We start from the raw sequence: 129,136 nt of genomic DNA, 5'->3' as shown, positions 1-129,136 counted from the left end.
AGAGAGAGCTTAAGAGAAGTAGATTTTCCATCGATTGATAGATTGCACTTCAATTGAAAATGTTTACTGCGTTTTGCTCTGTTTATTGATTGGTCTTTGGCAGGGCCCAAGGAAATAGGATTGATTGACTGATTGATGGGGTTTTTGGTTGGATATTGGAATGCTGGATAATTAGGCAAAGATTTACATAAGGTTTTTCCAGCAAATTGCTTCGATTTGAGCCCAAGAAATGAGCGGTAGGGATGGAAGGGAAGGGAAGAAGGAATTATGGATCGGTATAAAGGGGTTACACAACAGAGACTAAAAATCACCCTAGACTATTTAGTCCTCTTTAAGAATACCCTTTTGATTAGTAATTCGTAAGATCAATGTTCTACCGATATTTGTGGGAGGATCGTGGCCACATACACGGCCTGAACAAAGGCCACAAGACCATCTAAGTTAAGAATCTCTAGAAGTTAAAGGGTCTGCGTGGATCTTGCTTGAAGAAGATCCACCCCTTCACACCCCGACTTGGTTCAAGCGCGACCTGGTCCGCGAAATGGTGGCCTCTGACCCACAGCCTATTACATACAGAGACACATCTTATAACATACAACTCTGATATTTCACACCTAGTTACGTACACCACACGGATTTCAATTCCTTAAAAACTAAAAAAATATGTTGTAAAAGACTGATTTTCCATTTCCAAAACTGTATAAGAAATTGCCTTTCACTTTCGTGAATTCCTTTCATAATTAATTTGAAAATAATTTCAATTTCAATTTCATCAGCTTTCGCTTGCTCTGCCATTTCGAAATTTAAATAAACATTAAGTCGGGAGACAGGAGGCAGAGGGCACAAATATCCTTCATTGATTTTCGCCCAATGCGAGTGCCGACACAGTTTTGCCCCAAGCAATGCCCCGGCGCCCCCCCCAAAATGATTGATCGACATTTGTTACCTGCAAAGACATGCTACACTCCGCTCCACTCGGCCACTCTGCCACACCAGGCTGGGTGGCATGGCAGCAGCCTACCAGCCGGCATCGAGTGTCCTTCAGCGTGTCCAGAGTGCGTCCCTGGGCAATCCAATCTACGAGGAGATTCTTTGCATAGCATCTTGAAAATCAAATAAACCTTTGGCTAATTGTGTTTGTAATCAACTAAATGACAGGCATTTGGCTTTTACGATGGCTGAATACATGGCTAATAAGTGGACGGAGGGGGAGACCAGACAGCAAATACAGGACTCGAAGGCATCTCTCCCCCCAGGAAGCATACAATTAATGATGGAGGGGAAAATGAAGGAAAAGCAAGCAAAATTTACATCCCACAGCAGAGTCAACAAAACAAAGGGCAGATATTTTTTCTTTTGGGTTTCCTTGAGACGCTAAAACACCTTCTGCTGTGGGCCCTTCGTCCTCGCCCGTTCCACCACATTGGTGGTGGCTATCATCGTCTTGGCCGCTTTGTCATCATTTCATTACCAAGCAGAAAGTTGCTGCCTCTGCTTCCTTTTGGCCTCTTGCTTTTTGATAATTTGTCTTCCAGGTGCACCTTGAAATTTGTCAACAATTTGGCCAACGAAACTTGTGATTCTTTTGGCCATAGTCTCCGCTCCCTCCCCGTTTTTTTCCCAGCAACAAAGTGGCGTCTATTAGTGATAAAAATAGTCGCCAGGCTGCAGGCAAAGCGTGGAGGCACGACAGGAGGACGGGAAAACGAAGGCAGGTTGCAAGGACAAATGAGGCAGCGTCTGGGGGTACAATGAGGGTCAGAGGAGTCCGGCAGATGTCGTCTGATGACTCAGCAGCTGCTGTAATGGCCGAAAACGATTGCCTCTTGGCCAGAAAAATCCATGAAAATTTATTGACATTTTAAATCAGAATCCAGAGATCGAAAGATCGAGATGTGCAGCATTTTGTGAGTAAATTTCAGTTGAAAAATCTGTTGAGAGTGGAGTCTCTCTAAAAACGTGAATTTATGGCCAAAACATTAAGGCCAGGCCACAGGGCAACACTAGTGTCCTTTCCACACTTCTTAAACCATTGTTTTACCTTCCATTCCAAAGGGTTTCCTCCCCTTAAACCCTAAACCATTCGCGTTTGCAGACATTAAATTATAACTGAAATGATTTGATGGCCAAGAATAGAGGCTGCGAATAAACCAAGTTGAAGATGTGCCCAAGGCAACGTCTGCTTGGGATGAAGGGGACTTTGCCCTTGGGCTCTTCAAGGTTTGTTGGGGGATTCCTTCTGTTAAAGCTACTTTGTGGGGAAATTTAATTCCGTTTTAATGGAAGTAGAATTTGGGTGGAAATCCAAGGTGACAGGGGGTTCCCCTCATTTTTATTATTCAGCGCTTAGATGGAAGGAAACTTAGAGCAAATCTGATCAAAATTCATCCAAAACAGTTTATTCAAAGGAGTGCCAGGACGGGTAGGTAGCTATTGGTGGAGAGAGACTGAAAGATGGATAGATAGATGGATAGATAGATGGATAGATAGATGGATAGATAGATGGATAGATAGATGAATAGATAGATGGATAGATAGATGGATAGATAGACGGATAGATAGATGGATAGATAGATGGATAGATAGATGGATAGATAGATGGATAGATAGATAGATAAATGGATAGATAGATGGATAGATAGATGGATAGATAGATGGATAGATAGATGGATAGATAGATGGATAGATAGATGGATTGATAGATGGATTGATAGATGGATTGATAGATTGATATATTGATGGATTGATAGATTCATAGATAGATGGATAGATAGATGGATAGATAGATGGATAGATAGATGGATAGATAGATGGATAGATAGATGGATAGATAGATGGATAGATAGATGGATAGATAGATGGATAGATAGATGGATAGATAGATGTATAGATGGATAGATAGATGGATAGATAGATGGATAGATAGATGGATAGATAGATGGATTGATGGACAGATTGAAAGGTATTGTAATTGATGGTTTGATTGATTGATGGATTGATAGTACATTCCATAAATACTGTCTAAATTTAAACGGAAGGGAGACCCCCTCAATATTCTACCGAAATGCCACTCGATTCAGGGGCAACTCCCTCCCGTTGCTGCTCACTTCATTATTTCCATATAAATTGGTGTTTAATATGCATTCGCGCTGCATTAGATACAAGTCCATTGCTAAGCCAGAAACACACGAATTTAAATGTGAATTTAATTAAATTCAAAACAGAAAAAACAAAAAACAAAACAAACAGGGACAGCCAAAGCCAAAGTAAAATAAAAGAAAACCAATTTGGCCACAAATAAAAATAACTATAGAAAAAACATACGCCCACGAATGGTTAATTCGAATAATAATTGCGGATAGAAATGTCAGTGTAATGACATGTGCGAGTATGCAAATATAAATCGAATTATAAAAACTCTCGAATGCAAATATAAATTACGAAAATTATGTGCATTAAAGTATGTGATATTATAAATGGCGGCAGGATACGCGGGGGTGTGTGCGATTACGCTTCGATTGTACGTACAGGGTGCGCCATGGAAACATTGACAAATCAACCGATTTTTGGTATTTATTTGGACTTATTTTTTAGGCAAAATATCCATCAAGTGGCCTCCTTTATAGGACACCTTAAAACATCCCCTTTTTGCTGCGTTTTCCATCAGTTTTTCGCACATCTCGGGGGGCGGTAAAGCGATGAGATCGGCACGAATATATTTGCCTATTTGCCGTAAACAAAATCCCACAAAAAGAGCTCCGGAGGCGTCAAATCTGTAGATCTGGGTGGCCAATCAATATTTCCATTTCCAGGGAATTTTCGTTTGATTTAACAAAACTGAACGACTATTTGCAAAGCACAGCGTAAGGACTTCAGCGCTTTGTTTCGGTGTAAAGCGATCTGGGATTAGATTTTCACTTAATTGAAAGTCTACGAAAGTCAATCGATTGTCCAAATGTCAAAGTTATTCAATGTCAATGGCTTACCCTGTATGGGGAATGAATGTGGCATAATGACAGCTATAAATGGATCAAAAAAAGGCAGGTAGCTCCGCCCCATTTATGGTACAATTGGTTTAGGTTATAAAACCATTTAAGGAATCCAATTAGTGGAAGGTTATGGATGAATGGCAGAGAGATGCTAGTATTGTGGCCACAAAAGTATGGAATATTATGCTGGATAATTGCTCTAAATATAGTATGTGTCAAACCCCTCGAAACTCTCTCTAGATATCACTCGATTTCCTTAATTTCCTACCTGGAACTCGCATATGACAGGACTTGTTGAATCTGCAACCTTTTTGTGTGGCGGCGGGGCGGAACAGAGCGAGAGTGAGCAAAAAAATTGTGTCCATTTCCTGTCTGAGAGATAGAAATATTTTTTTTGGGCGTCTGGCCCTGCTCCTGGCTCCACAGAATTCGCCTAATTGAAGTCTTTTCACGCAACCCAACACTCACGTAGAGCGGTTGAATCGGTGGCCATCGGGGGGAGGAGGAGGAGGAGCAGGAGCTTCATCATTATCCTCAATGAGGGTTTTCGGGCTCCTCAGAGAACGTAATATTTGCAGCTGATGTAGATAAATGCGTAGACTTCGTGTTTCAATTAAAGTGATTGAAGTGCCCCGTGCCCCGTGCCCCGCCAGCGTGTGTGCCTCCCCCCCATCTCTCTTCCTCCTGCTGTCTGCAACATTTTAGCCTGCGCTTCCCCCTACAGCCGACGAGGTGCAAAATGTTTTAGCTGACAAAAAGTTGGTCCACCGATTTCAATGCCATTTAAACTTTGGCCAACAGATGCTGCTGCTGCCTTTCTGTAGCTGCCTGCAAATTAATAAGCCAAGTTCTTGTCTTGTCTTCTTGAATCCAAGATCAATCTAAATTTGCTTAAAACTTCCATCTAATAGTTGTGTCTAAACTAAGGCAGAAGTCGGGGCTGAGATGCACACATAACCATCCATCAATGCGGAGAGTGTCTACAATACACTCGGAGAAAATTGGCATAGGAAAAGGAGAAGTATTATAGCCATATTGAAATTAAATATTCCTGTTGTTAAATACAAATTTAATATAATTTGAATTAAATATAAATGGATTGATCTAAATATAAAACACTTGAAAATAAATATAATAAAAGTATTAAATTAAATATTCAAGAATATTTATATATTGAATAAAATATAATTATAAAAAAAAGATAAAATTAGTAATAATAATATTAAAAAAAATATACAACAAAAATAAACAAATTCTAAAAGTGTGAGTTTAAATATTAAAGTATTTAATTTAAATATTAAAATATTTAATTTAAATATTGGAATATTTAATTTAAATATTGGAATATTTAATTTAAATATTAAATGGAAATATTTTTAAATTAAATTCAAAATGCAAGTGAAAACTCTTTCTTTTTACTATTTCCACTCTCGGAGAAAATCTTTTAGTATGCAATTTTAAATTTTTGTTGAATATTAAAATTGCAGAGCCTTTTTCCTTTGGCTGTAAAGTAGTCTACACTGAAAGAAAGAAACACAGAAGAGCATTGTATAAGCAGGAGCCAGAGCCAGAGGTACTTTTAAGCCACACTGGAAGAGAAAAGCTCTTTAAATAGAGATTAAATAGTAACCAAAGACAGGGAGAGTGCGTTTTTTCGAGGACAGCCGAAGATAACCATTAGCTTCTAAGCCACACTGGGAGAGAAAAAGCGAAAACCGGCAAGAGCTTCTGATGGATTGCTAACCTTCAATTTTTCTTTTCTCAGTGTACAAATCTTTTCTTTTGTTTTTAATGAAGTTTTCGTGAGGAAAGTTTTCCTTTGTCAAGTTTTCCATATCTTTTCGCCAATTGCTAAAAAGGAAAATTAACTTCTGGACAAGTTTTTCTTTGTAGCTCAATTGATTGTCATTTGGAGGCTACGGAAATGGCCACGCCTCCGGATGGTGGTCAATGCGGGCTTGGGTTTCGGTAGCTTGTGGAATGTTGCCTTTCTCACTCTTTCTCTCTCTGTGAAAGTCATTTCCGTCTGGCATTTGGCATTGCAAAAACATTTGCATGCGAAATGCATCTTGAAAATGTGCACCTTTTCCACGGAATACTCCATCTTTCGGGCGGGGGCACCTGCCTGGTGTCTCTCTCTCGGGGGGGGGCAGGGATCCTAGAGATGTGCGTTGTCGCCTTCATTGCAGTCGTCGTCGTCGTCGTCGTCGTCGTCGTCGTCGTCGTTGTCGTGCTCTTCGTTGTCGTTGTCATTATTACCCTGCTGCTGTCATCATGCATCAAGTGTCGTTGTCACTCTGTCTCCCTCTCTCCGTCGCCCTCTCCCTATCCCCTCCCCCCCTCTCTCTGTCAGTATTTCATTCTATGTAGCTTTACCGCTTTCCCCCCCCGCCCACTGTTATAAATGAGCCAATGCTTTTTCCTCTCTCGTATTTTCAGTTTTCACAGAATTTGTTTTTTATTTTTTGTTGTTATTTTTTCTTAAAAGAAAAATATGGGCAGAGTATTAGGATTTTCAGCACAAGTTGGAACCAAAAAGGGGGTTTTTGGTGTTTCTTCATTAGGATCATTAAAAAAAACTAAAACTAGGATGTTTATATCATTATTTTTTAATTTTGTAGAATTATCCAACATTATTTTCCTGAAATAGGATTCAAAACGTAGCACAAAACCAAGGGTAATGTTTTCTGTAGAGACACAAGTGGGTTTAACATCAGGATAACCACTCAAAAGCTAAGCCACACTGTGAGAGAAAGGATAGCATACAAAATAGCATAGCTATATCACAGAATGACCTAATCAACTGCCAGTTTAAAGAGTTATATATTGTCCATCTTTGTAATTTCTTCATAAATCATGAAAATATAGAATTTTGTCGAAGAAAATATTAATTAATGTGTGAAAAATGCCACAATAATGGATTTTAGCCACATTATATTAAAGAGCACATAGATGATGTCATTTATACAAATATATCTCTCTTTCTCTCCTCTAGACTTCTGTCATTTGTTCCCTTCGACAGGCAACCGGATTAATGCTTTACTTTCAATCGTATTCAATTGTTTTCGAGCGAATAAGGGACCCTTAAAGATATCTGTTGATGGAAACAATGTCTGAAATGGGAATATTATTTCAAAGTACTTTTATATATATTTATTTCTCTGAACACAACTCTTCAAATGATCGAGCGTCCATCTCCATACCGTACATTTGGTACTACCTTTAGGGATCATTATTACATAAAAGGGTTGCCGTATTGGCTGATTGGGTTTATCCCACAAAAAAAAGGAGATGAGCCCATAAAAGCGGACAAATTTCTCCGTTGCTCCGATCTTTCAGGGTATCCCAAACACTCGAGGTATTTCCGCCTTTTGCGTTGTGCTGCGTTGCGCTTGAAAAACTTTGCACATAATAATAAAATGGCTGTTGGCTGTTGGGTGTTTGGCTGTGGGGCGGGCGGTGTTTGCTCGCGCCTTTTGCTTATGCAATAGAAAATGTAACAGCAGCAGCCCTGCTTGTACCTGTGTGTGTGTACCTGTTGTGTGTGTGTGTGTGTGTGTGCTTGTTGGCCGCAGCTGTTGTTGCTCTGATAAGCAGAAAGCCGCGCCGCTTGTTGAGGTCGCTGTTGCCTCAATGTTGTGCTGCTGCTGCTGTTTCTGTTTCTGTCGTCCCGTCAGTGCTCGTGCTCTTCCCCTCTTCCGCTTCAAAAACAGTTTTCGGGAGGCAAAACGCTGGCAAATGCTGTGGCAGGCAGGTGAAAGACGTGTGTGTGTGTGTGTGTGTGTGGAAGCCGATGAAATGTTGCGACACTCTTTTGCCTTTTCACTTTGCCAAATGGATTATAATTCAGGCAAAAAGATTGCTTTGTATCTTAATGTACATACAGTTATGGAGAAACACAGAGGCAGAGATACTTTCCTCCCCATCCCCCCGCCAAGCAGTGGAAAGTATTTCCTGTAGAGACATTGACTTACCGAAAATTCTTTGAATTATCTTCTTTTCAAACTGAATTATATATTTTTTGGATATCCTGTAGTCAAGGATTGCAAGGGGTTTTTCTCTACCTTTTCTCCCAGAGCTTAAAATGTATAAATTCTCTAGAGAAGCTTTGGTTAAAGCCCATAAACAGGTCAACAAAATGCGCAAAATTCTTCTGTCACTTCTTTTTTTACAGTGTGGCTTAGTTAAAGCCTGGAGTAAACCCTAAAGTCCAAGGACTCGTAGATGCAAAGGCCTTCTACTACTTAAACAGGAATTTCGCATCGAATGCTTGAAGTTTCGGAGTTTCGGCTCGAACTGCGAGTATCCGATAGATGCATATCTCCCCCCAACCAAATATTCACCTGTGCACCATTGCAGGCCCCCTGCAAATGAAATATCTCAGAGCACTGGGGAAAGGCATCTCGAATCTCCCCCTCTGCTGCTGCGACCCTCCTCGAAAGTTACAGATTGAATGGCTCCCCCTCTGTCTTGGCTAAATTGTGTCGAAAAGTGCTTTTAATTTTGCGAAACAATTTGCAGAGCTCTCCTGCATGGATGATCCCAATGTCTGCTCCCATTTTTGAGCTCGTTCCTTTCGGCCTTTGGCTGATATTTGCTTGAAGGCCTCTGCTTTTCACACAAACATTTGCTTTGTGTCACAGTTTTTTCTCTCTCCAGCCTCTCTCCTCTCCTCTCTCCAGCTGCTGCTGCAAATAGTTTGCCTCAGGGCAATTGCTTGTTGGTTGGATGCTCCTCCGATTGTGAATGCTGCTCCTCCTCCTCCTCCTCTTTGCTGCTTGTCGGCACATTTACCTTTTTTAAATTGAAAATAAATTAGAATCTGGCTACGTATTTCGCACCGATTTGTGTTGTTAAGTGATAACAGGGACTCCATAGACGGATGGATGGATGGATGGCTGGGATGTCTACACGTGGCACAGAGCACAAGGCACCACCAGACACGCACAGACTCATGCCTGCGGGGCAGACACATGTTGTGTTGTATTACATTTCCATTTATGACGTGTGGAGAGAGGACACTCTCCTTCGACTCCAATTTTAGAATGTGAAAAGAAAATGGTCTATGAAAAGCACTGAGCGAAATGGAATGGGCAGACGACCGGGGTTGGGTTGGCGGTGCAAGAATTCTAAGAGAAATGCAGGTGAAAATATGAGAAATGTTCATTACAGTTGACAAATATTTGCACGGCTATGGGTCCGGGGCCCGTTTTGTTGGTTTGTTGGTTTTTCGATTTTTCTGCATTTTATGTGGCCCCCAGTTGGACTATTTGGAGCAGGAGACTCTTCGCTCTGGCCTCTGGGGCAACTACGTTTGATGCCAAGGTGTGTGGAAAAGAAGGTTAGGTGGCTGCCTTCGTGAGGATTTATGGGGATTTTTCCACTCACCAAACTCTGAAAATGCAATAAATGTTCACCCAGCCTAAAGGTATGCAACACTCTTTGAAACTTCTAGTGGCCCGCCTCTGCTGTATCTGCTGCCCAAAAGTATGCTGTATTTTTTGGGCTACTGATTGCCGGGCCTCTCAAACTGTTTTGCTCATAAATTCGTGGCAATTTGTAATATCGATGGCAGTGGCTCTACCACCTGTAGTTTTATGCCACCTTTTGTTTTCCTTACCTTGCATTGACACACCCCCAAGTGCCCCTCCTCTCTGCTGTTTGATGCCACCCCCAACCTATTTTTCTGTTGCCAGGTCTTTCGTGTTGCATGTTTGATTAAACGCATTTGTTGCTTTTTGACGCGCTTTGTGTGTTGTTTGTTTATTTGTTGATGCAGGGGGCAGCATGCAGCATGCAGCATAAAAGCAAAGCAAAGGAGTGTGGCAGCAGCAGCTGGAAAGGGGGGGGCGGATGCATGTATTTTAATTGAAAGTGTCGTACGTTTCATGCTACATGTATTTGCTAGTTGGCTTCCATGCATTTTTCTCGGAAAATTGTTACATTTATTTTGCTGTAGATTTACGAAATTTCACAATATTTACATGAAACGGATATCCTTCCTCCTTTGGTGATTGATTTGATTCAGCATGGTTCAAATAAGGTTTACTCGTATGGATTTTTGTACGTCCAGCCCCAAAAGTAGGCAATATTTGCTGGGGATTTGGTTTCTCTTAGGAATTTGCTTTGTTCAGCCCAAAAGTAGGCCACACTTTTCGATAGGCTTGCAGTGGCTCCTAAACCTTAATTGTAGTGAAACCCTTTACTTTTACAAGAAAATCCATGTTGGAAAAAAGAAAAACTATATGAAATATTAAGGAAAATCAAAGTCAAAAAAATCTGAGTTGAAAAAGAAAAGAGAAATAAATTAAAAAAATGTATGAAAATTAGATGCAAATTTTAAGACTAGGGAAAGGCTAGGCCGCCTGAAAATATGAAGAAATTGGCATTCGTATTTGTTTTGAAATTCCAATCAATGCTCAGGCATCGTAGTCGCTCTCGGCGACGGCTTACTAAGGGGCACCTAAACCTTTTCAGTTTCTTATTGTTGTGCATTGTGGCTGTTATCAGTGGCTTTGCAACCTGCGTAGGTATAAGAAATGGAATTTGAAACTATTTTCCACCCTGTAGATAACAAAAGATGAGATTTGATATTGTATTTCCCCCTTGGAGCTCCCCATCAAACTTTTACTACCGCTCAAACATTGATGAAAGTCCTCTGCAGATGCAGGCGGAGGAGGCAACAGTTGTGTCCCTTCAATGGCTCTAAAACGCCTCTTAAAAGCTCAAAACATTAAAAACTGTCGAGTGACTGCAAAAACTTTGATGTTTATTCAAACTCTTTTGGTGGAAAAATGTACAAGTAATTTTTAATAGACTTGCAACGCTTGGACGCATAATGTTGGCCTCAAACTTTTCTGCAGGCACACACACACAAGCACACACACACACACGCACACACACACTCGCACACACACACTCGCACACTCGCACAGAGGTACGAGAGAGAGAGGTTGAAGTTTTTAATACAACTCGAAAGTTGCATTTGCATGACTTAGGGAAAAGTTTTTGTTAGACACCCCTCCCCTCCCGAGTCCCGTGCCCCGTGCCCCGGAACTCCAATGTTGTTCTCGAACGATCTCTGGCTCTCCCTCTGGCTTCGACTTTCGGGCCAAATAAACAATTTTTCAATGAGGGAAATTCTTTTCAGCTCTCTGCCAAAATGCAAAAAATCTTTATAAATATTCAAATTCTTCTTTGGGAAAATGCAGGAGCAGCAGCAGCAGCAGCATCGCCAGGAGGACTCTGAGTTTCTTATAAACTTTCTATATATTTTACAGGCGATGTTTATTTTAATTCTCGCACTCTTTCTCTCTTTCTGGTCTGCTTGAAATACAAAATTATTATATAAAAATAGTCAACAATGGAAACGGACGAAAGAACGGACGAACTTCTGGCACAAAGTTTTTCTTGGCAATTGAAAAGCCAACTCCAATGGCATTCCCATACGAAGAATTTCTCCCTCTCTCTCTCTCTTTCTCTGTGTGTGTGTGTGTGTTATTTTTGTGTTAGCTGCAAGTGCTGGGCAAATATCTTTTTGTGTGTCACGTCTGTGGCTCAGGGGCCAGAAGCCAGGGTTGAGGTCAACAGAGAGTCCAACAAATCGTAGTTGCAGGTGCATTTATTTTTGGGGCAGATTTTCGTCCGAGTTTTGCAGACACTTAATCATGTTTGAAATTGCTGGAAATGTTTCCGAATGTCTTTGGGCAGGGAGAGCATCTAGATGATTTTCTGATTGGAATTCGGTAGAAATTATACACAAAAATGCAAGAATTTTTGTAATGCAAAAATGTATTAAATTACTTCATTTAGTTGCAAATAAAATCGAGCAAACAGTTTTTGCAAAATATTGGATTTTTGTTTGGAAAAGAAATTCCTGAAATTTCGGCAATTTTTTTGTTGGGCCTTGGAACGGGATAATCGGAGGATGTAGGGGCTTTCGAATGCTTTATGCGGCTTAGAGACGCCTCAAAGGTACGAAGGGAAGTCCAACCATAATTTAATATATTTTTATATTTATTTTTATTATATTTTTACAATTTTTTCCCATTTCAAAGTCCAACTTTACACGCCTTTGCTTTTTATTTACATTTTTGTATTTTGAAGTTTGGCTAAAAACACTCGTGCATGCAATATTCATGCATGAATATCATGAATATACTCGTATGAATACTCATAATTTGTTTAGAACCAAAAATCAACACTCAAGGCTACGTTCTGGCTGCAATCTGCCACTGTGGTTGCCACCAGCCGCGCCGCAGCACCTCAAGCACTTACAGCATGTGGCAAGTGAGTCTGTGGTGGTGGTGTGGCAACCACCTGTCGCGAATGGAACCCCAATAAATAAGTCCCAGACACGCGGCAGGGGGAAAGGGAAGTGAAGAGAGAGGCAGTACTGGGCGGGACAGGGCAGGGGCACATTTTAATAACTTTTTGACGCGCTCTCTTCTAACAAATATACTTGTGTATGCGGCCACGCCCCTTGCCCATGCGTAGGCGCGCGCGCTTTGCGTTTCATGTTATTGAAGTCGTAAATAAAAAAGGTTGCCGCCGCTGCCGCTGTCGCTGTCGCTGCCGCCTCGGAGCGCCCGAATGTATGCTACATTAAATTGCGGTTGGCGTGTAAATAAGATTTCGTGTTAAGTTGCACGAAAGATGCTGCTTGCTTGCTGCCTGCCTCAAATTTAATTAAAAATGTGTATGTGCCCCCACAGAAGAGTGTGGGTGTGTGTTCATTCAAATGTATATCTGTGTGTGTGTGTGTGTGTGGCAGGGAGACACTGTTATGCAAATAGATATTCGTTATGGAGACTATGGCATACCTGATAATCGGATTTATTCTTTGAGATTTTTTGCAATCCCAGAATGAGAGGAAATTATATTATTTAAAAAAAACAATTTTATTGGGAAAATTAGCATTAAATTGCAATTGGAATGGGAAATGTTTCCTAATTTTGTTCACTTTAAAATTTTATCTAGAAAAGGAGAGAAAAGCTGTTGTAAATGTAAACAGGATTTTGGGTTTTATTGCAATTTAAAGAAATTTTTTTTATTGAAACACACAAATGTGTGCAAAATGCTTTTAGAGAAAAAAACGCCATGAAATTTGTTAATGCTCACACTTTGATTTAAAAATTTGCGAGACTTTAAGGAAAGTGATATTAATATTTATGAAAATATTTGATTTAAATATATTTAATTATAATATATTATAATTATTATATATGTATATTTAAATTGATTAAATTGTTTTAAATATTTTTCATATTTAAATTTAATGATTAAATTATTTAATTATATTTAATTTTTAAATTAAATTGATTTAAATTGTTTAAAATATATTTCCTTTTTAAATTTAGTTGATTAAATTATTTAAATTGATTTTAATATATTTCCTATTTAAATTAAATTGATTAAATTCTTTTAACTAAATTTCATATTTAAATCAAATATTATCATACTTAATTTAAATATATTTCCTAAAAATTTCAAATATTATATTTATTTTAAAGTACTTTATGTTTCGATTGAATATGGGCCGTATACCAGATCTGCAGATCTTTAATACAGCCATCCAAAAATGGTCTAGAGCCTACTCTCTCTTTCTTTTCATAAGATTTTGTTGGTTTTTCGCTTTGAAACATTTCTGGACTCACACCTGTCATTTATATGTGCCTTTACTGAAGTATTTCCCCCACAAGAGTGTTTCTTCTGCTGTTCCATACCGATACAAAGGCTCCTTAATACCCCTAATCCTTTGAAAATGAACAGGGTATCAATATGTATGGCAGACACATGGGAACCCGAACCAGAACCAGCACCCGAATATGATTCAATAACGATTATAACTTAATTAAAATCAATTGAATTGAATACAAGTTTCAGCTTTTGTTCCTTTGCTCTTTTCATCGCCCTTTCAGGGCCCTCTTGATGATGATTCCATTTGCATGTGAAAGCCACTTAAAGTTATTTATTTAATTTTAGAGCCAACTGCAAGACAAGCAAACTTTTCGCTTTGGCTTCGGCTTTGGCTGTTTTTGTTTCTGCCAGCAGTAAACCGTTTTTATCCAAATTAATTTATAAGGCCCTGTATATGCAAGGACACTCGAGTCGAGAGTTGAGAGGGTCTCGGGTATCGGGGGTCTCTTGTCTCTGTGTGCCGCACAATTGGCTTAAATTGTTCATGAAATGCAATGAAATGAAGTAAGGAAAAGTCATTTTAATATTGCGGCATTGCGGCCCACAGACAGAAACGGGTCAAGGATGCGCCTAGCCAAGGACCACCTCGTTGACAAGGCCTAGACTCCATGTCTCTCTCCCCCTCTCCGCCCCTCTCTTTGCCTCTGTGGATTTGCAATTAATGTTGCCTTCAACTTTGGCCCCCATCTGCCGCTCTCTCTCTCTCTCTCTCCCTCTCTGGGTGGCAAGCCGCGTCTCCCACATTGTAAATTTGCTTAAATGAAAGTGCGAGAGCGCGAATTTAATTAGAATCTGCTTCTGGACTGGACTGGACCTCTGCCCCGGCTATCAGCTGGATCTCTGTACCTCTTGGTCTTTCCTTCTTTTTTTTTTCAATTACTTGGGTACCACGTGCTGCTTGTTGGGTGTTGCTGCCACTCTGTTGCAAGTGAAGTTAATGCAAACTTAACCAAATTAGTTGAATCAACTAAATGGGCGATTGGGACGGACTTTCGTTGCGGGATGGAGCTCTTTAAACTGAAAGTTTGAGCTTAAGTTTTAAGAAATCTTGAAAAAAAAGGGATTTAATTTTTAGTATTAATATCAGATACAATTCTTATTTTAACCAAAGAAAAAAATGGAATAAAAATTATTACTAAAATAATTTAAAAGAATTCGTACTTATAATTATAATAATATATATAATTTATTTGTTAAAGTTAATTTAATTAGCAATTTTTAATAATATTTATTAGAAAAATGTTGCATATTTTATATATATATTTTTTTTTTGGGTACAAAATGTTGTTTCAAATTTTTTTTTTTTTTTTTTTTTATTAAAAGTAAGAGGAGGGAAATAAGGAATATTTTTTTCATTCACCTAAATTGATCACTTTTATGTGTCATGTCTTCTGTTGGGAAATGGCAGTAGTAAATGGAGGTTTAAATGTAAAGAAATACATAAAAAAATAAAAAAAAAAAAAAAAATGTGAGAAGTCTTCCCTCTGCCGCCTTTATTTCCATTTACCTACAGTGAAAATTTGTGATCAAGCCATTTAAAAATAACTTAAAAAATTATTCAACAATTACTGGCTTAAGCTCTGAGCGGAATGGAATACCATTTGGCATTGACAGGTGCAACACACACACACACACACACTTATCACTCGCTCATCAATCAAGCCACATAGGAGCACCAGCAGCCGCAGGCCAAGAGCACAATCCAGAGCCAGAGCCATAGCCAGAGGCAGAGGCAGAGCCAGAGGCAGTGCTAACCTTTAGAGAAATCAACCACAAATTGGTTCTGGCAATCGATGGCTAATCGAAGGATGCCTCCACGCCTGTGTCCTGTCTGTCCTGTGTGCATGGAGAGTCCTGTGCTGAAGTGTCAATGCCAACAGAAACAGCCACAGCAGCAGCAGCAGCAGCAGCAGCAGCGGCAGCCGCAACAGAATTTCATAAAGCACTGGCATAGAATAGGTCTCTCTCTCTCTATGACGCTCTATGAGAATTTGATTTAAGGCCAAACTAGTGGATATTTTCCCAGCAGAAACACACAAAAAAAACGCGTCTAAAACACACGGATGTGGGGCAATGGAGGAGTGGGTGGAGGGGCGTGGGGCGTGGGGTGTGGGGCGTGGGGCGTGGTACTCCCGTCAAAGTCAGTCAAAGCAGGAGGCAAAACCTTTAGTCAAGTTTGAAAGATTGATTAGTTTTTAACAACTTGTGACTGGAGGCAAGGGTGTTGCCATCCAGGGTCTCCCTTTCTCGGTCGGGTTATGACTAGAGCTCAGACTAGAGGATGAGCTCAACACGTGCATGGAATTAACACACAGCCAAAGGATGCCATGGATCGAAGTTTGGCAACAGGACACCGGGAGGGGGGCGGCCCCTGAATGGCAGCAATTAGCCAGAGACCGAAACAGACCCAAAACCAGACCCAAAGAACCGCAGTAAAAGTTGTCCCATTTGCCATTTCCCCCCTTTTGATTTGCACTTTAAATTCTATATTTTCCATTTTGTTGCTTTCTTGGACCTTTGCCACACTTTCACTCCTATTTTCAATGCATGCCACTGCCGCCTGCCGCCTGCTGCATGCGGAATCACATTTGATATTTGCATACGAAATGTACGAGTATTTGCGCTCCACGAAGCACAACAATAAACATTGTAAATACGACTATACTATATCCTATATCCCATATATGTACATATCTGTGCCCTCTTTCTATTTTCTCCATTTTCTGTTGCATTTTATTTATGTTGCGTGTATTTTCCCTCCTTTTTTTTTGTTGCACTGCACCCACAATCGTGTTGCAACTGCCACAGTTATAGCCACAGCCATGGCTACTGGTGTGCCTCTGCTGCTGCTCCTCTACTGCTGGTGTTAGTTTTTATTATTATAGCATATATTATTCAATTCTCGTTACCTCTCGACCCACCATCCACGACCCCTGACACTAGACGCACTTTACATTTTTGCTGCAGTTTCTATATTTTTTTGATAGGCAGCTTTTTGCAGTGCGGCAAATGTTTTAGAGGAAAAAGGGAAATCAATCATTGAAATCTGTAATAATTAGAGAAATTATATTGACACTGCTCTTATACTACTACTTCTACCACTTTTCTGCTGTCACTATAGGAATTATCTAATAATCCTTTGCTGATATAAATGTTGTCTTATACTAACCAATAATACTCTTATGCTAATCATATAATACCCTTATAGTACCCTTATACTACTCGCTTACAACATTTGTAGTACTCTTATACCTTGCTTTTACTACTACTACTACTTTTCTTATACCGATCGTATACTACACGTATCACGTAGCTTATACCACTCCTATTTTGTACTTATACTACATTTATACTCATCTTATAATGCTCGTATACCAATTGTACCTAATTCTACTACTCGTATAATACTTTTATACAATTTCGTTTGCCACTACTATTCTTATAGCAATCTTATACTACTCGTATAATAATGAATTATACTAATCTTATACTTCATCTTCTACTTGCCATATACTAAGATACTTATCTCATTACTTCTATCTAATACTTATGTATCTCTTATTTTATACTTATCTTATACTTCATCTGATGCTTCATCTTATACTTCATCTTATACTTTATCTTATACTTTATCTTATACTTCATCTAATACTTTATCTTATACTTAATCTTATACTTACTCGTATACTTAATCTTATACCTTATCTTATACTTAATCTTATACTTAATCTTATACTTAATCTTATACTTAATCTTATGCTTAATATTATACTGAATCTTATACCTTATCTTATACTTAATCTTATACTTCATCTTCTGCTTAATCTTATATTTCATCTTATACTACATCGTATACTTCATCTTATACTTCATTTTATACTTCATCTCATACTTACTCTTATACGTACTCCTATAGTAATCTTATACTCGTACTCCTTTACTATTATTATTCATGATTCTGCGATTTAAGCCATCAAACTGGAAAAGTATAAATTAAAAAATTCTGCTAATAAGAATTAAATTTAATGAAACTTTCGTATATTCTATCGATATTTAATTGAATTTGTTGAGGCATAAGATTGATATCAATGGTGACATTTTCTTTTGGGATACACTATGTGTGGTAGGATAACCCCTATCAGCCTATACATAAACCCAACTGTATAATAATAATCGAAGTTCGATCATTCCAAATGGCGTACCGAGAGATTCTTCTCTAGTAGGGTCCGAAAAACAAAGATCTGATAGAACAAGCCTCTTGTGATTCTCCCAGGTATTCACACTCTCAAATGCTTGTACGATGAGCATTCCAGAGACCTTCAGTTCTTGTTGCACTCTTAGTCACAATGTTTTGTTTCCTTAGTAAACCATTACTAAAAACAACCAACTAAAAGGGAGGGGCGGCTAAAGCCAACTGCACTTTATCTCCAGCTGTGCTGCACTCGTACTGGTACTCGTTTTCGCACTCGTATTACGTATTACGATGCACCGAAAGTACTACCGCGTATGTATTATTTTCTGTCGTATTCATAAAATTTTATGAGCAGAAAAACAACGTGTGTGTTCCCCGCTGCTGCTGCTGCCTGGTGCTGCTGTCGTTCAAAAACAGTTGTGTAAATATAATAAAAGCCAAAAGAAAAGTCAATGAAAACCAGCGGCTTATTGAAGATATTAAATATATTTCTATAAATATTTAAGTGCCGCCATCCACAGTGGATCCTTTGTTATTGTTTTTGTGTGTGTGAGATTTGGGATCAGATTCACGATGGCACAGTTTTCACAAGGCAATTGGCAACTGTTTTGGCTCTGTCTTTGGCTCTGTCTTTGGCTCTGGCTCTGAGGCTTGGATGGCCAGAAAGGATGGTTCTGTTCGGTACGCATTGGAGATTGTTCAGTGAGCCGCTAAACATGCCAAACAATTGCTGAGAGTCGCAAATTGAATAGATATGAGACTCGACTCGACTCGACATGAATTTGTATGTAGTTTTCGATGCTTATGGCAGATAAAGAAATCTGGCAGCGGGCATTCCACAAACCCTCCGCCCCAAACGAAAAATTCTGTTGCCAAAGCCGAATGCGCGATTGTCAGTTCTGGGCTCTCGCGGGCTGTCTGTCTGTGCATATCCTTGAAATAACAAGTTTAAAGGCATGCGCCATATCCTCATGCAAGGATATCTGAGTCCCTATATGGCTGCCCTCCTCCTGCCTCAATGGAGAGACGGAGAGACACTGCTGGGTGGGAGGCTCCTGGGTGGCGCTGATTGAGGGATTGAGCGTAAAAATCGAAAACAGCGGCGGCAATTTTCACGTTTTTCACGCATGCCACTTTTGCTTTTCCCCCCAGCCCCTCCTTTTAATACTCTCTCCTTTCGGTGTGTGTCCCAAACGATGCTCTGCTTTTAAGCATTCATGTGGCACATATCTGAAGAGATTACCCATCATATCAAAGGAAAATTGTTGAAACAGAGGGGAATCCCTACAATTGGAGATTAGTTTTTGCAGGCCATGGAAACGCATGGAACGTAGAACTTGAAGGCCTTGAAGTGGGATTTCCATTTAGAAGGGAACTATGGCTACTATTTATGATAGGAAATAGTTCTACAGAAAAAAAACCCATTAGAAACATTCCAAGAAAAAATACAGGGACTAAAAAATCTGAGAACTAATTGGAATTTACCTTTTCTGATGCATTTTCTTCAAGAAATATTTATAATAATTTGTAGCATTTTCGAGATATATTGAAACATTTGGTGATACAATTTGTGTTCCTTATGGAAGAAGGCATTACACGTATCTTAACCCGCTAGCTCTTCCTCGTAGTCCCTCGCAAAAGCAGAGTTTTCTGGGGGAAATGTTTCAGTATATGAATGTCTCTTGAATTTCTCGAATTTTCTACAATTTATTTCCTCTTTCCTTCAGCAGCTCTTCTCGCTTTTCAGGTGGGGCTTTTCCAAGCAACTGACTCCACGGCCCCTGACCAGAGCAAACACTATTCGTAGTTTACTTTTTTGCCACTGCAGTATTTTTATTCTTTGTTTATTTTCTGGCGTTTTTCATTTTATTGGAAAACAAAAATTACATTTCGTTACCGTTCGGTTCTCTCGATGGTTTTTCCGGGCGGGGGGTTTTTCCGGGTGTGGATTGGGATGTGCGGTATTCGAATATTGACAGACAATATTTTTGGGCGACTATAAGGGGGGTAGCATATTTTTTTTGGGGCTCTCTACTCGCGCGGATCCTGTGTCCTGCGTCCTGTCGGTGTCTGTGCCTGTGCCTGTGCGGATGATGCACGTTGTAAAACTACAGTCAACGTTGGAGGAGCATGAAATCAATTTGATGCACGCTGCTTGGTTAAGCGTTTTCAATGCAATTTTTATTGGCAACTGTTTCGCTGACGCCCCTCTCCCTCTCCCCCTTGTGTGTGTGTGGGGGGGGGGGGGGGTGCCTGCACCACCCAGTTTTTGCCACAGTTTTCTCCTCCCCTTCCACCCCGACACATACTCTCAGATGTTGCCAGCAAATGAAATAAAATCAAAGTATCCTTGCAATTGCGTCAATTGTGTGTGTGTGTGTGTGTGTGTGTGTTCCTCCTTCCATCTTGCCACATGGCTCGTTCCTGCCACCTCCTTAGCAACGACGAGGCAGCGACTTGCAGCGACTTAATTTCAAAAGCTGTTACGGCAATCAACGCAGCTGCCAGGAGAACGAAAACGACGAGAAGTAGGATACCCCCAGATAGTAGATGGGCTTTCAATAACGTGGGAGGGGGAGGAGGAGGAGGAGGAGGAGGGTGGAGGACGGCGGTGCGAAAAGAGCTTTAAATTGACTCTGCGCCTCTCTCTGTGTGTCCTTTATTGATCGGATTGCATTTAATTGGAACATTTTATAAGTCCATAGATTCAGGGAGGCCTCCCCCCCCCCCCCCCCCTCTGAGGAGGAGGACATTCAAAAAGGAGTAAGGGGTGAGATTTTAAACCCGCAAACTTTATGGGCAGCAAAATTTTATTTATGTACTTTTCGAAGGTGTTTTAATCGTGGAAAATGCCTAAAAAATTTATTATTTAGGTATAAACAGCTTATTACGTACAGCGAGGGGCAAAGCACAGCTAACACAGATTGAAATGAATACCCAGCAAACCAAACGCTCACAAATGATATCGCATACGAGTCAAATGCGAGACTTAGCCCGACAAAACGCTCGCATTCGGACCCGCATATGATAGAAATATGATACTTGTGTCGTTCAGTTTGTGGCAGTGAAAGTAGCTCGCTAAGGAATCGTTTTGCGAGCCTTTTGCAGAACTCTCGCAAAAGGCATATTTGTTGGTTTGCTGGGTAAATACAACAATGCACATATACACAGCTAAATTCGTACACCTCCACACACAGCTAATTACGTACATATCTACACCCAGCTAATTTCATACAGACAGCTTATTTCGTACAAAAACACAGCCTATTACATACAACCGTTTGGGATGCCTGCTGATCGGAAGCCTGCAGTGGCATATCCCTGCATTATAGCGGTATTTGTTGGATCTTTAACCCATTTTTTGCCCTGCTGATCCTTAACCCCACACACACACACACCCATACATATGCACAACCAATTTGTGCCCCCACTTCTCCTTTTGTGCCACATGCCAATTGTTTGAGGTTTCCCGCCCTACCAGGTGTCCATCAATCAAACGGAGAATGCAATGCCGCCCATCCTTCCGGAGAAGCATATTACTATCCCTCTCTAGCTGTCAACCAATCCATCCATCCATTGGCGCTCTCTCTCTCTCTCTCTCTCTTTCCCTTTTCTCCATTGAGCCATCGCGCTGCCAATTTTCAAATCAAGCAATTTCGCTTTTGAGTAAAATATATATCCATGGCACTATATCAAGCGTCAAACCCAACGAACCGCAGCCTCAACAAAGATATTTCACCTCCCCCATCTCACTCCCCCCTCCCTCCACCCCTTTGCTAGCCCTTGCTTTTCTTTTAAGGTCAAATGACAGCTGTAGTTGTAGTTTGAGGTTCAGGCAGGCACTTTGTCCTTGCTTCCTTCCTTCCATCCCCCTCCATCCATTCACCAGGTGTAAATTATAACGCGCTGCTGCCAGTAGCAGATCCCCAGCTGCCACGCCCCCTCTATATAGAGGAGTACGCCGTACGCTGTACGCCCGTTGTTTTTGGCCAGGTAAAAAGCCATCCAGAACGTCACACAAAAAATGACACTTAGCGACACCATGATGCTGATTTATGGCTTAGGCAATGAGAATTTATTGACTTGGCAGCGGGTCAACGGCGACATTTGAACCCCCGTGTAATGCCAGGTATAACCACATCCCCCTCCCATTCCCACTCCCTCTCTCCCTCTCTCTCTCCCTTGAGATGAAGAACATTATAACTGATTTAGTGGCCAAGAAGGAAACCTTTAAAGGGGATAATCGGAAGATGTAAGGGTTCACGAGTGCTTTAAGGCATTGAAGGTCTAAGAGGCTTCCCCTGTTTCAATCAATGCATTTCTTTTTGTCTTGTATTTCTTTATACAAAATATAGAACTACACAATAGTCTGGTCATTTGCGGCAACAAATCAGTCGGATGGCACACACTCGCTCGCCGAGCTGTTGAACACGTCCGCCCAGCCTATGGCCTGTTGATAACCGAAACACCAACGCATTCTCCTCCACTCCAAGCTGGCCTGCAGATCCTTGGGGATCTGCAGATACTTTAGAGGATGATTCTCTGCCGGACTAAAGATACATACATTCAAAACGTTTTGAGCATCCAGTTTCTCGTTCAGCCCACGATCGCGCCCCTGGATCATGTCGTTGTAGATGGGAACAGCATTGCCATCGTCAAGGGTGAGGTCCTCGATCACGTGCCGGTTGCCACGAAGTGCCCCCTTCGATTGGGGAAGAAGTAAAATGTTAAACTAGATGTGTAGTGTGTTGTGGGTAGTGCTAGTCTGTGTGTGATGGTGAAATCCAAACGAGTATCTCGTCTGACACTTCAGGCAGTGACTGCTTTTCTCCATGAGGTATGTTTTCGAGTACATAGTAGGATAAAAACCAAAAATATTATACGACATAGTAGGCTATATTTTAGGTGATTTTTCTAGTATCAATCTAGTATTCTTATGAGTGTGTCTAGTACTTTTGGTATTTTTTCTAAAATAATTCTGGTATCATTTCTATTATTGTTTTGGGTTTTAAAATGTTTATATTTTTTCTAGTATTTTCTGGTATATTTTTAGTATTTTTCTGGTATTTCTGTGGAATTTTGTGCTTATGCCAACTGCAGTTTGTCTTCAGCCTTGTTTCTGCCGCTTTAAGGAAGTACTGCTTGAAGTGCCTATAAAAATGTAAAACTTTCCAAAAGTCACTGCACAAAATGGTAAATTTTGCTATTTATATTTTTGAGCCTCTCTCTCCCTCGTTTCCCCCGCAAAGCAACAATAAAAAAGAGAGCTACAAAGAAAGAAAGCGAAATGGAAATGATTTGCAACAACCTTTCGTTTCTCCATCCGTCCGTTTTGCCCTCTGTTCCTCTTTGGCGACACTTTCCTTCTCCCTTGCTCCGCTCGAAACGTGACAAAATTAAACCAATAAAATGGATGAAATACAAGCAAAAGGAATCCGGGGGAAAGAAGAAAAGGGAAGTCGAAGAAAACTAAGGGGAAAACGATGGGGAAAATCAGGGAATAATTGCAGGCGGGGAAGAGAATGTGGGAGCAAGAAAAAGTAAGGGAAAAGTATGGATACCCTTTGAAACGAAAAAAGAAAACCAGCTCCCTCTCACAGTGTGGCTTAGCACTTAATATAGGATTTCATTCTATTTAGTCACTCAGTCAACGAATAGAAATAAGTCCCAAAAACTAGATATATTTCACAAACAATTCGGAATTTTATTCAAAATTTTAAACGAAGCATCTCCGTGTGCCACATTTGGAGGCGCCCCAATAGGCCTCGCTCCCCCGTCTGATTCGTGGAACAAACTTGCGGCTGAAACTGGAAAATGGTCAATGGCTGTGTGTTGCAGTGACTGGAAGGAAGGCTAATATTTACCGGTACAATTTTCTTGAATATCTTGAAGATGGTTTGGCCCATGGGCCATTTGTAGGCCAGCGTGCAGCTCCACAAAACTTGTGATCCGTGAAGTCGTAGGGCTGCGAGGATGCGTTTCACTAGCCTGTGCCCTCACCGAAGATCCCATTTCCATCAGCTATGCGCCCCCGAATGATAGCCTTTGATTTGGACAGTAATTTATAATAAAAATAATTTATATTTTGACAATAATTTGTATGACTGTAGATGCAAAGAAAAGTATACTTTTCCAGACTGCAAATCCCTTGAGAAATGCGACATACCCCGCAGAAGAGAAGGAGCCACAGAGGGCAGGGAGGCAGGGAGGCAGCAGGCAGGGAGGCAGGGGGGCAGGGAGGCAGGCAGGCAGCTGTACAATAAGTGTAGCATAGTTTTCTGCGTGGCAGCATTCCGGCTACCTTTCGCTTTTCTTTTCGTGGCACACCGTAATGCTCCAGATACCCCCGCCCCCTGCCCGTGCCCCTGCCCCTGCCACCTCGCGTTGAAGCGGCAGCCTTCGCCTTGGCACACATTTTGTGGAACACATCTCTCTCGGCCCACTCCGCCGTCATTGTTTGCCTGGGCGGCCGTGTGTATGATGTGGAAATTAAATACTTTGCTTGAAATGCTACACGCTGACGGAATGGAGCAGGGGGAGGGGCAGGAGCAGGGGCAGGGGCAGGGACAGGGGCAGGGGCAGGGACAGTAGCAGGAGCTGAGGGGCATGGGGGGCTGTGCGACTGACAGACAGAAGACGGGCCCTGACAGGCAGCGAGGCAGCAACTTGTTAGTGATGCTCCCCCCCGCAACACCCCATCCCCCCTCCCCGCCCTTTGGCTGTTGTTGCCTCGTTTTCGCTTTTCCCTTTCGCATTTCGCTTTTCGTTTAAATTGTGCAACATTTCCGAGATGCAAAGATGCCGCCTGCCTTTGCCTTTGCCTTTGCCTCTTCGTCGAGTAATTAAAATGCAAAGCAAAGTGCAGCAATTTGAGCCTAATTATAATGGCAGCAGAAGCAGCAGCAGCAGCGGACAGGAGCGAACAGGAGCGGACGGCAGCATAACGGGCGGGAAATCAACAAACAAACAACTAAATGGGTTACAAACAGCAAAATGGTTAGCCCCAACGTGCACCGGCCAATATCGTGGCACATTTCAACGCAACATTTCCCAGAGATGCCAGACACTGAGACTTTCTTAACGTTTTCAATTTCCGCCTCAAAGCCGCGATGGGAGAAAGAGAGGGCAGGAAAGAGAGGGGGAGAGAGAGAGAGAGTAAAGTGTGGCAATTGAAAATTGAATGTCACTCGCCGTGGACATGGCCACAGACCCCAAAAACATCCTAAGAGCCTAGACTTCGAGCCGCTTAATGCACTGAGAGAATAATTATGGATACTACGATATATTTCGATTAACATACAGGCGATAACGTTACATATCGATAGCCATAGAACGTGAAATATTATTTCGATCAAAACACTATAAATTAAACTTTAAATAATTATTTAAAAATTAACTAGAAATATAAATAATTATAATTTATAATTTATAATATTTTGATTAAAATTCTATTATTATTCCATTGTGCTATAAATAAGTCTAAAAAATATGTACTCACAAAACAATTTAAATTGAACTTCATAAATATTTGAGTAGTTAATAATAAATATAGATAATTCTATAATTATTCCATAAAAAGTACTGTAAATAAATCTACAGAATATATAACTATTTCCTTAGTTTTCTCCAGGTGTCAACCCCATTAGAATGATCTGGATTTATCCACTCCCAAATTTGGGTTTAGCACAGCTGCAGTTCATGGCACAAAGTATCTCTCAAATTCAGTTCATTAAAAATATTTTCAAACTCAAATATGTCAATAATTTTCGCTGCTTTCGCACATGCAAATACACTGGGAAAAATAGCTCGAAAAAACATGAAAATTAGTGAAAACACCACAAATATGCGGTGAGTGAAATATATTTTTGGTGGATAAATATTTAATGTGTCATGAAATGCGCAGCAGAGAACATTCCAGAAGGGAAGACAGAGGAGTTTTGTCAAAATAAATACCAAAAAAATACCACACGAAAGGCCACAAATATCTGGAATATTTAGGGAATATTTAAGGGTATATGAATGAATATCTCGAATAATTAGGGAATATTTAAGGGCTTATGAATGAATATCTGGAATATTTCGCTTAAAATTGCTCTAAACTTAGGATATTTCCATCATTGAAAACCCATACTCAAAGGCATACCCCAAAAAGTCTGGAAATCATTCATTTCACACTCACTCTCTCTATACCCCTCTCTCTCTCTCTCTCTCTCTAACTGAATGACTGACTGACTGACTGACTGGTCGATGGAACAGGTGCTAAAACCCAAACGCCAAAAGTTTATTTGATACTTTCTGCCCCACCCGAAACAATTCTGTTGTTTCCCTTTCACTCTTTCTCTCTCCCCCCCTCTCCACCCCTCCCTCTCCTGCTGGAGAAACTTTCGACTTGTTGCACAGCCGTGCCTAAGGACTTGCGTGTGATTTTTCCCTGCCAAAACCTTAATTAATTGTGTCTCTGCCATAAATATATATATATTTTTTGTCCAACCACAAAAATATCTTCAAGGGAGCGGCAGGATGAGGAGGAAACTCTGAGATATAATTTAGTATGCGCCCTGTTGCCCTTTGAGGCAGCGTCGCGACCGAACGCCCACTCAAACGCCCAAAAGTTTGTTGTTTTTTGGTTGCTTACACACTTTCCCTCAACATTTTTTGTTGTTCTCTTTGCCGCTTTGCTTTTGTTGTTTTTTCTGTTGTATTTTGTTTTATTTTCAAGTTTTAATTTACGCATTTTCGTGGCAATCAAGCGTAATTGCAGCAGCAGTGGGGTTTTTCTGGTTTTTCTGGTTTTTCTGGTTATTTGTTCGCTTGAAAAATGTGCCCTCGCTGGACGGAAGAGAACAGGAAAACTTTGGCTAATTTGCATGGAATGGATGTGGTGGCAGGACATGGGTTTTCCTTGAGTTTTTGTTGTTTTTTAATTTTTATCTGGTTTTGCTTTGCGTTTTTTATCTCTTTCGCTATTTTAAAATCGGACAGGCAGGCAGGACCTGTTGCTACTTACAAAACGTCTGGCAAATAAGTAGAACACACACACAAACACACATATGAGGCACCTCAGAGTGGCACATTATAAAGGACATGCAGGGAAAAGCTTGCTGTGGCACAGTTCCTTCTTGCCACACAATTCTCTTAAGGAGCCAAAAGCCTTAAGAGTTTATTTCTGTTGGCAAAATATTTTAGTTTTTGTTTAGATCTTGATGGAATTTTCGACTGTTTTCTCGCTTGAAGCCTTTAAAATTTAAACCATTTTCAGCTCTCTTAAAAGCTCCACACCCAAAGAGAGCTTACCATCCACAAGGCTACTCTTCGCTCAAGGCTTTCGCTCTCTTCTTCTCGCTCTCTCTTAATGTTGCCCCTTCATTCAGCAAAGAGCCAAAGCTTTGTGGATGGTAAAGCTCTTGAGATAAGGAACAGCTGTTTGTTTCAAGGGAGAGCTTTTACATTTTAAACATGAACGGTGGGTGGGCGGAATTATTTTCAAGTGGCAGATTGATTTAAGTGGGGAAAACGGTTTTCATTTCATTGCTTTGTAGAGCAGAAATTTGTTTCCATAATTGGATACATTTTGATGTAGAATAATTTGAAATTTGAATAAAGGCTTATACAAAGTGTATGAAATGCATAAAATATCTTTTGTAGTAAATATTTAATGGTTTACAAATCCTTTAAGGGGCTTAGAGACACATTGAAGGTAATATTGGGCTTAAAATTGATGGAAGGTACGATTTTCAGGGCAGTGCAAGGATAATTTGTTTGGGATTTTCCTCTGTGAGCAACCATTCAAAAAGTTATACGATTCCGCCATCACTTCCACTCCTTTATCTGTCGAAACCAACCCTTTTTCACCCAATAAACTTTTCTTGTCTTGTATTTCTTTATAAAAAATATAAAACTACACAATAGTCTGGTCATTTGCGGCAACAAATCAGTCGGATGGCACACACTCGCTAGCCGAGCTGTTGAACACATCCGCCCAGCCTATGGCCTGTGGATAACCGAAACACCAACGCATTCTCCTCCACTCCAAGCTGGCCTGCAGATCCCCAAGGGGCAGATACTTTAGAGGATGATTCTTTGCCGGACTAAAGATACATACATTCAAAACGTTTTGAGCATCCAGTTTCTCGTTCAGCCCACGATCGCGCCCCTGGATCATGTCGTTGTAGATGGGAACAGCATTGCCATCGTCAAGGGTGAGGTCCTCGATCACGTGCCGGTTGCCACGAAGTGCCCCCTTCGATTGGGGAAGAAGTAAAATGTTAAACTAGATGTGTAGTGTGTTGTGTGTAGTGCTAGTCTGTGTGTGATGCTGAAATCCAAACGAGTATCTCTTCTGACACTTCAGGCAGTGACTGCTTTTCCCCTTGAGATATGTTTTGGGGTACATAGTGGGATAAAAACCAAAAATATTATACGACATAGTAGGCTATATTCTATGTGATTTTTCTAGTATGAATCTAGTATTCTTATGAGTGTGTCTAGTACTTTTGGTATTTTTTCTACCTTTATTCTGGTAGAAAAGAAAGCTGGAAAATCTTATACAATACAGATGTTGTATTTCTACCACAAGGAAGAAAATTCTACTATAACCATGAAAACTCATAGCATTTTCCCACAAATTATTGCTTCCGAACGATGTTTCCTATGAGAGAAACTAGATCGTTTCAGTTCCAGTTCTAGTAAAGTGTCTTCCTTCCGACTAGTAGTTGAATTTGTGCTCTTCCGCACTGGCTGTTCTATTTCTCATTCCATTTCTGCACGTTTTAGAGGCACTGAACCATTCCATATTCCGAATTGAATTAAAACACAATAAGAAAAGAGATTCCCTTTAGCTAATTTGTACATTTTTACAGCCTTGTACCGATATTCCTTTTGCTGTATTTCCACTTTTAAACGTAGATTTTGTTACCCTTTTTTCGATTTACTTTTTGTATTCCTTTTCAATCCTTTTCAATTGTTGCTCCTTTCACTTGAGGAAACTCCCAGGCAACGAAACATCTGCTACAAGAAAAACTACAAGCGATGTTGCACGAAGCAACTTTTGTATTGTATATTTTTCAGGATATTTGTTTATTTCCATCTCCAAGAAAGAGCTCTCTCTCTCTAGCAGTCTCTCTTGATTGCAGATTTTCTCTCCCTGTTTGCATGACTCTTGATTTTGGATTTTTGTTTGATTTATATTTGAGTTTTGTACTGCTTTTCCACGTGCTCCACGCCCATTCATCCTTCCAGGCACCTTGTGTGTTTATCTAATGACTGTTGTTGTGGTTTTACAAGCTGTTCTTACGAGGGAATACCCTCGACGTAAAGGGTTATACCATAGGATGGTTAAGGAAGTGTTGGGCACCCAACCAGGGAAAATAATAAACTTGGAGCTTCCAGGGGAATTCTGGGAAAAAAGCCACAAAAATATAGAAAAAAAAGCTAGAACGTCCCCCTTTCTCTCTCCAATCTCAATCGATTTAGAAGGGTATCGGCTGCTTCGTTGCGCCACCCGAAAGATGTCCCTTCCTTTGGTGTTAATATTGTTCCAAGAAATGTGAAAACTTTTTGCGACTGGCTGCCGTTGTTGTCGTAGTCCTGGGCTGGGAAAATGTATGCAGATTGAGGGAAAACTACAATTTGCCAAAGTCAGATATGGAATAAACGAGTTTTATGAAATGAAAGGAGTTTCCAGAGGAGTTTCGGCAGGGAGCTTCTGCTGGGGGAGTCCGGCAAGGAGTTATGTGTGCTTTTTGGGGTCTAGTTGGTGGCCTAAATCGTCATGGAGATGCAGACGTTGGATTTTGTAATTGAATCAATGACTGGGACATTGTTTATTAATATCCAATTAGAGGGGACAACCAGAGGGAAACCTGAGCTGAATTTTGAACTGATTTACACGAATACGAGCGCACGGATACACGGATACACGGCAACACGAATACGGAATCCTCATAGTTGGCCGATTGTAAATGGCAAACTAATTAACCGAAATTAATGCGAAGCGCGGCACGGGCCCGTTCTAAGCCGGATTACATAATTAACAAAATGCCTTGTGGCTGGCTGTCGCTGTGTATAGATTCCAGGTGAACGATTCCAGGAGCATAATGGAGGGGGCTCTACAGCAGGAGGTGGCTTGAATAGAAGCTGTGATTGAAAATCTAATGAATGCGTAGTTATAGAATGGAGGAGTGACTGAAAGATTCAAGATTTAATTGAATATTGAATTTAATTCGAATTTTGAATGGAAAGCGTGAATGAGATGCATTGAATGCAGATTAATTGGAAATTGGAAATAGCCACATATAGAGGCACAGCATGTAGGGGAAGGAAAGTGCATAGAATGTACTCCTCAGGCTTCTTGGGCTACGAAAAGTCGGCACTCCATTCGTGATGGGCCTGTATTTGCACTGCATGTAGAGGAAGGGATTTAGATAGAACTTAGAACTTCTTAGGGTTCTTGGGTCACAAAAGTCGATACTCCATTGCTTAGACGACGTCCAATGCCTCGTTTCCTTCGATGCCTTCCTTATGTCTAAGGGCCTATCAGGGCTTTGGCCTATTATTTCGTATAATATCTTGGCCTGCTCTTCCTGGGAGATCTCTTGATCTAGAGCCGCTTCTGGCTCTTGCCTTGGGCTTTAACCTTCAGCCTGGTCAAAAGTGATTAAACATGTTTTAATATCAACATTCAACATTCAAATACGAATAAAAAACATCAAATTTTACTATTAAGAAATATGAAAGGCTTCAGCTTGCTCTTAAGGTGTTACGCCAACCTGAAATTTATTCATTTTTGTTTTTTTCCCCCCCTTAATTTCGTATCCTATATTCTCATGATTATTTTATGCAGGGAGTGCCTAAGAAGGAACTTATTTATTTTGTATTTATTTATTTTGTATTTATTTGTTTTGTTTTTATTTATTTTGTATTTATTTATTTTGTATTTATTTATTTTGTATTTATTTATTTTGTATTTATTTTTTTTGTATTCATTTATTTTGAATTGATTTATTTTGTATTCATTTATTTTATATTTATTTATAATGATTTTGTAAAATTTTGTATTTATTTATTTTATATTTATTAATTTTTTTTTTATATACATATATTAATTTATTTTATTTATATTTTTTTTTTTAAACCTAAACTTTTAGAGCAATTTACATACAAGTTTTAATAGAAACCACTCAACCAAATCTTTTATAAATTAATAGACAACTTTTTTAGTAATATTCTCTATAGTGTCACATACATTTAAAAAAATAATTTTTTTTACCCAAAAATCCATTTATTTTTGCTTTAAGTGCTCCCATTTTTTACCAACGACCACGTGACATCATATCAAATATATTAATTTACTTATAGTAACCCATCAACACCAAATATATAGTATAATATACTATAATTCTCCCCTGACCAAAAAAAATTACCACACGCTTTTATTTCAAGTAAAATTCGCCCGCAAATGTTTTATTACATTCCCGCCCTTTCCATTTTCCATTTTTTGCCACCAAGTCAGTTTCAATGTACAGCCTTTGGCAAACAACAACAGCAAAAAATCTGCAAAATTGTATTTTACTTTTAAACTGTCTGCGCATAAAAAAAAAAAACAATATATAACTACTGTCCCTAAAAAAAGACGAACGATTCTTCGGTCTGTGTTTTTTGTGTCTAATGTAAAAATGGGACGCTTCGGGTAACGCGCAGATTTTGAGCTTTATAAATTGAAATGTCAGAAAAAGTTGAGAGAGAGAGAGGGAGTGGGAGAGAGGGAGAGGGAGTCCTCCAGTCCTGACTGACTGACTGACTGACTGACAAGCAGCCACAGCCAGATACTCCTCGAGCTGCAGCTCCAGCTCCTGTTCCAGTTCCAGCTCTGGTTTCACAGTCACAGACAGAAACGGCAAGTCAACTGCAAAATCCCGTTGTTTGCCTTCCGTTTTTCCTTTTGGGGCATTAAATATATATTAAATATATAAATTGCATTCGGTCTGTGAATAATAAGACATGATTATGGCTGTTGTTAGAGGTCCTTAAATGTTAGCTTTAGTCGGGATTTGTTTGGCTCAGCTACAGACTATAATTGGCTATAATTTAGTAGATAATTTAGTTTAGTTGGAAATGTCAAAGGGATCTTTAGGTGATGTTAGACGACAGGCACTAAAAACATCTAAAAAAACAGTCTTCAAAGATGCATATAGAAGCTACATAATATCGTAAATATTTCGCTGAATTTTCCTATAAAAAAAGTACACAAAAATACAGAAGAAATTTCCTTGTGCTCATCCATCGGAAGGTCCTCTCAAGTAACGATATTGTATCTGTGGCAATATAACCCTTGCTATTGCATCGAATTTTCCCTTTGGTAAAACACTCTTGGCGCCATTCAGGTGTGTACGAAATTTGATTTAATTTATAGCGAATTTCGGCTGATTTTCGTTGACAGAAAAAAAGTGTACTTCAGAATTTCCCCGAATAAAAGAAGGACCCCAAAAAAACACAAGGAATTTTCTTATGGACGCCCAGCGGAAAAAAGTATGAATGCCCAAATAAATGCCGCTTAAATTAAAGAGCCCTGCTGTCCATTTGCATTGTCCAGGGAGGGGTCTTGGAGTCTTCCCCAGTCAAAGGGCTAATAAAGATGCCTGCCGCAAACAATTGCAATTGCAATTTCAATTGTCGTAAATTTGACATTTCATTAAACATTCAGAATGCAAGGCTCCAAGGCACAACAACACAATGCTCGGCAATATTGGTAATTAAACAAATAAAATGCTGTATACTCGTCGTGCGAGTGGATGTTCATCTCAAGAGTTATTATCCGAACAAACACGAATGTGGGATGGCTGTGTGTGTGTGTGTGTGTGCTGTGGCAGACACATGTTGCATTGACATTGCCATTGGGGTTCTGGTGCTGTTGATTGTTTGAAATTAAGTATACGCCTACGAGGCAACAGTCAGGAGCCTTTTTGTGCTGAAACAGAAATAAAAGCCACCAATGTGGCAGGAGTTTTCTTTGATAATTGATAGAAGGAAATGGTATTTCCCCAATTTGTGGCACAGGAAATACAGAAGTTCACTCAGAGAATGGCAATTGATATTCTTGAATATTGAAAAGTGAGTTTGCTGCCCCAAACTTTCTTTCAATGGTCAAAGGTGTCAAAAAAGGCTGCTTTAAATTTCACTTGGAATGAAAAAGATTTTCTGGGAATATTTTCCAAGGGTTTTACTACGAAAATTCATCTTACCAATTACCTTTGGACCTTTTGCTTACGCTGAATATTCTTTGATATATTTTTGATGAGGAAAAGACATAGAGTTGTGTTTGAAGGCCTTGAACCTTTCCGGGATGCTCGAAACTGTCACCATTTCGACTGGAGTTGTCTGCTGCGGCCCCTAGATGCTGCCCCATTCCTCTTGGAAAAAAAAAACAAAACACCCTCTTCGTATTGGTAAAGAATTTTATTCAAAAAAGTGTTCATGATTCGCGCTTAACTTTACAATATAGTACAAATGATAACTTACAGAATACTCGAGTACGAAAATCAATCATCATCATGAAAATACATAATTAATTCATGCACTTAACTTAATCAATTATCCATTAATACACATATAATTATAATTGCGTAAATTGCATTAAATAATAATAACATTAATCGCCAGTTTGGGTGTTGTTCAAAGTGTTGAATGGAAAATGTATGCAAAATCGACTCAAAGAAATACACGAAAATACTTTTGCAGCAGTTTTTATTTTTGTATTTTTTCATTCAAAAAGTGTACTATTTTGTATTTTAAATGCTTTGCTCTGGCTGTTAATTTTGAATTCCAAAAAAGGGGCATACAAATCATTTGGGGTCTCTTTAGGGGTTTTCCTTAATTTTTTTTGCTTTAATTTTTATGTTTCTTATTTTTTTGCCTTAAATTTACTCCTTTTTTTTAAGCTTAGTTGCGAGACATTTATGTAAATAATTGAGATTTTTCAAAATGCTTTTCTCTTGCCTATTTTATCATTTTGTTTTGCTTTTGCTTTTATTTTTATGTAAATTTTATTTATAATTATTTTTTGTTTTTTATTTTTCTTTTGCAAATGTTATTTTTGTTGTTGTAAATTTGATTTAATTTATTTGTGGGCAGGGTGGAATCATATATTGTGAAGGGGGGTAGGAGGGCGTGTCTTGTGTCAAGATTTTCTGTGCAGAGATTCGTTAATTTTTTTAATGGTTTTTTTTTGTGTGTTTTTTGTTAGTTTTACATTTCTTTAGATTTATTTAGTACACATACACATTCGAAGAAGTTTTTGAAAAACCACTTTATAATTTATTTATAATTTTTTATTTTTAATATATTTTTTTTTGTGTTTTTTTTTCTTTCTAATTTTTAAAGTGGTTTATGTTGTATGTTGTATGTTTACGTGTTGCATTGGGTTCTGTTTTTGTGTGTAATTTGTTGCTGCTGCATTTTGTGCTTTATGTTTTCTGTTGTTTGTTGTTTTTTTTTTTCAGCCTCCCAGGGGCAAGATTTTTAGGGCTAGAGATTACTTTTTGCCATCGGCTGTGGCTGCGGCTGCGGCTGTGGCTGTGGGCTTTTGCACATAGACTATTTCTGCGTATTCCGTTGAATTTTTACCAGATCCTTCGAGGCCAGGTGTTGTTGTGGCGACGGCAGGTCCTAGAGATGCTGCTGCGGCTGCAGGCGTTGCTGTTGTTGCCGTCTCATTCGCTGGCTTTAGTACAAGTTCAGCATAGACGAGTTGTTTGTCTTGCTGGGGAAAGGTTTTTGCAACACAAAAAAAAAAATAAAGATTAGTTTCGATTTATTAAATATTAATATATATATTTGAAGCAGAAATATGTATATTTTGGAATCGTTTTTGTGGGGTTTTCATTGCAATACCTTTTATGAATCTTTTTTGTCTTTACTTAAAAGTCCACACTGGTGATGTGCTCTGCCAAACTATAGCCTTTATTTTGCATACAATATATGTATATACAAAAACGTTGCACGAATATATAGTTTTTACAATATATATAGTTTATGCATGCGTAGAGAGCGAAAAAAAGTAGCAAAGAAAATGTTTTTTTTTGTTTTGGTGAGCATAAAAATAGCAAAAAAGTAAATTAAGTACAAAATTAATTTTTTCGCAGCCAAAAGCGCAATTTTTGCTATTGAAGCTATAGATACATCTCGCTCACACACACACACACACACAGGCACACATTAGAAAGTGAAAGAGAGGGGAGTATAAGAAGAGGGATTCGGAAAGAGAGAGGAGAGGTTTGTGGGGAAAATCGAAGAATCTGAGACTTTTGTTTTTCTTGGGTTGGTTGTACCTTTGGTTCATTGTCATTGCCATCGATTGCATTGCTCTCCGGTGTGTCCTGTTCGTTGGCCAGGGTCAAGGCCGCCTCTGCCGTGGTCTCCACATCCTTGTCCTTGCTTTTCCTGGCATCCTTCTCGTGGAAACGCTTTAATATGGCCGCCGCAAAGGCTGGCAAGCTCTTGGCCTTCTTCTGCTGCTGCTGCTGTTGCTCCTGGGCTTCCTGCTCATTGCTGTTGTTGGCCGATGACTCCTCTGTGGCCGACACGCCCAACCCGCTGCCGCCCATTGTTGTGGTGGCTGCCGTTGTGGCCGTGGCGGTTGAGGTGGCCTTAATGTCGGCGCTTTCGGTGTCGCTGCTGTTTGTATTTTTTGTTGGTGTTTTTTTTTTTGTTGTGTTGAAGGATGGTTGCATGATTTCGTTGGTGACATGAGAGTGTTTTTGTTTTCTTTAGCTACTTAAGCTGCTGTTATACGACAGGGTTTCCACCGAAGGACTTTTTTAAGGTATTTTTTTATGCCATTCACACTTTTTCATTAAAAATTATCTCTAATTAAAAAAAGATACGAATATCTCAAAAGAAAATTATACTAAGCCACTAGAGAGTTTATTTTTGTTGCGTGTACATGTGAATGGCTATCTTCTTACAGAAGGAAATGGAATTTTACGTTTACACGTGAATGGTTATATTTTTCGGCTTAAAAAATAGATTTTTTCACGCTAACATGGGAGTGGCAATATTTTCCTAAAGAAGAAATTCAGTTTTTACGATAACATGTGGAGAAAAGCTCTCAAAATTCAAATTTTTACATTTACAAGTGAATTGTTGTATTTTATTAATAGAAAAATAAATTTTTACGAATTTTCGATTGAAAACTCGATTTTTTCATTCCAACATGTGAATGGCAATTTGTTCCCAAAGAAGAAATTAAGTTTATACGTTAAAATGTGGAAAAAATGTAAAAAAACTACGATATTGACGGTTACACGCGAATGGTTGTATTTTACTGATGGATAAATTAGTTTTTTAAGAGTTTCCGATGGAAATTTGGCAATTTGTGAATGGCAATATGTTCTCAAGGATAAAACTAGGTTTTTTACGTTAACATGTGAATGGCTATAGCATTTCGCTGGGAAAATACCAATTTTTGAATATTTTATTGGACTGTTTCTGCCTCGGGTGCACGCTGGAAAATCTTTAGGGATATTTTCGCAAGGCCCTTGGGTTTCCTCCTCAAAAAGTGTCGGTGAAAAACGTATCGTGTAACAGCAGCTTTATTTATGTATAAAAATATGTCATTTTTGCTGTGCAGTCGGGTTTTAGTTGCAATTTTCGAATGGGGGAGAAAACTCCCGCCCAAAAGTGGCCCAAAAACGTGTGTCTGTGTGTGTGTGTTTCGAGTTAGTCGTTAGTCGTGTGTGTGTGTGTGTGTGTGTGTGTGGGTTAAAGGTCTCTCTTTTCTGGTAGTTAGTGGCATTAGAACTGGTGTGTGTTTTTTTTTTGGGTAATTGTTAAAGCTACAAAATAAATGTGTATCCCTTAGAACCAAATAATTGTGTTAGCGGCAAAAGCGAGGAGTTTTTTTTGTTGTTTGGCCCTTGAAATCAGCTTTAACTAACATAAAGTTTAGCTGTGTATCTTTGTATCTTTCTATCTTGAAAGCAGCTTTCATTGGGAGGTTTTTCCTTTAATACTTGAAAGGGCTCTGGGCCTGAATTTGACCTTCAAACTGCATAAACCTAAGCCTAACATCTGACGTCTCTTTACCCTACCAATACATCCCCCCCACACCCCCTCCATCGCTCGCTCTCTCCTTCTCTCTCTGTTAAATTGAGCGCATAAATTGCTTTCATTTCGCTGGAATGGTTTTTCATTTATATTCTATAAATATTTTTGCCTCATTTGAATGTCTGCCTGCTGTCTGGGCGGCTCAACAAGTACTGCTGTGTGTGTATCTGTGAGATACTTTGTGCATCTGTGTGTGTGTATTTGTTTCGTGTATCTGTGTGTTAGTTCTCTCTCAATACGCTTATGAATGTGTGTGTGTTTCCATGCCATTCAATGGATGGACGGGTGGGTGGGGTATTATTGTTATGGAAAATGCAAAATAGTTAGAAGAGAGCGAGGGAATTTCCTCGTTTAATCGCAAGTATTGCTAGAATTTCCCCATTTCTCCCCAGAATAGGCTTTACATTCATTCCAGGACAATGCACACACACACACACACACGCGAAAACCATAGAAAAATCCAATATTTGTCTCAGATTTTAACAATTGTTTTTTTTTATTGTTGTTAATTTATTAAATATATATGGTATAAAAAAAGGAAAATTAACTTTTATCAAAAGTTCCTACATTCTACAGCTTAGCTTTTATTTTTTAAGGAAACTAAAAATAAAATATTTTTTTTTTTACAAAAAAAAAACTAAAAATATAAATTTAATTTTTTGCTCTTAGGGACACGAAAGTACAGCGAACACTCTGCACATGACTTTCACTACTGCCAGTACAGTACTAACTACTAGTACGAGTCACTAACGTAAATACTTGTGTGTGAAGACAGAGTTTTTTTTCGATGTTTTTTGTTTTTGTTTTTGTCATGCAATCGGTTTTAGATACGATTATTATTCGATAATAACTTAATTTCATGCCTACAACAAAATTTTCATGCCGTATGAATCTGTATCTGTATCTGTAGCTGTATCTTTATTTTGTTGTTCGTTTTTCAATGTGTGAAAAGCAGGGCTGTCATGAGTCTTGAGTTCTGAAGCTTAAAGCCTACATTTGGAGACAGTTTTGTAGCGGAAAATCAAGGGAAATCATAACTGGGAGGAAGATGAAGGAAAGGGCGGGAGAATGTGGTCTCAGGAGTAGATCCAAGGCACTTGAACACTCCTTGTTGTTTCCTGGGAGTTGGTTAATGTTTAAGGCACTAAAATGAACTTAAAACTTATCGTTTTTACATGAATCTGGAGGATTACTGAGTCGTTTCTATGAAAGGAGAAATCTATTGGTTACTGAAACCCCATATCATAAGAAAGATACATTTTTTAGTATCTTTAGAGCAGATTTCTAGGTATTTCATAGCAGCCAAAGATAGACATAGGTCTGATCTTTGATCTATCCATAAAATTTCAAACTCAAATTCAGGATTCGTAGGGGTTTTTGGGTTGGAGTGCCAGTGATAGTCTCTGAGGGGCATCCCTGCTGACTCTGCTACAAAACTGGTCCAGTCCCTAATCCTGCAACCGCATTTCCTGTGCCTCAAAGCAGGAGAAAATAAATAAATATGACACACAATGACGCACACACACACACACACAATCGTTGCATTCTCAGATTTCCGTTTCCTGTGGCAGCTTTGGCGTCGCCATTGTCGTCGTTGCCGTCTCTGTTGGTGTTGGTGTTGCAGGCACTTTCTTTTGTGGCTTTGGTGGTGTGGCTGGTGGCGCCGTCACCGTCGCCGTCGTCGCCGCATTCATTGCCTTGCCGTGTCCCGACAGCAGCATTGCCTGCTTTTCGAGCAGCTCACGCTTATCCTTTGGCAGCCAGCGAGCGAAACGCGACTCGGGAATGCCCAATTGGTTGGCCTTCTGCAGGAGATCGGAGTTTTCGGTGGCCAGTGGCTCCGTCTCGGAGCTGGCCGAACTGCGGGAGTTGCGGCCGCCTGCCTGGCTCATCAGGACACTGCGCAGTGGTCGGGTTGTGGGATTATAGACGCTGCTCTCGCGATCGGTGGCATACTCGAAGGAATCATCCTCATCATTCGGTTGACGCCTCTCCACGGACATACGCTCCAGGGGAATGCCATTGCCATTCCCATTGGCTTCTTTGAGTTTGCTGGCCCCCAGCAGGGTGATGCCGTTGGGTGTCTCTAGGAGGGCCACATTCTGGCCATGGTTTTGGCCACCTCCCAGCTCGAGCTGCTTGTCGTTCTGCCCGTCGCTGTGTTGTGCGGCAACGAAAGTTTCACAAATGTCGCGGGACACAGTGGGGATTTATATATATTTTTTGGCGGAATGTTTGTTTGACAGTTTCGTTGTTGTCGGGGATTGTTGTTGTTGTTGTTGTTTGTTGTCCATATGAAAGTAGTATAAAAGAAGAAGACAAAACATAGCAAAAAGTTTTTTTTCGGTTGGTTTTTTTGAGATGATGCATTAGCAAAGTGACTCTAAAACTCTATGGTTTTTTTTTGCTTTTTTTTTTGGTTGAATGACGAGTGGTACAGCAGCGAGACATTTTTGACATTTTTGGTTTAGTGAATGAGTGAGACAGAGACAGAGACAGGTTTATATGAGGTTTAGACAGTGGGCGGGGGAAGACAGAGAGACAGACAGAGCGAGTGGGCGAGACAGAGATATAGAGAGAGAGCGAACGAACGAGTTTGTTTGTGTTTTGGCTAACTAGCGAGTGGAGGCAAACGAACGAACGAACGAGCCATGAGCGAGAGCGAGCGAGCATACGAGAGCGTGTGACAGCACAGGACGAGCGAGTGAATGTAGGTGTGTGTGTGTGTGTGATTGTGGGTGTATGCATGTGGCAGCGTGAAAAACGGGATTTCTGGTAATTTCTGGGATTTTTCAAAGACCAAACATGACATGACTTCGAAACTGTACCAAATATGTGTGTGTGTGCGTGTGGTGGCAATTTTTTCTATATTTTTTTAAAGTTTCTTTTTAATAGAGAGAACGGAAACGAGTAATCCCTTTTCCGAGGCATTTCCGATCATTTCCTGGGTTTCCATTTGCCTTTTGTTCGTCTCCGCTGGCTTTGAGTTTGTGTCATGCACACGCCATGTATTTGGTTTTGTTTTTTGTTTCTTGGCACAGAGCCTCGGTGTACTGTGAATTTTTTTATTGCATTCTGGAGACCGAAACAGACCGACCCAAGGCCCAAGCCGGCTTTTTGGTGATTGATCATGCTCAATGCAGTTTTTTGATAAAAAAAAATGTCTAACTAAATTTTTAAAACCATATTCTCTAGATAAATAATTTTCTTTGAATTTTTTTATAATTTTCTGCAGTTTTCGAGAGACTTTTCCAATGTTTTGTGTGCTTTTGTGGGTGTGTGTGTGATTGTATGTGTGTGTATGTATGCAAGTACTTAGGTTAAGATTTTTGTTACTAAAAGATCTATGAACTAACCTAAGAGATGTACTATTTGATGGATACATGAGAGAGAGCTGCTTCTGTAGAGAGTTGATGGATGATTGATGATTGCTTTTGGTTACGGTAAATACTTGAAAATTAAAGCCACTCGAGAGACGCATGCAAATAGACAAACAAACACACATCCGAACTACGCAAGATACAAGATACATATTTGATTGATTGATTGGTTGATTGATTGATTGATTAATGGTTATATAGTAGAGATAATGGGTATCGAAAATTAACATAGAAAGCAAATACCAGCAGATACCGTCTTTGGGGGATTAGTTGTGGATCAATGTATGGCCTGGACCCCGTTTCTTGCACTTTGAACTTTGCACTTTGTGTTTTGACATATGTATGCATGTTTTTTTTTTTTGTTAGCTAAATGGAGGGCTTACTGTACTTACGTTTCGTTTGTGGGCGTCTTGATTGATTTACCTGTGAAAAAAGGGAATACAAGAGAAATATTTTTTTTAATAGAAGTTTTTTTTTTAAATAAAGTTTATATATTTTTCTAGATGATTAATAAAAGATGATTGAAAGGAGAGCGTGTGTGTGTGGAAAGGCAACATCATCATTCTCATCAGCTATTGGAGCCCCAAAATCACATAAAATTGTTTTAATTTTTTAACTTTAAAAATACATATATTTTTGTTTTTGTTTTTCTCTTTACAAATTACTAAAATTACAAAAAGAACAGCAGAAGAAAATTCAAAAATTAAAATTAAAATAAATCAAATATTTTCTACAAGCCAAGTTAAAAAAAAAAAAAATGCAAAATGCTGGCAGGTTCAGAGCTTAAATAAATACAAGGACAAAAAATCAATATTCGAAAAATACAATATTTTACAAAAATTAATTAAATTTGTATATATATTTTTTGTTTTTGTTGGTTTTTTTTTTTTTAGATATTCGAGACGGTAGTGGAAATTTGAGATTCACTTAAAAAATACTTGGCCCAAGGTAAGGTTTTTCTTTTATTCAATTTTTGTGTTCCTTTTTTGAGATTTGTATTATTTTGTTTATATTTGAGAGCAAAAAGTGCTTTATTTTGTTTCTGGTTTTCATATCCCATTGGCTTAGAGCTAAGGGGGGGTCTAAGGGGCTAACTGGCCAAAATGGGGGCGTCCCGCAGGAGGAGTCCCAGTCCTAGACAGATGTATTTGGGGGCTTCGGGGGTGCCTCCACACCGCCGGCGCCATTTAAATGCGTCTGGCTGCCGTTGCCGGCGGCTATCACGGCCGCCGCAGTGGCCGCTGCTGTTTTCTTCAGATCGGCCTTCTTCTGGGCCTCCAGCTTGTCCGTTACCGGGGGCGTGGCCTCCTCCGACTGCTGCGTGGTATCGATGTGCTCGTCGCCATTATCCTGGCCATCGAGCTCCTCTTCGTCGTTGAATGCCGGATGGATCTGGGCCTCCGAGTCGGGACTGATGTCCGTATTGAGGGTGGCGCCTGCAAAGAGCAACAACAACAAGAACTAACATTTAGCTTCGAGTGTGAGAGAGTGAAAGAGCGGACAAAGAGAGAGCGAGCGCGAGAGAGAGGTTGTCGCTCGAAGAAGAAGCCAAATTTCCACAGATTTTTCAGTTTTTTTTTTTCAGTTTTTTTGATGTTAGTCCATTTACCAAAAGAAAAGCGGAAAATACAGAGAGATTAAAGATAGATTTTTAGAGATTTATAAACACCGAAAAGCAAATAACAAATTTTTAAATACAATTTTGTTTTGTTTTTGTAATTTTTGGTACATTTTTTGGTTGATTTTTTAAACCAATTTTTTGTTTTTGATGTTAGCTCTTTTTGTTGTTGCCATTTTGTAGACTCTTTTTGTTTGGAGAGTTTTACAATATTTGTGTAGAGATATACGGATTCTTACAATATATTTATGGGGGGTCGTTTTTGGGGTTATTTTAAACTTATTGCCACTATTTTCACTTTTATTTCCTTTGGCGATTGTATGGATTTGTTTCCATGTCAATGGATTTGTAGTTCGTTAAGAAATTTATTCATTTCGAAATTTATTAAAAATTAATTCGATACTTTAATGGGAATAAACTTGTTGTTAGACAATTTCTAGAGGCCTGAGGCTATTGTTCTTTGATAAATTCATTTGTACTTTATTTTATATAATAGTCTTGAGCATTCATTTAATTTTCTGATTTTGTATTTTTGCTTTTAAGCGTGTACATATTTTTTGTTTGATTTTTAGTTTTTAAATGTTAAAAGTCTGCTTTTAGCGTGCGTTTTGTTTTCTGTTTTTTTCCTAATTAATTCGTTCTTGACCTATTTTTTTTTTTTTTAATTTTTTGTCTAAAAAAATATATTTTTTTTTTAAATATTTTTTTTTCTGTTTTTAAATGTTAATATTCGTTATTACCCTATTTATTTTTAATTTTTGGTTGTAAAGAATTTTTTCTTTTTTTTTTTCTTAAACATTTTTATGTTATTTTTCTGCACATACAATATTTTCTCTATAATATATGCCGCCATATATATTGCACATTTATTTCCTTTTCTGTATTGCTCCGATCTTTCCCTGTTAAATAAATCCCTCTGTTGCCCCTAAATCCCTCCCCTGCTCCTCTGCTCATCTGCTATTTTATTTTTCCCAGCAAATAATATTTTTCAGACAATTTTTTGTAGTTTGGAATTTAGTTTCTCCCCTCATTTTCGCATGTTCCATCGCATAGTATTTTCCCCCCCATTCAACGTCTTGCTCTAAGGAGTTTTTCCTGCCATATTTTTCAACGGAAAACTTCCCCCGGTTTTGGGGGAGGGGGGGTGGAAGGGAAAAGTCAAGTGAAATTTTTTTAATTAGATGAGTTTTTAGGGCTGCCTGCCAGCTCCTTGCAGCAGCTCCTTCCAGCTCCTTCTGGTGGTGGGTTAACGCTAATTAAAATTTAAAAGCCGCACAATGTGTCGAAAGTTAACAGCCAAGCGGCTTGTGGCATGCCCCACACACACACACACACACACATGTGGGAGATGGATTGCGGTATGAGTGGATAAATGAATGAATGAATAAGTGTTGGATGGGGAGTAGAACCTAAAGCCAGAAATTATTGTTAGCATAGCAGATGATGAGGCAAATAATAATGATGCTGATGATTGCTGAAGGCCAATGATGATGTTGCATGTTGCACCCACACGATATAAGCAGAAACAAAAAAAAGAACGGGGAATGAGTGAATGGAGAGCCCCCCCCTCTCTACTTACCGCCAAAGCACCATCTGCCTGTGGCACGGGCAAACAGGAGGAGGAGTACGACCAGAACCAGTACAGCGACGGCCACAACGATGCCCACAATGGCGGCCACGTCCAGGCTATTGCTGGGCGGCTTGCTCGAGGAACTGATGCGCACTTGGTAGTCCGTCAGACCGAGGTCGTTGGTGGCACGCAGATTGTAGATTTTGGTCGTATCCTCCAGCGTCAGTCCGGCGATGGCCAGCGTTACATTGTACTCATCGTTGCCCAGATACTGTGGCTCGTACGCCGAGTAGCGGCCCTCGGTGCGGCCCTGCGACACAACCAATCCCTCGATGGTCCACTCAATCCTTGGCAAGGGACTGGCCCGGATTGTGATGTTAACAATGGCAGTGTGATCCAAATACAATCCATACACAGAGGCCTCTGGCTGATGAACGGGTGCATCTAAAAGATACGACAAACAAGATACAGATGTAGAGGTTGTTTAAATAAGGAAATGGAAAGCGGCAAGCGGCAAGCGGGTGTCCCCTCTACTCACATCGCACATTGATGATGTAGGCCGCCTCCTGCGGTGGCACTGTCTCGCGATCTGTCTGATGATGCGAACGGCAGACGAGCTTCCTGTTGCTATCCTCGGGCGACAAGTGCCATTGGATCTCCTGCACGGAGGTGGACAGCTCCACATTGTCGTTGGTCGGCGTCGAGATGATCTCCAGCTGGCTCGTCCGCTTGTTGGCGGGCATGTTGTCAATGTACCAGGAGATGTTTGCGGGCGGGCGACCGTCGCGGACGCTGCAACGGGCACTGAACTGGGTTCCCTCGGCAAAGTAGCCCTCGCGATTGGGTTTGGAGAGCAGTTCGATTATGGGCTGCTGGGGACGCACTGAAAAGGGGAGAAGTTTTCGATTAGAATGGGAAGAAAGAGCGGAAAACGGGTGCCAGCGACCGACGGGAGCTTCTAAATGACGCGTGAGGTGTACATAATGACTTTAGATACACTTTCAGACCGATGAAAACTGCTGCATGACGCGTTAAATGTATAAAAGAACCGCTAGCAACCGAGTAGACATGCTGCATGACGCGTGAGAGGTATAAACAGTTCCGTAGCGACATTAAGCTTATAAAATACTCTGTAAATACCAAAAGATACAATTCCAGACCGAAGGGAACTGCTGCATCACGCGTTAGATGTTTAAGCGACCGAGGAGACATGCTGCATGACGCGTGAGAGGTATAAACAGTTCCGTAGCGACATTTAGCTTATAAAATACTCTTTAAGTACCAAAAGATACAATTCCAGACCGAGGGGAACTGCTGCATCACGCGTTAGATGTTTAAGCGACCGAGGAGACATGCTGGGTGACGCGTGAGAGGTATAAACAGTTCGGTAGCGATATTCAAATTATCGAATCCACTGGAAATACCAAAAGATACATTTCCAAACCGAGTGGAGCTACTGCATGACGCGTAACATATATTAAATCCCCAACAAAACCTTCTTTCAGCGACTGAATGGCACTGCTGCATGTCGCGTGAAGAGTATCTATCGGATATCAATCGAACAAGCTTGAGATACTTACATGCCACCACCAGATCAATGGTGCCCGACAGCTCCTCCCCCTCGACGCCCAGACTGCACTTGACCTGGCCGTTGTTGCTGGCCTTGACCCTCTCGATGGTGACACCGCATTGGCCGGCCTGCAGGCCAGCGCCGTAGTAGGTGAATCCCGGTGTCTTGCTCCATTCCGGCGAGAGATTGAGGACCTTCTGTTCGCCGGGTATCTCGATGCGGCAGTAGTTGATGGTCCGTCCGTAGCGGCAGAGCAGCTCTGTGCGATCGCCCTCGTTCAAAAGTGCGGTGTTGGGCTCCACATTCACTTGGCCGGCGGTGAGCGCATCTGTGAGATACAAAGAAACAAAGGCGGAAAATATGAGATTATTATTGTGTAATGCATAAAAGTATCTTGTGGCTGGTAAACGAGAAGAGAGACTCAGATGTATCTCGACAACGTTTTGTAGCTGTATCTCTATGGATGGGGTATCGCATAACTCGAGTCTCGGTGACGGCACGTTCCCCCCACAGTCGGAGGTCTCTTGCCTAATGTCTTGGCAATCAACCGAAATGACTCTTGCATTTAGCAGCCGAAGCACCTGCACTGCACGTTTTTGCATCTTTAAGATACGCATCACGTCATGCCGTTCCCAACAATGCGGCTGCATTTTCTCATTAAGTTTCAATTAAGATATTCCTACATTCTTTTTGCTGTTGGACATTTTTTCCCAGCTCTCATTGCGGCGGCGGCGGCGGCGTCGGTGGCGGCAAAAACTTTTCCAGCACCAATGGAATGGCATTTGCAAAAAGTTCCTCAAGCTGCAAGATGCAGAGCGAGAGAGCGAGAGAGGGAGGGAGAGAGGGAGAGTCAAGAGTCGGGAGTCGGGAGTCGCATGTTCCAAGCATTTTCTATTTGCCAATTAAGACATTTGAGTAATTTTCCAAGTATTAAACGTTTAGAGAACAGAAGTTTCTCGTCTGTTTGTCTGGGGTTCTGGGGCTCGGGTGGGGAGCCTTTCATTAATAATGCAATATTGAGTTGGCTTTGGGATTTCTCCTTTCGGCTTTACGGATTTTCGGATTCAGAATTCAAATGTTTTAGTGATTTCTTAAATGAATTTCTCTTTAGTTTTTGGGGATTTTGTGGGCTTGAGCTTTTGAGGTTTTCCCTTAGGAGTTTTCTATACATTTCTGGGAAAATTTTGCCTAGGGGTTGTACTTTTTCCAATGAAATTTAGATATGCCATAAAAGCTGATAGTTTTCATACAAAATTGAACCTAATTAAAGGCAGATTTTTGGGGTTTAAGCCTCCCGCCCCCCCCGTTCAGGAGGTTTCCTCCTGGAATTCCCATCTAAAATGAAGTACTCTTGAGGTTTCTCTTGTTTCAAGACCACAAATGTTCCTTGCCTTTTCCCTGAATTGCTTTTAACAATTTGTAATAATATTTGGTCAAAGGCCTGGCCGATGGATCGTTTGATTTGTTGTTCTTTAGCGGCTTTTGGGGCCAGACAACAGACACTTTGGCAAATTGCTCACATTTCCCAACGGATCTCCAATCGAACTAATTTTCTGTAAATGAAAGCCGCAAAATTGTACAAAATCTGGCATAAACATGGGGCGGCATGCAACTGGGGCAGCTGCAGCACTCATTGGAGCAAAGGAGTCCGTCCGGAAAGGAGTAGCGGGCGGTGGCCGACTGCAGCTGCAGCCTGCACGCAAAAGCGAATTGATTTCTTTTCTTTTTTTTGTGCCTTTTGCCTTTTGACGGCCCGGTTCGAATGGCTGAGTGAAGTTTTGTTTGGTCAGCCGGAAACGGTACGAAAATCAACAGCCATAAGATGGCAGGGCTGCCTGCCGGCCCGACTGCCTGCCTGCCAATCCATTGCCAATCCGACCCGACGTCTTTTCGGTTATTTGCATTCGCTTCTCTTTTCAGTTTTTTTACTCCGTTTTTTTCGATCTTTAAAAAGCGGGTCATGCAGCTGCTGTTGTAATCTGAAACTATTTTTTTCTTTGGTTTGTTTTTGTTTTTTAAGCGTACCCGCCCCTGAAATGTCGCCTTAACTTTTGACAATTGAGTTGTGAGAGATTTCAGTTACACTCTGGTATTTTTTTTTTTTTGTTGCATTCACACTCGAATTTGTAGCGCAATGAAACCACTTAGAGACGTGGCAACAGCCACAGCCACAGCCACAGCAAAAAGCTAGAGGACGCGGACCACCGCATAAACTAAATCCCTTGCGGCATGCCGCGCGGCAGCAGTGAGAGAGGGAGAGAGAATGAAGAAGTTTTGCTGCAGCTTGGAATTTCAAGAGTCAGCAGAAAATCGTTTTCACACCCTCAACACAAAAACCGAGGGAAATAAACCAGAGGGGAGAGGCTTTCCGAGATGTCCAGACAATGGGGATACCCTGTATTATTTTCGCTTGGAGGGAGTAGTTGGATTGGGTGGATTTTCGATGGGTGTGTGGATAATGTCCTCTCTTATAGTTACCCCAAATTATGATCTTTAAAAATGGGGCTCCCGGAAAGGTTTTCTTTTCTATCCGATTCTTTCTTTATCCGATTTTGATGAAACTTGGTAAATACGTGCCCATTTGCTTTGTATATATTTTCACCAAATATGGTACTCCTATCTTTAAAATTGGGGCTACCACAGGTTTTTCTCTAAGCAATACTTTATTCTCTACTTTCTGCGATTGGGATGATTTTCGGTGGAGGAGCAGCTCTGCCACATCTTATTCGAATACTTACAAAAAATAATGTAAAAAATTGTTGTATCTAAAGGTTTTGCAGGAAAGTATCTTCAGGAATACGATACACCTTGTGGTGCCCTACCCTACCCTACCCCATTGAAGGGGTATTAAAATCGAAAAGTGCCACAGAGTAAAAGAAGTCCGAGGTGCTGCGGGGGCGGCAAGGGGCAACAAACTGTGGCGCGCGGATGCAAAAAAAGTAGAGTTTGTAGCTGGACAATGTCACAGATTCAGATACACAAACACACACACAACAGAAAAATGAAAACAAACTCTGGAACCGATGGTAGCATTCGAGACGTTGTGTCGACATACGTTCCAGCAGCGATCCTTCCCCTCCCCACTGCCCCACTCCTGTGGTGCATATTCAGAGCAAATCTATTTTTTATCCATGTCCCATGTCCCTCTTTCGCTGCCTGGGATATTTATTTATTTAGCTTTGTTTTTTTTCCCGTTTCGTTTTCGATTTCTTGCAAGCGAAAAATATTCGGTCGTCCTCTCGGGGAGCTCTGCTGCTGTTGCTGTTGTTGTTGTTTGCTGGATTCTCGACTGGATATACATCCCCCCCCCCCCCCCCTCGCCCAGTGCGCTCTCCAGTGCTTTATTTGATGCCATGTCTGCAGTTTTGCAGCTTTCGCCTTGTGGGCATGAACTGTTGTCTAGTTCAGTGGTCATGCCTCAGCGGAAACGTTGCCCCACACCCCACACCCCACCCCCTGGACAAGAACCTAAAGTGTTTTTGTTGCTGCTGCTCGTGTGTGGCCATAGAAATCATTTCACTTGAGTTTTTTTTTGCCCCCTCTATAAATTGTACAAATAGATTTAATTTAATGCCTTCCTTTTTGCGAGAAAACCCTTCAATAAAAATCAACTTTGCTTTGCCATCGAGTAAATATCTAACAATCTGGATCCCCTTTCCCCCTCTCTTTCGCCCTCTGTGGCTATTGTTTCCATTTTAGCCACGTTAGCGTCTTTTAGGTGGTACGTGATTTTTACTTAACATTTTTTTGGTGTGTGTGTTTTTCGAGTATTTTGATTTTTCAATGGGAAATTCTGGTTTTCGGGTGCATCCTTTGGGTTCCAGACAATGGGATAAACGAGGGGATTAGGGGCTACAATTTGGAGAAATCGGTGGAAAGCTCAAGGGATCTATTGGATTGGAGCCGTAATTATTACATTAAATAATTTACCATAATTTTAATGTTTTTTTTTAACTTTCAAATTAAGAAAAAATTCATTTAAGTGTGAATTCGGTTTTAAAATTATTTCGAAGTCCATAAAAGCAGAAAATCGTATGTTGCTCATTTCGATATTTATCGATAATTCCATAAAAACTTGGATTTGGTTTGTTAGAGGACTTCTGGTATTTCAAAGTCAGTGATTGGGTTTTTAAAGAAATCCATTTTCACATATTCCTACAATTATCGTTATTATAATCGATAACTATAGATAATTCGATTTAGCAAACTTTCGTATATCGAATAAACAAATGTATGAAATTAATCGATAATTTCAAATCAGTATCGACAATCGATAAATCCACTTAAACGAAGCTATCGAAGAAACAAATTTATGAAAATTATCGATGATTATCTATGGCCAATAAATCAAATTCTATTGCAAACACAAATCGATAAATCCTGTTTTCTAATCATTGCTTTCTTCTTTCTCTTTTTTAAAGGCTAGAAGAATTATTTGAATATTTCTATATGAATATTTTAATTTATTCTTTAAGGGAGTATGTTTTTTATCAGTACTAGTCTCTAAGATCCCTATATCATGCTTTATACCACGCAAAGCAGCCTTTTGGCGCCCATTTTTCCTTCAAGCTTTCTTCTGCACTTCTATAAAATCTTTCCATAGTCCCTGCCCAAAGGTCCTACCTCTCGAATGCCTCCAATGAATAGAGGGCCAGCCGAGAGAAAGGCACACACAGCACATGTCTGACGTCTGATGTCTGGGTGCTGCTGCTGCTGTCTGCCGCCAATCGGTATGCAATTTCAGCTGAAAATGAAAAGGAAAATCACACAAAAAGCACACACACAACACTTTGCACACCGCACAGACGCCACATGTGTGTGCGAGGTCTCAATATGGATTGTATGCCATTTTCTTGGGTAATTTTCATTTTATCAGCATCGATTTATCAGCTCTTCGTTTCTTTTTTTTCGGTGGGGGGGCCAGGGAGCAATTGGAGAGCGATAATTATTACTGATTTATGACGAAAAAAAAACCCGAATTTTGTTTGTATTTTTTCCTCTTTTTTTTTTGTTAACTTTTGGACAGTATCTGCGGGTCTTTTTGTGTACCTTTTTGTTGGCTCGATTTTCGTGGCTATTAATAATGATTGGCCTTTTACTTTTGACCAAGCAATGAGGGGCTATTTTCTATTATTTATGGGGGGAAGCGCCTTAATGAATCATGTTTTATGTACAGAAATTTATTAAGTTTTTTGGCAGTTTTTTTTGGGTAACAGAAACATGAAAGGAAAGTTCAATGCGGTTTTTCGGGGGTGGTGGGGGGGTGGAAACAGTGTAAAAAGTGAACGTGACATTTGCCACACGTGGCACAAACAGTGGGGGGAGGGGAGAGGGGCAGACAGACAGGTGCAGTGCTGGCGAAAGTTTTTTCCCCCGGCAAGGGCTCTTCATCTATGGCTGGCAGCACTTTAATCGCACTTCAAGGAGGAGGCAAAATGAGAGGTTTTCAGCCATGCATTTGCCCCGAGAGAAAGTTGTGGCGGAGGAGGAGGAGGAGGGCCCAGGCAACGAACCACCGGAGCGGCAGTCTGTGGTGCAGCAGCACTCCCTGGGATATAATGCGCTCCAACCATGAATTATAGTACGGCACATAGCTGAAGAACACGGGATCGTGATCGGAGCAATCGACGAAGCCCAGAGCCAGGCCGTACAGACGATTATTGCAGAAGATGGGGCCACCGATGTCGGACATGCAAATCTGGGGATCAGTGTTGTTCAGGCACATCAAAAAGTCGCCCTCGGCATGGGCATTCCTTGACAGATTCTGCGCCTGCGGCTTGAGGCACTCCTCGAAGGGACGTATCTCCACATTGGCCACCAGCAAGGGATGGGCTTTCATTTTGCGTCGCTACAGTATGGATTCCCACTTAGATACAAGATATATCTTTGAGATACAGAAACATACACTCTCCCTTTGGGTCCAGCCGATGCCAAAGCAATCTTTGCCCACGTCTAGTTGGTCCGAGCCAATGCTGACGCTCACCAAATGGTGACCCCTGAACCATATGTTTCGCCTTAGCTTGATGACCCCCAAGTCGTCCTGTTTGTTCCTTTCGTACAGCGGATACACCACCATGGAGTGGATGCGGACCAATTGTTCGCGCTTGTCGCGGGCATCGGCCAGGGGAGAACAGAAGGCCAGCTTAATGCGTCGGGCATTCATCAGGAGACCTCTTTTGCTGGGGAACGAAAAGGATGTAGCACTGAGAAGAAGGGATCTCCATCCTCACTTGGTGATGCAGTGGCCCGACGTGAGGACATGCCGCTCTGAGATGATGGCCCCCGAACAGAAGTGATTATCGCCAGGATGTTCCACGTAATCGTAGGATCGCAGGGAGACCAGATACGAGGCCAAATGGTTGAATGAAAGATCTGGCATATCGCCACAGAGGGAACCCAAAGGCGGGAGCAATAATAGGAGGAATGAAAGCCACATTTTCGTAGGCAAAAATTTACTTTTTTCTATGGGAAAACTCTGTCAGAGATTGCTGGGATCTGTTTAGATATTTTCCACAATTAAAAGCCCTAAAAACTCCAAACCTTTCTTTCTTACTTCCTTCGAAAAACCATTGAAATTCCTCATCAGTTTCCATCCTTGCCCAGATTGCCTTCCGTTCATCTTAAAATCTCTGGAATTCCTTTCTCCTCAGCTTAAGTTCTGCACTTAATCACTGCTACTAAGTGCTGTCTCCTTAAAATTATTAACATGTGTAAATTCTAGGCAATATTTGGGCTCCTTTTGCAGGACAAATAAATGCCGTCGAGCTATTTAACCGACAGACAGATTAATGCAAAGGACAACAAACAACAGACAGCAGACACAGGCAAACAGGCAAACAGATTCTCCATTCTGTCAGTTAATTATTGGCCAAAAACGGAGACAAAGACCAAGTCTCTACTTCTGGCTCTGTTCTCGGCGAGTACTTGCATTTGGCACTTTACTTTTGTGATGAGAGCGCTTATAAGCGTCTTATTGTAATTACCTGACAATGCACTCGAGTGCAGACGTGGGGGCAAGAGTGCAAACAGTTTGCATACTCCAGAGAGGGGGGGTGGGGCCAGAGCATGGGCTTATTAAAGTCCAAGAAATATTATCATAATTAATGCCCTGAAACCCAGACCGCAGAGCATTCGAACAGACCCAAGACTCCTTCTTGGACTCGTTCTCCCTCTCTCCCTCTCTCTCTCTGGGTTTCCGAATATATGCAGCATCAAAGTGGGTCCTGGACATGTGATAAATATTGCGGTTCCATATTTCTCATACAGCCACTCTGCCACTGCCACTGCCACTGCCACTGCACTCTTGGCAATTTATTAAATATATGTATATCCCTGGCTGGCCAGTGCAACATGTTTTCTGCCTTGAAATTAATTTGTGGCCTCTCTTTCTCTCTCCTGTGTGTGTCCCTTAACCCTTTAAGAAGCTTATACAAATTGTGTGACGATGACAGGCAATGTCTCGGGCAAAAAGGAATAACATATTCCAGACGGCAAGGAGGTTCCCTTTCCTGCCCTTTCCTGCCCTTTCCTCCCTTCTAATTTAATGCATAAAAAGAAACGCACACGCAAGCTCAAAATCTGAGCAACAGACGTGGAAAAAATAAGTTCAGCAAGGCTAAGAGATGCCACGACTAAAGGGATACCCTGGACCAAGTTAGAGGAGGAAATCCTACAAATTTGAATGTGGAATATGGAGAGACTTTTATAATTCCTAGGAATATTGTGGGGATATTCTCTGAAAAATATGTAGTTATTATTTTCAGTGGAAGATCCGTATGCTCTTTTAGGATCCCTGGCTTTAGATCTTTCCCAAGATCTTTTCCTTGGCAATCGTATGATTTTTATAGTCAGAGTAAAGAAAACAGGGTTCTTCCTTTCCCAGTGTGGCTTAGCACAGCACTATCTCTCTATTTCCGCCCTTAGCTCTCTCCCTCGGAGACCTTTGCTTGAAAATAGTAGAATATTTCATAGTTTATCTCCGCAAAGAATTGACTTCCATTTAGAAGAATAAATACTCAAAATTCTGCGGCCAAATTCTATATTAAATCTTTTCTTAGACTGGGCGGGGACTGGGCCCGTCGATCATACCCTCTAAACACCTCTTGGACCATTAAGTTAACCCAAACAGACACTCGGCGGGGGGCTGCCTCGGCCTCCGACTCGTGCCACACCACAAGAGGAGTATAAATTAACATAATTTTCATATACACGCGCCACGCGTGCGGCACACGCGCCTGTTTGGGGCCACACCTAAACCTAGCCGAAGGATCCAACGGGTCCAAAGACATATGAATTTCTAGAGACTAAAGACTAAAGTGAAGGAAAATATCAAAGAACTCTCTTACTCTCTGGCAGTGTGGCTTAGCTTTGTTTTGGGGGATGAGACAATGATGGCGGCGGCAGCCCACACGAATGACAGTTATTAATATACAGGAGAAAATGTGTCTAGTCTGAAGGAAACGGGGGAAAGCCGGCAAGGAGGAGCAGGGAGGCTCCCACTTTCGGGCTTTCGGGCGTTCAGCCTGGATGGCCGCCAAGTGTCGCCAGCGATTTGCAAAAACATTTATCATCAAGGCGACGGCAAGGCACAAAAAATTATGCAGACAGACCTGCGGAATCAGAAACAGAATCAGAAATCAGCAAGCAGCAACCAGCCCGAAAGGTGGATAAAAGTCAAGGCCTGTGGACGGAAGGAAGTGGGGGGGGGGAGTGGGGAGTGGGGGGCTGCCAGACGCCGTTTCGCATTAAAAAAGATGTCTGGGAATGGGGTTTTAATTGTTTTTTCTACTTCATCTTTCGCGTTGACAGGATGCCTGCCCCAGGATGTGGCACGGGAGAGACACAAAATAAATTGATCTGTGGTTTTGGTTTTCTCATAATTTATGGGCTATTTTCGGGCACCCCTAGGCATGGGAGTTCTATGTCTCGGAGAAAATTTGACAAATGGCTGGGAAATCACAAAATGGCGACCACATCTCCCCTCCCCCCCCCCCCCCCACTCTCTCTCTCTCTCTCTCTCTCTCTCATGCGTCCTTGTAAATGTTAACGAAATTGACATTAATTTCATGTGTTGTTGCTCCGCCAACAGAATCAATTAATTATTGTTGTTGTTTTTGTTGTGCCACAGAGGAAAATACGAGCAAAATACGAGTGTGTGTGTGTGTGTGTGGACGGGGTGGACAGCAGACTATTGATCCCTATTGGTGTTGACATACCACCCGGGAGGGGAGTGGGTGGGGGCCGCCTGTCGCTTGTATTTAAGAAGAAACTTTAATTGCAGCCAAGAGCTTAAAGGTGCAGGGAAATGGGAAAAGCGAATGGAAATGGGGCTCAAAATATATGTGGAAAATAAAAGGAATATTAAATGTGTATTCTTTGGAGATTTGTTTAATATTTCTCCTAATAATTATTATCTAAATTATTTAAAAATGTGTAAAAATCGAATTTCTGTTTTTTTTTTTTGTTTAATAAAATTTCTATAAATGCTATATTTTCCAACAGATTTTTTTTAATTGAAGCCCTTGTTTGAATTGCTATAGATCGGACGTTAATTAAAGAACCAATCAGCGAAATCGGTAAAAATATAATCCAGTTTTTATTCTAAAATCAAAAAATTAAAGCTTTATTTACGATGTATTTATCAATAGCGATCGGAGCTATCGGTCGGAGTCATCGGAGTTTAAAATATTCTATAGATGGTTGTTTCAAAGTTTAATTAATTTTAATCTGAAAATTTTATTGAAATTGATATATATTTTTTTTTATATTTATATTTTTGTTTATTTATTTTATATATATTTTTCTATATATTTTTTATTTTTTTTTTTACTCTATATTTTTTTAATATTTATATTTTTTAAAATTTACTTTATATTTTATAATTTATTGAAATTTGAATTGAATATTTTATTTTTTTTACTAATGGAATATGAAAAACCATAAAATTTTGGACACTTAACTCTTTTATATTTTATTTTATTTTTTTACGTGGAAAATGAGGATCAATTGACGTGGCTCGAAATCGGTGTTAACTAGCATTAAGTTAAGAACATAAATGTATACATAAATATATTTAAATCCATATGGAATTTTCAGTAATTTTTTCTACCCGTAACACCTGCCCCCCACATATCCATTTCCCCAATCAAAATATTTGCAACATATTAATCGTAATTCGTTCATCAATTCATTTGCAAATTAATTGAATGCTCTATCTGCTGCCCCCCGCCTCCCGCCTCCCGCCCCACGCCTCTTTAATCGGGGATTCGATTGCGAATCCGCTTCCGCTTCGATGAACCGCACAATTAACGCTGCCAGAATCCAAAGCGACATTCTGCCATGAATACCCCATATGCCGCACGGGCCCCACTGTTTTTATTGCATAATTTATATGCGAAAACTAATTTGTATGCTAAATATGTTTTTTTTTATGATTTTAATTTTTTATTAATTTTATTTTTATTAATGTTTAACGAATTGCAAGTTAAATTTTTTGCAGGCAATGTGTCATCCGTTAAGTACTCTCGTTCTGTTAACGGTTTTGTGCTAACGGTTCTGCGTGTCTTTGAACTCTGTTTAAAGTTTTTTCGAGAGGGAGGGGTCTCCGCCTCTGACTCAGCAGCGACTTGTTGCTGACCCACAAAAATGTTTGTGCGAGACAGCAACGTTCTTTGGAATCCATTATTTCTACTGCTAATTGTCTCTCCGTCTCTCTGTCTCTCTCTATCGCTCTCTTTCGCTCTCTTGTCTGGCTTGGCCAACGTGTTTGGCACATTTGAAATGCTTTGCTAATTTAAGCGTAAAATACTGTGTGCTGACAATTGCACAAAATATTTGTTTCTTGAAAAAGAAACTTTCGCACAACAAAAAAGGGAAAAACTTTCAACTAAACTTTGGACTTGAAGAATTCAGATGAGATTTTCCAGATTTCAGAGGGTATAATGCCACGAATGAGGGGTTTGTGGGGCCAGTAATGATGGGTATTTATGGTCTAAGGAGATCTAAACAGATGGTATATGGGTATGATTCGATGGGACCATAGATCTTTAAGACTAAGAGATCATAGGAAAAGTATCTCAAAGGTTATCTAAGTCTTTGCCACATCAATGCAGGTCTTTTTCCCACTTTTTTATGGGAAATATCTTCAAAGTGCAATAGAAATAATATATCTTAAAGAGTAGCCAAAGATTTCGTATCTAAACACCAAAAATATACCCATTCTTTCATAATTTTCTAGGTTTTGAGTACCGGAACAGCCTAAACAGATGAGAAAATCATGTACGTCTCTGTATTTCGATGCCAGTGATGGTATTTTCTTTCTTGGGAAGAGTATCTTCAAGCTCAACCAAACATGCGGACAGATCTTTATTTATTTCTTGCATCTTTTGCTTGACTTTCGGTTTTGTTTGTTAATTGAATTTTGTGCTTTGTTTGCATTTCGAGTTTGCTTTACAGTTGAAAAAGCATTGAATAGATTTTTAGGCAATTAAGCGCTTTTATACAAACAATACACAAAAAAAAAATACTGAATGCAACATTTTGTTCGTCAAGAAACGAGTTGCTGCCGCTCCGTCCCTGACATGCAAATGTCTTGTCTGTGTGGATGTGTGTGTGTGTGTGTTGCAACGTGGAAAACGTGTTTTTCCAATAGACAAAGCCCCGGCCTCAAGGCTGAGATGCAGTTGGTCCAGTTGGTCTGAGAAACAACCTGTCTTTCCAGCCACAAGGCCAGCCAGTAGTTCCCATGATTTCTACTGTATTTTTTCTGTATTTTTCTGTATTATTTCTGTATTTTTTCTGTATCTTTCCGTGGGTGGGTTTGGTCATTAACAATCGCTTAAACACTCGAATTAACTGCAAGCCGTAGCTTTAATTTTTGCACAATCTTTTCCACCGTTGAACCTCATTTTGTAAATTATCGGAATATGTGTTTTTTTTTGTTTTTTTTCAGCCCCCTGATAATACCATAAATATTTAAATAACAAGCCGCAAAATCATTTCTCTGGTAATTCAAGTTTATTAAAAATACTTTTATATTAACTGTGTAAATATTTTATAAAAAAACAAAAACAAAAAAAAAACCAATATATATTTAATGCAGTTTTTTTGGGTTTTGTTTTTTATTGTTGTGGCTTTTTTTGTACTTCTTTCTATTTTGTTATTAATACGATTTGACAGACTGACAGATTGACAGACTGGTCTCTGGGCATGAGTTACAAGCCACGGGGGCACATTTTATTTATTCATAGACTGTGTGCGTGTGTGTGTGTGTGTGCGTGCGTGTGTTGACAGTATCTCTTACGAAATACCCAAATAAATAAATAAATAATAAAAGGAGAATTTCGCATCCGACCAGAAATTTTGGGGAGAAATACTTGTAGGGTGTTCTGGAAAGGGATATCGTTTTCAATGCGGGGAATTTCGATGAATTTATTACAATTTATTATTAATTTATTACTTTGTATTATTTCTGAATTTTTTTGCCCCTTTTTTTTTTAGTATTTAATGGTATCAATATTTAAAGAAAATACTGAATTTACGGAATGACAAATTATGGACAAATTTGACGATTTAAAAAATTGTAAAAAATAGGGCAATAAAATTGGTCTTAAAAAATTTACCAATCTTATAGAAAATTGATTAAATTTTTGGGTAAAAATTGTTGGATAAGCAGCAGAAAACAGCATTAAAATGCAAAGATATTGCTGTGCCAATACTTTAGTCGGGCACTGTATAGATAAAAAAAAGCAGAAAAATCCGCAAAGAAAAATGAGATCATATTTAAATTTATTACTTAAAATATGATAACATTTTTCTTTCGGTATTTTTTGTTAATCAGTAATTTTCTAAAGGGGAAGAATCCATCAAATATGAATCTCCTAAAGGAAGAAATAACGATTCTCCCCCTGAAAATATCTACCATAGAAAAATGACCCAAAACTAAAATATTCTGGGGAAAAATGTCTTCAAAAAATACCTCCAATTCTTCTACGAGTCGATGCCCAAATAGTTAAGCCGTTGAAAGCGTTTAAATTTTTTTTAGTAATTTTGTAAATAAATAAATAAATAATTCCTCCAAAAAGGAGAATTTTCCGGAAGATTTCCCCTGTAGAAATTCCCTTCCAGAACACTGTCTCTGTCTCTGCCTTCAAGAAGCCTTTCAAGTCCTCGTCTTTGTCTCTCTATCTCTTTATCTCCGTCTCTCTCTTTCTGGATGAAACTTTGAAATAATTTTACCTGGATAATTTATCATAACAATGGGTCTCAGAGGTGGGGAGAGAGGGTGGAAGAGCTTTCAGCTTTTGTTAAAGGCTGTAATTAAAAGGTTATCTCTGCTTCTCACTTTTACTCTCAATCTGACAAACGCCTTCCTCTCTCTGTCTCTCTGGTGGGGGTCAGGGGTCAGGCATTGCCTAATTCTTGAGGCGACGACAAATGTGTTTTTAGATGCCAAAAGGCCAGAGAGAGAGAGAGGGAGGAAGGGAGAGACACCGTGGAGGCAGTGGGGGGTTAAGTTTAAGCCTCGTTGCGCCCATTTAACCTTTGTGTGCTGTCGTCTCTGTGTGGGGGCCAGGGAGGGGGGGCATCTGTGGGTGCGGTGTGTCCACAGGCAAACATAATTGAAGTCATAAATAACGAATTATGTTGTGAAAGTCAAGCCCAGAGTCGGAGTCGGAGTCGGAGTCAGCGTCAGAGGCGTCGTATACCTGCCTTCTTTCTCTTCTTTGGATTTCACACTTTTTTGCATAATTATGACAACCCTGGCTGCGCTTAAGGGGGGGGGTAAACCTCACCCAAGGACCAAGGGACTCTGAGGTGCGTGTGGGCAAGTTCCGTGTTCCTTCTGGCTAATTATGCACAAGCCAAAAGATTTATTATGATGGAATAACTTTCTGCCCCAGCAAAGGGAGGCAGCAGGGGGCACAGGGAGCGGGGGGTGTGGTGTGGTGTGTTTTCTCCTCTAATTAAAAGCTCCAACGCTTTGGCGAACAGTTTTAATACATTTTATGATTTTGTTTGACAAGCCTTCAAGGCCTTTGGCGCGTCGCTTCCTGTTTTTCGTTTTTTTCTTTGGTTTTTTGTCACTGGAAAATAGTTGGCGGATTGGCTGGGCAGGGGGATTGGGGGGCTTGGGGGGCTTAACTTTTCCTGCATCTCCATTTGCTGCGAGAGGCTCCACTGAGGCAAAGTGTTTTTAATTAATGGACGCTGATGGTGATGCTGCTGCTTCCTCTGTTTGCAGCCCATTGAATGCCAATAAAAGTGCATTAAATTGCAATTATGTTGCACAGTTGCAAGTGGCAGTGGCAGTGGCACTGCCAGAGACAATACATTTTCCGAGAATTCCCATACTGATAAATGACCGCCACTGCTGCGGGGGCTCTGCTGTTTGCTCTTATAAACGGTTTTTCCCGAACGTGTTTCCCTTTTTTGTTTTTGTTGTTGTTTTCTCTTTCAATTAAAAAAAAGTCAACTCATAAAAGAGTGCGAGGGGGCGGGCAGTGGGTGTGGCACGCCACAAACTGCAAAAGTGCATTAAAAATGCATTTCCAATATTGGTTATATATTTGTTGTTCTTTAGTGTTCGAAAATAAGACAAGAGCCGTGGTTTCTAGGGAGATTTCTGTGGGCCTTCCAATTCCCTTTGAAGGGAAGTGTTTTTCCACAGGAAAATGTAATTGATTTTTCGATGGGAAATATCAAATGGGGTGGCGGGTTGAAGGCTCTTAAAATTTGAGGAAATTTACGACAACTTTAAATAATTTTTGAATTTTTGATGCATTTCTTTCTGTGGATTTTAGTGAATTTTTTTAATGAAATTTACTGATTTTTCTCAATATTTTTAGGTGGATTTTTGGCTTACAGGAGAAAAATAGTCGCATTGGGAGAGAGCAAGCGGTGGAGAGGTGAAGAGATGGAGAGAGCAAGAGTTAATAAAACCACCCTTTGCTGCTAAGCCACACTGGGAGAGAGATTTTTAATTTTTAAAAGAATTTTGTATTAGTTTAAGTGGAAAAATAGTCTCAGGTCTCACTGGGAGAGAGCAAGCAGAGAAAAAGAGGTGTTAAGGCCACACTAAGCCACACTGGGATAGAGATTTTTGATATTTTTTAAAGTTTAAGTGGCAAAATAGTCGCACGTCTCATAGATGTAGAGAGAAATGGTTGTTAAAGCCACCCTTTACTGCTAAGCCACACTGTGAAAGATAGTTTCTGTGCTCTCGTTGAGAAAATGACGAAAAAAGAGCCCATTCCCAACTGCTAAGCCGCACTGGTAAAGAGAAAGCCATAATTCCTTGCTCAGCCGCACTGAAAAAGGGAACACAATACTTTTCTGCTAAGCCCCTGTGGGAAAGAGTAACCATAGTTACGTGCTAAGCCGCACTGGGAGAGAGTGAAAGAATGAGAGCTCGTTATCACATTTTATGAAAGTTTGCTTTTTTCGACAGACGAAAAAACATCATTTAAAAGCCAAGAAAAGTTTGGTTTCCCTGTCGCTCCCGAGCCCACATTTCCTCTGCTCTTTTTGCCATAATCTTGCACTACTTTCTGCCACTTTTTGTCTCTATTTCCACGTCATATGCATCTCCCTCTTAGCTCCACCCACCCTCCCAGCCTCCTCTGCCTTTCTTCCTTTGTGTCAACATTTGGCTAATAATTAATTGCAGGACATTTGTTGATGTACGTTTTTGTCATGTCTCCCCCCTTCCCTGTCCCGCTTCCATTTCCGTTTCCGTTCATCTGAAGGCAGCACGAACACGTTTAAATGAAAAGTTTCCTGGCAGAATTACAGATATTTCGAACCAAAATGCCATTAAGGTCGGAGGAGGAGTCGATGGAGTCGATGGATGCCGGCTCGCACCTGGCAGCTCCTGCCGGAGAGTTTTGCTCATTTGCGTTGATTCCAAGCGGAAAACGTTTGTCGCCAAATTTCATTTCATTCCGCCCTTCGATTGACATTAATTAATGATTGTTTCGAGCAGCAGTCGAATGGCTGTAATTCTGTAATGCTGCAGCATTGATTTACGTTGTCATCGATTCTCTCTCTTTGGTCACACACATTATTATGCTGGCAGCAGCTACAGAAACCAGCAGAACTCCAAGGAGGAGTCGTCTCCGTCTCCCCTGACAACAAGCCAGAGAATTGCCTTGGACTGAGGGACGGCCGGACGCTGGATGGTGGATGGGGTGTTAATGATGATGAGCCTCTGTCCCTGGGTCTGGGACCCGCTCAATACCAAATCCCAAATCCCAAGTCCCAATCCCAATTGTGGTCTTGTCCGTGCCAAGTTTCAGTAATTATACGACCCCCATTCTGCACCTCCTCCTCGGACACAGAATCGGTCTCTAAATCGGAATCGGAATCGGACTTGGATTCAAACTCGGTGGCAATATTTAATTATGGTTTTGGGTGCCAGGAGGAGGACTTTGTGGCCTTTCCTTTTGGTGTTTTGTGGGGGGAGGTGGGGGGCCTGGCTGTTATCAATCAAATGGCAATTTGTTGATTAGCATTTAACCACGGCATACCACTTGTCGACGACGTCGACGACACAATTGAAAAGTCACCTCGAAGCCAGTAATCTGCTAAAAGCACTGCCCCTCCTTCGCCCAGGGATTGGGGTTAACCAGGGGAATACCAGGGACTTTCTGTACCGATTTTATTGCTTCGATTAGCTAATCAGATCAGGGGCAGCATTGTTTATTCTTTTGCATATTTCATGGCCACAGAAAAAGCAGAAATCTCTGCTCTTCGAGGATTTCCCTGAGCTCGGAGCTCACTGGCTTGCATTTCTTCGCCACTTCCTGCGGGGATAATAAATGTCACTTCTTGTTGGATTTTCACTTAACCTTTGGCTCCTTTCGTTGGCTTTTGTTGAGGTGAAGATGGGGTTTTTTTTCCCCTGGATTAATTCTACATTTTATGCGCAGAAGAAGCAAAGTTCTCTCCGACCAGGGTTTTCCCCCTCCCCCTGCTAAACCATGAAAATGCATTCAAAAATTCCCAAAAATTTGCATAATTTCTTATTAAACTAGAAACGAAGCGGGTTTTAAATTGAACAATTGCTTTTCTTTCGGGCAAAGTCTGTCGCCAGCTGTGCACACAAGTGTCGGCTGTCGCCCTGGCGCGGGGAGGGTGCGGGGTGTGGGGTACGGGGTACGGGGTGTGTCCCTCTCTGATTAAAGCAATGCAGGGCCCAGCAGGGGGTTGGGTTCAAGGATTCCAGGGGATAATTCCACCCTAATTATGTCACGATCTGCACAAAAGTCTTTGGAAAGTGGCAGTGCCAGGGGCAGTGGCAGTGGCAGTGGCAGGGGCAGTGGCACTGACAGTGGCAGGGGGGCATTGGCAGCGGCTGAAATTTGAGTGTTCAACGAATTATGTCATCAGAAATGGAAATGGCAATGGAAAAACTCCTGGCAACCTTTTTTTTTAGTCATTTGGAAATTGAGATGTCAAGACCGCCGCGGGAGGAGGGGGGCAGCTACTTTCGGGTCGGATTTGCGGCCCACAAAACAATGAATGGAATAAGGTTTTCTTTTTTCCACTGAGACAAAAGTGTGGCCTGCGGAAAAGCGTCAGCTGTTGCCAGTCTACGAAAAGCAAACAGGTGTGTGGCCTGGCAGGCTGAAGGATAGGCTTTTTGGTGGGAAGAATGTATTGTCTGAGACCTGCCAGAAGCCTGGGGTGCTCAGCAGATCCAGGACCCGCACCCACTACTGTTTGGCGAGGAAAACAGAGGCCTTGTTGGCCTTCGAGGCACATATGGGTCCTCCATAACGACTGGCGGCAACTTCTCTGTTCGGTTGGGATCTCATTCTATCCGAATATTCCCTGCAGAGTTTCTCCTGCCAGCAGATCAATGCCTGGGTTCCACGCCCAGGTCTTGGTGGCTAGAGCCGTACCATGGAATTTCTTTAACTTAAGTCAATGATTATTAACTTTTATGGGTTGGTCCAATATGGTCTCGATTTGGTCCAAAGTTGAAGTAACTTTAAAAATAGTGGAACTTTTTTGGGTTCGCATCGCTATAAATTCATGTATGGCCTTTCTGTGGATACGAAGCAAATATCTTAGAAAAGGTCTTACAATTTTCTTTTTAACTCCTTTTGACCACTATTTCCTCAACTGCTGCCTCAGATTGATTTTTTGCATTTTCCTTTTTGAGGATATATTTTTTCTATCGGATTTTTAATACATTTTAGACACAATCTTTGAAGATGGAAAGCTTCTATGTGGTCACATTCTTTAGGTTTATTCCGAAATAAATTCTTTTTAAATATTTTTTTACAGTGTAAGTTGTTTTTGCTTCATTTTTGTGTGTTCTCTTGCATTGGAAATTGCATTTTCGGCTAATGTCTGGCGTCTGGGCTCTGCTGTGCCTGTGCCTCTGTTTCATTTGTCGACAATGACAGTTAATGACTTTAACTGGTTTTAAGCCCCATACTAGCCACCCTCTTTTCGTATCTGTATCTGCGTATCTGTAACAGTAGCCCGCACCGCACAGAAAATTGGAACATTTGCTGAAAATCTTTCCCTCATTTTGCAGCAGTGTGAAAATTGAAAATTTGATTAAGTACCAGGGAAAGGCGGTGCAATGGGAGAGGGGAGGGGAAGGGGGAGGGGGTGTGGGGTGCTGGTTGATTTGGTTTCCCATTAAAATAAGCTGACAATGGAAAAGCGAAATTAAGTGAAGTGTTAATGAGATTAGACGTCAAGCGGGCACTCTCTATATACCTCCATCTCTGTCTCTCCTGGTAGATACATTTGTATCTTTGGGCTTTCATTTTGAATATAAGGGATTTGTGGGGCAATAAATGAAGGAGTAAAGGAGGAGAAGGAGTAAAATATGGTATTTAAAAGCTAGTTTTTAATAATTTACTTGAGGGGGGATTTATTGGGAATTTTTGATCAAAGCAGAACTGATTAGAGGGGGTTTAAGGTGTAAGAATGCCATCAAGAACTTTTTGAATGTCACCTCCAACGATCCTCCAACGAATGGAGGAACGAATCCCTTTCTCGATGGCCTTTGATGCCTCACCAAAGACGACTTTCAGCCTCTATTCGCATGGCGTGTATCACAAGTTTGAGTGCTAGAATGATGTGGATGTGGACTGGATCATGCCTGGATCTGGCCATGGGCTTTGGCACTATCAAGGAGGAGGACTACTGGACTACTGGTCCACCTATGGGGGCAATGATGGCCGTGCCCATGGCCTATGTGGAACTATAGAACGACCCTCGATCCGATTGTGTTTTATATTTTTATTTTTATACTTTTCTATGTTCTCTGATTCTCTATGCTCGTTTTTAGCTATTGTATCTTGATGTCGAGGCACGTGTGGCCTCAATTTTTTTTATTTTACAGAAACCTGAGCTAGTACCAGACTTTGTTGCATCTTTTAACCGTTCAAACCATCAATCTTCTTGTGAAATAGTCATTATATATTCATCATTAAGAGTATTTCCATCATTTGATTACTTTCTGTGCATAAACTCGTTTCTATTTGGTATAGATCCTTAGCTATCCCATCATCAATCATCATCATAATCCTCATTCTTATTTCCCCTAAAGTTCTGAGGATCATCAATCAAAATTTTCAGCAATTTAGAACCTTTTCCCCGTCGTGCAAAGGTTTATCCATAGATTCTACCGATCTCAGTGCCTATCCAGCACTTGATGGACTTGATGGCCTGCAATAAGCCTCTTGACTGACCCTCAAGTGACCTCATAAGCCTAATCCCGAGCCAAAGCAACCCTCGAGCGTAGCCGAAGCCGAACGCCTGTCAATTATCGCCTTGAACAACTGCCAATTGCTGTCAGCCAAACATTCATTCATTCATTCATTGAACACTGAATGGTGAATGGTGAATGAAACAGTCAAGCTGTGATTGTTGCTAATCCCCCCCCCAACCCTCCCATAAAGAAAGAGGATTACCGGAGAACTAGAGCTAGTACCTGAATGACCAGAGCCCGGAATGATCTCTGGATTTGTTCCGCAAAATGTAACATATGTAACTGCCAGGGCAGGCCATTGTGCAATCGGTATAATGAATGTATTCGTGAATATTCGTACCTATGAATACCCAAAAAGTAGAACTATTGTCCGGCGTTTCATTTGTCTATTTGCCAGGCGGATTTTTGGACAGGAAAAGTGCCATATATCCACCCGATTGCAGTGTTTCCTGCTTCCTCTGGCACTCTCTCTCTCTCTCTCTCTCTCTCTCTCTCTCTCTTTCTCCACTGCGTAGCTGATTTATTATTAAATCCTTACATGGTTATTAGTTTTCTTTTTTTTTTTTTGTTGCTCTTGTTGTTGCAGAGGTAATAATTTCCTAAAATTTCGTATATATATTCACCCCTGCGGAGAAACAGCAGAAACAACCGCCTGCCTCCTTTTTGCACATTTTCCCTTTTCAGCCAACATTTGATTTATATACATTTTATTATTTTATATTTGCTTTCGGGTCGATGCCGCTACCCTTGGCGGGTAGTCCCTCCCCGCCCCTCCCCACCCTGTTGTGCCTCTCTGCTGCTCCGCTAATGAATTCAAATGTGTGCGTAATTGAGTTATTAAAATTTCAGTGAACAGCCATAGAAACCATAGAATGCGCGGCGGAACGGAAGGAACAGGACCCTTTTTTTTTTGAAAGCAAGGAATTTTTGATTTTGGGAAATACTTGACAGGCGTTCATGTGTGTAGGTTTTGGCTTGATTTAGATTTATTTTAGAGATAATACAAAAAAAAGCCACTGCCAAATTTTATGTATATTTTTTTCTATTTTTTTTTAATTTATGGCCAAGTGCAATGCAATTTATCTTTTTGGGCAGGGACAAGGGTGAAAAGATGTATGAAAAGGGAAGGAAGGCAGAGTCTTTTTTTAAGTTGAGGAAAATTTAGGGTTGGGGGAGTGTCTTTCAGACGGTTGTCAAATATTCGTAGATTTTTTATTAAAAAGAGCTAAAAATTACTCATCTGGGGATCACTTAGGAAACTATGAAAACTAAGGATCAGCGAAATCGGAACCAAGATCTCTAGAATATCTTTAGGAAGAAATCAAAGAGTGGCTTTTGGATACTGAACCATTGATTGAATCATTGAAAATCACTTGAATAAATTAATTCTATAAAAAATAGTGTATTTAAAGGAGTAAAAAAAAACACATATAACAGATCTTCGACTTGATTAACTTTGTTTAGTTTTTATGGGGTTTATATTGACTGCAAATAGTCCTAGAATATTGTGAAAATATACTCCACTCATTATCAAAATCGATAAAAAATGTCTTTGATTGGTAATCCTCAAAGTTTTCTTTAAAAATAAACCAAAATAAACATTACTTCTGCTCTGAACAGCACTTTCCCATTTCAAAACCTTTTCAAAAAAAAACCCCTTCAAGCGTTCCAAGTGGCAGCGGATTGGAACTGCATTTAAATACCAGTTTTGGAGTTTATTGAAAACCCTCTCCCGCCTTTTTCTGTGGCGGCAATTGCCACGAGAACAGCTGCCACACCATTGACTCCGCACCTGAGCTCCTGAGCTCTCGGCTCAAATAATACCACAGGCAATAATTCCCCTTAAATACGACCACCGCTTAAATTATGCATCAATCGATGAGCTCTCGAACTCATAGCCCCCCAAAAACCCAACAAAAACAAAAAAATAAAAACCCCAAAACTAGACCCAAAAGTGAAAAATGTTTCGTTAGCGCCACAAATATGTGAAAATGACTTTTCATTTTTTTTCTCCCCCCCCCCCCCCCCCCCCCTCTGCTTTTCATACACATTTTCACATTTTCACATATCGAGGCACTTTTCGTGGGTATTTTGGTGGGAGTGCTATTTGTACTCTTTTTTTTTTGCGGGGGGAGGGGTATTATGGTTTGGAGGAGTTGTGGGGGAGAGGGGGAGATTTCTGATGGCAGATAAATGGTAAATACCCTAAGATTGGATTACTATTTAATATTTTAAAAATATTTAAATATTAAAAAAAATGTATTTCGGAAATATATGTGATCTTTTTGAAAATATTAGTTTTTGTGGAAAAACTCTTTATTTTTTTTAAATTTAAATAATTTAATTAATAATAAATATAAATAAATAATAATAAATGAAAATTAAAAAAAATTAGATCTTTGCACCGCCTCTTGCTTGCATATCGCTCTCTCCCAGTGTGGCTTATTAAATTATAATTATTTTGAATATAAAAAAAAAATCATTCGAAAAACTACTTTTTGTGGGAAACTCTTTGCTTTTTTTCAATTGAAATAATTTAAATAATAATAAATATTTGAAAAACAAAATTAAAGCTTTGCTCCGTCTCTTGCTCGCATATCTCTCGCTCTCTCCCAGTTTGGCTTATCCAACTATAATTATTTGTAAAATAAAAAATCTTTCGAAAAACTAAGTTTTGTGGAAAACTATTTCTTTTCTGCTAAATTTAAATAATGTTATTTTAAACACTTAAAAATTAAAATTTCGACCACTTTTTCCACTAAATAAAAACCTGCCTCTTGCTCGCATATCTTCCTCTCTCTCCGCAAAGAGTATCCCTAGCTTCGTTCTCTGAATCCATAATTTCTCCTGACTGTTTTCTGTTGCCGCCCCGTTTTGTTGTGGCATCAATTGGCGCCACAATATTTTTTTTTTTCTGTTTTCTGTTTGGTTTTTGGCAATTTTTTATGGGCCATTTAAAGAGCGCCATGGGAATGCCGTCGGCCATTGCGGGGGGGTCGGGCAGGAGGGGGATTATTCGTGTGCCGTGCGAATGGAGGCGGTGCAAACAAATATGAACCTTTTTTTTTATGCCTCCTGCGCTGCAAATATTTTGCAATCAAAAGTGTGGGTGGGGGGAGGGGTTGCACTCGTCGCGTCGGGGGTTAAATCTATATAATAATTTCGCGTGCTCTTGATTTTCACGGCACTTCTAATTCTCAAGTGGCAGGCAGGCAGGCGGGAAGGCGGGCAGGAAAGGGGCCCATAATACCCATAATTTGGCTTAATAGTTTTTGCAATTACCCGAAAAAGGGTTCCGCAAATAACCCTCTCTCTCTGGATCTCTAGGAAAAGAGCCCTTGAAGCAGGGTCCGGATGTGCCATTGAGGAAGTGGCACTGGGAAGTGGCCTGTGGAAGCGGCCTGCTTATGCGTGAAATGTGCCCTGGCGTGTCGGAGCATTTATCAAAGGGAGGAGGAGCAGAGAGAGAGAATGGGAATTCCACGAGGAAGGGCCCTCATGTCTGTCATGAATTATATTATAGCCTATGATTGCGATTCTGCGTTTGTGTCCTGGTTAATTATGCGATTTCTGCTCTAGCCAAACAGCTGGCTGAATAAAATAATTGAAAGGTTAAGGTATGATGATTGTAGAGCAGAAAAGATTAGGGGAAGCTTGGCAGAGGATTATCTGCAGTAAAAGGGAGTATTTGTTGCAAAGAATGTTAGGAAAATAATGGATAATTATGGATTGGAGAGCATGAAATAAATCTCCAATTAAAAGCTAATATTTGGTAGTCATGAAAGATGATTTTTTGCGATTTTTAAAGATTTTTTTTGAGTATGATAATCCCGGAAGAAACTCAATTTAGAATCCATTGAAATATAAAATCTGATTGCAATCGGATCCTGCATAAAGAAAATAGGTTTCCCAGCGCTCTGTTCTGTCTCTGTTTCTCTTCCTCTCTCACACAGTGTTGCTTAGCACTTAAGGGGTAATTTTCATTGACTCAAAGAGGGGCATCATCATCATCATCTCCCTCCCAATCTCCAGCGCTGGCAGTCTCCCAGTGAGACGTACCCTGAAAAATAGTGTTTTTTATTCTTCTCCTATCTTTGGACTATATTTACTTTCAGCTCCAACTGAGAACCAAATTCATGTTCTATATGGCTATATGGCTTTCCGATTTTTCCTTATTTTTTTGCTGTCTTTTTACCAGAATTTTCCCAGAAGTCTCCCATTTTATTTGGGGACTTTCTTACCTTGCTTTCCCTCATAACTGGGACACATTTGTGTTGCGAAACCCCTTCAAGTAGGAAGTCTCTTATTTTTTAGTAAACGTTTATCTTGCTCATTGATTTTCCCCCTTTTTTCCACATGGAAACCAAGTCAAAAGACACTCGAGAGCTCTACTCTACTCTCTGCTCTCTACGCTCTGCCCTCCACTCTCTGCTCTCTACTCTGGTTTATTGTAAACTGTTTCAAGTGGCACTCGAATGCCTCCGCCGTGCAGTCCACAGTCCACAATTTATGTAGATTTTTAAGTGGCAAATTGTATTTGCATTTTCAACCAACGTTTTTTTTCGACCACCACAAGAGTAGCCCTTTGTGCCCCTGAAAGACCCCCAAGGAGTGGGTCTCCAAAGGGCACTTACTGATTGCTTATTAATTGAACAAATTCATTACGAGAGGTCGCCTCTGCTCGGCTCTGCCTCCCCTTTGCCACCCCTTTGCCTCCCCTTTGCCTGCCCTTTGCTGACTTGACTTGACATTTCTCTTCTGGCTGTTTTTTGCCTGTTTGTTGTTTTGGCCTTTTGAAGTGTCCTCAATACTTTTTTTTTTTGTTTGTGTAATTTGTGGGCGTGTACTCACAGAAAACAGAACTTCTTTGAACTTTGGCCCCCGTCTCCGGCACGAGTCATTGATTTTTAAAAGTGTGTAATTACCTGGAAGCAAAAAAGACATGGAAAAATGTTAGTTGGAGATGTATTTGGCGGGTGAAATATTTGGGAAAATATATGATTATTAAAAGGAATGCCACAAGACAAGGCCTTTGTGGCATCTCAAGCCCGGTTCCCTCTCTTGGGGAAAGAGAAGACACCCGAAAGAGGCTGTAGGATGCCTCCAAGGGAACTACTTGGCGTTTGCTAAAAATAACTCGTTTCTCGAGACCCTCCCATCCGGACCACCCAACCTATGACCTTTATACGTCTATGTTGATTGTGCCCCCATGGATACCTGAGTAAAGGAAATATTTTTTGCGATATATTTTTCGTCTAAGAACTCGAGTGTTAAAAGAAAAAACGCCTGTCTAGACTTTGGTTTCAGGCAGAGGGCAAGCCTACCCCCCACCCCCCTCTATCCCCTCAGGGGTCATACATTGAGGCTTATTACACTAATTACTGTGTGTGTGGGGGGAGTGGGAGGGGGTGGTGGGCGCACTGCAACGCCGAAAAACTTTTTTTGGCGTGGAACCAGGGGGGGGGGGGGTGTGCTGCAGGATACCAGAGATAGAGATACGAGCCACGTTACGGTTAATGGCTTCCATGGGAATCCGGGCATCGCATCGCGCATCGCGCATCGCGTGCCGTAATACAATTTTTGCCGAGTTAGTGCCGCGAGAGATCCTCATGGCTTATGCATAAACAGCACAGAGTAAATAGTGCAAAAATATTCTATGCTCTTAATTTTTTGTTGCTTTATTTTTTTGCTATTTTATTTACATATAAAATAAAACTCTGCGGGCGAGTGCGCGACATTCTTTGGCGAAACGGAACGGAATGGCAGGGAGGGAGTACTGTAGTACAGTATACTGTGTGCGGTGTATATATGCAAAGCTAACGCCATTGCGGAATTTTTATTGCCCTTCCGCTGCTGCTGTCAGAGAGAGAGAGAGAGGGAATACCCATACCGAAAAGGGTTTAAAGTGCCATCATGAAATATTTCATGTACAAAAAAATAACAACAACAACAAATAGGAGCGCTAGGGAATTTTATGGGAATGCGGCTAGGGGATACCCTGGATATGGGATTTGTTTTAGTGGAAATTTTGTAGGAAATCTGAGGAAAAAGAGTTGCGAAAACTGTCTGGAAGAGTCTTTAACTATTTTGGTTTATTATAAACATACATAAAAAGTGTTCTAGTCATACGAACGTGACAATACCCTAGATATTGGAAATATTTGAATTGAAATTATTCCGAGAATCAGAAGAAAAGAATCGTGAAAACTGTCCAGAAGAGTCTTCAATGACTAATACTTATAGAGCGTTATAGTCATACGATCGTGAGCATTTTGGGTATATATTGGATATGTTTTAATTGAAATTATTCAGGGAATTATAAGAGTCTCCAATGCATTGCAGATCGTGATAATTTTGGGTATATACGTGGGCAATACCCTGGATATTGGATATATTTTATTTGAAATTATTCAGAGAATCAGAAGAGTCTCCAATTAATTTCCAATCGTGATCTTTTTGGGTATACAGATTGAGAATATTTCTCTATAAAATATGATCCCTATATTTTCCAAATTATGTATAAGAAATGATCCACTATCAAACTCATTTCATTCAAATTTAAATACAAATCCACAAGTAATATATTTCGAATCAGAGGTGGGAAAATATTGGGGAATATTATTACTAAATATATTTTTTTTTGTGATGTTATATGTTGATATATTTATGATATATATGGTTTATATCTTCAAAAATGATGGATAAAACTCTACATGTATTTGTCAGAATTTTTTCAAGTAAAAAATGGAACATGATACTAATCAAAAGGGAAATTGTTCCAAAAGAGTATTACAAATGCAACTCCTCTAGACCTTTGGGTCTTCGCTAGAAGCAGAACCATTATACCCTGCCATAACTACCTGCAAATATTGAAACGAAACACAAGCAAGCGCTGCGAATGCATATCCACTCACAGCAAACGGGGAATTCCAACAATGCCACCGACGCGTTGCACAAATGGCTGTGCGGCACAGTCAACTATTCATGTCTGTCCCGCCGCGTCTGCCCCGCGTCCGTCCTTTTGTCCCTGGGTTGATTTTCATTACAAATTACGTTTATTTAACATTTAAGCCAAAAAGCAGAGCAACCATAATAAATACCACTAGACGGCAAATATTTTTCACTATTTTTTTGGTTGTTTTTTTTTTTTAGTTGAATATAGAGTTAATTAAGTCCTAGTTTTTTTAGCCAAGGATCTAGGCACTATCTTTGTCGTGCTCTATATTTTCTCGCTCTCTATTTTTCCAGAGCGAACCGATTTCATGTCAATTGAAAATCGTTTTGGTTGGCTATTGGGGGTGTGGGGGGGGGAGGCTCCACCGAAATGTTCGAATAGAATTTTAAATAGCTGTTGACTGGCTGTTGACAGCCTGGTTAGAGGGTGGTTGGGTGGCTAGGAGCTTGTGTGTGGCATGTGTGTGGCACGGAGGTGACATGTTGTGTCGTCGTGTCCCGAGGGCGGGGGGTGCCTATGTTTTTCGTGGAGCGCTAAACTGTTGAGCGAATGCAATTCATAGATCCATTTTTGGTTAGGACACAAATTTTGTGCCCGTAAATGCAATTAAATTCCCAAAAAACATAAATCCATATTTATTTGAATATTTCAAGTATTCCCTTTTACGATTGAAACCCAAAATTGCTTCGAATAAAATCATTTTAAGACGCAAAAGAAACCTAATTGCCACACCTAATGGACGCCCTAGAGCCCACATAAGCTGCTGCAAAGCCCAGATTATGATGGGCCCCCTCCAGCCCCCCCGCCCCCCCTAAAGCACTCTCCGGAACACCATCTTTTGTTTGGGATTTACTTTTACGTGTGGCAAATGGAAAATGGAAAATGGTTTGCTGCGGTGTGGTGCAACCAATAAATTTCCATTTGCCGAGGGGTGTGTGTGTGTGTGTGTGTGTGTGTGTGTGTGTGTGTGTCGGCATAAATCAAAAATGGCCGTCTGCAAAGGTATGACCTATGACCCGCAACCAAAGCGAATGTTACACAAAAATATGCCAAACATTTAACATGAAAAATGCTGTGTCTGTACAACCCTCCCCCCTCTCCACCCTCCCTCTTCTTAAAGCATTTCCTTTGCTTTTCCTGCCATTTTTTACCCATTCAAAATGGGGGTTGGGCCGGGTAAGGGAAAGGGGGATAAAGGTGTGGCGGGTAGCGGCTTGCAACATCCTAATCGCAGCTAAACATCGGGGTTGATACGCGCCCATCCAAGGGATATGGGGATGTCGTCGCTATCGGTTTATTAAATTTCGCCAGCAGCTCTAATGAAATTTGCGCTTACCAAATTGCATTTACCATTTTTGTTCGGAAAAGGGGGCGCAGCGACCTGTGTGCTGGGCTGCATCTGCGGCTTTGGGGTTGGAATCTGACGTTATCTAAACATCATCATCTTATCAGGAGGCTGGCTATACGCAATCATCATCATCAGCAGAATCGGCAGCATTTCCACCCATTGGCTGTGGGCTGTGGGCTGCTGGCTGCAGGAAGGGCCATGTTTCAGACACTTTTCTATGCTGCTGCAACTTTTGGAAGGAGCAAATGCTGCTGCAACTTCTGCTGGAGGATATGTTGCTACAGCTTGTCTAAAGGGATATGTTGCCACAACTATGTTGCCTTGCGAGACATGTTGCTGCAACTTTTAAGGTTGAAATCCTGTTGCCCAACAATGTTTTTTTGCTGCCCAGCAACTTTGGCGCAAAGTTTTCAATTTAATTTTGTTGCAAATAAATTCACACGCGTCTTCCCTACGGCCGATGCCAAAAAAACCAAAATAATGCCATGCCAAGGCCTCAAGGCAATAAACAAGAACAAAAAAATGAAGAGAAGGATATGCATTTGGGGAGAGGAACACTGGGAGAAAAAAGTTAGTTAAAAAAAGGTTTAAATTCAGAAAAATCCCGCATACTCAGGAATATAAGTCTCTAAATGCATGCCAAATTTTGTTGTCTTTTCCTGTTGTCCCCTCCTATTTTCTCGCAGTGTAAAATTTGTGCAAATTCCAGCACTGGGGACACACATAAATCTCCATCTTGGTCTGTTTTTTTTTTTTGGCCCACTAGACAACTTTTGTAATTATTCAAATGTCTGAAAGTAACTCCATTTCTGGATCCCCGAGCCCCCAAAAGCAGGTGATGAAAGTGTCCTCCAGGAGAGAGGCAGGCGGGACAAGGGCTAGCCGACAGCTTAGTGCTTCCTAAACTTTTTTGGTTGTTAAAGGGGAAGGGGGAGCGGTGGGGAGAAGGCCGGCCACCATGCTTAATTTAATTATAGGTGAAAACTTTAAAACCCCCCCGCCCCGAAAAATTGGCTAAAACGTACGTGTATCGGGTGTGTTGCAACTGGCAACTTGCAACATTTCCCTCCTCTTTCACTCAACTGGAAATTAGTTTACTGACATTTTGCAGAGGAAATATTTTTGCAAGTTTTCCTTCATGTCTCTGTCTCCCCCCCTCCCTCTCTCTGTGGCAGTTTTCCCTCTTAAGTGAATTAAGATGCCAGCAAACTTTGGTGTTAGAAAACGGCTTAAGGGTCAGAGGTAGAAGCAGAAACACCTGCAAAAACCTGCACTTGGAAAGCTCTGTACCTGGGGCACTTATTTTCCTATTTATTTATTGTAAAACTTGACAAGAAATTAGCTAAAATTACAAAAAGGAAATGGGCTTTCCAGCAAGGCTTTAAGATTGAATAAATGGGAATTTTTAATACGCTTTTATTGGAGATTATCGAAGGGAAAAGGGCAGAAAAGCAGGCTTTTCTAAAATATAACCTAGAAATATCTCTCTCTCTCTCTCCCAGCGTGGCTTGGCAGCACCGATTGAAACGTGACACGCATCTAAAGGCCAAGCCCTCGAATAATCTACTTAAAATTATCTTTCAAGCTTAACCAAGTCTTTTATTTATGGGGCTTTTCTCCCCCTAAAACTGCCATAACAATTAACAAACATTTATTAAGGGTATTCCCCTGCCTGCCACAGGTAAAAGGGTAATCAAGTTGTCAGCAATCACGCACCGACAATTATCATAAAGACATTAAACAAACATTTTCAATTGTGCTGGTCTGGCTTTTGGTTAATGGAAATGGAAATAGAAAACGTAACTCATTTGCCAGAGCCACACGTGCCTATCATTCGCCTTTAGGCCATGTTTCCCCCCTCCACCCCCCCCCCCCCATGCACTCGAATGCCAAAACTCCATTTGTTTTGTGGGAGATTTATGCTTTGATTTAATTAAAACACAAAATTTAAATTCTCTTGCGAACATTTTGCGAATTTTGATTACATTTTTGGGCGGAGGGAGGTGGAAACTTATCATTTGGGTGGCAGGAAAGGGAAGGGGAAAGGGAAGTGGTGTTCTTACATGTAGTTTATGCAAATATCAAGGGGGGTGGGGGGTGGAGAATGGTAGTTTCGCTTTGCATTCGAATTAGGGCTATAAGGCAGTCGACTAATTTCATTTACTTTTGCCCACAAAATCCCACAATTTGCCATATAATTCTGTCATTATATTCTGTTATTGTCAGACGGAGTGAAAACTGTACTGTTTCGTGGTTAAATTTGTTGAATATTTCATACAATTAATTGCCGCACAAACAAAGCCCAGAATTATTATATAAAAGGATTACACATGTATTTAAAAGATTCTCATGTGACAAAGGCTACACGAAATTATACAGAAAATGTCCATCAAATGCAGACAAAATTGTGGCTCAAAAGGTTCGGCCAGATAAATTCTACGGCAAATGAAATTCTATCACAAAATTGATTTTAATTGATCAGAAATTTGATTTTATAATTCATTTTGGTCACATTTTTCTAAATTGATTAAAGTTTGATATCCTTTGGGGGCCGGCGTTTCTTTTTTTGCTTTAATTAAATGATGGAAATTGTTTGAGAGTTTTTTTTAATGCAATTTAAATTTTTGCAGATTTTTTTTTAGCAATTTAAAATAACAAATAAATTCTAAAAGGGCACCCATCGAAATTTGGAAATTTGGAGTGCCTAGAAATCGTTGTTTTGATGGGGAATGTTGCCCTATTTTTCTATATATTTAAAATTATTTTATTTTTATAAATTTACATTGAATTCCCCTTAAATATCCTTGAGCCTTTTTCTATCGAAAAACAATGGAAAAACATAAACCAATCGAATGATAAATTTGTTAAATCAAAAACCAATTATGAATAAAATTTCAACCGCACACCAACAAAATTGAAGAGAAAAATGGCACAAAGAAAGGAATTATTTTTCGCCTTCATTTAATACTGCGTTGTAATTTTCCATTGCATTTTCTTTGTACGTGTCTGTGGCTGTTCACATTTTCATTTACTGGTTTTGGTGTTTGGTGTTCAATGAAAATGGAAATGGCAACGGCAATGGCAATGCATTTAATAAAATATTTTCCATGCTCTGGCTCTGGCCCCGCCCCCGCGAAATTCTGGGCTGGGGCTGGGGCTGTGGCTGGGGGTGGGGAAAAAAAGAGTGAAAAGCCGCTTGCCCGTTCGTTCTTTTGTTCTTCGCTGTGTGGAAATTTATTGATATCTGTATGCTGGAAAAATGTTGAGCACTCGTTCAGAATGCGATTCCAAATGAGGATTCAACGCCAGCCTCTTGTTTGTTTGGGATTACACACCATCCTGCGGGGCGGGCCGGGGGGGGGGGAGAGAGAGGAGCATCCTGGATCCCGTAGTCTCGTGTAAGTCCCAAAGTTAATTCTTAAATAACAAGAGGCCTGTCGCCTCCACCGAAACGACTTTAAGCCTCGTGTTTTTTTGCAAGTTTTTTGCTGCTGCTGTGCGTGCCACAAAAAGAGTTCAGAGTCGGAATTTGCATATTGTGGAGCATTGAACTCGTCATGGAATGGGTGCCTGGGTGCCTGGCTGCCTGGGCTCCTCCTGGTTTATTGTGTGGGTAGTTTTCTCTTCCATGTAATCGTCATCGTCATTCGCCGCTGTGGTGCGTCTGTCTCTGGTCGTGGGTGGAGCGAACACGTCTCAAATGACGTTCGTTTCATTCGTTTTGTTTGCCCAACTGATGGACAAGTGTCATGAACAGCTAGAACGAGGGATTGGCCAGGCATATCACAAACACACTCCTCTATAGCCAACCATATTTATACTTTTTCCTTCCCAATGCGACACTCTTTGAGTGGGGGGGTCTATAAGACTCTTGTAAGCCAGAAAGTGGCGTTTTGGATGCCATAAAGCTGCTATATTCCTATTCAGAATCGATTTGTTACAGACCCTAGACCCTGGCTGACCCTAGCGCCAGCCTTCCTCTGGCTTTAACTCTTCCAAAGTGGCTTAGTAATGGACAGAAAATATTCCAATACCCTTAGAGAGGTGTTTCCATATATTTTCTATGAAAAAAGAAGCCCTATTGGTATGCCAGAGGGAAAATAAATCATATTTGAAGCAAAAATCTATGAAAAACTTTATTAATTCTTAAAAATAATTTTTAATAAATAAAAGTCTATCAAATTCAATCAAAATTCCATTGGTATATAATTTTTAAAGCCCCTATAAAGTCTCAAATTTCTACTCAACCGCCTAAACAAATTTCAGCCCGAAATCTCTTAGTTTTCCTGTTATCAATGGCTCCCAAAAAGGGTATCCAACACTTCGTTATTCGACTCCCCTCCCTCATTCTTCTTTATTTTTTTAGGTGCGTCATGCACTAAATTTGATTAATTCAAGAGGTGTACGTACGTACACACAGTGACAGAGGCATGGCCAGGGCCAGGGCCAGTGCCAGTGCCAGAGCCCGTACCACTGCCACTGCTGTTTGAAATGTAATCGAAGACTTTAGAAATTCAGAGCGAAACTCGGGAGAAATTTGTGAAAAATTCGACTAACTTTTCTAGCACTCTGCCCGCCCTCTCGAACGGGGAGGGAGGGTCTTCCACTCGCCATCGATGAAGTTTCCCTGGCTAATGAAAACCTCGACTCTCCCGTTCGCTTAGACCGGACAAAATCAGACATTGGCGCAACGGGAGATGAATTGATTTTAAATCAATATTGACAGATGACACTGACAACAGCAGCAGCAGTGGAAGCAGAGGCAGTGGAAGCAGAGGCAGCAGCAGTGGAAGGAGCAGCAGCAGTGGAAGTGGAAGTAAAAGCAGCCTCAGTGGACAGCAAATGGTTTGCAAAACTGTGCAGAGGGTGCCGTGGGTGGAGGGGAGTATGGAGGGTGTGTGCAATGTTGCAACATGTTAACGGGGCTCCCTGCCGCTCTCAAGTGGAAGCAACGTCAGGAAAAATGCTGCTGCTGGCTCAGCAGGAGTTTCTGGCGTCGGTTCTAGGAGATTACAGACAGAGGGGAGAGAATGAGGCAAGGACCAAACCGGAGATAAACTGTCAACGCAACTATTTAGTAGAAAAAAAGTATGTGCGGGGGGGGGGGGAGATGGGGGGCATTCTGGTGTAATTATATATGGGACAGGATGTGTGGTGCAATCTGAAAGGTAAGCGATGCGAATCGATTTCAAAAATAGTTGAGATTGCAAATTGGTGGGGATAAACGGAGCAGACAGCAGTTTGAAAAGTATCTACACTGAGAGAAAATGTTGAAAAAAGGTCTGCGAAGAGTTTTCCTTAATTATTTCTTTAGGGGGGATAAAAGGAAAGATTTGGAGAAAAGAAATCTACAAAAATAAAGAAATATTTTCAAGAAAAATCTTTGAAAATAAATCATAAAAGTAGATAATAAAATCGATTGTAAGAAACATTTCTGAGCCCAAAATACTTATATTTTTCGATGCAGGCCCAACCAGAACATGCAAAATTATCTCTTTTTTCTGCTAAGCTACTCCGTGAGAGAGAGTGATAGTAAAAGAATCTGCCACATTTTTCACCATTTTCTGGAAATAAAATATAAATATTTTGCGTCTAAAGATTCCGAAAATATTTCTATGAATTGCATCCCTGATTCGTATCTTTGAAATGTTGTAATTAAGTATCTGAATGGATTCTCGCTGTTTTCCTTCGATGCTTAACCTTGCAATTGCCATCACGAGGGGATGTCGTGTGTCTCACCCCCTGGAGGGCTGCCGCTAACCGCATTATCCACTCGAACTACCGAAGTGACTCGACCGCAAGGCCCGCATCTCTGGAAACCATAACCATAAACCTTTTTTCTACCCAAAAAGGACACAAGAGAAGGGCATTGCCTGGCTGGCTGGCAATCAACAATTGCAGGCTAATAAATGTCAGCGAGGACCGAGCAAGGACTCTGTTTCGATTCTTAATTGAATGAATGTCGGGAATTAATCAAGATCTTGAAGCCCGGAAGGACGGCAGATGGGGGTTCATTAAAAGGGTTCCTGCCACTTAATTAAGCGAAAACTTGAAGGAAAAACTATGTCAAGGTTCAGGCCAAAGTGTGAAAGTCTTGCATAACCGCAGAGCGATGAAAGATGTTGGGGAAAAACTGTTGCATAACTGTGCAATTGCCACCTGAATGCGGCATGCGGCCTGGGAGCCATGGGAGCCGTGAGAGACCAAAAGCAAGTCCCCAGCAATTTGGAAAATTGTATCTGCCGCCGCACCAAAAGATGAAGAGCGAAAAGGCAACGAAAAGCAAAAGACTGCACTTTTTCTTTTACTCCCTGGCTTTTGCTTTCCTTACCATTTGCGGTCGGATCTGTTTTTGGCCAGTCTTTGTGTTGCCTGCCTGCTTCCGTGTCGCTGCCGTCTTGGCCTGGCCCAAACCCCTTGGGTCTGCTGTCAGTGGATGCCGTCGCATAATCACAATAGACAAACGCCCGACAGGCAATCTCTTTAAGACATCAGAGACCTTTCTCTCCTCCCACAACAATAACTGATTGCAATTGCCGACTTTTGTCATTCAAATGGTAGTTTTTCCCGCCATGCCCCCCATTCCCCCGTTTTCTCACATTTTCCCCCCGAATATTGTGGAGTGTCGGCTCTTTTTTTCATTCGTTTGCGACGCTTAATGCTACCGAATATTCAAATTCATATTCATTTTCATATTCATTTATTTCATGGCGAGTTTTTTGTTTCTCTCACATTTTGCGAGCCCTGCGTTTGCGAGTAGACGAGTATATTAATCAATATATTGTATATCTTTTTTTTCCCCCCGGAAAAGTTGTAAAGTTGTTGGCCATCGTCGAATGCTTTCAATTTAATTAATGTTTTTTACCAGCGAAAAGTTTCGGGGCGCTTTTTATTCCACACTATATGAAAGGTTCCACAGAGAGAGAGAGACAGAGAGCGAGAGTTCATCAGCCCTAGCCCTCACACAGTGTTGATTAATGTAGTTTGGCGTGTGGGAAAAAAAATGAAATGTTATAAAGTCAATTTTGCATTTGTTGACTTAACTTTTGACTGGGGAATGTTTTAATGCAGGGAAAAGGGTTTTAAAAGCACTAAGAAATGGTTAAACAGTGTTGGAAAACTAGTATTGGGTAATGCTATAGATTTATGTGGGAGCAAGATGGATTTCCTTAATTTTAGGCCTTTAAAAGTGTAAAAAGTCTGGAATTGTGCCAAAAAGAAGTCAAAGCAGTGTTGGTTAACTTCGAAATTTGACTAATGTTGGACTATGCTACAGAAGATCGACTTCAAATCTTAAAAAAGTGCTGAATAGAGTTAAAAGTGTAGATACTAAATTTTTTTGTTGACTAGTGTTGGGTAATGCTAAAGATTTGTGTGGATTTAACATAGAATAGTCACTTTTTAGGCTGTTCCGAGCGTAAGAAGCGTTGAGCAGACCCACAAAATGCAAACAGTGTTGTTACAGGTCAGTAGTGTTGTGTAACGCCTAAAACACCTCAATTGATCGAAAGAGTAACATTTACTTTACAAACTAAAGTCAAAGTTAATTGATTTATCCCTCAAAAGATTGAACAAATGACTACCCCTTATGGAGTTGTCTCTCTCTCTACCCATCGGATGATTAACTTCTAAAATGATACCGAAAACCTCCCTCCGTGCAGCAGTTTTCTAACCTTTTCGACAGCTGCTTGTTAACTTGCCCAAATGCTCAACCAAATGTTGATTTAGCCACGGTTTTATCTCACTCAAGCGTTGATAATGCGATGCGAATAAGCATATATTTTGCTAATTAAACAAAGGGCAGCAGCAGGAAGACATGAGATAGTAGTTGGGGGGTTACAAATTAACATATGTCTAACGCTGGGACACGCGATTTTGTGCCTGCAAAAAACTGGTTCCCTTTCGCTTCGCTTCCGACCCTCGACGGCTGTGGGCTCTCGGCTCTTGGCTCTCGGCTCACAGGGAATGTTTGTGCAAAGTATTTAGTGCAGCAATTGAGCCGGAAATAAGGAATAACAAAGACATGGGGTCTGCCTTCATTTCATGCCAGAGCGGACATACCAGAGTGGGATATAAATTTCCCCCAGCCCTGCCATTCGAAGACGGTTCTTTTGGGCTTCTTTTGGGCTTCTGTTGGGGTTTTGGGCCAATTAAAATTGAAAAAAAACCAAATGCGTATTTCGATTTTTGTCTCATTTAAGCTGTTCTTCCATTCACCATTTTGTTGTGTCGAGTGGGGGGAGGGAAGTGGGGGGGGATTGAGAGTCAATTAAAATTGCTTGACAGTTTTCCACAGTTGCCCTTTGGACATTCGGGTGGGATCTCTCTAGAGGGCTTTGTGCCCCCGCAAAAAACACACAAAAAAATAAAAGGGTTCACTGCTTTGCCTAAATTAAACTTTCCCTGCTGCTTGTAGACCGTATATTGGGTAATACTTTATTGGTTACACTTTAAAGATGGGTATGGGGGTTTTCACAAGAGATTTTCGTACATTTTTTGTAGGTTTTTATGGGAAATAAGACCAAGTTTTAGTAGAATGAGGAGCACAGTGATCGGAGCACCTATATCGTATGGGTTTCAAAGAAAGCAGCAGTTTTCTGATGTGCTAAGCCACACTGGGAGAGAGAAAACGCAGCTTATGAGCCTTTGGAGCAGCTACGATGGCAGATAAATTATAAATTAATTACAAATAAATATCTTAAGCAGAAATTAAGCAACAAAAAGGTTCCCTTCTTCCATTAAAATTTATTTAAAAATCCTGATTTTTCAGGGCATCAAATGCCTCGCCTTCAATTGTAGAATTTTCTTACTTGTTTTTCATTTTAGCAAATAAATAAAATGTTTGCCAAAAGTTTTGCTATTTGAGTTGTGTTGTTGTCAAGGGGAAAGGAATGCTTCTCTCTCTCTGTCTCTGAGGGAGGGAGGGGGGGCAAGAACTGACCGTGGCAGGAAAAGTTTTGTGCCCAGCATTAAGCCGGGGCATAATTAAAATTTTCCGTGCTGTGTGCTGCGTGCCTGGGTGTAAGCCTCGGGCCAGATTATAGCCAAGTTTTCTTGCGAGAGAACTTTCGGCTATTGGCTTTGTTTGCCCCGCTGATTGATGGTAAATAAGTAGGGACGCCACCGCCACGCCACGCCAATCCTTTTTTAAATGGAAATTCCAGCTTTCCGGCTTTAAAGATTACTTTGTTTCGCAGGGCCTTTTAATTGAATAAAACTAATCGATTTAACGAGTACTTTTTCCACCTTTGCACTTTTTTCCCCCCCTTTTCCCAGCCTTTATTGGCCAATTGAGCATTTCGTTTGCCGGCCATTGTTGTTTTTCTTTTGTTTTTATGGCAAATTTCATTTCAATAAAAGTCACATTAATTTCATTTATTTTCCATTTCTTTTGTGCCTTTTCCACGGTGCCCTTTTTTTGTGCCACCTGTCTCTGTGGCCATGATCCAGCTGTCTGTCTGTCTGTCAAACCGGGCACTCCCTCGCCGCCCCCGTCGCCCCGCCTCTTGTCGTCTCGTTTCAATTAACTCTCAAGGATTATTTTATTATGTCAATCAATTTCCGTAACTAAAAAGGGAGCCCATGGACACCCCCCCTTTTAGAGTATTTTATATGCACTTTATTCTCTTTTTTTCCCCCTTTTTTCTTCCCCTTTTCCCACTATTCACCTTTTAATTATGGGACGATGCTGGTGCTGCTGCATTTGAAGCGGGGATTTAATTAAAACTTCAATTTAATCGAAGGGAACGCTTTATTGGATGAATATTTAGCAGAGGCGCTGGCTGGGCGGGGGGCTGGGGGGAGGCAGACGGACGGTAGGTCCCTGTTAATCGGATCACTAAACTCTTTGATTGTTCGAGTCATTGGGGATTTCTTTTATCGCCTACAAAACACTACTCGTAATCGTATCAATGGATTGCCCATCGATTGATGGCCTAAGTGGTGGCTAATGGGAAAGGTCAGGAGCTCAGGGGGGAGTATTTTTAAGGAGAAAGTAAGAAAGTGTTTGGGTTCTTTTGAGAATGGGAAATGCCAGCCAAGAAGGCCATAAAGATGGAATTTTTGGGACCCAAAAATATATTTGCTTTTTTTTTTTTAGATTTTAATATTTTACAAATTCTTTAAATTTCTTTGTTTATTTACCAAAAATAATTGACATTTAAGATGGGTGTATATTTTGTATATTTCCTTGTTTTCCATCGAATGAAAATCGAAAAAAGATTTTCTCTACGCAGAAAGTAAAATCAAAATCTTTGCCATAAATCAATGCCATGGAGAGAGGAGGAAGGGGGTTAGGAAAAGATTGTCTCTCAAGCAATTAGACATTTTTGTGTGTCTGTGTCTGTGTGTGTGTGTGTGTGTGTGTGTGTTTGTGGGGGGCGTCTGTGTCTGTAGGCGATTTTTCCTGTCAATTTTATTTGTGTTGCATGTTGCAAGTGTTTGATCTATGCGCCTTCGGGCCCAACAAAGACCCAATAAAACGACTCGAAAGCCAATTAAAGATAACAACAGAAGGCCGGCCAAGGCATTAGCATAACCACAAGGAAAACTGGAAAAGAAAACTCCGGATGAGTCCGCCCACAAGCCAATGGGAAATAAATGTTGCATAAAGAACAAACAATTGTTGACGGCAATCAATCAGCAGAGTTAAACGCTTCCCGAGGAGCCGACGGGGAGCCGAGAAAGAAAGCCAAATGATTGACTGAGGAATGCACCCGCCCCACCCCCCCTTAAGCCGAAGGAAGGAAGGAAGTACTACGGGTTCCAGGATTTGCATGAATGCAGGTCCATAACTTTACAAGACATGGAATGGGCAGGGGCGGGGGTTGGGGCTGTGGCAGGGACTCCAAATGGAAAGGCATTTGAAATGAAGAGCATGTGAGGCCCAGTAGGGGAGGGGGAGGGGTGTGTGTTAGGAATAAGAAGTGCCGTACGGAATAAACTCCGCCAGGCTCAGAGGTGGGAGGGGCGAAGGGTGGGGCCCTAAGCCGACAAGTCCGACTGCAGGCATTTCTAGGAGCTCCAGGAATGGAATGCAAAAAAAAAGCAATGGCATTGAAAGAGCATTTGAATGCGGCAGCAACAAAAAAAAAAAGGAAAGCGAGGGAGTAGAAAGTGGCAAAGGGAGAAAGGAGAAAGGCCTGGCTGGATTCGAATCCAACAAAAGAGAAAAAAAAGGGGGGAGAAAAAGCCCAAGTGCATGAAAATGAAAGATGAATGGAAATCACAGAACACAGAGAGAGGGAGAGACATAGAGAGAGACATTTTCAGCTTTAATCGAGCGTGTTAGAAGATGTGGGTGTCCCCCCCTAGAGGCTGGGAGGGTCGGGGGGAGAGGCAAGTGTAACTGCAAGGCGATTTCTTTTGTAGAATTATTGACTCGGATAACACTGGGATAGAGCCTGGCACAAGTGTTGCTGGAAATCGAAGGAAAAAAAAAGAAAACTACACCTCAAGCTTAACCAGAAATTCATGTCTGTTGAGGTCTACGGATGCAGAGATACAGATACAAAGAGATCACCGATGGAGATAGAGAGATGGAAGGCTTTGTCCCAAAAGAAAGAAACGAAAAAAAAACCCTCTATGCATAGAAAAACGAGAAAGAGGAACCACAACAATTGTTGAGATGTTTTTTTTTTTGTTTGAATTCATGAATTTATGAGAAGATTTCTCATTGTAGATTGTCCGATAGAACTGGAATTTAAAGAGGTACGAGAGGTACGTGAGTACGAGAGGTATTCCGCTGTTTAGGAGGGGGCCAAACCCCATAAACAGATCGTTAAACGTTCAAGCAAATTGCTGGCACGCCCGAAACGGGTTTGCCAGCCAAAAAGGAGGCGAAGGGTCTCTACTGCAATGGGAGATACTACATCAAGATGACAAGCCACAACGATGACGCTAATGTTGCGCTGCATGCAACAGAGGCAGAGGCAACATCTGCAGCAGACGGGGAATGGCGGGGGGGAGAAAGACAATGCTGCCACGCCCCTTAATGGACTGGCCATAAAAAGCTCATCAACGTCATCTTCCTACAACGTTGTCGCTGGCTCCAGCGTCAAACAAAATGTTGCACAATGTGCTGCTGCCGCTGCTGCTGCTGCAACAAGCCAAAGAAATTTGATAAAAATTACAGACACAGGGAAAAGGGGGGGGGGGGGGGGGTGAACAGGGGGAAGCAGGGGCGGGGAAAAGGTAAAAAGAGAAGAAAAGACGAGACACAAAACAAATTTCTGAAGAGAGCCAACGATTATTTAAAGTGCAGTCAGGCAACAAATGATAATGGTAACCGGCAGCAGAAGCAGCGGCAGCAGCCAACAACAGCAACAATCAGTGGCAGTGGCAGTGGCAAGGGCTGTGTGTGTGGCAGCAACCAACATTTGATGTCCAACAAATGGCCGTAAGATATGCCCGTGACCGGCAAAAGTCATGGAAAAGCCAAAGGAAAATTTAATAATAATAATACCAGCAACGGAGAGCGGACACCAGACAGCGCCAGAGACATGGCATACACTCGTAGATACAGTCCCTCGAGTGCATCCTATACAAACTGAAAATCTGCTGGAAATGCTTCCCGGAAAAGCGACATCAAACGATGGTTGCCCCAGCAGTGGCACGGGGGGCGGTTTTGGGGAGGGCAGATACTCTTTGAAGTTGTGAAGGTTTGAGCGTTTTTGGAAGGATTAAATGCAGGAGTTTTACTTGGGAAAGAGATGGATAAGATAAAGGATCTATGGAATATATCTAAGATGTATGATTGAGCCAAGATCTATAGCAAGATTTATGTGGAAATCATTTAAGAATCGTATAAATATCTCGATTGGGATATCATAAAGGCACTAGGGACTTCCATAGACCCTTAAATATAGGGATAAAGGATAGCTTATGGAGATACAGATTAAATGGAAAGGATATCTCTTTTGGGGATTCCAGGGATCTAATATAATACATAAATATCCGTCCTAAGAGCTCAAAGCTCTCTCTGAGACTCTCTCTGACAGTTAGAAGGACGCTATGGGTTCCTCTCTCTCTAAAAATATCTTTTTTGGGTCAAAGAGGGGTCTCTCCTATCTAGGGAAATATTTTTCTAAGCCTTAAATTGTGATCTTCCAGCCACAAGAGCTCTCTATATATTTCTTTTAGAAGGTATACATATTTTGGCAATTTTTGTATAAAACTTTCCTTCATTTTTTACAGAATAAACTGTGGATAAAAGATACAGATACAGCAGATGAAAACCATGTAAGTTCTCAAAAGTTTTGTTATATTTTTTCATAGAAATATTACCCGTAAAATGTACACATATAACCCTCTATCTTTTCCCTTTTTTCAGGGTATTCCCTGGCGATATCATTGCTTACCAAATTCATGAAAAATCCTCTTCATTTTCATGACGTTTCATGACCCCGAAAAACGTTTCCCATTTCCCATTGACTATTTGATAATGACTGCAATAAGTGTCGGTAGTTTTTCCACTGTGTGTGTGTGTGTGTGTGTGTGTGTGTGTGTGTGTGTGTGTGTGTGCGTGTGCTCTCCATGACTATTATTTAAAAGTGTTATTGTATATCGTTGGATGGTTTTCCGCCATGCAATTAAGACGATTTTTTCGGGTCCATCATAGCAGTCCCACAGCGCAGAACAGTTGACCGATCCGATCCGAGCCCCTCCCATTTAACCCACTCAACATGTGTGTTCCTTTATTTTTGGGGGTCGGGGGTCGGGGGATGGGGGCTGGGGCTGGGGCCATAAATCAAACCCCGATCTAGGGATTGCATGTTGGCGAGCCACAAAAACAAAAAACAGAGAGAGAAAGAAAGAGAAAGAGGGAAATATTTAACTAATTAGTGCCATAAATCTGTACGAAATATGGCCCCCAAAAGTCAGTTGGAAATAAGGCATTAATAACTCAATTGGTGACCCCGACACCGACACCGAGCCCCCTCCCCGAAAAAGGGGTTGGACTCGCGGCCTGTCCGTAATTCTCTTTTTGTGAATAGAACAAAATCAAAGCCTGGGAAAAGCCTTTCATTGTTCCCGCAGTATCAATGCTTGACAGCCAAGTCAGACAGAAAGGAAGGAGCGTCCAGAGAGCGGGAGAGTGGGAGCAGGGAGAGACTTTGTGACCCAAATTGTACGCTTTTGATGGACAAGACATTTATGACGCCTGAGGCAGAGGCAGAGGGAGAGGGGTTATGGTTATGGCCATGTGGCATGGAATGGCAGCACACATTTGCATGCAGCACAATGGCCCCCGAGCAAAGTCATGGCCTGCAATGGATTGGAACTGTCTGCATTTACTTTTAGGAAAAGTAAAAGAAGAAAATGTAAAAGTTCAATGGAAGGATTTCCTCCTGAGGAGGCCGAAGATTGGAGTACACTTAAAGGTGGTTCGCAGAAGAGCTGGAATGCCACGATTTATACACTTTTCTACACTAATCAGAAACAGATCTCCGGAATTAATGATTTAAACACAAAAACTATAGCATTTTCCCGTATTTATTGTTAGTTACAGCCTTTATCCTCATCTCAAAGTTAGTGTATTTCCAGTATCTACAAAAGATACAAAGCGCACCCGTGATTTTCATTTTTATTGCACATTTAAATTTGAAAGTTTTAACCCCCGGACAAATAAATGCATATAAATTATAAACGCCACTTGAGTTGCCAGTCAAACGCTGAATGCAGCTTCGGTCCCTCTTTCTTTCTTGTTTTTTCCCATTCGATTTTTTCTTTCTTTTATATTTTTATTAATTTACGAGCTCTATTGCTAAAGACATCATTAAAGTGAAAGTCAATTTGTTTGGAGCTTGTTTTTCTTTTTGTTTTTCTTTTTGTTTCCTTTTTGGCTTTTTGATTTCTTCTAATATTTCCGTAGCTCTCCGCCTTTTGGAGCTTTATTTATGACCACACATTTTTCTTGTAGATTTTTTTTTCTTTTCTTGGCTTTTATTGTTATTATTTTGTTGCTGTTTATTTAACTGCGTGTCTGGGCCAAAAGCAACTTTAATTAATGACTAGTGCAAAGGCGGCTCGGTGCGGGGCGGGGCGGGGCCGGGCGGCTTCGAGCCAAGTGTTTAATTAATTTAATTTTTGTTTTTCTTTGGCTTTTTTCTTCAGTTTTTTTTCTATAATTTTTGTTGTTGGGTAATTTATCATTACTTAACCTTTTTATGGGCTTTACGGGCAAGACAAGTTTATGATAGAGTTTTTTGGGTGCATGAAGCAAAGAGAAACTCGCTTAGAAAATTTTTAGGGAATTCTTTTTCTAGGGTTTTATAGGAAATCTTAAAATTTGTAAGGCATTTTAAAGATTTTTAATTTTTGTAATTTGAAGGAATTTTTAAAGACAATTTCGGAACATTTTAAAATTTTTATGAGTTTGATTTTTGTTTAGTTTTAATATTTGGAGTCTAATGTTTTTGAATTTTGTTAAATTTTTGTTAGCAATTTTTTAGAAATTTTTTGTGGACTTTCTAAAATTTTCAGAATTTCTGCATTTTGGGATAAACTTAAAGGAATTTTTTGAGAATTTTTGTAGGGAATTTTTGATGCATTTTTAGGATTTAATTTACATTTTTGCGTCTTAGGCGGCACGAAGGACCAAATAGTGTGGTGGGCAGACATCCTGACAGCCAAATTTTCCTCTGCATTTTTAATCAATGGGAAAGGCTCGAGTCTTATATCATTTCCCGGTATAGATCGTCGATTTATGCCTCAAATAGAATGGTCTTACAGGCTCTTTTTTAGCTTTGAAGGCCAGGAATCAAACATAAGCCAATTTTTATCTTGCAAAATCCTCCACAACCATCCCAATTATCTCAACAGTCCCTCCATAAGGCCTCTGCCATCAGCAATTCAATCAGCAATTAACATTTCCCAAAAAAACCCACCATAAAAGACAATCTCCTGTGTTTTTGTGAGATCCTCGGACCTCGTTGAACCTTTAATTGCGTTAAACGAGTGTTTGCTTGCGACCGCGACCACTTCCATGCCCTGCCGCGTTTTGAGGCATGCATAGAGCTAACTGCCACTGCCACTGCCACTGCCGCTTCCGCTAAACTTGATTCGAACAAAGGGAATTAAATGTTCTGCAGAGCAGAGCAGAGCAGAGCAGAGCAGAGATCTAGATAGAGCAGCCAAAAAAGGGAATGTAAAAATGTTTAGAAAATACAAAAATTGGAGCCAGCGACAGGCGACCGGCGACAGGCGACAGAGAGAGCCCCCGGAATGGAATCCAATAAACTGCAATTGTGTGTAAGAGTGTAAGAGTGTGGGTGGAGTGGGTGGAGTGGGGCATGCTGCAAATGGAGATGCCACCCACTCTCTAGAGTGGGAAAGTGGCCCGAGAGCGCAGGTTCCTGGCTAAGTGGTCAGTCGAGACCTAGAACCGAAAGAGACTACGAAAAAAACATGGCTGTCAGCGGACGGCAGTTAACTTGGTCAAGTGAAGAGCTGCCACCGCTGCTGCTGCCGCTGCTGTCATGGAATGTGAAAGCCATCGTCATCATCAGCATTCGAGCCACACAATCATGGCCAAAGTTGTTGGAGCTGCAACTGCAGCCTGAAGTTGGTAACAGAACTCGAGAGGAGGAAGAGCTCTCGCTCTCGCTCTCTGAGACCCGAGAATGCGTGTCAGAGCAGTTGGCACGTTTCTGTGTCAGACATTGGCAAAACGCAGTCCCATATGAAGCCTCGTATGCGCCATTTTTACGGTCAAGCATGACCAAAAGACAGATGAAGAAACGACAGGAGGTAGACAGGAAAATATAGACTTAGTAGGGTATCATTTGAAGGGGGGTATAAGGGTTTGTTGGAGGAGAGAAGGCCGCCCATCTGGAGATCTAGAAATCAGTAAAATATCAGAGATTTAGGTGGATATTTCTACAACTTCTGGCTAGGATACGATAGATATTCGATAGATATTATGCTTATGATGGGAATTACATCTGGAATCACTTTGGAATAAGGAGGAAGTACCCCCACATAGGAGTACTATATATAATATTTAAGATATTCCAGAATTTTTTTGGAAGGAAAAATCTCTAATGTAAAAAAGATGGAAGATTGAAGAATATATTCCATCAATAAAGGGGGAAAATTGAAGCTTGAGGCAAGTTTTCTATCTCCAGGGTATCTGTATCTTCGACCTGCCAGTATCTCAATGGTTTTTCCTGTTTCTAATTTCATTTGGTTGCAGCAGAACTGAAGAACTTAGTTTCTGGTTACCATTTTTATGGCCATAGTATGGCCATTCTTGGCCTCATTTTAATTGCAAACACAGACAGGGCGGCCCACAAAAAAACAGCGAGAAAGAGAGGGGGAGAGAAAGGTGGAGGGATGCTGATGGAGAGAGACACTCCACAGATTGCACTTCTGAATGCAAGTCCATCGCGTCGTCGTCGTCGTCTGAGAGAATGGTTTTTCTATTTTTATGCCACTTTGGAGCTTTGGGCGGCTCTCCCCTCCCCTCTTGGGCCACTCCGCCACTCCTCTGTCTCCCCTCTTCACGGCCTTTTGGTAGTAATTCGCTTAACGCCGCTAGGTGCTGCTGCTGCTGCTGCCGCCGTTATGGCCCCTTGTTGACCCAATTGTCCAGAAATGGCTTCAAGTGCAGGAGTCCGGGACTCCCGAGTGCAAGGGGACTCCCAGGGGAGCTGCTCCACTGCTCTTCTGCTCTGGAAGTTCCGTTCCGCCTTTGCTCCTTTTGGGTTTCTCTCCTTCTTTGCTTTTTTTTTCGCTTTCTGTTTAATTGTCGGCGCGCGAAGATTTTTCTTTGTTTTTCGCCTTTTCACTTTTACTCTGGCGGGACGGGGCATGGCGGTGAAAATTGTGTTACTGCTTTTCATCCCCACTTCCTTCCCTCTGCTGCTCCTGAATTTTCATCCCCCTTTCCTTCCCTCTGCTGCTCCTCAAATTTCGTCCACTACTCCCTTCTGCTGCTCCTGATTTTTGGTCCTCCCTTTCCCTGTGCTACTCCTGAAATTTCGTCGCCCCTTTCTTCTCCTGCTCCTGAATTTCCCCCTCCCTCTGTTGCAGTTTCTTTTTCCTCGGCTTTTCCCACTCTTTTTTCTGCTTTTTTCCTTGAGCTGTGAATTTCTGATTTCCGCCAAACATTTGTTCGGCTTTCGTGAGTTTGCGGCGAGCAAATGTTTGAGTTTTAGTGCGTGGTTTATCGCATTGACAGTTTTCTTAACTGAATGGAAAATTCTTGAACTTACAAGTGTTTCGGGGCTGGGTTTTTGAAGGGAAACTGGGTAAAACATACCTGTAAATAAAAGAAAAATAATTTTTTAGTTTAGAGATACATTTTTATTGGTTTTTGATTACGAAAATCAACGATTTAAAGTAGAATAAATATTGTGGAAAAGACTAAAAGTATGAAAGGAATTCTTTAAGTTATTATTCAATTATTGTTTGGATTTCCCTGCCTTTCATTTAAGAAAAATCAGACAACTTCCCATTCAAATTCCTCGGGCAGAAAGGAATGCCACAATCAAAACAAAAGTTTTTCTACCTCATTTATTTCTGCATTTATCCCACATCATAATTACACGGATTTTAATTAAAATCAAATAACCCTGACTATTAAAATTACAATAACAATTACAATTGCAATTACGCCATCCACCATCAACCATCTTCAATCTTTCATCTTCCATTTTCCATTTATCCCCATGCCACAAACTTAAAGCAATTTCTTTAGTTTCATGTGTTATTCATTCGGAATAGAGCCCTCCTCACAGCTCCCAGGCTCCACCCACTCCCACTCTCCGCCTGCCATCCCATGAATAAATAAATAAGAAGAAAAAACATGCTCTCTGCTCTGCTGCCATGGGGGCATCGCGGAGTAAAGGCAAAAACAACAACTTTGCTCATGTCAAAGCAAGTTATTTTTCTATGCAAAAATGCTGGCGGCTGTGGGGAGGAGGAGGCACTACCCGGTTCTCCCCGGAGAGCATTTATTTACTTAATATTGTGTATATCACACATACGCCCCATTAGACAACTCTCAAAACAGGGCACACACAATAAACACATTGTGCCATGGCTTTTTCGCGAAGCAAAGAACAGCATCGCGGAGCAAAATAAAGCGCGCTGCCACAGGTGGTTAATATGGCAACTTTCACACTTAACGTCATATGCATTCGCAGCCATGCCCCACGCCCCTCGCCCCATGCCACATGCCACCCAAAAAGCGATTCGAGCTCCCGCTTTTGCCGTTTGTTATGCCATAATTTACATACATTATGCATGTTCTCGCATCGCATCCGTATCTCTCAGGTGCATTGAACCTGCAATGATTGCAGACTAGACAGGGCGGAAAAATGTACGATGGAAAAAAAGATACATCTGAGGGTGCTTGAGGGCTTGAATACTCTGAAAGTACGATTGTAGATACATATGTTCTGCCAGATGCATAGGTGTATTTGTGATATTTCGATATAGTCATGGGAAAAAAGTCATTTCTGATGTTTCGTTTGTTTCAGTATTTTTTTGGAATTCATTATTTTTAATAAAGGACCTATGTATAATCCTTACGATCCCTGGTTTCAAGAAATACAAATTATTAAAAAAAGAATATGTATATACCAAAAATACTGAATAATACTAAAAAATACTAAACAATTCTATGTATTAAAAATACTGAATAATACCAAATAATTCTAAAAATATAAATTATTGAAAAAACTATAAGCCAAAAAAGCTTAATAATACCAAAAATACTTAAAAATTCGATACACTAAAAATAATATAAGAATATTAATACAAAATATTTGTAAAAAATACAAATTATTAAAAAAAAACTAAATACTAAAAATACTGAATCATACTAAAAATACCAAAAAATACTAGATATCACTAAATTACTTACACAAAATATAAATTATTAATAAAACTAAAGACCAAAAATAGTGAATACCAAAACTATTAAAATAACGCTAGATAATACTGAATAAATTTCTAAATTTTTTAAAAATACTAGAAGTAGTAATAAAAACTCCACCAGTACCTCATGGATCTTGGAATTACATATTCGAATAATCTACAGACCTGAAGCTCATCCTCCAAACATTTCTACGCAATCAAAATACCCTATTAAAAAGGGTATCGCAAAAAAAAGAACGGGGGGCGCACCACAAAAACCAGAAGCTGAAAAGGGTGTTGCCACCGTAGGGGATTTGCTGGGGCATAGCGGCATTGGGGTATAGGTGTGGTGTTTGGCCGGGGCTACATACTATATGTACTGTACGGTTACATGCAAAAACAAACAAAGTTCTTTGGCAGCAGGCATGGCAACAACATCCAAACATCCCAACATCCCAACATCCGAACATCGGCGCAACTGTTGCTAGTTTCCGGCTTCCTGTAGCGATGACAAATTTGTGTGTGCCATCCAGCCAAGTATTTTTTTTTGCATTTTCTGTTCTGATTTTTTTTTTGTTAGCTTTGAATGAGCTGGGATTTCAGAATTGGCAGTTGAACTTTGCCGTTTCCACGGCACCCCCCCGCAGACTCCTTTTTCGACAGGAATCTGGTTTTTACATGTATTTTTTCGGGGAGGTAGCGTATGCGCATTTATGGGAATTTAGCAGTGGGATGTGGTTTAATTAAGAATTGTGCTGATGCCGAGGAATTATTAATATTAAATGTTGACAGAGTTGGCTTTGGCCGAGGGATTGGTATTGATAAAATCGGACAGAAAGATGCAATTAATTTCGTAATGAAATGATTTTTGATGATCAGCTGATTAAGGGATGAGAACGGATATAGCAATTGGTCGATAAATGTGAGAAGTTTTAAGTATTTATGAGAATAATCGTATGTTTTGAGGGAATATGTGAGTCCAAAGCTCAATGAAATTTAATCGTAATTTAATAGTATTATAAAATAAAATAAAAAATATTAAAAATACTAAATAATACTAAAAAAACACAAATTAAATAGCAAGTAAAAAAATAGCAAATAATACAAAAATACTAAATTGTACTAAAAATACTAAAATTATGAATAGTTAAACCAACAAAATATTAATAAAAATTCAAAATAGTACAAAAAATACCAAATAGTCAAAAAATACTAAATAATACTTTAAATGATGAATAGGTTTACCAAATAAATATTACTAAAAATGCAAAATAGTGCAAAAATCTCAAATAATCATAAAATACTAAATTGTACTAAAAATACTAAATATTACACTAAATGATGAATAGTTATACCAAATAAATATTACTTAAAATTCAAAATAGTGCAAAAAATATCAAATAATCACAAAATACTAAAAATACTAAATAATACTTTAAATGATGAATAGTTATACCAAAAAAATATTACTATAAATTCAAAATAGTACAAAAAATACCAAATAATAAAAAAATACTACATTATACTAAAAGTACTAGATACTAAGAATGATGAATATTTATACCAATAAAATATTACTCAAATAATACGAAAAATACCAAATAATCCCAACAAATACTAGATAATACTAAAAAATATTAAATATAAACTAGAGATCCATCAGTTATCCGTGATATATGTAAGTGTCTCCTTTAGTGTCTCCCCACCAAAAGGGACTTCCAATGAAGCCATGAAATCCACTCGAATCCGTTTAACATTTTTCAACTTTTCTACCACTTTCCCTATTGATTCACTTATGCCGCTTTTCCCCATAGCTTTGCATTTTCTCGGAGAAGATTCCCCCAATTTGCGGGTCCCCGAAGCATACAAATTATTTAGGCAATTTCCCGACTACGACTCTCGGCCTGGTAGAGAGCCTGTGTGTCCCCGATGCGCAGCTCAATTGTGAAGTTATACACATCCGTTGGCAGCCCTTCGCAGCCCTTTTCACATCCTTCCACATGCTGGTCCTGCATTGGGAATCTACTTTAAATAATGAAGCTATTTTCGCGTTCAATTCCCATACGCAGCCAATCACTTCAGTCAGTCGCCGAACAAAGGGCCAAGTCGAACAAAGACGAGACTGCAGATGCGAGTGCGGGAAAACTTTCGACTAAATCAATAACACAAAAAAAGAATGCCAAGGAAAACCAAGTGAAGGAAAGAAATCCTGCAGCAGGAAGCAGCACCGGGAGTGCGGGCGTATTATCCGCTGGGAGCATAGCGTCTCTATCTCTATCTGCATTGCCGGCATCGCGGCAGCATCTTCATAATCGCCATCATCATCGTTGCCATGGACATTCCCTTTCTGCCTCAGCCACTGCCACTGCCACTGCCACTGCCATAACGTGTCCTGAACACGTCTCGCGCATCAAGTGCGGGCTGGCAGCAGGAGACGGGGATCTGGGGAGGCTTATCGGCATGCTTGGCATTCATAAGATCTCTGGAATCGAAAGCTATAGCCAAATCGCAGAGCTACTTACGTGAGGCGTGTTCGTTGTCTCTACCCCCCCGCCCCTACAAGCAGCAGCAGCATCGGAGCGGCAACAATGCCGCCAAGACACTGCCAGCCAACCCAGGGACAGAGCGGCCAAATCTGCTCGACGTACATATTACCTGTCTTTTGTTCGCTTCCTTTTTTTTGTGTGGGTGCAGGTCGGAAAGGAAATGCCTTTGGCACGACAGGGTTTTCAATAAACTCCCTCAAGCGTGTGCATTAAGTGCAGCGTAAGGGAAGCCAGCCTCAGCCCCAGACCCAGACCCAGACCCAGACCCAGCCCCAGACCATCCCCAAGACCCCAAGTCAATGTGTTCTCACTCTGTGACCTGTCTTTGTGCGTTCTTTGTGGCACAGTGGCGTGGCACTGGGCGAAAAAGGTGTGGAAATGTGTTTTAAAGAGGGAGAAGGATGTGGAAAAAAGGTGTCAAGGTGGAGGGAAAGACCAGGGGTTGACGGATAAGGAATGTTGTAGTCACAGACATTTAAGGAAGGGTATTCAAAGGGCTTAAAGCTATGTTCTGTGTCCTTGGATGTCCCTTTCTTTGCCTAAGAAATAATCTAATGATCTTTTCGACTATTTGCCTTTGTTCCACGCACGAAAATGGTATCCAAATTTAATTTAAAACCGAGAAGAATATGAAAAACAACTGTCTCTGTGTTTCTCCGCCTTTGCGATGAAATTTTCAATAATTTTCCCAAGAAAGTTTTCTCTTCTTTTCGTTTGGCCCATCCCAAACCACAAACGTGCCTGCGTTTATCCCCAAAAACCTCTCTTTCGTGCACTTTCCAACCACTGTGCATGCATTATTGGCCGTCGCCGCCGCTGCCGCTGCTGTATTTTGTGGTAGCCGCAAATTCTTATTTGTTTCTTTCATTTTCCGGCCCTGAGGGCCCTTTCCCCCCCAGTCAGAGAGTGCGCCGCAGGGCAATTTGCATGGCTTGAAATTCGAATTCGAAATGGAAAAGTAAATCGTGTAATGTGCCTGCAAGAAATTGCCTAATGCCTCGGCAGGGGCATAGCAGGAGGCAAGGAGGGGTGGCAGAGAGGGCTGGGGCTGACAGGCAATTCCAGGCCGCAAAAGTGCGGAGTGCGGAGAGCGGGGAATCCTTTAACCAGAAGCAACGACTCTCCGGCATATGGGATCCCAAAGAATGAAGGAAAAGCAACCCAGAACCGCGTAACGAGGAGAACGTGAGCCCTGGTGAGCGCACTGGCCATTTATGACGACGACGACGACGACGAAAACGATGGAGACTCGAGACTCCCGACGATGGCGATGACGATGGCGATGAAGGCATTGCCACTTGCTGGCGGTGCATGCAACGACAGCAGCAGCAGCAGCAGGTGGTGCATGTGGCTCTTGATTGCATGTTGCATAGACGATGGCACGAACGGGGGAGGAGAGTACAGGAGGGAGGGGGGGTGGAGGGCGGATTATGTGGTGTGTATGGACTTTCTCAAGGGGTTGCCTTCGTGTTGATCTTAAACTTAGATAAATAAACTTCAACTTCAGGGAACCAAAAATGGGATGGAAAAAAAAGCGGGCAAACATTTTTTTAAAGCCATGTCGCCTCCCCGCCTCCTCCCCCCCCCCCCCCGGATGAAAAGCACATTTTTGTGCAGGGTTTTAACACGTTGTTCGGTTCGAACAAAAGCCGAGTAATGCCAACAAAACCAAGAAATATTGTGGCCCGCAATGCGGATAGAAGCGGTAGATACTCTTAAGGCAGCACTGGATTGGAGCGATGAAAGATGAAGGATATTCAAGGGGATTTTTTGCGAATTTTCTAGAGAAATATATCAGGGTTTCGAGGTGGAATAGTTTTTCGTTGGATTTTAGGTGAATTTTTGTACATTTTCAGGGGAAGAGAAGGAAAAGCCCTCTTTGCCGTGAAATTTGTTCCATGAAAACTTTCCAAAATGGTTGGATCGTAGTACCCCGTTCTTGGGAAAGTGTATTGAAATCCGTTTTGGATTCTTTAACTCCTCCATTGTCCAGACGGCAGCCAGCCGGCAGCAGGCGTTCCACTGGCTCCAATGAAATGAGGCATTGAAGCGTGGACTGGCTCCTGCTGCTGCAGCACCTCTTGTGCCTCCTCCTTTGGCGCCTGTGCCTGCCTCTCTGCTATCCCCTCCTCTCCCTCTCTCTCTCTCTCTGTGAACACAATGAGAAGGAGATTGTTGTGCCCAGCCATGTGACAATTGTCAATGTGAGACCATAATTTAAGGCTTTAACGCTGCGGCGACAGGAAAACAGCCAGGCAGAGGGGACACTGGACATTCTCTCTCTCTCTCTTTCACTCCCTTTCTGTGAGTAAAATGTAATCAAGCAACTTTTCCAGAAACAGCAAAAAATATATATATTTTTTTTTCCGAAAAACTTCAATTTTTTTTGTGCATTCAAATTAAAAGAGAAGCAAATGTGCCACCGACTCCTCTCCTGCTCCTTGGGAAACTGCATTTTACAGTCTGTTCAATATTTTCAGTTTTCTTTCTGGGGTTTTTCCTGTGGGCTTTTTCCTCTTTTTCGTTTGTCACATTGCGCATACGTCACGTAGGCCCCATCCATCCATCCACAGCTTTTTGGCACTACTTCAGATATTTGAGGGGAGCGGTCTGGAGGGGGGGGGGGCGGATGCAAGGGAATGCCATGCCTTATTGTTTCGTACTTCAGCGACAGCCTCAAGCAAAATTATACGCATGAGCGCCACGGAAATGGCAAAAACTCTGCTGCAAACAACAGCAAAAACAACGAATGGCAATGCCAAACAAAGAGGGGGTCTCCCCCACTCCCTTCGCACCCCCAAAAAGGTAGCAACAAAATTGAAAGCAACACCAAAATGGTGAAAAGGTGGGGAGGGAGGGAAAAAGTGCAGCATTGCATGTCTCTAAATGGGAAAACAAAAGCAAATCATTTCCACCTGATGCCACGCCCCAGCCCCAAAAACACTTGTGGGTCGAAGGGGGGGCGGGGGCAGGGCAGCAATGGAGTGCAGTAAAAGTTGGTAGGAAATCAAAAAAAAAAAGAGAGAGAGAATGAGACACCTTTTGTTGCCATGAGGATGATCATCTGCGGGGCAGATAGAGGGGGACAGGACAGGTGGTGGGGAGTGGATTAAAGAGTAGAGCCGGGGACATGGACACAGCAGCAAGCAGGATCTGATTGAAAGGAAAGTTAGGAAACGGGAAATCTACAGGGGATCCAACGAACCAAACGAGAAGACGAACAAAAAGATATGTCAGCTTTTGCAGGGAAGGATATATCTGAAACATTAACTATTTATAGGCTTCCAAATTGATCTAGACTTAGGGAAATCCTAAGTTTAAGGAATCGATGAATTTACAGAATTTTTAAGGAATTTCCAGCAGTATTTTCATGCCATATCTTCATCTCCACATCTTCCATGTATATATCCAGTAAATGTACTTAGATATATTATATATATATTAAAAAAACCTCAGATATTTTTTTAATAATTATTTTATTATTTGAAAACCTTTAAAAAAATACTTTTAATTTTTTTATAGATTTTTAAACCCTTTTCCATCACTTTCAGATATATTTTCCACCTCTTTTCCTGGCTGCCACTCTTTTAAGCACCGAATCTAATGGATTTCTAGCCTATCTTTGCCCCCTAAAATCTACTCAGATCCATGTAGCGCCAAAGATACTTTAGCCACACCTCAAACAGGCGATTCCTCTCCATACGAGGTCATCTGGCAGTCGACTCTTCGCTTAGTCGCTGTTTTAATGGTCGCTGTTTATGCTTTTGTTTGTTGGCCAAAAATGGAACGCGGATTAGCCTGTGCCATGGCCAAACATTGCGAGAGATATGAGGGAGAGAGTCTAAGGGAAAGGCCAGAGGGAGAGAGAGAGAGAGGTAGCGTGTGTTTTTCCTAATAGTAAAAGCCAACAAAACGAATACAAAGTGACCCCGAAAATGGCAGGCCAGTGGTGTTTGCATGTCTGTCGTGGCCAATGGCCAAATGCGGTTCCAAAACCAAAAACCCTTTCACTTTGATATGGCAGCAGTCTCTCTGAAGCTCTTCGCTCTCCGGTTCGGTCCCGTCCCGTCCAGTCACTGCTGCCAAACAGCTGGACAGGATTAGTGCCACTTACTGATGCAGTTGCAGTTGCAGGGGCCATGATGTAGCTGTAGCTGTGGCTGTGGCTATGGCAATATCATAAAAAGCAACAGCTAAATGCCATAAAACTGACGCCAAGATAAGGCCCAAGCCCATGACAGGCCATGGGATTAGTGCGATAGAGAGAGGAGAGGAGAGGAGGAGGACTTCTGGCTCAGGTCTTATCTACGGCCAGATGTGAAAGCTAAGCCCGGCTTTGAGCCACAGCCACAGACAGGCTCTCATCCTCTCATCCGATGCTCAGTGAGCTCATAAATTAATTGCCAACTGGAGAGTGGAGTGTCCGAGTGTCCAAAAGTGGACTCTGCCGCGACTACGTCTCGCTGCATAATTGATGTTAGCTTTCCATTTTAGTTGACAGCCTTTTTCAGCCTTTCCAGTTTTCCAAGCTCCCAAAGTGCGTTGCACTCCCACTGAGAGGGGGGATCCATGGAGTCCATGGAGTGTGCTGCTGGTCAGTCCTAATTGAAGTGCGAACCCGCGAGTTTTTCGCTCCACTCCACGGGGTGTCCATCATCTCTGCGCTGTTTTCCACAAATTGACAGTAATTAGATTGATTGCGGCACCACCTGGCGGTGGCTACATGCAAATTGCATACTCACCAGAGAGCCGCCTGTCCCCCCCCCCTCTGTGCTGGTGGGGCATGCGGCATGGCAGTGATTAATTCATCTGGCGAAAGTATTTTGCGCTTTTCAGTTGACAAGTTTTTTTTTATTAAAACCAAAGAAGAGGGTAGCACTTTTGAGTACACAATTTATGGGATTTTTTCTGTCAGAATCGCTATCTATTCGGGTCTATAACTCCTTGGTTCTTTAAGGTATGCCAATCAACTTTTATACCATGGTTTTAGACAGTTTTTGGCACCTGAATGATGAATTTCATCAGGATCCAGCCAAATCTTCTATGGTTACAGGGTATCCAACTCTTCAGACCTCTATTTGTATTAGATCCAGTACGTTTATACTCTTTCGTTGTAGAATATTCCCTCAATTAGAAACCTATGTGACTCTTCTGGCTACTCTTGGGCAAAAATTATGCTAGAAACAGCAACTTCTAATCCCTATAAGTCCTTGGTTCTTCCAGATATTCCAACCATACTTATATACCATAGTTTTAGACACTTTTCAACACCCAATCGACGAATTTCATCAGGATCCAGCCACATCTTCTATGGTAACAGGGTATCTAACACTTCAGACCTCAAAATCTACCCTTTCCACAGAAATAAAGTTCACAAAATTTATTTGTACTATTTTTTTTGGTTTTCTTTTTTTTTGTATCTGTATCTGTGTCTGTGGCAGGTGGAAGGTGAAAGTCGTTGACAAGTTTTGCACTGCGTTTGTCGGTTGCTTTTAATTGGCATTTAATTGTTTATTAATAATTTTCAACTGTCATCGGAAATATCTGTTGTTGTTTTTTGCCCCCAGCGACGGCGGCGGCGGCGGCAATGAAAATGTTTGCTATTTGTGGCATTTGGCAGTATTTTTTTGTATTATTTTTTTATTGCGGATTCAATTAATTAAAAAGCAATGGACTGACGGATGGACTTGAACTACATATTTTCTGCCCCCCTCCTCCCCGCCAGGAAGCTATGGGGGAAATATCTGGTGGTGAGACCTGAAACACAGCTGAGAAATATGGAAAATGTATCCAAAATAATCGAAAATATTTATCGAAATTATTTTGGTCTCTGAAATGCTATAAATAACAATTTTTAAACAATTTTCTGGTGAAATCTTAAGCTCTTTATTCATTCAGTCGCAGGATTCACTAGCATAGATCTAGCTAAGCCACTCTGTAAGAGAGAGGCTGCAATAAAATATCTTCCATGTATTCCCTTTCCCCTCCACTCCCCCCTCTAAACCATCTAAAAGTTGCCTAATCCCAGAGTTTTCTTGAATTATCATCCGACACCACAATCAAGCGCCTGCCCTGCCTCTGTTTCCCTCAATTACCGGCAATTGTCTGCAATTTAAAACAGAAACAAATTCAAAACCGGATATTGCCTAAAATTCATAAATTTCGAGACCAAAAAGTCATTATCTGACAGCAAACCGCAGTGCAGTGGCCGCTGGGGAGGGCAATCAACAGCCAAAAATCAGCCAGAGGGGGTGGGAAGAAGGAGGGGACGGGGTACGCCTGCACTAATTACAAGGATTCCAAGTTAGGCCCGAAAGAGAGTACCCGCCAAAAGCCACTTGGCCCGTAGCCAGTCCGGCCGAGGACCGGCCACTGGCCAGTCATGGAAAATTGCCATCAAATGAAAGGAAAACTCGAGTTAATTGTGCCCGTAGATAGGTTGGGGGGAGGGGGCCTGTTGTGTGGCAAATGTTTCATGTAAATCGCCGCCTGGCAAATAAATCGAGAGTCAAACATCAAGTCATCAGGCAAACAGCATTCCGACGAGCGTCTCAGAGTCATGCACTGAGAGGAAAACTGGGGGCTTAAGGGAGACTTTCGAGATACTTTTTCTTCTCGATGTGGGCGGCACGTGTCCCTGAAATGTGACCAAATTTTGGCTGAGTGTAGGCTAAAATGTGGGCCAGGCGCCGTCTAGCAACTGCTTGCCTCTTGCAGGCCCCCCAACTCCTCTAAAGCCAACAACCTGCCACAGCTTGGTCCCCCCTTAAATGGGGGGTAACGTAGGCAAGCTCGAGCAAAGGCAAAGCCAAAGCTGAAGTCAACATGCATAAGCATAAGATAGTCATCATCATGGCGAGCGCATTAATGACTGCCTAAAGGGAGGGCCACAGCGGCGCGGGCGGGGGCAGGGTGGTGGTGGTGGTGGTGCGGCGGTGCAGTGGTGCATGCCTCGCATGGAGGCAAGGCAACAATTGTGTTGTGGCTTTGCATTTGCGGCGCAATTTATATGCAAGCGATTGCAATGCGTGCACAAAACGCATACAAATGTAATTTGCAGACGAGCGCGCGGATTCCTCATGCTCTTGCCCCAAATGCAAACATTGGAGGGGCAGAGGGGGCAGAGAGAGGGGGGGCAAGCAGCCGCTGCTGCAGACAAGGCGCATATGAAATCAGTAGCAAACACACACACAGACACAGAGCCATGGAGGGGTGGGTGCATGGCGGCTCATTTTGGTGAATAATTGAGACAATTACGCATATGCCCTACAACCCCCTCACGCCCACGCCCTCCCCTCCCGCTGTAGCCTAAAGCGTGCCGTGCCCCATTCAGACAGAGATCTAGGCAATTTGTATTTCAAGTGGCATTAAAAAATATATATATTATGTAGATTTTAAACATATGCGGATTACATGGGAAACCGGCATAATTATGGTCTTGCATACGAAAGCAGGGCGCAGAGCAGATTTGCTATGCAAACGAGGAACAGGAGCCACCAAGAACCAGGCAAAGAATTAGAGCTCGAATTGGAATTTGGGAGATACAAAGATGGCCATGAAAGGGCCTACGAGTCGGGATAAAGTGGCAAAGAGGCAACATATCTTTCCATAGCAATAGATCATGGAATAAGCTTTGATTTACATGAAATTGTATAATTTTTTATAGGTATTATATTTGAAAAATTCATAAACGGAACAATCTGCTTTGCCGTCCCTAAAATACATTTATTTTTCAGCCAGAAAATCTAAAAAAACGAAACAAATCCCAGAAAACCAACAGCCAGCAGTAAGCAAACAAATTGCCCGAAAATCTCTCTCCCAGTGTGGCCTAGCAGTACTCGTTTTGCATAATATTTTGTGTAATTACCAACCTGTTTGCCACTCACTTTTCGATTCTCTTTGCAAATAATAAATTTTTCTGTGCCAATTAATAGAATGTAAAACGACTCCCCGCCCCCCCACAGCTCGTAAGCAAATCCTTTGCTCTTTCAATGGAAAAACTGTTGAGAATTTGCTCAAAAGTTTTTAGGCCTTGCATAAGCCGCCGCCAATAATCCCCGACAGAACGACGGACAGAGCCTGAGTCACTTGAAAAGTATTTATTCTTATTGCTGTCCGGCCTCTGGTCTGCTCTGAGTCTCCGTATTCATTTAAATTTGTAAACCGCAGAGCCCCCTGCCCTGCCTGCCCCCCCCTGCCCAGCCTGCTGCTTCTGGTAAAAAGTTCAAGTGGCAAGTTCCCTTTTCTTTTCTGCGGGGCATGAACCCATCAATTGAGCATGGAAATAGTTGGGGGCTCCTCAATTTGTATGGTGCAGAGGGGAGGGGTGGGCGCGCATGCCCCAGCAATAATTGACTTTGATGGGCCATTCCATATATTAATTTTATTAATTCCTTCTATTTTTGGGTAATCAAAGCCGACGGTCCCTTGTTTGGTGAGGCTTTGGGGCGGCATCGTAAAAAAAAGACGATGGGGCACGAGTATATGCAAAATTAATCATTAAATGCAACTCTAGGGTAAAAGTATTTTAAGTGAGTTAATTGTCGAGCCGGCAGGGGCCACGCATAGCAGAAAAAACAAGAGAGCGACGGCTGGACTAGAGTATAGGACTAGGAGGTACCCTTTAGGCAGGATTGCTGCTGAAAGCTGGGAAAATGTGGTTGTGGTAGGTGTTTATGGTTTGAAAAACACTTTCTGGTAGGCTAAGACCCACTGGGAGAGAGGAATTTCGCTAATGGGAAGTTGTGTGCTCCATTCTGATAGCTACAATCATTCGAAGGGGTACATTCTTTGAGGGAAATAGTGGTTTGTTTATAGAACTATTTAAGAGCCTGTAAAGAAGGGCACTTCTGGAACCATTACGTGGATTAGAGGCCACATCCTTGTGTAGATTTGTGACCACCTTCTGCCTGTCGCATACCCCTTTTATATGCCCTCCTCTACCCTGTATAAAAAAAACTTTAGTGCACAAACGAGGCCATAAGTTATGCCATTTTGCGTTGGCAGTTAGCCCTCTCTGGAAAAGTTGCAAAAAATTACAGGAAAATGTTGTTAATTACGTTTTCATACACAACAAAAGCAGCAGCAACAACTGCTACAAGAGCAACCTGCCACAGGAGTAGCAGCAGGGGCAGGGGCAGAGGGGCAGCAGTAATTTGTGTACAGAACAGCAGCCCTTTACGAACAACAGTCTGTGCAAAAAGCCTGTGCACACACGTCCAGCAGCAAAATGTTAAAAATGCAACAGGAATGAAACCAAAAAAAAAAAAAGAAAATAAATTTGTACTAAAACTGAGGGAACAATGTTTCACTTGTTGTTCGTTCGGGGGGCACATATGTATGTCTGTGCCGCAAAACACGAATTGCCATTTAACTGGCAACTCCATGTACATCCTGTATCTGTATCTGTATCTATGGCCGGGCCAGGCCTCTCTCTGGAGAGTGTCAGAGATACAAATGCAGTTACGGCCTAAAATTTGTAACTAATTAAGATAGTTTTTCAGAGGCAAAATTTATGTAAGGGTCCCCCCTTGTGATGCCCGAAAAGGTATCCTTTTTGAGGTTATTTCTATGAATAAATCATTGACATGGAAAATGTACAAAATTTCCTTTAATGAGTGCCCCCCCACCGAAAGTGCGGAAAAGTGTGTGGAAACTCATCAAGAAATTCTCTTCAAAAATTGATTAAGACTCGTGTCTGGGGCTGCTCTTCAAAACTTTTCCAATGAACTCTTGCCAAGAGTTGTATCTTGTATCTGTTGTTGCTGCTGGCTGTATCTAGTATTTCCTGTTATGCGAATAATTTTGTTGTTCTTTTTTTGTTTGTGTTCGAGCAATTCGTTTCTAATTGCTGGTAATTGTCTCTACGGAGTACACTTGCCCCAAACAGCGGGGCAACAGCTGCTAGACCCAGAGACCCACAAAACTCTGAACAAAAGCAGCAACAAAAAGTAGCATGTAATAGCGAATTATGTTGCAATTACAAAAGCAACATTAAAGCAAAGCGAAACAGCGATGGAAAACTGGGAAAAAGTTGCAAAAAAAAACACAACACAAAGCACGGCACACACATGTAGAAGGAGATCCATTCTCTCCCCCTCTCTCTCTCCCTCACTCTATGTGTAATTGTTTCTTCTTTGTTTTTTTTTTTTTTTTGCACAACAAAACTTCATTGAAGCAAAAGATACGCAAACACGAACACACGGACAAATTACTGGAAAAATACAAGAAAAATAAAGAGAGAAAAAGAGCTTGAAAATTGCAGGAAATTGTCAGGTTTTTTTTTTTTTTTTTTTGGGTAACTCTCTAAGCATTTCGGTTCCACCTTGAATACCGATTTAATTTCTTGAAAAATACACAGAGCCGCCTACTCGCAAATAATTCAAGTCAAACAATTTAATTTATGTCAATTAAAATGTACAGAAAAAGTGTCAAGAGAGACGACAGAGTAAAAGACAGATCGGAGGCAGTAATTGGGGGAGAAAGAGAGTATCGGATGGCGCTCCAAACGATAGAGAGCCAAGAGCAATGCTTGGAATAATGTTTTATTAATTTTGAACATTAGAAATCGACCTTCAAAAACCATTTCGATTCACTGGAAAATAGTAATTTATTTTTTTAAATTTTATGTCCTCCATTTTTCAACCTTTAACTCAATTTTCATTGCCAAAAAGCAGTGGGAAAAGTGGAAAAACCTATCATCATGGTTAGTTCTAGCGACCTTTGCCCCAATGGTACCTCTTCTGCTCCTCCTTTTTTCCCTTTCTTTTCTTTTCGTTGGAGCCTCACGTTTCTGTGTATTTTTCCTTATAATTAATTCAGTTTCGGTTTTTGTGTTTTTGTGTGTTTTTCTTCCGTTTTTCACATAATTATTATACAGAAATTTGTATGGTTTTTCTGGATGTTTCCGTTTCCCCTTAAAACAATTAACTTTTTCTGTGCAGCTTCCAGAAAAAGTTGAGAAAAATATAAACTTAATTTGCATGAGTTTTTTTTTTCGTTGAGGGTTAAGAAGGGGGTCCAAAAAATAAAAGGGGGAATATTTTAATGATTGACCGAAAAAAATATACAGAAATGTGGATTCTGTGGGAAATTTCGAGTTTGGAAAAACATTTGCAGTTCGCTCAATTGTTGTTGTTATTCTTTACCGAAAATTTCCAATGTTTTCGGAGATGAGAGGGCAATATTTTGCGTGTGGGTTTTAGATTTGATGAGGCATTGGCATGGGAAGCCCTGTGTCATTGAGGAGATCTTTCAGAGAACCCTAACGGTGGGCCCAGAAGCCACATATCACGTTTGTTAATTAACCAATGGGCTTTGGGAGGGGTTTTATAAGAAGAAAAGAAAGATATTTCAGAACAAAATCTCCTGGTGGCACATTTGAGGCCTAAGATACATCTTTTACTCCACCATCACTCATCAACTGCCTTTTTCCATTCCATCTAGCAATCTTTTGTACCATTCACTGCCTTCATTCATTGCTGTTCGAGCAAAAAGGCTAATGAATGAAATGCCTTAACCCATTTCAATCAACGCCTTGTCAAATCAAAACGGAAATATTTTATAAACATTTTCATTACGAAAACGAAAGAGAAAGAGAAAGAACCAAAAGCGAAATCGAATAAACAAACGGCGTAGGGAGAAAGGAGGAGTATAGAGAATGGATACTAAAGTGGAGACAAACCGCAGATGCCATAAGAATTGAAGGAAGTTCCATTGTGTGGCACCTACATATAATACTTGTTGTTGTTGTTGCATGTTGCATGTTTCTTGTCAGTCGTCATTGATGGATAAACAAAAGGCAAGGGAATGGAATGCAAAACCAGAAGCCGAGGGACAGGGACAGGGACAGGGACTGGGGACAGGGACAGGAACTGCCACAGCGACAAAGATGCGCATATAAACAAAAAGAACAAACAAACAGCACACTGCCGTGCCACACAGCCGTGCCACACTGCCTGCCACACTGCCGTGCCACTTGAGAGAGAAAGGCACTTGTGTGCCGCTGCTGCACATGCCAAATGAAACATGCCACAAAATCAGGGCAGAGGCGGGCGGTGGGGAAGAGATGTGGCACACAGAATGGATAGCTAACGATTGGAGAATGTCGAACAGTTGGAGGGAGCCCTGTATCCGGAGGAACCATCAAAAAGAGTTGCAGAGATAAGATAGACGGGAGGGGGCGTGGATATCTCACAGATACAATTGTCACAATTGCCACGCCCCGCATTAGAGATTTATGCAACGCCCCTTAAAAAGAAGAGCCTAGTAGATGACTAATTAGTAAAGCCATGAATTGCTGCTGCTGCCACAGATGTATCTGACAGATACAAACCCCTCCCCCTCCCCCTCCCTCTCTCTAAAGCTGCCGCACTTGTCTGAGATGCTGAAGTGGCAGCGCCACAGATGTACAACCGGCATTTGGCATTCCTCAAGAGCACTTCTTTTCCTTCGGCAGCAGAAGCTTTGTTTTCGATGGTGTTCCATTTTTCCCTATAAATATTGTTTCCCCGATCAAAATGCAAGAATAATAAAAGGGCCAGAGGCACAAAAGGGGAACCGCCTGCAGACAAAAGACTGCAAGATGGGAACTGTCTGCCTCCAAAGTGTTTACAGAATCGAAACTACAGATCTATAAGCAGAGATCTATAAAGAGAAAAGAAGGAGAGCTTAAGTTTCCCTACGGATAAGTGGGGGAAAAACCGTCTGGCATTTGGAATACTTCGATTCTCGATGTTTTTGTTTTTTTTTTGTGCTATTTATAGGGCGCAATGGGACGGCTGCACGCTGCAGAGATTATCATTGGAAAAGTGTTGGGATCAATCATGAAAAATGATTACAGATGAGACGACTGGAGTGCGGAGGGCTGCTATCTCTGGGCCACTGATGAAAGATACTTATGGAAAGTTTAATGAATATTTAGAGAAGTAATAATAGATAGTCCATACAGAAAAGCATTGGATCCCTGATTGGAACCTTGATCGGTGCCATTTTAAATTTTGGGACAGGTTTTCACTAAATAAATTCATTGGAGAAGATCAACCAATGATCTAACAACAAAATAAAATATATCTTGGATCATTCAAGCGCTTTTGAGGGCATTTTACTCATATACGCGCGTTTTTAGCAGCTGGGATAAACAAAAGACGTTTAAAACCGCTTAGTTTTCAATTGGAGGCGTTTTTAGCAGCGTTGTTTTGAGGCATTTAAAACCGCTTGGTCTTCATTTGAAGTCGTTTTTAACAGCTTGCTTTTGAGGCATTTAAAATCGCTTGGACCTTATAGGAAGCCGTTTTAGCAGCATAATTTCGAAACGTTTAAAATCGCTTGGTATTTATTTTGATGCGTTTTTAGCCGCTTGGTTCTGAGGTATCTAAAACCGCTTGGTCTTTATTTAAAGGTGTTTTTAGCAGCTTTGTTTCGGGACGTTTACGAACGGTATTAGCAGCCATCCCCTATAACTGTTTCTCTGTTTCCTTCTTTCTTTCTGCCTCCTTTTAGGAAAGAATTTCCTCATTTGTGACGTTTAAAAACGCTTTGTGCACAGTGCCGCGCGTTTTTGACAGCTTCCGTTGTATTCGATTAAAGACTCGTGGTAAACTTTTTCACGCGCTTTTAGCAACTGTGATGTATGTTTTTTGGCGCGGTTTTAGCAGCTAGGTAATTAAGGGCTACGCTTGGCGGCTGTTTCCGCTGCTGTCTTTCTCTTTTTCTCTATTAGACAAATAATTATAAATTACTCTCAAACTTTTACTCAAAATGTAAACATTTTTCCACTAATTTGCATCCCCAATAAACCTTTTCAGCCCCATTTAAACTCCATTTAAACTTTCATTGACTTTAAGACCTCGGACAAAATTGAAAATTCCCCCGTAATAAACCCATTTCAATGGAAAAATCTCTACATATTCCCATTCGCGATGACCCATGACCCGTGTGACCACTAACCCAATAAAAATTAAAACCAAATAATCCCCAAAAATTCCCTTTCCTGCCGCACGACTTTTGTTACTCCGATATCCGATATAGACGGAATTTCTGATATTTATTTCTATGTTTTCCTGTGTGTTGTTTGGTTCTGGTATGTGTGTGTTTTGTGTGTATTTTTATGTGCTTTTAATAGGAAATAAAAATGAAATCATGTGTGCAACAGATTGTGGCACCGAACCCCCCCGCCCCCCACCAAAATCAACTGCGATTCTAAATCTCTCTCTATGGCGAATATACTCGTATTTTGTGGATTTGTTTTTCCCCCCTGGAAAGGGGGGGTGTCACACACGACGACACCGAAAAAAAAACATTTGCGGATTTTGGTTTTGGAGCCGCAAAACATTTGATTCCATTTGGTTGCAAGTCAATTGATTTGTCATGACCAAAGCCCATGCCCACAAATCAGTAGCAGAGCCATCTCTTGGCCACCCCACCGCCCCACCGCCCTGCCACCCACAGAAAAACCACCTCTTAACCCCAATCTATAACCACAATTGCTATACATTCGAAATTCAATTAGTTTGACTTTAGTCTGTGGCCCGTTACGTAGCGTTGCGTTGCGTTACGTTACGATGGGATATATTCTGGCATTGTTAGAACTTTAATTGAATTTTGGACAGGGTAAAAGCCTTTCCCCCCCCCCCCCCCCCTTCCCCCTTCCGTTTCCCTTTTCCCCAAATAACAATGAAATTGCACAATATTTTCGGTTAAAGTTTTAGCTGCCACGCCCCCAGAAAAAGGTACTTAAAGGTACAAAAAACCGCAGCGGAAAAACGAAATGAAACGTAAAGAAAACAAAAAAAAAACAAAAGCCGGAAAACAATTTGATGAAAGCGCACCAGGGAAACAGTAGAGCGTGAAGAGTGGTAGGGAGGCGGTCGGGGGGCGGGGCAAATTGCCGGGAAAACTATGGCTAGCAAAAAGGCCTGAGGGGGGGGGGGGGGGGGGCGGAATTCATGAAGTTCATGCGAGGCCAATGACATTTGGTGTAGTTTTTACTTGATTGCAGGTTGATTCGTGAAACGTAATCGGATTGCAATTGGCAGGCCGCTCCCCCCTCCCAGGCACTTGTTTCCAGAACACGTGCTCTGTAGGGATGGGGGGGGGGGGGAGGGGAGTGGTTTCTGATTGTCCGGATACTCCCATGCACCACACATTCGATTGTGTGGAGGTTTCTTCCTGGGGGAGGTGTTAATTGCACCTCAGCCTAGCCTTCGCCTTCGCCTGGCCTTTTTGTTTTCGTGTTAATGAAAATCACTGGAAAAACCATACGATTTTTATGGCTGTCTGCCGGCAGGCCTAGTCCTCACACACGCCACGCACACGCCTTTGTTATTGCGGCTCGACACCCCAGGAATTCTAGAACTATTCTCTCGAAAATGAGGGAGAGTTTCGGTTTGTTTAGATTTCACACTCTTCTGGGTCTTTGGCATTGCCTGAGGTAAACAAAAGTTCTGTTTCATTGCCAGGGATTCCAATTGGAGTGTCAACAGATGAACTCTTGAGATCAGGAAATAAACTGGAACTCTCCTGGCCATTAAACCCTCCTCCGAGACGTATAGACATCGAGCGCAAAGCCCTTTCCAGCGTTCCATTCCGCTCTGCTCTGCAGCCTCTGTTTCAATGCCAAACGTTCCGTTTTCGGAGAGCTGCAACAGCTGTCAACAGGCGTGCATTTGAGAGGCTGTCAACGCCTAAACAATTTTTGAAATTAAATATGAAAATAGACCAAAATAAAAGCAACAAAAAAAAGACAAAAAAACTATAGGAAAATAAAGAAAAGAAAACAAAAGAAAAGAAGAGTTGTAAACGAAAGAAAAACGTTTTCCACGCTTTTGTTTACACTCTGCTTCCGCTTTTTTTTTTTCGAGGCCTGCTTTTAGTTTTTTTTTTCTATTTACAAATTGTGACAGCGACTTTCTTTTTTGTCGGTTTGTTTGCGCTTCATGGTTCGTGGTCCGACGATGACATTTTCAAGAAGGTGATAATTCTTTTTTAATAGTTTTTCCGGCAGCCCGAACAAGTGACATTTATCGCTGGCTCCCGTGCGTTTTTCGGTGACGTGTCTGGCATTCAAAATGCCTGCTGCTGCCCCCCCCAGAACTTTCGCTTCAGATACGCATCGATTTTCGGTTGGGAACTAGCGTGAGATCGATCTCATTGCGGGTTCATTGGAGGGCATGGAATGTGGATCATTTTGTTGAGGGCTTACCTGGAAGAAAAAGAAGGAAAAAATATGGGAATAAGTTTTTGGTATTTAAAGGGAGATTAGAGGAATTTTTAGGAGGATTTTGGCAACGCAAGAAATTGTGTAAAATCTTTTTAAATTAAAAAACAAAAACCCGAAACTCTTTAAAAAAAATCTTCCATTCATTCAGCTGCCCCTCCACGTGTCCGCACATGATTTCCACTTCAATTTGTTTCACTTTAACTCGTATTAGAAGTGACTCACGCACAGCAGCCGCCGCCACGATTCCCCATTCATAAAAAGCGTAAAGGGTATTCAATGTCAGACGAACACTCATTTCCACAGAATTGCAATTATTTTGCACTTAGGCACGTCACAGGGCGATCCGTTGGTCTTATGTCATTTTTTTTTTTGAGGCTTTTGTTTTGTTTTGGTTTTATTTTGTTTTTTGGATATTACGCCACAGCTGCGGGCACAATATTGTAATTATTGCACGAATCCCCAACACCGAAAACCGCTAATTTGCCTAACGACCGCATTTTTTATTCATGGACTTATTTTTGATGCCTGTGTATTTTGTATTTTTATGGGCGTGTCCGACTGGAAAGGAAAGGCAGTTGTGGAATATACAGAACCACTTCTGGGCCTAAATTGGACTCGACTCGGTATCGGTTGCAGTTCCAGTTCCAGTTGTTGTTGCTGTTTATCGCTGACACAAAAGGCCTGCCCTGCCAGTCGCTTGACCCAGTCGTCGTCGTCGTCGCCGTCGCCGTTGCCGGCACACAAAAGTGGGTCGATTCGTGAGTACCACAACGAGTGCACGAGTATTTGTAGTCGTTGAAGCTGTTCTTGTGGCAAAGAAAAACGATTTACAGCTGCAGTTTCCAGGGGCTTTACGATACTCTTTTGGGCGGCAAAGCGAAGGTATTGAGGTTTTCCGATGGGGTTGGGAAGGGAAGAAGGAGGAAGGAGGACATTTCAATGCAAAATTGTCCCTCAGTTGGGAATCTAACTGAATAAAACCTTGCCAGAGACCTTTAACATTGAAACTCGTAAGATTGGATCCCTAGATCATCCAGAAATGTGTGGAAAAACATCTAGATCTGGGAAACACTAAAGCATTTCTAAAGATGGTCTATGGAAACAAAAGAAATGAAAGAATTGTATGATTATATCCCATTTCGCACCCCAAGATCATCATAGTTATCGCCTCTGCAAAGATCTAAATGATTTCTTTGCCTCTTCAAAGATCTGGAGAGTATCCACCGCTTCGATAGCCCAAAAATCTTTGGTTTTTTCTGCATTTCCAAGTTGTTCTTCTACGCGAACTGTTATTGTTGTTATTTGTGCAGCAGCTTCTGGTGTTGCCTTCAAGTAGCAGTCCCGGACCCTGCCCCTGCCCCCCGCCACCGCCCCTCCCGTACTGTTGCTTTTGTCACTTTCAGTGCGATTACTGCAGTGCCTGCCCCCTGGATGAGCGCCTAAGTGCAACACCAAATTCAATTTAGACACTTTACAGCAGCAACAGCGCAGGGTCAGTTGTTCCCAGTTCCACTTGGCCTTTCACTTTATCCGGCTTTAAGTTAGTTAGGCGACAAAGTTGTAAACCATTTACAGAGTCATCTGTTCCGCCGAAGACAACTTGTGGAGTGCAGCACACAGCACGGAGGAAAACAGAGCACACAGAACACAGATTGAAATGCAGTTAAGCCAAACGAGAAACGAGAAACGAGATTGCTTAAGAGCATATTGCAGGGGGAGGGACAGGGGCAGGGGTAGGGGCATGGGCTTGGGCAACAGTTTGTGATCAACCTTGAAATGAGAGGCTTGGAGGCTGCAGCACAAGTCTGTAATTAAGTCAAGTGGGGGGTTTTGGTTGGGGAGGGACTTGGAGGGGGCCTGAACTAGATTTCTTAGGCACTTGGGAATCAAAAAGCAGCCAAACTTTAAGGGAAATTGATTTATGCACAAATTTGCTGCTTGTTTTTGGCTGAAAATAGTTTACATAAAGAAATATATGAAAACCAATGGGAAAATAGCATTTGATAAGTTCTCTCAAAGAAACATGCAACAAAATTGTATAGAAAATACATATAGACAGACTAGAGGCAATGAGCAGAGAAAATGGGAGGATTTTCAATATCTGTACCCCTATATTGGATTTTCGATACCATACGTCCCTTAGGTGTATTATAAAGCATGGAAAATGGGGCAAAGAAATGGGTTTTCTTCCCCGAGTAACATAAATCGATTTATTAATATTTTATTGTACATTTTATGGAATTTCTGTGCCCCCTTCCATCGTCTAATGAGCGATGATAAAATGCCTGACCATTTCCTACAAAAGTTGCCCCAAATTAGATCTCTTTCTCTCCGTGTCTCCAGTTCTCACACTTTAAACCACAAACATGACAAATTTTCATTTTCAACGCCCTTCAAAAACTTTGCCGGAAGCAGACAGAAAGAGAGAGAGAGAGAGAGAGAGAGAGAGAGAGACTTTCACCCGAGAATATAAAAAACCACAGCAAATGAAATGAAATGTTCTCATATTTCTGGCTTTCCATCTTTCTAATTTCCGCATTTAATTTAGTAATTAAAAAGTCAAGAGTGGAAAAAGGCAATAATTAAACACACAACAACAAAATAGAGACAAAAGCCGAAACAACTTTCACCAGAAACACACAGAAAATCTGTTTCTGTGTTTTTTTTTTTACTACAGTGTCAGCAAAAAGTTTTCACGATCAAAACAACATTTTTTAAAGCACAAATTTAAAACAAACTTTTACCAGCCATAGAAATGAAAGTAATTAAAATGTTTGCAAAACTAAATAAATGGAAAATGAAAATAAAGTGCTAGTCAAGCAAACCCCTCAAAAAAAAGGGGTGGAGGGGGGGGCTGTTTTTGGAATTGATTATGAATATCATTTGTTCGAAAAGTCCTGGGCTAATTTGATTGCTGTAATCATTTTTATTATTATTATTATTATTATTATTTTTATTTTGTGCTTGTAATATAATGCCCCGCCCCGCCCCCCACCCCTCCCTCATGCATAATGTATATTTAAGTGAAAAATGGAATTTTCATAATTAAATTAAGTGCGAAAATTATTGTGCATCTATGGAGTGGCAAATTCTACACAAAAATCATTCTAGATTTACCTTAATAATTAGATTTTTCGCCACAATTGTTACTAAATTATGGCAATGATAATAATGAATAATGTCCGGAAAAATATCACAAAAATATGTTTATGGATTTTGTGCTTAATTGAAGCATCAATGAGAAGCATAAATATGGGCCGGAGGGGTCTATGCAGACCTTTGGGCAATTAATTTCAGAGGGAGAGAGGGAGAGTGTAGAATTTTAATGATTTTTCATGCATTTCAAAAAGGGTTTTTGTGTCAGTTTCTAGGGAATATCTAGGATTATTCATTTTGCATGGGATCGATAAAAGTAATCTTTTAATTTATAAATCAAAAATAATTATTTCGATAGAATATTTCACCTAAATTTCATAACATTTCCCCGGGGCACCTTAAACTCTTTTAATCTTGAAATTACTGGCTTTAAATATACCAATTCTTATCAATATTAAGACACCCCAAAGCAGAGGCCTCTGCCAAAAAAAAGTGGGAGATAACTTGGCCATAATATTTAATTGCCTGTAGAGCTCTTTGGCCCCTAAACTGTTTTCTTGGCCACAACTAGTGTAGTCGTATAATGCTCTCCTATTTCATCCATCAGTGAAAAGTTTTGACCCTGGTTTTCACTTGGATTTTCCTCCTTAAACGACAAACTTGAACTTTTTCTTCTTCTGTTTCTTCTGTTGTTATTTTTGTTCTGTTTGTGTTTGTGGCCCCGAGGCAGAAGTTTTTCATTTAGTTGCGTTGCCAGGCCAAAAAGTGGCCAAGTGGCAAATAAAAAAAGAATGGAATTTATACAAAAGCCAAGTCGCTGACTGATAAATCCCGCAGAAAACAGCAGTCGCCCCCCCATCCCCCCTCCACTTTCAGTAGCACTATCAGTGGCGGGGTGTTTGGGCCTAAAGTCGCCAGCGGCGTAGGAAATATATTCATTTTCAGCGATAAGTTAACAGGCGTGACTAAGACCCCAACGGGGGGGTGGAGGGGTGCGGGGGTGAGCTGCACAATGGCAGGGGCGTTTAGTACAAACAACTTTCTCACTCCACTCCACTCTTCTCCCTCTGCTCTCTCTCTCTCTTGCTCTCTGTCTTGGCAAGCCCTTTTTTGTGCAGGTTTATTTTTCTGCAAAATTAAATGCCATAAAGTGAAAAACTTTTGCCGTCTGACTCACGCACTCGCTCACGCTCACTTAGAAAGTAATTACGTATAAAACACAAAAATATAGCCTAAAAAAAATACAGAAATACTCACAGAGAAAGGCAGGGCCAGGCAGAGAAACAGTGAGAGTGAGGGGGGTGGGGAAACTCCCCAGAGAAGTGCGTGAGTTGTGAAATTTATTTAAATTTAATTTTAATTCTATGTACTTTTTGTACCTTTTTTCCGCCTTTGCCAAAGCGAGAGCGACAGGCCAGGCAGTTTTATGGCCAAAGCTTTTCACTTTTTGGGTCTAATGAAAGGGGAGGTCTGGGGTCTATTGGTTTAGTCACGCACGACGTATAAATAGGCCGTTTTCCTTGGCTTTTAGGGCTTTTTATAGCCCGTTTTACAGGGTATTTTGGGTGGGTTAAGGGAAGACCCTAGAGGTTTCACAATTTCTTGTATACCCCAATTATTTGAGGCTGGAAAATATAGTTTAAGATATTTTTTTCTTTTTAGGGGATATTTTTTGTAGATTATAAATTGTTCTTTTTATTGTGGTGTCGACAATTTTGAAGCTATGAAGCTTATCTTTCGTAATTATAAAGATAGAGGTTGTATCTACCTATTTGCTAAGATTTATCAAGTTTTAGTGATTTTTCCACCTACTCGTATATATCTAACGTTCTGCAGCACACAATTTTCAAATTAAGAAGCTTTATATTTGTTGCAAAGAATGATAAAGCGTTTATCTATATATTTACCAAAAATCATTCAGATTTAATGATTTTTTGACTTAAAAAATAGAGAAAAATATATTTTTATATACCATATATGGTAGGTCGGGGACTTTTTCCACTAAAACACTATAATTTTTGCTGATTTTCAGTGTTTTCGTAGAAAAACTTAACCAAACACCAGTCAAAACATCGTCGTAATGCTACCCTTCCTTCGTTTCTACCAACTGTTCGAAGAACTATCGCAACCCCTTCTTAATGGCCAACACTCTAGATCCAATCACAACGAATTAGCATCGAGGAAGGACTGTCTCCCCGCTCGCTGGCTGTCATAATTTTCGAATGGCATTCAAATTGACATGTTAATATGCTAACATCAATCCTAATCTCGGTCGAGTCGAGTCGAGTCGAATCGAGGCGAGTCGAGTCACTCAATCTTGTTGGTTGTCCGCCTAATGAACAAGAGATTGACAATGGCCAGAAACCCCAAGCCATTGTCTGTTGGCCAATAAATGAGTAAACGACACACAGGGCGGTAGAAAGAGAGCCACAAAAAGGGGCGTGGGGGGGAGCTGGAATGCCATGTGGCTTGGCCCAACAACTGTTTTGTTGCACGAACAGGCTGGGGACATTTATCAAATTAAACAGTTTTCAGTGAGATGGCAGAGATTGGAACTGCAACAGGAACAAGGCAAATGTTTGCGTATGTCGAAGGTGTAGAAACACCGAGGAACCCAGGAACCCAGGACACTGGACCCAGGGCCCCCTGTAAGTGCTAAATTGTCTATTTTTGTAGGTGGTCCTCCCCCCTGGTAAAACCAACAATGCACGTATAACGAGCCTTCTCGTGTCATGTCATCTCTCTGTGTCCCCTTTCCAGGCTCTATAATTGGCTCAGCAACAAACAAATTTAGACATACATTTATGGTGTACACTGTACACACAACACTTTCACCACCCCCCCTCCCACCGTGTGGGGCTGGGTGTGGTTCATTAGCACCCGCTGGCCGGCTGCAAGGGTCTCTTAATTATACGATACACGGGCACAAGTGCGTGCAAATATTGGACTCTCACGACGATCTCTGCTCTACGATGCCACGCCCAAGGTTCTGGCTGTGGCTCTAAAAAATAGGTACCGTAAAATGGGTCATAGCCTCTGGGAACCTGAAACGAAACTGTCAATTACCCAGCCAGCGGGCCAATAGCCTCCCTCCCAAAAGACTTTTTTGGTTTTTCGTTTTTCTTTTCATCAAAAGTCAAACAGCAAGAAGCGAACCACACGGAAAATACCAAAAAAAATAAAAAAAAAGTTGAGCAAATACAACGTGCTGGCAATACAAATATAAAATAATTAACTTTAACAATTCGCTCTCCCTCACACACACACACACACAGACGGACGTCTCTGCCGGCTACAGTCTCTGCCAGCAGTCGACCAACACCCCATTGTATAAACAATCCAACAAAATAGAAACGACGACGATGAGGAGGAGAAATGAGCAACAAACGGCAGAAGAGAGACGGCCACAAAATTGAAGGCAATAATGTAGAACAGAGAGCCACAAATAGCAGCAGCAACAAAAAGCATAATAACAGTTAAAAATATTAACACACACACACACAGAGAGAGATACTGGGGGCACATTGCGCATGTGTGCGTGCTTTGGTTTTTACGCTTGAAAGAGACCCAAAAAGCAGACAGAGAGCGAGAGAGAAAGAGAGAACATTTGTGGCAAATCAGTGGAAAAAAAAGAAAGAGTTTCAAAGTTTAGACCATGAAGGTACCTCTTTCTGGGGATCTATAAGTGGATTCCAGGGTATCTGCCTGGGAGATCTCTCTTTCAAAGTGGCTCTAAAACCTATTGCAACACTGGAAACTTTTTTTTGTATCCAAAGAGCTTGTCTTTTAGTATTTTTAGGGCTAGAGCTTGATAGATTCGAGCATTTTTTCTTGATCCTGGGTTGAAAATTCAAACGATCGTTAGGAATTTTGTTGGACAAGTAGATACTAGGTTTATCTCTAATCGAGGCAAAGCAGAGCTTTATATCTATAGAGCTTGAAAAATGGGAGCATTTTTTCTTGATCTTGGCTTTGAAATTCAAAGAATCGAAAGGTATTTTGTTTATCTCTAAACAAACCAAAGCAGAGCTTAATATCTATAAAAATCTAGACACCACAGTCTTTTTTTATGTGTTTTAATTATACGAAAAGTCATTAAAATCGATTGAAGTTAATGCTGGTCTTAAGCTGGGTTAGATCTTTCATACCTTAGATATCGAAGGATAAACTCTATTCCCCTTCAAGCCCTGCCCTCTACCATTGACACACAAACTTCCAAAGCACACAACATACCCCTCCCCTGAGCAATTATCAAGGGGTATGCTCAAAAGAAATACTTGTAGAAATGTTGAGAAATAAAAATTAAAAAAATAAAACAGTAAGTAATAATGAACAAAAATGGAAACTAGTTGGAACAGAGTCGGAGGCAGAGGCAGAGCAGGAAAACGAGAAGCGGAGAAGCAGAGAAGCACAAATAAGTAAAACAGAATCGAAACCGGTTTGTGAGCCATGCCAGGCCAGGCCAGGCCATGGAGCTCTCTGGCCAACAAACAACAAAACAGCTTTGGCGCTGTGTTGTATCCGTGAGATACAAAAATTAAAAAATCAGAAAAGAGAAGAAAAACTTTAGCATAAAAGATATATGGAAAGAGATAGCCGAAAGACTCTGCAGGGGCAGCGACAGGGGCCGTGTTTTAATACCAAGAAAATGTTATAAGGCCAATGAATGGCATGGAAGGGGTCTGTTGAGGTGAGTCTGGTCTCTGAACTTTGCTGGAGATCTTTAGATCTTTGACTAGGCTTCGCGAGAGGTTTGGGAGATGAAAAAGGTTCTTGGAAGAATAGGTTTTTTTCGGGAGGGGAAGATGATGAATCGGTTTATTTTTGTGCGGCTCAAATTGGTTTTTATATTGGGTTTTTCCTATTTTTATGATTTAATTAGGGTTTTATTTGTGATTTTTTATAAAAAGAAAAAAAGAATAGGCTCATTGCGGGGCTGGGTGAGGGTATTACTGATTGAAGTATTAATGGGGTTTGATTTATTGAAAGAACAATTTTATCTGGCCAGTCGTTTCTTTTAATTTGCATTAAAATTTTGTCAAAATTATTTCTTAGTGATTTAACGAAGAACAAAAATATTTATAATATATTATTATTTTTTTTTTATTTTTATTTTTATAAATTGTATATAATATTATTATATTATTATTATTTTTATTACTATTTTATTTAATTATTTTATTATTTTTCAATCCTCTGAGATTTGATTATATTTCTATAATTATTTTAGTTTTCTTTTTATTAATTTCGATTCTCCAATTAAATCATTTTATATTGAAATCATTATTATTTCAAAAATAAATCCAATTATTTCATTCATTAGGCAATGTTTTTATTCATTAAAATCTTTGTCTTTGTTTTATTTCTTTTTCTGCTTTCTTTTTCCTACAATTTTCCCCGTGTTTTGCCATTTCTCTTGCCCACTCTTTTACTGGGCCCCCCCCCCCTTCCGCCCCTGACTCTTTATTCATGTATTCACAAATGTGAATACATCTTGATTGCAGTATTTAAAGCATTGAATTATTATTATTTAACAACTGGTTTTTCTTTTCTTTCTGTTTTTTTTTTTTCGTGTGTGATGTGTGGATGGATTTATGGGTAGATTTTATGTACAGGGATTCATTATCTGTCTACAAAATACATTATGATTTGATATAATTAATAATTATAATGCCGCCACGCGCAAAAACATTATTTTCAATTATTTTTTGGGGCCCCAAAACCCGCACCCAAAATGCAAAGCCAATAAGCCATTCAGAGAGTGTCCATCTATCCATCTGTCTATCTATCCATCTGTCTGTCTGTCAGTCCTTGTGTCCTTCTGTCCGTGTGTCAATTTGTGTGCTTTAGTCAGTCATGTAAATTTAATTAAAACTGCACATTTAATTAGGGGAAAACTGCAACGGAATGCCACGCCCTAGGGCCATCAGCAAAGCCCCCCCCCCCCCCCACGCCCCACGCCCCACTCATTATCCCACTGATTATAATTTCATCCATTTCTCAATCACTCACTTTGTGGCACTAGAAAAATCATTGATTAGTGCACGCCATGAAAATGATAAATGATAGAGCAGATATATACTTTTTAGACGGATAAACCGATGATATATGTTGATGTTTTGATGAAATTTTAATTGAATTTATGGCCAAAAGATCGTAGCCAGATTGTGGCTCTGTGGCTCTGTGGCTCTTATTTTACATATCCAATTAGCTAATGTCCAACCGTATGGCACTTGTCTCGCATCGAATTGCATTCGCTGCACATTCGTTCCTCTATCCCCCAACAATCGTGACCCACTAAGACTCTCCCGGCGACCACTATCAGCGATTGTGTGTGTGTGTGTGTGCTCCTCTGCTGATAAGGGACTCTCTGTCATTGTCCCCCGAGCAACCTGACAGCAACATAAACCTTATCTAATCGCCCACACACACACATTTCCCCAAACAGAGAGTCAGCGACAGAGCAAAAGCAGGTGAATCGGAGCACGCTCCGTCTCTCTGTTTATATGGAGGTCTTATCTCTGGCCGAATCATGACCCAAATCAAAGACCCCAAACTGCAATGAGCGCAAGTAAATGCAGCAGCAATCCAGCAACACAAAAAGTATCTAAAATGTAGACTAAAACCTGACACAATTCCCAAAGAAAGCCAAAGCCAGAGCCAGCGCCACAGCGCATTCGAGAGTCAATCAAGCGAAGAACAGCTCTACGAATTAGTCGATTACTATTTATTCTCTCTTTTTTTACGACTACGAGCCCGGGCATGTGTGTGTCGTCTCTGGTCAAGTAAACAGCTGCATGAGTAACTACCGACTGCCACAGAGACGAGACCCCGGACAGATAGATTCTGAATCATCGCTTTGGCAGGCAACAACTGGTTGCTGGTTGCTGGTTTCTGTACGGAATATGTAATTTATATTTATTGATAGAACAAAACAAAATATAACAATAATAATTGCAATTATCTGCGCTACAGTCTTACGTATTGTATAGGAATTTCATTGGCTTTAAGCTAGAGGTCTGTTTTTTTCATAGAGAAAGGGGAAAACATCTTTAAGAGTGGGCGGAAAATATAGCTAGGATATAAATGAATATGGGGTTTATGGATTAAGCAAAGCGTGGAGCTGTGATTGAAGGTTTCATGAATCAGAAGCCATAAAAGGCGACATTTTTTGTATGTGAAATATAGGTATCTATCGGATCTCAAGGGGATTTTATAGAAAATAGATCTGGAAATGGATGCGTTGTATAGAAAACTTTTTTGTAGGCAGGTTCTACCTTATTTTGTATAGATCTTGCATAGAAAGAATGATGACTGGGTTTGTAGATGAAAAGAAAGATGATAGATTTACGAGATAGATGATAAAATGGAACCAGTAGATGTCATTGATTGAAGGCGGATAAATGGAATTATAGATACAAAGTCATAGATATAAATAGATATTCAAAGATGATTCATTCTTTGCTCTAAAGCTCCAAGTGAAATTCCATTTCTAAGCATGCGTCATGCAGCAGCACCCATCGGTGGGCTGGCACTTCGCCCTGGGACTCTGTGCCCACAATAAAATATATTTCTTAGAACCAAAAGACTTTCCCTAGAAAAATCACAGTTTCGAAATGTATTCTTAATTTTTAAATTTCAAAATAGTTCAAAAATAGTTACTTTTGTCTACTTGAAATCGTTTTGTGTGTCACAAAACATATGTTTTCCTTTCACTAAGCCCGTATGGCGGGGCTTGTACTCTATTTGTGCACTCTTGAGACTGTACCTGTCCCCCTCGAAAGCCTCTTCGGACCAAAGTCTGCACACGCACACGCTTCCTGGAACGACAGACAATTCAGTGCCTTCGAATCGATCAAAAAGTTGTGCTTTAGCCCCCATTGTGCGACGGGGCTCCTACATTTGTTTGTACGCTTGCAGCCCCCCCCCCCCACACTCCCCGAAAAAAAGCAACAAAACAACACAACAACAAGTGGGGAAACACGAGCAACTTTTCCATAAGCTGCAAGTTTTTCCTTTTCATTTCTTTTATTGTCTTTTCAACTGTTTTTCGCTCTCTCTCTCTCGCTCTCTGTTTCTGTGAGCTACTTTTCAGCGGGTTTTCCGAAAAGAGGGGCAGCGGAGAGCCAGCGGCAGAGGGGCAGTATAAATAGGGTAGATCCCCATTATATTTAATTTGCCTGGCATACGCTTTGTCAATATCGCACTACCCCTCTAGCCGCCACTCTCCCTCTCTCTCTCTTTAGATACCCGAAAATACCCGAAAATTCCAACATGCCCCAAAGCGTTGCCAACTTCCTGTGCACGCGCAACAACATATTCAGACAAACAGCCACCGACCGACGGACGGAGGGACGGACAGACAGAGGGACTGGCAGACCCACAGGACGATCCAAAGGATGCAAAGGATGCATGCAAAAGTTGTGTGTTTTGTTGACATTGTTCAGTCATTTTTCAGCAAATTAGTCATGAAATTGTGCATTTCTATTTGTCGCACCAAAAACTATATATATTATAAAGGGAGTCTGCATATTATTTACAGTGAAGGCTCTGTGGGGAGGGACCAGAGGGAGGGGGAAATGGTTAGGGAGGATGGAGGAAGGATTTCCACTTGATTGCAATGCGCTCTAACTCCATATCTCTCTTTCACAGTGTGGCTTAGCAGCGGTGGGGGATTTTTTATTATTTGAAGTAAATTATAGCAAAATTTTATGTAAATAAAAGCGATATAGAGACTGTGATTAATGCCATTAAGCATTCTATAATACTTCACAGTTTTAGGAGTTTTTGAAGGCCACATATCTCTCCAAAATACACGAATATATCCATTAAAGGCTTTCTGTTTTGCCTCCTAATTATAGCCAACTAATTAATGAAGCCATCATCAATATAGAAAATGTACGAAAAAAATTCCAAAAATGCCAAAAACTTAAATGAAAAGCGAAAAAGCGAAAAAACAAACTAATTTCAAACACACAAATAATCAATAAATTAAGGAAGCAATGGCCAGAGCAGGCAAGAGGAGTGTGGCGGAGGAGGGGCCCCAATATTTCAGCAAACAATTAGGAAGCGGAAGACAAAGGAAAACTAAGAAGGAAAACTAAGGAAAGAGGAAGCAAATGGCTCCCCACACCCCCTCCTCCCACTGCTGCTGTTCCTTCGTTAGTTTTTGGGGGCGATACTCGAAAGCTGCTCTTCATTTTTGGAATTATTTCCCCCCCCCCCCCCCCACAGCTTTTGTGTCCTTTGGCCATCTCATGTTTCTGTTTCAGTTACAGCATCAAGTGGTGGGCTATTGCTTTATTTTTGATGGCCAAAAAGCGCTACTCTTTCTCTTGTTTTTGATGGCCAAAAGGCACTACTCTTTCCGCCAAAAGGCGTTACTCTTTCTTTTACTTTTTGATCCCAAAAGGCGCTCCTTTTTCTACATTTGTGATCTCGAAAAGGCGCTTTTTTCTATATTTTTGATCACCAAAAGGCCCTCCCTTTTCTTCATTTTTGATGGCCAAAAGGCGCTTCTTTTCCTAAATTTTTGTTCATCAAAAAACGTTTCTTTTTCAATATTTTTGATGACCAGAAGGCGCTTCTTTTTTCTATATTTTTGATCACCAAAAGATTATTTTTTTTCTAAAATTTTGATAGCCAAAGAAGGGTACTCTTTCTCTTCTTTTCGATGAACAAAAGGCGTTACTTTTCCTATTACTTTTTGATAACCAAAACGATCTTCTTTTTCTACATTTTTGATCACCAAAAGTCGCTTATTTTTTCTATATTTTTGATCACCAAAAGGCGCTTCTTTTTCTACATTTTTGATCAATAAAAGGCGCTTCTTTTTTCTATATTTTTGATCACCAAAGAGGGCTTCTTTTTCTATATTTTTGATCACCAAAAGATGCTTTTTTTCTATATTTATGTTGCCCAAAAGGTGCTTCTTTTTCTACAATTTTGTTAACCAAAAGACGCTACTCTTTCTCCTTTTTTTGATGACCAAAATGCTCTACTATTTCTCCCTTTTTTAATGACCAAAATGCACTACTCCCCCTCCCTCCCTCTCTGTCCTTTTTTGATGACCAAACTGCGCCCTTCTGACTCTCTCTCTCTTTAGTTTTTTTGAGCTGACCAAAAAGGTAGCGAAGCAAAAAGCCAAAATGAAACGATGTTATGAATATGAATGAGAATGAGAGGACAGTGGGTGCTGCTCCCTACATGCTACTCTTTTCTGTATGCCACTCCCCACTCCCACTCCTCCCCTCCCCATGGGCCATACCATAGGTACAAAAAAGAGTTGAAAATTATATATGTCATGGGTGTATGAGTGGCGGGGGGGTGGCGAGGGGGATTGCCAAAAAGTAGATACAGATACAGTCACAATTGCAGTTACAGTCAGGGGGGGCGCAGGGGGCAGGGGGCAGGGGCTGGGGGCAGGCAAACACAGCACGTATTTAATTCAATGCTTGACTCTCGTTCCCCAGAACATGCCTCAATTGGTGGCCATTAAAATGCATAAATGTGGAACCGTTTTTGTCCTCGTTGTCCTCCGAGAAGATGATGCTGCAGTCATGGCTAAATACTTCAGGACTTGCATTCCCATTCGCATTCGCAGCGGAGCTCCTTTTGGCTTCCATTTGAATTACTGTGAATGGTTTTTTTTTTTTTTTTTTTTGGGATGCGTTGCCTGCCTTATTTACATGCTGCACATGCGGCATGTGGCAGAGTATTATGGCCATTGAATGGATGGCATCTAAAAGCAAGTGGGGGTTCGGTTTTGTTAAGAATTGTGGCTAAAGATGGTAGGGAAGGGAAACTACTTTTAGAGTCAGGATTTGCCTTGGCAAGCCCTCGATATATGTATCCTTCCACTTTAATCCCGATTCCGATCTGTGCTTTTTATACTGTACAAAAATCCCTCAAATTCTGGCCGGAACCTTTCCCAACACAGAATCTCAACCAGTTGCCGCATTAAAAATTTATAATTGCAAGACAACAGACAGACAGGCAGACATCCAGACAGACAGACGATGGCGATGCGTCAGGGCCCATAAAAATGTAAAAGTATTCAGTGTGAAGTGCCCCCCCCCCCCCCCTGCACTGCAAAAATGTCTTTTTCCTCTTTTCTTTTTTGGGTTTTTTGTGCAGTTTTTTGCATTTGCATTTTTACCGAAAACCTTTTGAAAGGTCGCTGCCGAGAGAGAGAGGCTTAGCGAATGCTGAATGAAATGTTTCTCTGTGTCTTAAAGTCACATGATGTGGGTGGGGGGAGGGGGAAGGGGAGCAGTAATGAGACGGTTGCGCCCCCGTCACCGCCCCTGCCGCGTGTGTTGTGTCGTACTGTTAATGTTGTTAGGCTTTAGCATAAACCAGCATCTTCTTTTCAGGCTAATGAGAAATCTGTCTCAGTTTTCCCAGAGCCCAGAGCCCAGACTCCCTCCCTCCCCCCCCCTCTTGGAGTTTCTGTGGCGTAATAAGAGGAGCAGCAACGGCAGCAACGGCAGCAACGGCAGCAGCGGGTTACAAAAATAATAAGTAGAGGCATGAAACATTGAAGGATTTTAATTAAATAGGCTGACAGGGCTTCTCATACGCTCTGGAAGCGTGTCATAGAATTTATAGAGACAGAGGAGACAGAGAGAGAGAGAGGGAGAGATGAAAGTAAGAGCTCTGAGTGGATGATTGTTGCCTTGGGTCTTAATTTCAAGGATGCATAATGTCATAAGCACCCGCCATTCAGATACAAGACGGCACAAAAGAATGCCTCTTGTATATATATATTGCCTCCCCATTAAAACCACATAAAAGACGGGAGGGGGGGCGCTAATCATTCGTTTTATGCTCGTAGAAAACCAATCAAATTCGTTTTGTAAGCCCATTAAAATGGTTACAAGAAGTCTCTTGAAGATCTGCTTGAACACCAGACTTGTTCGACTCCTTTCGAAACGAATCGCTTGACCTTTTTCGCCGCGCTGTGATGTGGTGTCAGCGCATGCCAAAAAGGCCACTGGCTTTGGCTGTGGCTGTACCGAAAATAAAGGTCACACTAGGAGGCAACACCGAGACTCTGAGCATGCGCAGTCGCTTAAAAAGGGGTCAAGCCGGTGAATATCATGGATATTTCATGGATGAAAAACTTTCTCCTGCAGCTCTGATGGATGTCTCATCAATCAAGCCCGATACGATATGTAGGTATTTGTTTGGCATTCTTTTAGCCCCTGGTCTGGCCGGGGCTTAAGGTGAGAACAAGTTTATTCACACACTCCCCAGAGCGTGGTCTTAAACGGGCGCGTGATATCATCTGATGAGCGGGTCTTAGCGTGTTTTCTGTTCCACTATTACGAGTATTTCTTACCTGTTAAGATGGCCGCGAATAATACAAAAACGATCCGTGACATGATGTTTGTTGGGCTTCCTTCCTTCCTTCCTTCCTTCCTTTCTTATTTGCGCTGTAATCCCAGGTTTAATTTTCTCTTGACGTTTGCTTTCGAGGTTCCGTTACGGAAAGGGCTTTTTCTTTTTTTTTTTTTTTTTGGGAGAGAAAGGGAGAGATTTTTTTGTGGTTGGTTGTTGTTGTTACTGCATTCGCTTAAGCTTTTTTCATGCATAAAATGTGTCGTTTTTAGGGGGCGGCGGGGGGGCGGGGGCGTACTTTTGGGGCTTTGAGGAGTGTACTTCTCTCTCGCTGGCACTTTACGGCCGCTGAGGCTCTGTACTATATGGATTTTTTATGTGTGTGTGTGCGTGTGTGTGTGTAAATATACTTTTACCGCGCACTGTCAACACAGAAGCTAGGGAAAATGATTTCACTTCACATATTTTGGAGGCTGTTTTTTATTGGTTTTTGCACACAAACACACACACACACTGAGGTTCAAAAGTACACACACCCACGCTGAATGGATCGCAGGAAGCCAAACGGGGTCTTCTATGCTTTTTAAGGGTCGAAATAGTACAGTAAACTGATGGCCCAAAGTCTATGCACAGCGACAGAAGTACAACAAAAGTGCGGGAGAATAGTCACAGTGAGGGGCAATAGCACACGCACACACCCCGCCAGAAGTTAAACACCTTAACAGTGATTCAAAGACGTTAACACACACACACACACACACACACAGAGACACACACCTTTTGCACGCGCTCGAGATGGCTACAGTGATGGACAGAAGTACACGCACACGACTTGGTGGCTCGAATCGACTCACGGACGCCTCCACTCACCGTTTGAGCGGCAACAAACGAAATGACGTTATGGATTTGATGACGACGAAAACGCCTTCGGCACACACACAAACGCACACACACGCGTGCACAGCGACGACGATGATGATGATATTACAATACGCTCGTATCTTGCGAAACACGAAGCGCGAGGCGAGGCGAGGCGAGGGCGTACGTACGAAACACGACGCGAACCGAACGGTACGAGACGACCAGAGAGAGGCGCGTAAATGTTCGTTACGGGTGGGAAAATTGTCGAAGAGCCGAGGCGAACGATACGTTGAATGCAACAGTTAACCGTTGAATGTGACGCTGCCTCAGAATGAAGTTGCCAAACGACGGGCCATGCCAGCCCCGGCTTACACACACAGCCCCAGCTGCACACACACACACAAAGGCACGAATGTGTAGCAACATCGGGTGCGAACAGCAGGGCTGCCTGTATGCGTTTTTACATATGCAGTCGCCGCGACGCCGACTGCGCTGCATTGGCAACATTTGGCCGGCCGCTTGGCAACATGCGCACTAAGCTAGCAACATTTTGGTGTAGCTCTGTGGAGATGTTGCCGCGGTAGGAGTGGGAAATGTTGCCAAGCGATTGCTGTGCTTAGGAAAGTCTTTCGGGGTACCCTGTAATTGGTGGATTGGGGGTTTGGTGGGGGGTTTTCGGGAAGTTGATTTCGGGATCTATGACAGGGGGAGAAAACAAAGTGGGTTTTTGCAAATAGTGGGCTGGAAATAGATCTATTTGTGGTATAAACAATTTTGGAGACAGGAAAATACATAAAAACGAATAAGGAAACTAACTGTGGGTAATATTTCAATATTTATAGCAGGGATATTTAAGTTCCTTGAGTTTTGTACAGCAAATATTCTGGGCTCGAAGAACATTGTTTTCCGTTTCGATTGTGGATTTTTCCAGCAGTCCAAGGATGTTTCCCCTTCTATTCCTTATATTCCAATTGTCTGAGTGTTCAAGGGAACCCATCTAGGGGGTATTCCCATAGTCGTATAATCTCCCACTCGTATTAGAGGGTCATTCC

The 129,136-nt window shown here is 41.1% G+C and overlaps 2 protein-coding genes across 8 annotated transcripts; both read right to left on the bottom strand.

Annotated features, from left to right (window-relative positions):
• Positions 1 to 33,318: 33,318 nt before the first annotated feature.
• On the bottom strand, positions 33,319 to 128,408 carry LOC108162645 (fasciclin-3). 7 transcript variants are annotated; one of them, XM_017297471.2, is made up of 8 exons: positions 128,001 to 128,405; positions 127,225 to 127,385; positions 45,130 to 45,447; positions 44,088 to 44,432; positions 43,559 to 43,993; positions 40,754 to 40,784; positions 35,205 to 35,550; positions 33,319 to 34,636 (listed from the first exon to the last, which is right to left on the bottom strand). In XM_017297471.2, the coding sequence occupies exons 2-8, from the start codon at positions 127,265 to 127,267 to the stop codon at positions 34,409 to 34,411; spliced, it is 1,746 nt and encodes a 581-aa protein (XP_017152960.1). In that variant the 5' UTR covers positions 127,268 to 127,385; positions 128,001 to 128,405; the 3' UTR covers positions 33,319 to 34,408. The 7 variants fall into 7 exon arrangements, with proteins under 7 accessions (XP_017152960.1, XP_017152961.1, XP_017152963.1 ...); XM_017297472.2 differs by having other exon boundaries at positions 35,205 to 35,547; XM_033394236.1 differs by lacking the exon at positions 33,319 to 34,636 and adding an exon at positions 34,775 to 34,834.
• LOC108162646 (factor V activator RVV-V alpha) lies at positions 47,108 to 54,534 on the bottom strand. The gene is made up of 3 exons (XM_017297476.2): positions 51,350 to 54,534; positions 51,025 to 51,298; positions 47,108 to 50,967 (listed from the first exon to the last, which is right to left on the bottom strand). Exons 1-3 carry the CDS (start codon positions 51,553 to 51,555, stop codon positions 50,566 to 50,568), a joined length of 882 nt encoding a protein of 293 aa, XP_017152965.1. The 5' UTR covers positions 51,556 to 54,534; the 3' UTR covers positions 47,108 to 50,565.
• Positions 128,409 to 129,136: the final 728 nt, after the last annotated feature.

This window comes from Drosophila miranda, chromosome 4 (assembly GCF_003369915.1).
Source record: "Drosophila miranda strain MSH22 chromosome 4, D.miranda_PacBio2.1, whole genome shotgun sequence".
Classification (NCBI taxonomy): Eukaryota; Metazoa; Arthropoda; class Insecta; order Diptera; family Drosophilidae; genus Drosophila; species Drosophila miranda.
This window is presented reverse-complemented; position numbering and strand designations above follow the sequence as displayed.

Bases quoted from the DNA above. Each gene is read 5' to 3' on its own strand.
- LOC108162646 (XM_017297476.2), bottom strand. From the start codon at position 51,555: ATGTGGCTTTCATTCCTCCTATTATTGCTCCCGCCTTTGGGTTCCCTC. The intron at 51,299-51,349 runs GTGAGGATGGAG...TTCGTTCCCCAG, and splicing joins TCGGGCCACTGCATCACCAA to CAAAAGAGGTCTCCTGATGA. The intron at 50,968-51,024 runs GTATGTTTCTGT...TCCATACTGTAG, and splicing joins GCTGGACCCAAAGGGAGAGT to CGACGCAAAATGAAAGCCCA.
- LOC108162645 (XM_017297469.2), bottom strand. From the start codon at position 127,267: ATGTCACGGATCGTTTTTGTATTATTCGCGGCCATCTTAACAG. The intron at 45,448-127,224 runs GTAAGAAATACT...TGTATCTCACAG, and splicing joins ATTCGCGGCCATCTTAACAG to ATGCGCTCACCGCCGGCCAA. The intron at 39,139-40,753 runs GTAAGTACAGTA...CGCACAACACAG, and splicing joins AAGACGCCCACAAACGAAAC to CGACGGGCAGAACGACAAGC.